A 143418-nucleotide genomic window follows, 5' to 3' on the forward strand; every position below is an offset into this window, starting at 1 on the left:
CTTCCAGAATGAATCACCAGGAAAGCATTTGATCAGAACTTCTATAGAAGCACAACCCCCAGCTCTTTAACTTCATGGCTTTTTTCTTATGCAGAGGGTAGGAAGTGCCTTCAGAATCCCTTACTGTCTTGATGGCAGGGACTGAAACCCACTCTAGCATCCCTTAGCACTTCTTCATGTTAGAGTCTGCCTGGAAGTGGCCAAGATTGGACTTTGCCTTTCTGCAAAATGCTTGAAGGTGTGCTTAAATTCATTGGTTTCTGACTGCCAGCCCTCTCAGCCATGATGAAGGGAATTCTAGAAGACATCAAGTCCGCCTCTCTGACCTTTAAGAAGGAGCCCTCTCTCCAAAACACCCATATTTTTCCTTTAAAGTGAAAGAAATTTCCTTTTTTCTTGGCTCTCCAATCAAATGGTAGTGAGCTGCAGAAGCTCTGTAGGACTCTAGCTAACCTCCCACACACACTGTTTTCTTCCCTGCCAACTAATTCCTGCCCTTAACTTTCTTAGGTGTCAGTACAGCACCTATTATTCATGGCTTCATTGACATTTCTTCTCAATCCCCAAAGCTGGTGGTGACTCATCCTCTCCTGTCACTGAAGGGCATCATTGGGCTGTGTACAATGCACCACATGAAATCCATGCTAGCTCTTTTCTGATGCCTTTCGACAGAGGCACCCTGGAAAATTTTTAATTTGGTGACCTAAAGAAAAACACAAAGATTTCCAATTTTATAGCCTGTAGACTTAAATTAAGCCACCTTCCTGGGTCATGCAAGACTTGCATGACCAGACCCAAGAACTCTGGACTTGCCTTGGGGGAGGAGAGTCCTCAGGTTAGTTTAGCAAGGGTCTAAAATGTCCATAACTTTTGCTTGGAGGATGTGTTTGAACACATCCACCCACCCCCAAATTGCTCTTAGCATGGAAGAGGAATGATACTTCAATGCAAGCCTCTTTCTGCAGACAATGTCTTTGGATTTTCCATGGGATATGTTTTTCCTAAAAAGAACTGAGAACTTACTGGGCTAAGTGGGACTGAGGAGGCTTACTCCCAGATAAAATTTGTGTCTCCACAGCACTAATGATATCATATAGGATGGCAACTTCCTAGGAGGTTGCATCCAACTCCCTAACCTTATTAGCCTCTTGACTGTTTGGTAGGACAGATTCTCCTCACTCCCATCCTTACAGCCTGAACCATAGTGGTGTGTGGATAAGAGAAGGGGGTCTCTGGTAATGGGGCTTAGTAGAGAGAATGACAGTGACCCTTTTAGTAAAATCACAAGTGGTATAAAAAGAGGAAGTTCATCCTGCAGGGCGAAGGTTTGCGGTCTTGTAAATGTAGTGTGTTGATGGCAGACAACAGTTATGGCATTTGCTGTCACTTCCCCCATCCTCTATCTCCCATCTCTGTATCTTTCAAGCCACAAACACAACCCCATCCAACAGCAAAATCAGAAAGCAGTCACTCACAACCCACACTTGAGATCAAACCAAGGAAGAGATATAATCTGGGGGCCAAAGCCAAGACACAGTGTGAGACCTCTAGACTAGTTCTCAGATGTGTTGGTTTAGTCCATGCAGTATCTTTCTTTAAAATTTAAATTTACATATAAAATGGTGGTTACACATAAAAATATAGTTTTCTGATTTCTCTTAAAAAATAAAATTATCTTACCACATCATGCTAGAATTGCTGATGGCCACTACCAGCTAGAGCTGGTTAACCGACCCCAGCCACTTTACAAGAAATCCTCACTCTCCAATTTGCTTCTCTTACACAGGGCCTGTTTCACCTTTCTATATGGCTCCTACAGGCAACCAAGTCTGAGTCTCTTGGGTTAAGGCAGGGAACAGAGAGGAAAGAGAGGAGGTCAAATGAGAAGAGGTACTATTTATACTATATATATATATATATATCCATGATGTATGTATGTTAAAATGCTTTGGGATACATATACATATATAACAACATACTGACTAAAAGTTGCTTAAACAGTAAAGACTTTTAATGCTTTAACAGAAATTGGCAAGTTGGCAGAGGCAGGGTTAGATCAGTTGCTCAACAATTTCAAGGCTCTGGGACAGGTTGTCTGAAGTGTTTGTTGCTCTCTCCTCATGGTGACAAGATGGTTGCCACAGCTCCAAATGCCACATCCTCACTGAATGACATAGAAAGGAAAGAAAAGAGAGACTAGAGTTTCTCATGTCTCTCATCAAAGACAAAACTCTTTCCAGAAGATTGCAGAAGACTTTGCCACAGGTCTCATTGGTGGGAGCAAGACCACATGACCACTGCTAAGCTAATGGTTAGCAAATGAGAATGGGATTATCATGTTTGAATGAGCCCAAACATGGTTCATCCCTATATCTAGTAGAAGGGTCCACTTTGTACATCGCTACCCACACAGTTCTGCGAAAAAGAAGGGAAGAATGTAGGTGTTTGTAAAACCTACCACCTGTGAAAGATGTGGCCATACAGGACATCCCAAGATTCTACTAAGATGGCTCCATGTCAGCTGGGATGCTGGGAAAGACCTAAAATATGGCTGAGCAGAATCAGCCCCTATGGCGTCTGTAGGAGTTGTAAGATAAGGATGGAATACAAAGTGAAGGACCATTGCCCCTTCTTATTTGCCTAGCTGACAGTAAGATCATCTTGTTATGAATTCTATCACCCCTTTCCACAGTTAGGGGCCTGGCATTTTTGTTTCAGATATTCTTCTGGCCATTGGGAGGGTTGATTCCCATCCTGACCTCATCTAGAATTTGCTCTCCAGGTTTTCTTTCCCCTAGTTCTGCTTTATTGACTATGACAAAGCCTTTGACTGTGGGGATCACAATAAACTGTGGAAAATTCTGAAAGACATGGGAATACCAGAACACCCGACCTGCCTCTTGAGAAACCTATATGCAGGTCAGGAAGCAACAGTTAGAACTGGACATGGAACAACAGACTGGTTCCAAATAGGAAAAGGAGTACATCAAGGCTGTATATTGTCACCCTGCTTATTTAACTTCTATGCAGAGGACATCATGAGAAACGCTGGGATGGAAGAAGCACAAGCTGGAATCAAGATTGCTGGGAGAAATATCAATAACCTCAGATATGCAGATGATACCACCCTTATGGAAGAAAGTGAAGAGGAACTAAAAAACCTCTTGATGAAAGTGAAAGAGGAGAATGAAAAAGTTGGCTTAAAGCTCACCATTCAGAAAACGAAGATCATGGCATCTGGTCCCATCACTTCATGGGAAATAGATGGGGAAACAGTGGAAACAGTGTCAGACTTTATTTTTTGGGGCTCCAAAAATCACTGCAGATGGTGACTGCAGCCATGAAATTAAAAGACGCTTACTCCTTGGAAGGAAAGTTATGACCAACCTAGATAGCATATTCAAAAGCAGAGACATTACTTTGCCAACAAAGGTCCGTCTAGTCAAGACTGTGGTTTTTCCAGTGGTCATGTATGGATGTGAGAGTTGGACTGTAAAGAAAGCTGAGTGCCAAAGAATTGATGCTTTTGAACTGTGGTGTTGGAGAAGACTCTTGAGAGTCCCTTGGACTGCAAGGAGATCCAACCAGTCCATTCTAAAGATCAGCCCTGGGTGTTCTTTGGAAGAAATGATGCTGAAGCTGAAACTCCAGTACTTTGGCCACCTCATGCAAAGAGTTGAGTCATTGGAAAAGACTCTGATACTGGGAGGGATTGGGGGCAGGAGGAAGAGGGGACGACAGAGGATGAGATGGCTGGATGGCATCACTGACTCGATGGACATGAGTTTGAGTGAACTCCGGGAGTTGGTGATGGACAGGGAGGCCTGGTGTGCTGCAACTCATGGGGTCACAAAGAGTCAGACACGACTGAGCGACTGAACTGAACTGAACTGAAGGGTGTATAAAACCCCATTGCCCTTGGGAGCAGGCCTGGGACTCAGTCCTGCAGCTGGAAGGACAGTTCATCTGGCTAAAGCTCTTTCCCAAAGGAACTGATGATGTGGCTTCTGGAATTAGAGCCTCAGGTCATAAATCAGGGCTTGTTGCCTGGTCCCTTGTCACCTCTTCCTTGGCTCACTCAGTTCCAGGCATCCTCAGAGTCCCAGGCTCTGGGAAATGGTTAGCAAGTAAAACTTCAGCTCCTGGTCCTATGTACCCTCTCCTCTTATAACCTACTCTGCTAAACTGGAAGGACTGAGCAATGTTGATGGTCCTAGAAGGCCCCAGGACAATAGGAAGACCCTGTCAAAGCCCTTTCCATCCCACTGCATATTAAAATATCAGACTAGGAGCCTAGTCGTGGGAGTCCTTCATGCACTATTTGCCAGATGCCCAATCCATGTCCAATAGCACATCAGTTAGCAAATTTCAAAAACTGAGAAATAAAATAATTATTTCTATACTTTATATTGACATCATGCTCTCCAGGCTTCTGAATACCTTCAAACCCACTGCCTCATCAGATACTGCTGATGACCCTGAGCAGCCACCAGTGATGGGATCAAAGAACAAGTCTCTCATCACAGCCAGCATCTTATTGACTGCCTGCTGCATGCCAGGCAGTGTGCTAAGAACTTTACATCCATTGTCTCATTTAATGCTCTCAACAGCCCTAAGAGGCAGGTATCATTACTGACCCCATTTTACAAGTGAGAGATCCCAAACTCAGAAAGATGGTGCAACTTGCCCAAGGTAGCAAGCGACAGAGCCAGGTTTCAAGCTCAGGTCTGTCTGGTTCCAAAGCCTGGGCTTTTAGTAATCATTATGTTATTCTTTCAGTGGTTTTTTTAATGGTGGCTGGAGTGACTACTCTTCATCTCATGGATAAGCTTGGGCACTATACCATTAATGTGACTCCCTTCCACTTCCTGCTTCTTCCTTCTCTCCCTGGACTCACTTCCTGCTCTCTGTTGCCCTCTGACTTTCCCTGGGAAAACCTTCAAGGCTCAAATTCTGGATTGGGTTCTCTATATTCTGGAAGAACAGGTCCAGGGCTCTTCAACTTTGTCCCATCAGGACTACAAGACTGAACTAGGCCTGAGAATCAAAGATGGAAACTGGCAGGACCAAACACCAGGCTAGTCTCAGGCAATCCTGACATGTTGGGGAGGTCAGGACCAGCAGGCCCAGAAGGACCCACTTGAATCAAGAGTTCATAGGTAAGCAACAGCTCTTACTTATGCCACATTCAGGAACAGGAGCCAATGTGAGGGTAAGGGACGAAGAAGAAGAGCATATGAGGGAAGAACATAGGGTCTGCACTTGGACAACAGGTATCTAGTCCAAGGGATTGCCCACCTCAGCTAGGAGCAAAGGCTTAGGCTCACACGTAAGCCAACTGAGAGCCATGGGAGCTAAGAGGGGAACCCACACTCAAAGCAGGACTCTGGGCCATACAGAGGGCTCAGAAGTAAGGGGCCCATAGAACAAACAGTCCCAGACAACTTTGGCGGTCCCTGTTCTGCCAGGTACAATCTGACCAATTAGTTCAACTAAAGTACTACTGACTGCTTCATATTCAAATTCATCTCTCTCAGGGGGCACATAAGTAACATACTTGTACCATCTCTAATCCTTAGCATAGCCCCCAAACATAGTCAATATCAGTGAGTTACCATTTTACAGATGAGAAAACTGAAGATTGAAGAGCTTAGGTGACCTGCCCCAGGTCCTGTAGGAGAAGAGACAGGATTGGAGCCCTGGTCTTCCTGACTCCCTAGAAAATATTCTTTCCTTTCTAGCATATTTCTTACCCAAGAACCATAACTGGCATCCTCATACACCAGGAAACTGAAGAGATCCTGCATGTATCCAGTTGTCAGCTAAGATCTTCTAGATAAAATCTTCTAGATACTGCCTCTGTCAGGAGTGTTCTGGGTGCTTCAAGTGCAACAGGAGATGAGACACAGAGTCTGCACTCAAAGAACTCCCTGCCCACCTCTCCCATTGGACTTTGCCAGTGTCCCTCAAAGCCCAGCAAAAATCCAGCTGCCCCTCCTTATCCTTCCCTGGCCCTTGGGAGGGCAGGTTGAGTCTGGTGTTGCATTTGCCCCCATGAACTTGCTCTGCCCATTATGAAACCACAGTGTTGACAGGTGCAGGACCATTGGGTGAGTGGATTAGGCTGTATCATTTTGAATCTAAACTGCATCCTCTGTGATCAGAGGCTTCTACAGGCTCAGAGAGGCTTCTGTTTGTTTGGAGCTGGGAGGATTTGCTCAGATTAGCATAGAGATTGTCTGTGCACCAGGAAAAAGGGCCCAGTGACTGCCTATGGCCCAGCTAGAACACAGTCAGCTCAACTCCTCCCGGTGGACAACAAGCCTTTGAGTGACACAGCACTTCTGTGGGCTCTGGCAGCAACAGGCGCCTGCCTCTAAGAGAGTACAGTGGTGGGAATGACATCTCTTGGTTATCTTATCGCTCTCCATCACTGAAGCTCCTTAGGAATGATTTCAGCCCCCTCTCCAGAAGCCAGGGCTATAAATAAAGATTCCCCAGGGATGCTGAATCCTGCCCTTTATCCCAATCGCCTCTGTGACTCATCCCACAGGCAGATTCTTCTTCCATCTTCTTGATTATAGGGAGGGGGAAGTGAAACTCTGTGCCTGACTGTGTGAGTGAGTGTGCATGGCCATGCTTGTCTGCATGCTGTGTGCATTTGTTTAGGTGCAGTCTGGGTGCGTGCATGCATATCTGTGCATGGAATTCTGTGTGTATACTATATCTATTTGTGACTTGGAATTTAATTTTAAAGGATAAAAAGAACATGAATTCTCACATAAATTTTGCCATAAGGACTGTTAGCTAAGCCTCCGTATTAAGTCACATCTACTAGTATTTATTAAGGCCCTTCTTTGTGCACAGCCCTATGCTAAGCAAGGAGAATAAGACATAGCTATATCATCTTAACTACAGCTGCTTAAAACAAATAAGATCCCTGAATTGGCAGTGGCAGTTGAGAAAGTATTTCAAGAAAAAACCTCACCTGTGGCAGAGGAGAATCAAGAAAACAATTACCAAGTTCCTTCTCAGTACTAGATCTTTACCAAGTGCCACATCATTTATTTCTCACAACAACAACATCACAAAAATGAGAAAACAGCCTCAGAGAAGTTAGATAACTTACCTGAAATCATGCAAACCATAAAGGTCCAAGGTAAAATAAGAACCTGGAACTTTGCGGCCGAATCTTAGAGGTCCTCTCATCTAAACTTTCCAGAGAAGGCAATGGCACCCCACTCCAGTACTCTTGCCTGGGAAATCCCATGGACGGAGGAGCCTGGTAGGCTGCAGTCCTTGGTGTCGCTAAGAGTCAGACACGACTGAGCGACTTCACTTTCTCTTTTCACTTTCATGCATTGGAGAAGGAAATGGCAACCCACTCCAGTGTTCTTGCCTGGAGAATCCCAGGAAGGGGGGAGCCTAGTTGGCTGCCATCTATGGGGTCGCACAGAGTCGGACACGACTGAAGTGACTTAGCAGCAGCAGCAGCATCTAAACTTTCATCTAATATTTGCATCAACCCTATAAAATTCCTTAAAACTGGCACCATTTGGCCCCTTGGTAGAGAACTCAACTTTCTAGACAAACTGTTCTATCTATAGACAGTGCCAAACTGCTGGAAAGTTCTCTCCTGTATTGAATCCCCATCAACCTTCATCTCATTTCCACCTGTCAACTCTTTTGCCCTCTGGGCCAACAAAGTCTAATTCTTCTTCCTATCACTTCCCTTCAAATAAAGGATGACCACTGTCAAACTGTTTCCTCACCAGTGTTTCCTTCAACCATTCCACACTTGAGATAATTTTGAATCTCTAAATATTTGTTCATCACTGTATCCATCATGCTGGTATGCACAGTACTGACACAATTTGGTTAAGTAAATATCAGTTGAGTGAATAAAACAAGCCCTTTCAGGGTAGATGGTACCATGACTTTTTTCATTAAGATTTTTATCTTAATTAAGGATTTTCCATTGCCAGTGTGCCTATTCTGACTAGTTCAACTGAAAATTCAGGTTTAAAGGAAGCATCCAAAGGACTCTAAAGTAAGCTAAATATGAAAGTATTAAAGGGACTTGTGGAATGAGAACAATATCAGAGAGCACCTACCACCCCCTCTCTCTGCTTCCTCATGTTCTCTAATCTGTACTTTCACTTTTTGTATCTACTATGTTCTCTTCTTGGCATGCTGGTTTCCACTATTGCTCATGGTCCAGCATGATGACTGTCCCATAGCCATATTCCCATATAGCTCCATGTCCATCAGCATAAGTAACAGGGAGTCTGTGTCTCAGTAGAGAAGAACTGATTGGTCATACTTGAGTCAGGTGACTAATTCTAGGCCAGTCAGCAAAGGCTAGTAGGCAACAGGGAGAGATCATCAAGTACAAACATGCATCCTTTAGTACCTCTTTAGCAAAACTTCCAAGAGTATGTTTAAAAGGAAGGGGAGATTCTTTGAAAAAGGAATGTGGGTAAATAGAAATGATGGTACCTCTTGTACACCTTTAAGTATCAGATTATACATCTATCTGTATGGCACATGATGCTCTCAGAGAAGCAGTTTATCCTTAGGATGTCTAAACATGGGCTCTAGGGACTAGGGACTTTCAGAACTTCTAGTGTTTCTGTAATTCCACTTCAGGGCCATGAGGCCCTGAAAAGCCTGACCAGTGGCCATAGGTGGCCTGGAGAGGGCTCAAGCTTTGCACCTGCAGGAGGAGGTTCTACTAGAGTTACTGTGGCTCTTTAAGTCTTATCAGTAATTTTGGCTATCTAATACAGAAGATTCACTCAGCAAATAAACACATAAACAGCCCGTTTTCTTCTTCCCTGTATGCAGAGAGAAGGTATGTGCACATGGAGTGATGAAGGTTATGGTTAGGGAAGTGCTAGAGAAAAGGAGAATGTGGCTGTTTTGTAAAAAGAAATTAAAATTGATTGAATTCTAGACTGGAAAGTCCCTTAGAGATCACCTAGCCCTGTAGTTATCAGACCTCTAGGATTCCTTAAAAACCAAAGGAAGAGGTAACAGAAGCAGTTGAGTAGGCAGATTTCCACCCACCACCACCACCCAGCTCACCTGCATTTTCCCAGCAGCGCAGCAATTCTGCTGTTCTTAATACTATATGTTGAGACAAAGAAGGTCACTACATAATGACCAAAGGATCAATCCAAGAAGAAGATATAACAATTATAAATATATATGCACCCAACATAGGAGCTCCGCAATATGTAAGACAAATGCTAACAAGTATGAAAGGAGAAATTAACAATAACACAATAATAGTGGGAGACTTTAATACCCCACTCACACCTATGGATAGATCAACTAAACAGAAAATTAACAAGGAAACACAAACTTTAAATGATACAATAGACCAGTTAGACCTAATTGATATCTATAGGACATTTTATCTCAAAACAATGAATTTCACCTTTTTCTCAAGCGCACACGGTACCTTCTCCAGGATAGATCACATCCTAGGCCATAAATCTAGCCTTGGTAAATTCAAAAAAATTGAAATCATTCCAAGCATCTTTTCTGACCACAATGCAGTAAGATTAGATCTCAATTGCAGGAGAAATACTATTGAAAATTCCAACATATGGAGGCTGAACAACACGCTGCTGAATAACCAACAAATCACAGAAGAAATCAAAAAAGAAATCAAAATTTGCATAGAAACGAAAGAAAATGAAAACACAACAACCCCAAACCTGTGGGACACTGTAAAAGCAGTCCTAAGGGGAAAGTTCATAGCAATACAGGCATACCTCAAGAAACAAGAAAAAAGTCAAATAAATAATCTAACTCTACACCTAAAGCAACTAGAAAAGGAAGAAATGAAGAACCCCAGGGTTAGTAGAAGGAAAGAAATCTTAAAAATTAAGGCAGAAATAAATGCAAAAGAAACAAAAGAGACCATAGCAAAAATCAACAAAGCCAAAAGCTGGTTTTTTGAAAGGATAAATAAAATTGACAAACCATTAGCCAGACTCATCAAGAAACAAAGGGAGAAAAATCAAATCAATAAAATTAGAAATGAAAATGGAGAGATCACAACAGACAACACAGAAATACAAAGGATCATAAGAGACTACTGTCAGCAATTATATGCCAATAAAATGGACAACGTGGAAGAAATGGACAAATTCTTAGAAAAGTACAACTTTCCAAAACTGGACCAGGAAGAAATAGAAAATCTTAACAGACCCATCACAAGGACAGAAATCGAAACTATAATCAGAAATCTTCCAGCAAACAAAAGCCCAGGTCCAGACGGCTTCACAGCTGAATTCTACCAAAAATTTAGAGAAGAGCTAACACCTATCCTACTCAAACTCTTCCAGAAAATTGCAGAGGAAGGTAAACTTCCAAACTCATTCTATGAGGCCACCATCACCCTAATACCAAAACCTGACAAAGATCCCACAAAAAAAGAAAACTACAGGCCAATATCACTGATGAACATAGATGCAAAAATCCTTAACAAAATTCTAGCAATCAGAATCCAACAACACATTAAAAAGATCGTACACCATGACCAAGTGGGCTTTATCCCAGGGATGCAAGGATTCTTCAATATCCACATATCAATCAATGTAATACACCACATTAACAAATTGAAAAATAAAAACCATATAATTATCTCAATAGATGCATAGAAAGCCTTTGACAAAATTCAACATCCATTTATGATAAAAAAAAAAAAAACTCTCCAGAAAGCAGGAATAGAAGGAACATACCTTAACATAATAAAAGCTATATATGACAAACCCACAGCAAACATTATCCTCAATGGTGAAAAATTGAAAGCATTTCCTCTAAAGTCAGGAACAAGACAAGGGTGCCCACTCTCACCATTACTATTCAACATAGTTTTGGAAGTTTTGGCCACAGCAATCAGAGCAGAAAAAGAAATAAAAGGAATCCAAATTGGAAAAGAAGAAGTAAAACTCTCACTGTTTGCAGATGACATAATCCTCTACATAGAAAACCCTAAAGACTCCACCAGAAAATTACTAGAACTAATCAATGAATACAGTAAAGTTGCAGGATATAAAATCAACACACAGAAATCCCTTGCATTCCTATACACTAATAATGAGAAAACAGAAAGAGAAATTAAGGAAACAATTCCATTCACCATTGCAATGAAAAGAATAAAATACTTAGGAATATATCTACCTAAAGAAACTAAAGACCTATATATAGAAAACTATAAAACACTGGTGAAAGAGATCAAAGAGGACACTAATAGATGGAGAAATAGACTATGCTCATGGATTGGAAGAATCAGTATAGTGAAAATGAGTATACTACCCAAAACAATTTATAGATTCAATGCAATCCCTATCAAGTTACCAACGGTATTCTTCACAGAGCTAGAACAAATAATTTCACAATTTGTATGGAAATACAAAAAACCTCGAATAGCCAAAGCGATCTTGAGAAAGAAAAATGGAACTGGAGGAATCAACCTGCCTGACTTCAGGCTCTACTACAAAGCCACAGTCATCAAGACAATATGGTACTGGCACAAAGACAGAAATATAGATCAATGGAACAAAATAGAAAGCCCAGAGATAAATCCACGCACATATGGACACCTTATCTTTGACAAAGGAGGCAAGAATATACAATGGATTAAAGACAATCTCTTTAACAAGTGGTGCTGGGAAAACTGGTCAACCACTTGTAAAAGAATGAAACTAGAACACTTTCTAACACCATACACAAGAATAAACTCAAAATGGATTAAAGATCTAAACGTAAGACCAGAAACTATAAAACTCCTAGAGGAGAACATAGGCAAAACACTCTCCGACATACATCATGGCAGGATCCTCTATGACCCACCTCCCAGAATATTGGAAATAAAAGCAAAAATAAATAAATGGGACCTAATTAAACTTAAAAGCTTCTGCACAACAAAGGAAACTATAAGCAAGGTGAAAAGACAGCCTTCAGAATGGGAGAAAATAATAGCAAATGAAGCAACTGACAAACAACTAATCTCAAAAATATACAAGCAACTCCTACAGCTCAATTCCAGAAAAATAAATGACCCAATCAAAAAATGGGCCAAAGAACTTGATAGACAATTCTCCAAAGAAGACATACAGATGGCTAACAAACATATGAAAAGATGCTCAACATCACTCATTATCAGAGAAATGCAAATCAAAACCACTATGAGGTACCATTTCACACCAGTCAGAATGGCTGCAATCCAAAAGTCTACAAGCAATAAATGCTGGAGAGGGTGTGGAGAAAAGGGAACTCTCTTACACTGTTGGTGGGAATGCAAACTAGTATAGCCACTATGGAGAACAGTGTGGAGATTCCTTAAAAAATTGGAAATAGAACTGCCTTATGACCCAGCAATCCCACTGCTGGGCATACACACTGAGGAAACCAGAAGGGAAAGAGACACGTGTACCCCAATGTTCATCGCAGCACTGTTTATAATAGCCAGGACATGGAAGCAACCTAGATGTCCCTCAGCAGATGAATGGTTAAGAAAGCTGTGGTACATATACACAATGGAGTATTACTCAGCCATTAAAAAGAATACATTTGAATCAGTTCTAATGAGGTGGATGAAACTGGAGCCTATTATACAGAGTGAAGTAAGCCAGAAAGAAAAACACCAATACAGTATAATAATGCATATATATGGAATTTAGAAAGATGGTAACAATAACCCTGTATATGAGACAGCAAAAGAGACACTGATGTACAGAACAGTCTTTTGGACTCTGTGGGAGAGGGCGAGGGTGGGATGATTTGGGAGAATGGCATTGAAACATATATAATGTCATATATGAAATGAGTCGCCAGTCCAGGTTCGATGCACGATACTGGATGCTTGGGGCTGGTGCACTGGGACGACCCAGAGGGATGGTATGGGGAGGGAGGAGGGAGGAGGGTTCAGGATGGGGAACACATGTATACCCGTGGTGGATTCATTTTGATGTATGGCAAAACCAATACAATATTGTAAAGTTAAAAAATAAAATAAAAAAATATATTATATGTTGCATTTCTGTGTGCTATTTCACTCTTTTATAGGTGAGTAAACTGACTGCCGAGAGGGGAATGACTTGCTCAGGGTCACACAGATAGCCAGAGTCCAAGCAGAGCTGGTTCCAGCTATGCTGACTCCCAGAGCCCTCTCTCTCTGTTGGAACAGGTCATACTGAGACAAGAAAGGGAACAATGATTTTTGACAGGGATAAACATCATGACAGCTAACCATCTGTGTTTTCTTCCTATAGCAAAGTGTCAGGCGTTCACTCCTGACACTTTTCCATCACCCAGTAGCCCAGACATACAGCTGTGCTTGGCAATGTTCAAGCGGTAGGACAGTGATGAACTGGTAGCTTCAGGGCTCAAGCCCCCTAAAGGGCCAAAATTACTCCTTAGGTGTCTATTTTGCAATTACCTAATTCATAAAGGGACCTTATAGCAGTTAGGGTAATTTAATTGCAATCAACAGAGCCTAACTCTAACTAGCACGAAAGAGAGATTGAGAGAGAATATTGAAGAGCCTTCCAAACTGACAATGTCAAGTCACCATGGATGGAATGAATGAAGGTCAATCAATTTTCCCAAGATTGCAAGGTCATGGGAGGAGACAGATGGATGAACATAGGTCACATGACCACCTCCTTAGTATCCACTGGCATTCTTTTGTACAACTGCTTGTTCCAGGCTCTCCAGGTCACCATATTTACTGCTTCCCTTGAGCCAAGTCTTGGGTCGCATAGCTCAAGAGGTTACAGGCTACCTGTTTCACAAGTGCCCCTTGTTCCTTCTCACCTCTCCCACCTTGACCTGCCTTTTGTCAGGCTTTCATCACTAAGAATCATAACACCAAACTATTGTCAGACTCCCCCCCAAGTAGAGTTTTCTTGCTGTCTCAGTATCTTGGAACCTTGTGTTATGATTCCTTCGACTCACACATACAATTTCTTACTGTGCCCTTTCTTCTGGGAATCTGGGGATGGTTACTTTGGGGCCAGAATAGAGGGCAAGATGCAAAAAAGCATAGCATTCAGAATTATCCCCCTTCTTTGACAGACCATCTAAGAACTGGACTCAAATTTAGAGTTGGTTCAATTCAAGAGTTAAGGGTCAACTCTTGTTCCCCATCTCCGTCCATGAATTTTAGCCTAGAGCAAACAGTCAGCTCCAATATATTTCCTCACTAGTTCTCCAAGAAGATCTATGGGAACTTCATAGAGACTGAATCCCTACATCAGAGTCCCTGCAGCAGACACAATTAGGTTCACCCCATGGATTTTGCTGCAGAAACATTTAAACACATAACCTTCAAAGTCACTTCTAGCTCTAAGTGTTTGTGATTCTCTGAGGAAACAAAGGGAATTTATTTCTAAGAAGAGGGTGATGAATGTCTTACTCAATGAGCCATAATTCACTCTGCCAGATGCTGGAGACTTCCTGGCTGATCATTGAGAACACTACCATAATGCTGAATTTCTGCCATTTGCTTGGGAGTTTATGACATCAGACAGCAGAGTCTGACCTGACCCTTGGAGGAAAAATGTTATCTAAACCATGAGGTGATAGATCCTGTCTGCCGTTGGAACCAAAAACATCACTTTCTGGTTGAGTCAGGCCAATTGACCAGTGGCTGAGCAGTTGCTGATAGCTGATTGAACAGACAGGAAAAATGGTCTATGCCATCTGCTCAGCAAGCAGCCTTCATTGTGGCCAAAAGCCAAGCGTAAATTAAAAAGAAGAAAAATCAATTTAATTATGCATGTGACTAAGCTGTGTTTCATGATGAGAGAACTAAAAAGAAATTTGTTGTCCCACATAACTGAAGAATATTTTCCCAATCCCCAAATGGCATGCCAGTATATTTTGAGTTGTTTCTCCAAAATGGGAATGGTTTTTTCATCAACCATCCACACTTATTCTTCTTTTTAAAAAAAGTGTTAGCCATACAATATGTGACCACAACACACAGAAGCACTAGAAATGTTCAAATGTACCACCTTTCAACCCAAAACACTATTTGAGGTGGGCTTGCCATCTTGGGTAGAGGAAGGATTCCCAGGTATGTTTCTGAAGTAGAAAAAGGCAGACACTTTGGCACTTAGTCAACTGTATCATCAGCTCAGTTACACAACTCGCTGTTGTAAGTGACAGTTGCTGGGATCTTGAAATCAATTTCCGTTGGCTGGTTCTGAGTAACTCTGCACACCTGGAGTGTTTGGCTTGACGTATTTCTGAGAAGGAAATAAAAGTTGGAAATAGAAATGGTACATTTCAGTTGCCCTCTCGTTAGAAGAGGCAGGGATCAAGCAGCCCAGCATACACTGAGAATGCTGAGTAAGACCAGAATCATGACTCTCAGAACAGAAAAGAGACAGAGAACAAGCAGTCCAAAGCAAAAGCTGATGATTAAAAAAAGTAATAATAGAAACAGTAAGAGTGAAAATTATGGATGGTAGAGATTTTAGTCAAATGCCTAGCCAGCATCCATATGTCCCTTCTTCTTTCCCAACAGAACTTCAGTTTTCTTCGGACACCCAACCTCCCTCCATGTAGCTTCAGGCAAAGCTGACTGTACCCCTCAGACCCCACCAGGTGAGTTCCACTGGTTAAATGCTTCTTACAAGTAATTGGTCAAAATGGGCATGTGACTCAATTCTTAACAATAAGATATATACAAAAGCTTGTTGGTGAGATTTTAAAAAAATAAAATTTCTTCGCTTCAGATAGAGTCCTAGGACAGACATCCTTCTTCCTCAGGACGTTTGATGTATTTAGATATGGTGCCTGAAAGTAAGGCAGCCATCCTGATAACCAGCCTAAGAGTTGAACCAACACTCAGGATCACAAATAGAAATATGGAAAGAGCCAGGTTCTTGATGATGTCCCTGAGGAACTAGTTTAACTAACCCTGCAGATAGCCTCTCCCTAAACTTTCAGTTATATGAGCTATTACACTTCCTTCTTTAAACAGCTCTTGGATGGAGTTTCAATTACTTGCATCCAAACACATCCAAAGTTAGAGAATGTTTACTATGTTCCAGTCACCGGGCCTGGTATCCTATAAGCAAAAGGGAAATAATTTTCCCTTGTTTACCTTGTGGTGCCCTATAAGCCAAAGGGAAATAATTTTCTCTTATTTACCTTGTAGCAATCCTGTGAGATGAATATCATTGTTATGTGATTCTACAGTTGAGGAAACTAAATCTTGGGGAGATTAAATAATTGGTCAGAATCAGCTGGTAAGTGGTAGATTCAGAATTTAAGCACTTGATTCCAGGGCCTACACTTTTAGCCTTTATACTCTATAACAGAGAAGGAAAAGATTTGCTCCAATCGCACCAGAAGTCAATATCATCCCAGGATTGAAACAGAGGTCCAGTGCTCTTTCAGTGCCCCTGTGGATGGTGAGGATTTCAGAGATCAGGAGACAGTGTGGTCTCTCCTTTAACCAAGATATCCTTTTCCATGGGACCCATACTCTGGCTTAAATGTCTGGCCCTTCTCTTTAATCGTTGGCCACATTACCTGGTTCTCAATGCCCTTCCACTTCCTTTTTCATTTCTGCCTTTTCAGCTCATTAAGTGACTATTTTGCAGCCACAGAAGAGAGACATGATAATCCTGGAACACTCCCCATGGCAGGGGTAACATCATTGCCAGTGGGGAGTTCTCACCACCAGGGAAATTAGGCTGTCAGCTGGGGACTTGGAGGGTGAGTTGGCAGGTTTCCCCTGCTAATTGATTTCAGTTTTGATTCAGTGGGTCTCCCAAGTCAGGTGACAGCTCTGTAGTGGCCAGAAGTCACAGACATGGAAAAAAGGCAGACAACTGGAAACTGCTTGAAGCTGAGAATGGGTCACCAGGGTTCCCCCATTGTCCATGAGTAAGAAGACAGACTGACAATGGCTTGACAGACTGATATCACCATGCTAATAGGACAAACAGAAACAAGGAGCCCCTCCTTACACCATGGGGTTCTAGAAGTAAATAAGCAGTAGGATATCATGATTTTGAGCATAGTTTCATAATTAAGTCCATATGGATTTGACTGCCAATACAGTTACTTGTTAACTAGTGAATGCAAAAAAGTGAGTAATGGAACTTCCCTGAAACTCAGTCTCCTCTTCCGGGAAAATAAGGGTAGGATGAATGTGGGGATTAGACATGATGAGAGTTATGCCTGGCACATAGTAAATGCTCAATGCCTTTGAAGATAATGAAACTGGCTACAATGATGACGGCAATAAAGATGAAGCAAGGACATGTGCAGACTAATTTGAGCAATGTGTGGGCATCATATTTAATTGGATCACCTACTTGTGCCTATATGTGTAAAGCTGAAATACATAGAAGAGATGATCTAGTGCAGAGTTATAACTTTGCTCCATGGAGCCCTAGAGGAATGGTGAAAGTGCTATCAAGGGTTTGGGGCTAGAGGAAGAACAGAGTTCATAGAACTCCAGAATGCCCACCCCTGACTTCCACTAGATCATCTGATTCTGGTTTCCATGTCAGGCTTTCATGTAATATTACTCAAAAAAATTTTTTTACAGTTTGGAAATCACTCTCCTGATTGAACCTACTCATTTTTCAGGAGAGGAAAATACAGCCTAGAGAAGTCATCTGACTTCCAAGTTTGCACAGTAGCTACTAATGGAATCGGGACTAGAATCCCAGACTCAGAGATCAGCACACTTGCCTAAGTAAGGCTACTGAAGCATTCTCTTACAAATATACACTTCTAATCTACATAACTATCACTAAGAATATCAACAAATACCATTGTCATGTACCTCCCTATAAGTGTGTGGTACTGTAGGGCTTAGAGGGGCAGAATGCAGGGGTAATATCAGGAAGGCTTCTGGAGAACTAATGTCTGAACAAAGTTTTGAACAGTATGTACGAGTTAACCAGTTGGAAAGGGGAAGAAATGGGAGTAATTACAAGCATTAAACCTCTTTGAAATAGAGAACTATGTTATAAATATAAGGCCTATTGTTCTGACCAAATTACCAAGTGTATCAATCCAAGACCAGTTAGGAAACACCAAGCATATTAATATTTCAAATCAGAGGATTTAATCCAATGAAGTACTTAAAAAGTGTTGGAAATGCTGGAAGAATAAATAGGAAAAGTTGAGGTAAGCTGGAGACTAGGAAAAAGCAGAAAGCAGCTACTACTCCAAAGGTTCAGACAGAGACAACAGCATGTTATTATCCAAGTGCAGGAATGTACTTATGACTGCATTTCTAGGGGTGCCAGAAAGGGCAATAGAATCATGAAGGAGGGACCTCTGGGTCTGTCGTAGGACCACCAGGGAGGGTTCTTCCAAGCTGGTACTGAACTGTTGTGGCTGAGGTTAGAATCTTCAGAAATGCAGTCACTCCCAAAAATTGCACAAAGAACATATCTTCTCACTTCCTCCCACCTTCCAACATCCAACCACTGCTTCCCCTTGGCTGAAGCTACACAGGGGATATGGAAATTGTGGTTTGCAGAAGTCCAGGCCCTGTAATGAAGATTAAGGTCTGGAAAGGTAAGAATAGTGCTGAGAATAAGCAGGAAATAATCAGCACACCACATTTTCTGAATGTTACCTTTTTCCCAGGAATTTTGCCAGGGTCTGTGCTCTCCCTATAAACACATAATGACAAAGTAATATACCCACAATAGCAACCCAGTAGTAAACACTGCAGTTTGTTTTAATCTGTCCAGTACCTGAAGTATCTTCCTTTTTTAGGAGGGGGAATCCCCCACTATACAAGATGAAACTTTAGATCTTGAATTTCCCAGCTTCCCTTGTAACTAGGAGGCAACATATGACCAAGGCTCCACCAATCAGATACATCTATTCTTAGACTTGGAACCAGGAGCTAGTGACACAAAGAATTAGAGACAGGGAGCTTCCATCCTGATGGACAAGTAGCTATATCCAGATTTTCCAGTGCTGTGGCAACTATGTCCTAACCAAACTGGTTAGACATGATCTAGAGGCCCAGGGATTTTGAAAACTATTTAAATCTTTCTAATAATTTCATTTTCTGCTTAAATCCTCTAGAATAATTATCTGTTGCTTGCAACCACGAACCTCTACTAGCATAAACTCCTTCCTTGTTTTGTAACCAGAGATCTTATGTCTTCAGTCTAGCATGTAAGATTGCCCATGAGTTTTAGGGAGTTTCATCTCCTATAATATCCAAGAGAAATAGGTAATGGCAAATAAGCATACTGGCCTAGAATCCTCTAGAAGTCCTCAGAGGCTGAAGTGTGCTACCAGCTTCCAACATCCAGAGGTGTAGAAGCAAGCCATCTCCAGCCATGACTTTGAAGAAAAGTCACTCTCCTTGAAGGTTAAGTTCGAAACCCACAAGATTCACCCCATCTAGGAAGCTCTTGGCTTTATCACATCTCCCCCTCTCCCAGACCAAGCACTATCATATATTACTAAACTCTACCCCCTTGCAATGTCAGAACCTCTAGCCTCCTTGTAATGTTAGCAAAGGATCTCTAAGGAGTAGGACACTCACCCCACTCCTCTTATTCTAAATTGTCATCTATTAAATTAGTCATCTAATGTTGCACGATAAGTCACTTCAAAACTTAGTGGCTTGAAACAAGAGTGGTTTATTACCTTTCGTGGATTTTGAGGGTCAGGAATTCAGTCAGGGCACAATAGGTATGGCTCATCTCTGCTCCACAATGTTTGAGGGTCTCAGCTAGAAAACTCAAATGTTGGAGGGTCCATACATCTAAAGGTTCATGCACTCATATATCTAGAGGTGATGCTGTCTGCTGGCTGAGGACCTAGCTGGGGTGACCAGCTGAAACACCTCCTACCCATGCATGCCCTCTCCACAACTTGGGCTTCCTTACAATATAGCACTGCATTCCAAGAGCCGGATGGAAGCAGTATTACATTCTAACCTCAGAAGTCATGTGGCATCACTTCTACCACATTCTATCAGTCAAGGCAGTTACAAAGATCTACCTTATTTCAAGGGAAGAAAACAAAGACCTCCACTTCTCAATGGAGAAATGTCACATTGTAAGACAAGCCTGTAGAATGGGAAATACATTTACATGGTTTCCTTGAAAATACTTTCTGCCCAGTCACCTTAAGTAGTTCTCAGGTTAAAAGGGCCCCTTTGGATTCATTCTCCTTTGGTCATGTAGCAGCTCACTCTGCACCTGACCTTCTAAGTATTCCATCCTCAGTGAGTCCATCCACCTTCTAGGAAGGGGACTACACTCAGTGAGTCCCAGGTGTTCTTGTGGATCCTTCTGAGAAGAAGCAATAAATGCAAATGTCATCTCAATAGAGCTCTCGGCTACACACACGAACCTGAAGATACTGATTTCAGTAACGCCTTGGAGCTGTGCCCTGCTTTATGGCTCACTGCACTTTTACTTGCACAGCTTATTTAATCAATAAACTCCAAGATGATTTTTATAATAAATAAATAAAACCACACAGTATTAAGGACGATCGTGGCTTGAAAATTGCTCACCCTACACTTTCTCCACTCAACTTCTGCCACCTTGAATTATATTCATGAAGACCTAGCACCTCGAGGGCTGACACCTCAGCATAAAATACATTCCACTTCAGCAAACTTGTTGAGGTGGGAAAGGAAACCAGGTAGGATGGTGGCTTCCACAACAGAAAAAGGAGGCCCTAAACTTGAATTAACGTCCCTAAGAAAAGGATCCTGCAGGAGGTGGATGATTTGGAAGTGAAAAGACACCAAATAAATTGACTGCTTTTAGCTCTTAGGCAAAGCATCAGTGATTCATTGCTGAGAATTTTCACAACACTCTCCCGCAACCTTGCTCCCTCAGTCCTTTGCTTTAGGCTAGGTTTGACTCCCTGTGAGATGAGATAAAATAATTAAATAAGACAATGAGCTTAAATATAGTCCCTGGTCCACAAGAAGTGCTCATGCAATGCTTAACAAAGATGAAGATGAGGATGAAGATGCAGCATAGAAGAAGGGTCTCCAAGTGACAGTCACAGCCTGGAAACCAAGAATGAGAGTTGAACATATTGTAAAACAAAATGGGGAACAAGATATGCATGTCAGCACCTCAAAGGTAAAGATTTGGGGGTTGCACCAAGCTAGGAAGAAGGGAAAAGGTCAAATGTCAAGAAAGATACAATTCACTATTTCTTTCATTCATTCATCCATTCAGTAGTCATATTTCCCCAGCCCTTGCTACATGTAAGGTGCTCTGTACTGCCAAGGAACTGGTACTGTCTGAGAAAGCTGAGCAGAAAGGCAGTCAAGAGCAATATATCATCAAAAGTCTTTTGGAAATACCAGTCCAGTGATGTGGGGCTATGCTGGTGGGTCAGGAAACAGAGTGAGGACTTGCAGCCTTCTGCTGTAGTTCAGATAGCCTCACAGGCATTGAATCTGCCACCAGGTTCTGGGAATTGAAAATGCTATGGGAGTCTAGATTGGAAAGGCTTGTCCCATTTGGACCATCCCAAGTAAACCAAGTATCTCTTAGAGCCAAGATCTGAGGCAGACCTGGTTTCAGTGGTCTCAGGCTCGCCCCTCACATGGCCAAAAGAGGCAGCTACCTACTTCCACAAGGGGCCAGCCAGCCCAAAGCCATCCTTGTTGAACTGCCAGATACTCCTTCACCAGAGCCAGGCTCATAGGGAGACATCTATTCAGTGTCTCGGTCCATGCACATATACCAAGAGCTTACTATTTGCCAGTCTCTGGTTTAGGCCCGGAGATACAGTATTAAATAAAACAAATGAGGTCTCTGTCCCTTGGGGTATATGTTCAGGTTGGGGAAACAAACAACTAGAGAGCCACAATCCCTTATCTGAAACAGTCACCACCAGATGTTTTCTGGGGGGATAGAAAATTTTTCACATTTTAGAGAGGTCATGCTGTTCAAATTTCATAAGATACTTTATACCCCATAGAGTCTGGGCCAGCTCTTCATAACCAAACACTTTAGCAGCTCTGTAGCTGCACATATCCACATTTACACTAAGACGGATAAATTAAGGAGACAGATAGTTTCACATCAGTTCAGGTCAGATTTTGCTACAAAAACTGAAAATTTATATCAAGAACAAACTGATGAGTGCCAAACCCATTTTTTTTAATGTTCCATTTTCAGGGCGTTTGGAATTTCAGAATCACAGAGGAGGACAGTAAACAAGATAATTTTAGATAGTGATACAGACAATGCAGATAATCAAAAGAGGATCATATAATCCTGAGTGAAGCAGCAACAGAGCAGCCTCACAAAGATGGGTTCTTACCTGAAGCACCATGCAGGGCCCTCATACACACTGTCTTGGGTCAAGCCTCTACTCCCTGGGATGTAATGCTGTAACTTCCACTTGACTGGGACTGGAGAACTGGTACTCAGAACCTCGCTCTAGGCTGGTATTTCCCAGATCCCCACAGAAAAGTACCATTTGTGGTTTTACCATGTTCACATACCTTAGGGTTTTTCCTTAGGGTTCTCCTTTAAATCAAATCAGTTTTTTTAACTTACATAAATTTATTTTTAAAGGAAGCATTATAGAACCACTGTAAATGGAAAGATGGTGTCTTTGCAGTACACATAAAAATGTTGGCCTCCACTATGGAGAACAGTGTGGAGACTCCTTAAAAAACTGGAAATAGAACTGCCATATGACCCAGCAATCCCATTGCTGGGCATACACACTGAGGAAACCAGAATTGAAAGAGACACGTGTACCCCAATGTTCATCGCAGCACTGTTTATAATAGCCAGGACATGGAAGCAACCTAGATGTCCATCAGCAGATGAATGGATAAGAAAGCTGTGGTACATATACACAATGGAGTATTACTCAGCCAATAAAAAGAATACATTTGAATCAGTTCTAATGAGGTGGGTGAAATTGGAGCCTATTATACAGAGTGAAGTAAGCCAGAAAGCAAAACACTAATACAGCATACTAACACATATATGTGGAATTTAGAAAGATGGTAACAATAACCCTGTATGCGAGACAGCAAAAGAGACACAGATGTATAGAACAGTCTTTTGGACTTTGTGGGAGAGGGAGGGGGGGATGATTTAGGAGAATGGCATTGAAACATGTATAATATCATATAAGAAATGAATCACCAGTCCAGGTTCAATGCAGGATACAGGGTGCTTGGGGCTGGTGCACTGGGATGACCCAGAGGGATGGTATGGGGAGGGAAGTGGGAGGGGGGTTCAGGATGGGGAACATGTGTATACCCATGGTGGATTCATGTTGATGTATGGCAAAACCAATACAATATTGTAAAGTAATTAACCTCCAATTAAAATAAATAAGTTTAAATTTTAAAAAAAGAATAAAATAAAATATAAAATTCAAAAAAAAAAAAAAATGTTGGCCTCCACACCACCTATAGTTATCTATGTAGACCATACTTGGAGAAATGCTGACCTAGGCCAACAAGTGGAACTCAGCCTGAGCCCAGTATTCTTCCTCTTGCCAGGCATTACCTTTCTAGACAAGGATGGCAGCAAAGACCAAATGGACCTATTTTCCCAGCTCACCCCACATCTTAGACCCAAAGGAGTCTTCATCTTCCTAGGAATGTGTCTGGAATAAACTCTGAGGGTTGAAGAAGAGAAGTAGCCTCTAGGCACTGTGTTAAGCGCTTTGTAAGTAGGGCCTTGCTCAAGCTTGACAACCCTGGGGTAGATGACACAACTACCTTCATTTCACAAAGAAAGAAAAGGACACTAAGACAAGGGGCAGCCAAGGTCACAGAGCAACCAGAGGTAGAACTGGAATTCATACTCACCTCTCAGACATCCAAAGCTTGCATCCAATATTTGTAACTGCAGCCTTCCCCAGTATCATTCCCATCCTCCCTTTGGCATTCCAGAGTGCTCTGCTACACAGCTCCACTAAAGTTCTTACAGAGTAGTTTGCAGGTGTTGTGGCTGTTTTTTTCATCCACCAAGCTGAGAGCTCCTAGAAGTGCTTCCTAAAGACTGTAAGATCTAAGAAAGCAAGGATCATCGCTGTCTTGTTCAGCTCTGTGTCCCCTTCACATAGCGCAGTGCCTGACACCTGCAGGAAGTACTCAGTAAATACCTGTTGAATTAATGACTAGATTAATGAAAGAATGGCTGAGCATCTACCCACGAATCTTGTATCCCAGTTCCCAGCATAGTGCTTGGCATATAGGAAGATCTCAGTAAAGATTTGTGGAATCATAAGAGAACACTCCTGTTACTTACAGATTAAGCAGAATGAAGAATTTCTGATTCTATTATCTAGAATTCAAAAGAAAATGAATTTTAAATGGAACATTCTTCTGTTTCAATAAACAAGCTATCAATAGGCAAAGAAAGAAGAGGAAACACTTTCAATTCAATTATTCAAGATCAGTTCAGATAAACTTAAAATGTTAAAAGCCTTGGATTTGAAACCAAACCTGAGCCTGAAAAGAGGTGTCTTTTCAGCAGTGTGCTACCGGAAGAACATTTGCTATAATTCCCAGCTTTTGTATCAGTTCCCCAGAGATTGAAGGCACCGACCAATTTTAAGTGATTAAATGTGTTCCTGGAATTCTCCAGTGTACTCCTGACTCAGATGGAAGGTGTGTGCTCAGGGAAGGGAGGGAATATCTGATGATCTCTATTGTTCAGTGAATGTGGGTGTGGAAGGGTGGGGAGGAAGGAGAGGGACCCATGAATCCCTTATTTCACAGGGCTTGAAAATTTAATATAATGCAAAACCAACCACATGTTGAAGAGCACATTAAGTTATCTGTCAAATCTATTCTTGTTTTCCGATGTGATCATCTCAGGAAACATATTCATCAGCCATGCTCCACTGGAATCTCAGATGTAACATCCTCCTGGACAAAATTCTCAAGGGCAGAGGGTACTGCCTAGGACAGGGCAGATCAAGCATCTTATTCCTCCAGGTTGCTAAGACAGATGCAGGATCATTAAACATATTCAGTGATTGGGGGAAGTGTCTAACTCAGTGCCCAGCATATAAGAATCCAAGAAGTCCCTTCTGAAGTGATTAAAAAAAAATTCATGTGGGACTTCCCTGGTGGTCCAGTGGCTACGACTGTGCTCCCAGTGCAGGGAGCGTTTGATCCCTCATCAGAGAGCTAGATCCCACATGCCTCAGCTAGATCCCACATGCCTCAACTAAAACCCAGTACAACCAAATAAATAAAAATAGATTAAAAAAAAAAAAAAGCTCCATTAACCAAACTCTGTCCAAGTCCCAAATAATTATTTATATAATATGGGCAATTTAGAAATTGCCTGCATTTCTTTCCTTTCACTTTTTCCCCCAGAAACCCTTTGAAACCTTTTGACAACAGCTTTATTATCTCCATGTAGCTGAGCAGGCAATCAAGGCTCAGAAAATCAAGCAACTGACCAAAAGTCACACAGCAAGGAGGTGGCAGAGCTGGAACTGAAGTTTTGGACTCCAGGGGCTATTTCCCTGCACTCCTTGGCCTCTCCCACTGGCTCCTATGGCTATCTTGACCAGCCCCACATGTGGATGAAACAGGTAGTCATTTAAACAGATTTTTAAAACTTTCTCTATCTCCAGAAATGTCTCCTCCAATGATCTTCCAAGTTTCCTGAAATCTTTGTCCACCTCTCTTCAAGGTTGAATGCCAGCAGGTAACTCTTCACAGAGTTGTCCCATCTGGGTCCTCAAAAGGACCCAGACCTGTCCATGTTGGTAAACATTTGAGTCAAGATTTTCCTTCCAGACTCCCAGTGCTTTCATCTTTAAAACGAATAGTTTGGGTCCATGATCTTCAAAGTCCCCTCCTGCTGGGACCTTCTCTGTCACTCTGATCTACATGGATATGTAAGTAGTTTGGCCACCTCTTCCTTATCCAGTTATAAAATGCTCAGTAGCGGGATAAGAACAGAGGACACTGGCACCTGAAAAAACAAGTATGCCTGAGAGCCCAGGGGCTGGCACAGCTCCAATTCCAATGCCATCAAGCTAATAACACTCACCACCCCTCCCTGTTCCCTCTCTCTCTCCCTTCCCCTCTCCCTCCCTCTCTCCTCTTCCTGCCTGGCCAGGATGGCAAACCACAGTCAGAGAAGCCCTGGGCAAGGCTGGTCTGTGGTATCTCCACTGGTTCTGCCAATGATTCCACCAGCTGTGCTGGTTTGAATTAGAAGGGGAGAAGTAAAACTGTCACTATTTGCAGATGACATTGTACTATGTGTAGAAAACCTTAAAGTCTCCATCAAAAAACTGTTAGAACTAATAAATAAATTCAGTAAATTTTAGCATACAAAATTAATATATAACAATCTGTTGCCTTTCTATATACTAATAACAAACTGTCTGAAAGAGAAATTAAGAAAATAACTCCTTTACACTTGCATCAAAAAGAATAAAATACTCTTAAAAATATAAAACATTGATGAAGGAAATTGAAAATGATACAAAGAAATGAACAGATATCCCATGCTCTTGGGTTGGAAGAATTAGTATTGTCAAAATGTCCATATAACCCAAAGCAATCTACAGATTTAATACAATGCCTATCAAAATATCCATGACACTTTTCACAGAACTAGAACAAATAATACTAATATTTATATAGAGCCATGAAAGACTTTGAATTGCCAAAGAAATCTTGAGAAAAAAAGAACAAAGTTGGAGATATTATGCTACCTGACTTCAAACTATACTACAAAGTTACAGCAATCAAAATATTATGATACTGACACAAAAACAGACATATAGATCAATAGAACAAAATAGAGAACTCAGAAATAACCAATAACAAGGGAAGCAATAATATACAGTGGAGAAAAGACAGTCTCTTCAATAAGTGGTTCTGGGAAAATGGGAGAGCTACATGTAAAAGAAGAAAATCAGAACATTTTCTCACACCATATACCAAAAAAATAAAAACAAACTCTCAGTATGTAAATGTAAGTCCTAAATGTAAGTCCTGAAACCATAAAACTCCTAGAAGAGAACACAGGCAGAACACTTTTTGACATAAATCATAGCAATATTTTTTTAATTAGTCTCCTAAGGCAAACATCAAGGCTGTATATTGTCACCCTGCTTATTTAACTTATATGCAGAGGACATCATGAGAAACGCTGGGATGGAAGAAGCACAAGCTGGAATCAAGATTGCCAGGAGAAATATCAATAACCTCAGATATGCAGATGACACCACCCTTATGGCAGAAAGTGAAGAGGAACTAAAAAGCCTCTTGATGAAAGTGAAAGAGGAGAGTGAAAAAGTTGGCTTAAAGCTCAACATTCAGAAAACGAAGATCATGGCATCCGGTCCCATCACTTCATGGGAAATAGATGAGGAAACAGTGGAAACAGTGTCAGACTTTATTTTGGGGGGCTCCAAAATCACTGCAGATGGTGACTGCAGCCATGAAATTAAAAGATGCTTACTCCTTGGAAGGAAAGTTATGACCAACCTAGATAGCATATTCAAAAGCAGAGACATTACTTTGCCAACAAAGGTCCGTCTAGTCAAGGCTATGGTTTTTCCAGTGGTCATGTATGGATGTGAGAGTTGGACTGTGAAGAAAGCTGAGCTCTGAAGAATTGATGCTTTTGAACTGTGGTGTTGGAGAAGACTCTTGAGAGTCCCTTGGACTGCAAGGAGATCCAACCAGTCCATTCTAAAGGAGATCAGTCCTGGGTGTTCTTCGGAAGGACTGATGCTAAAGCTGAAACTCCAGTACTTTGGCCACCTCATGCGAAGAGTTGAGTCATTGGAAAAGACTGTGATGCTGGGAGGGATTGGGGGCAGGAGGAGAAGGGGACGACAGAGGATGAGATGGCTGGATGGCATCACTGACTCGATGGACGTGAGTCTGAGTGAACTCCGGGAGTTGGTGATGGACAGGGAGGCCTGGCGTGCTGCGATTCATGGGGTCACAAAGAGTCCGACACGACTGAGCGACTAAACTGAACTGAACTGAAGGCAAACGCAAAAGGCAATGGCACCCCACTCCAGTACTCTTGCCTGGAAAACCCCATGGACGGAGGAGCCTGGTAGGCTGCAGTCCATGGGGTCGCTAAGACTCGGACACGACTGAGTGACTTTACTTTCACTTTTCACTTTCATGCTTTGGAGAAGAAAATAGCAACCCACTCCAGTGTTCTTGCCTGGAGAATCCCAGGGACCGGGGAGCCTGGTGGGCTGCTGTCTATGGGGTCACACAGAGTCGGACAGGACTGAAACGACTTAGCAGCAGCAGCAGAAGCCTAAGGCAAAAGAAACAAAAGCAATAATAAACAAATAAGATCTAATTAAACTTAAAAGCTTTTGTACAACAAAGGAAACCATCAACAAAATGAAAAGACAACCTATTGAATGGGAGAAAATATTTGCAAATTATATGACCAATAAAGGGCTGATATTCAAAACCTATAAATAACTCAATATCAAAAAATCAAACCAGCTAATTTTTTAAATGGGCAGAAGACTTGAATAGACATTTTTTTCAAAGAAGATATACAAATGGCCAACAGACACATGAAAAAATGCTCAACATCATTAATCATCAGAGAAATGCAAATGAAAACCAGAATGAGATAGCACCTCATACCAGTCAAAATGTGTATTATCAAAAAGTCTACAAATAACAAATATTGGCAAGAATGTGGAAGAAGAGGAATTCTCATACACTATTGGTGGGAATGTAAATTGTAAATTAGTGCAGCCACTAATGTATGTAGTACAGCATTTCCTCAAAGAACTAAAAATAGAGCTACTGTATGATTCAGCAATTTCACTTCTGAGTATATATCCAAAGAAAATGAAAACAGTAATTTGAAAAGATATATGCATCTCAATGTTTATTGATATATGCAGGATTATTTACAATAACCAAGATATGAAAGCAACCTAAGTGTCCATCAACATATGAATGGATATATACAACATCTTATATACCATATATATATACTGCATATATATATATACGTATATATGCAATGAAATATTACTAGACATAAAAAATAGTGAAATTCTGCATTTGCAAAAATGTGGACAGACCTAAAGTATATTATGCTTAGTAAGATAAGACAAATACTATATTTGATATATGTTATCACTTATATGTAAAATCTAAAATATAAAATAAATGAACGAATATAACAAAATAGAAACAGACTCACAGATACAGAGAACAAGTCAGTAGTTCCAGTGGGGAGAAGGAGGGGAAGGAGCCAGATAGTGGTATGGGATTAAGAGACATAAACTGCTATGTATAAAATAAATAAGCAACAAGGGTATATTATACAGCACAGAGAATGTAGTCATGATTTCATAATAATTTTAAAAGGATTATAATTTATTAAAATACTGAAACTAATATAGTATTGTAAATCAACTATAATGTTTTTAAACATTTCTAAAGAAAGAAACAAATTATGCTGGTCTGTGATTCTGTCGAATGTATTGGGCTGCTTCTGCATCACCCGTAAGAACTACTGAAGAATTGTCCCTGTTGACCCTGTCACCACCACAACCCACCACGTTCAGTGGTTTCCTGCCAACACAGAAAACAAGGGAAAAGAGAGAGAGAGAAAGAGAGAGAGAGACTCCTGATATAGTCATAAAGCATAATAACAGAGAATTATGCCCTTAGATTTTAAAAGTCACTAGATCACAGAACCTGATCCCCAGAAAGAGTGTGTGTGTGTGTGTGTGACAATTGAAGCTACGATAAGTATCTTTTTTGGTGGGGGAGCCATATGCTTAACAGATTTTTTATGTATTTAAAAAAAAATTTTTTTTAATTGGAGGAAAATTGCTTTACAATGTTGTGTTGGTTTCTGCCATACAACAGTGCAAATCAGCCATAATTATACATATATACTCTCCCTCTTGGGCCCCCTACCCTCCCACATTGCACCTTCTAAGTCATCACAGAGCACCAGGCTGGCTTCCCTGTGTTATATAGCAGCTTCTCACCAGCTATCTAGTTTTCACCTGATGGTGTATATATATATTGATGCTACTTTCTCCATTCATTCCACTCTCTCCTTTCCCAACTGTGTCTACAAGTCCATTCTCTACTTCTGCATCTTCATCCCTTCCCTGCAAATAGGTTCATCAATACCATTTTTCTAGATTCGATATATATGAGTTAATATACAATATTTGTTTTTCTCTTTCTGATTTACTTCACTCTGTATAACAGGCTCTAAGTTCATCCACCTCACTAGAACTGACTCAAATTCAGTCTTTCTATGCCTGACTAATATTCCATTGTATATATGTACTACATCTTCTGTATCCATTTACCTATAGATGGACATCTAGGTTGCTTCCATGTCCTGGCTATTGTAAATAAAGCTGCAATGAACTTTGGGGTATGTGTGTCTATTAGAATTGTGGCTTTCTCAGGGTATGTGCCCAATAGTAGAATTACTGGGTCATATGGTAGATTTCATTGGAAAAGACTCTGATGCTGGGAGGGATTGGGGGCAGGAGGAGAAGGGGACGACAGAGGATGAAATGGCTGGATGGCATCACTGACTCGATGGACGTGAGTCTGAGTGAACTCTGGGAGTTAGTGATGGACAGGGAGGCCTGGTGTGCTGCGATTCATGGGGTCGCAAAGAGTCGGACACAACTGAGCGACTGATCTGATCTGATCTGATGGTAGATTTATTCCTAGCTTTTAAAGGAATATCCATACTGTTCTCCATAATGGCTGTATCAGTTTACATTCCCACCATCTGATAAGCATCTAATTATCAATTATACTCAGCAAATTATGCCTCTGACTTACATTTGTAACCTAGGGGTTAAATCAAGAATATAGACATTAGAGGCTGTTAGCACGTTAAACATATGTTTATATATTCCAACAAGGTGATTTTTAAATATTTTATTATAATTTTTATTACTAATTATTGACCATTTGCAAGATGCCAGTCACTATCTAAGGATTTTATATGTTACCTCATTTAATCTTTAAAACATTCTATGACATTATCCTGGCAGTATTGACTGCTCCTTTTGCTTGGGAGTTTTCTCACTATCTGATGTTAGTATCAGTGAATAGAAGCTAAGCTAGAGACTTGGGAGAGAATCTCTCACTGAGAGATGGGCAACAACAATGACAACAAAAAAGTCCAGAACCTCAAAGCATTTATAATTTAGAAGGAAAAAATAAGACAGGTGTCCAATCAAATCAAACATTATGTGCTGGATGGATCATAAAAATAATATTCAAATGTTAAATGGTTTTCTAGGCAAACTGTCAGGCTCTTCTTTCCTTCATTCCATTCTGGATCCTTATGTGCTCTGAAGTAAATACCTACAAGGCTCCTTACTAAAAACTGTCCCTCTCTTATCCATATGGTCTCCATGGGTGCCATCCCATAAAAATGTGATGCCCTTTCCCTGGCCAGTGTTGATGATTCAGGGCTGGTCGCCTACCAAAGCCTATCCAATGACAGAAGCCATTGCCTAGTGACAGCTGATTGGTTCAGATATAAACCCCGACCCTCAGATTTACCTGAACCCTTCCATGGAAGTTTTGGGACAAGACTGATGTAAAGGACCCAGGCTTTTTGTGGCTGCCCACATGCTAAGGTATAAAAACTGGGACTTTTTGTGGCCTTGTTTCTCATCTTGTTAATCACAGGAAGAGGGTTTCATCCTGTGGAAAGAAACAAAGATGAAATAAGGTATGTGAGGAGTTATTCAAAGGGTCTTGAACCCTGAGTCCAATTGCTCCTGAAGCACAGATACATGCCAGGTTCTAAATTGCTTATGATACTCAACTAACACAGTAAATTGCTGTTTTCACTTAATCCACTTGGAACTAGTTTTCTAGAGGGTCCTTACAAGTACATGGTCCTGGTAGGTCTCACGTCTCTGGTTCCAGTTTAAGTCCACCCAGCCAGATTTGGTCACTGCCTGATTCCTGCATTTAGACCTTCCTGGATGTGAGCATTGACCTACCTTTCAACTTGATGTCTTTGTTCTCTCAGTTGGGGCTTCCCCACCCTCATCCCATTCTGCAGAACTCCATCTTGAATCTCCTGCGAAGACAGGGGAATTGTTCTTTGGACAGGTTCCAAAGAAACTGTGACACCCAGGGGCAGCTGTGGACAGTGCCGAAGCTGTGTCGGATGGCGCCAGAGCTGCTGTGGGAGAATTTGAGGAAGGAGCAAGCGGATCCAGCTACAAGGGCCAGGGAGGTCCACAGGGATTTAGCTAACCCTCCAAGGCTGGTGGGACTCTAATCAGTGGAGAGGACTGGGATTAAGTGGAAGGAAACTTGAAATGAATACTTCAAGCAGAAGGAACAAAATAAGCCAAACTGTTTGTGAGGAAATGGGTAAGTCCAGCTTTAGTGGATCTAAGTAAAAAAGCCTTCCATCCTGATTCCTATATTATTCAGTAGATTTGACTCCAATTGACTTCATCCTTTCAAAAAATTTTTGCAGGGGGAGGGAGACAGTTGATTACAGGCCTGCTGTTTGGGAAAAAAAAAAAAGAATACCTTCAGAAAATATGGAAAATTATGAAATCACCTATAATCTTTCTACCTATTCAGATACAATCTCAACTAATATTTGTCTATCTGCTTATTACCTCTTTTTAAAGCATCTAAACATTTATATAAAAGTAGATTTGAGCCATTTATACAGTGTGGCATCCCAGTTTTTTTCACTTTCAATATTTTATGAGCAAAATGTCATTAAATATACACAACATGATTCTACATTATTGTCATTAAAAGGCCTCATGGCATTCTCTGTGTGGGCTTATAGTAATGTCTTAACCAGTTCCCCCTTGGCAGACATTTAAGCTGCTTCCAATCAGGTTGCGAGTATGCGTGTGTGTGTCTTTGCTTTTATATAAAAAACCATGATGACAGATCTTTACACATTTGTTTGCTTGTTTTAGTAAGATAAATTTCAACAAGTGGGATTGCTGTGTTAAAGGACTTTCATATTTTCAAGTCCTTTGATATATATTGTCAAATGCCCCTTAGCAATGTGCCAGGTTACATGCCCACCATCACTGTATGAAACAATTTTCCTCACCCTTTACAGACTTTCTAGACTCAGTTTTATTCTTTACTGTCTGTCCAGTAGATAAAATCCAGATATCATGGTTATACAATTTCAGTTCAGTTCAGTTCAGTTGCTCAGTTGTGTCCGACTCTTTGAGATCCTATGAACTGCAGCACGCCAGGCCTCCCTGTCTATCACCAACTCCCGGAGTTTACCCAAACTCATGTCCATTGAGTCGGTGATGCCATCCAACCATCTCATCCTCTGTTGACCCCTTCTCCTCCTGTCCTCAACCTTTCCCAGCATCAGGATCTTTTCAAATGAGTCAGTTCTTCACATCAGGTGGCCAAAGTATTGGAGTTCAGCTTCAACAACAGTCCTTCCAATGAACACCCAGGACTGATCTCCTTTAGGATGGACTGGTTGGATTTCCTTGCAGTCCAAGGGACTCTCAAGAGTCTTCTCCAACACCACAGTTCAAAAGCATCAGTTCTTCAATGCTCAGCTTTCTTTATAGTCCAATTCTCACATCTATATATGACTACTGAAAAAACCACAGCCTTGACTAGACGGACCTTTGTTGACAAAGTAACATCTCTGCTTTTTAATATACTGTCTAGGTTGGTCATAACTTTCCTTCCAAAGAGTAAGCATCTTTTAATTTCATGGCTGCAATCACCATCTGCAGTGATTTTGGAGCCCAGAAAAATAAAGTCAGCCACTGTTTCCACTGTTTCCCCATCTATTTCCCATGAAGTGATGGGATGCCATGATCTTAGTTTTTCTGAATGTTGAGCTTTAAGCCAACTTTTTCACTCTTCTCTTTCAATTTCATCAAGAGGCTTTTTAGTTCTTCTTCACTTTCTGCCATAAGGGTGGTGTCATCTGCATATCTGAGGTTATTGATATTTCTCCTGGCAATCTTGATTCCAGCCTATGCTTCTTCCAGCCCAGCGTTTCTCATGATGTCCTCTGCATATAAGTTAAATAAGCAGGGTGACAATACACTGCCTTGACGTGCTCCTTTTCCTATTTGGAACCAGCCTATTGTTCCATGTCCAGTTCTAATTTTTGCTTCCTAACCTGCATATAGGTTTCTCAAGAGGCAGGTCAAGTGGTCTGGTATTCCCATCTCTTTCAGAATTTTCCACAGTTTATTGTGATCCACACAGTCAAAGGCTTTGGCATAGTCAATAAAGCAGAAACAGATGTTTTTCTGGAAATATCTTGCTTTTTCAATGATCCAGTGGATGTTGGCAATGTGATCTCTGGTTCTTCTGCCTTTTCTAAAACCAGCTTGAATATCTGGAAGTTCATGGTTCACATACTGCTGAAGCCTGGCTTGGAGAATTTTGAGCATTACTTTACTAAAGTGTGAGATGAGTACAGTTGTACGGTAGTTTGAGCATTCTTTGGCATTGCCTTTCTTTGGGATTGGAATGAAAACTGACCTTTTCCAGTCCTGTGGCCACTGCTGAGTTTTCCAGGTTTGCTGGCATACTGAGTGCAGCACTTTCACAGCATCATCTTTTAGGACTTGAAATTAGCTCATCTGAAATTCCATCACCTCCCCTAGCTTAGTTCGTAGTGATGCTTCCTAAAGCCCACTTGACTTCACATTCCAGGATATCTGGCTCTAGGTGAGTGATCACACCACTGTGATTATCTGGGTTGTGAAGATCTATTTTGTATAGTTCTTCTGTGTATTCTTGCCACCTCTTCTTAATATCTTCTGCTTCTGTTAGGTCCATACCATTTCTGTCCTTTATCGAGCCCATCTTTGCATGAAATGTTCCCTTGGGATCTCTAATTTTCTTGAAGAGATCTCTAGTCTTTCCCATTCTATTGTTTTCCTCTATTTCTTTGCATTGATCGCTGCAGAAGGCTTTCTTATCTCTCCTTGCTATTCTTTGGGACTCTGCATTCAGATGCTTATATCTTTCCTTTTCTCCTTTGCTTTTCCCTTCTCTTCTTTTCACAGCTATTTGTAAGGCCTCCTCACACAGCCATTTTGCCTTTTTGCATTTGTTTTTCTTGGGGATGGTCTTGCTCCCTGTCTCCTGTACAGTGTCATGAACATCCATCCATAGTTCATCAGGCACTCTGTCTATAAGATCTAGTCCCTTAAATCTATTTCTCACTTCCACTGTATACAATTTACATGTCCTTTATTAATATACAAATTTTATATGATTATTGATCACTCATGTATTTTATTTATGATTTATACATTCATATCATTTTCACATTTTTATAATGAATGTTACTCACCTTTTTGTGATTGATCAAAAGAATTTTTTAAATATCTAATGTTAATTACCTATTATTTAAACAAGTTGAATGTATGTTCTAAATATATCTTTTGTGATTTAACTTGATAATGTGAGAGGTTTTGCCACATAAGTTTTACATTTTTATTTATAGTCATATTCTTTCTTTTATGGTTTCTGATATTAATGCCATTGCTAAAAAGAATTTCCCTAACCCTAAGAAGCTGAAACTATGCACCTATGCTTTCTTTTAGTATTTTCATGATTTAGATGCTTGCATTCAATCTCTATTTGTGTGGAATTTATATTTATAAATATATATATATTATATTGTAAGGTGAGAAGTAAGGCTCTAACTTTATTTTTTTCCAAATATCCAAAACTGACACCATTTTTGTCAATTTTATCACATATTAATGTCACCTTTATCATATATTAATTTTCATGCATAGTTGATCTTGTTTCAGATGATCTATGCTCTTCCAGTGATCTGCGAGCCTACCCTCTGCCAGTCTCATTATCCAGCATTTGAATCTAGTAGGGCAATTCCCTGGAGAAGGCAATGGCAACCCCCCCAGTACTCTTGCCTGGAAAATCCCATGGACGGAGGAGCCTGGTAGGCTGCAGTCCATGGGGTCACTGGGAGTTGGACATGACTGAGCGACTTCACTTTCACTTTTCACTTTCATGCATTGGAGAAGGAAATGGCAACCCACTCCAGTGTTCTTGCCTGGAGAATCCCAGGGATGGGGGAGCCTGGTGGGCTGCCGTCTATGGGGTCACACAGAGTCGGACACGACTGAAGCGACTTAGCAGCATCAGCAGCAGCAGGGCAATTCCCTCCATGTAGCCTTCCTTTTTTGAAAAAAAAAAAAAAAGGCTATTCTTAAGCATTTATTCTTCCAGAAGTACTTTGGAATCATTTTGTTAAGTTCCTTCCAAATCCCATTGATATTTTGGATGGAATTGCCTTAAATTAATAGATTAAACTGTGGGACATTGACATCTTTACAAGACTTCCAGAAGGATAATAAATCTTTCTGTTTGTTCAAGACCTCTTTCATTCTCCGTACTAAAATTGTGTCATTTTTTCCATTTAGGTCCTGTACATTTCTTGTTAAAGTTATTCCTGGGTGTTACATATTTATTTGCTATTGTGAGTTAAATCTCTTTGGCGTAATACTTTATAGAAAGTTCATGCTGGTATATAGCAAGCCATTGAGAAATACGTATGTATAGATGGAGGTGGAGGTAACAGGTAGAGACTGAGATAGACATTGTTGAACCTGTCTGGTGCAGCAGGAGCTATGGAAGAACTCCTGAGAAAGAGGATGAGAGAGAAATGTCCTGACTTCTCTGTTTCATCCCAACACTTTTCTAAAAGTTTCTTGAGGGGTTTCTTGTTCATCTTGGCTGTCCTCAGCACCTACTGGATGCTAAAAGAATGAAGTGAAGTGAGGTGAAGTGAAGTTGAACCTACTTAAATACAAATGATTGACATGCTGACTCTCTGGAGCCCTGCCACACTTTGACATCCCGCCCTGGTGATGGTTCCCTGTTTCATGTCTTCTCCCTTTGCTTAGTTCAGCATTGTTGATGGCAGAGTCTATGTTTTTTCCATGTTTGTGTTCCCCACATGATCTAACCCAGCCTGGCACAAAGCTCAACCAATGCTCATGTACTCCATGAAGGAGCAGATGTCCTCATCTATAAAGTGGGAGTCTTGAACATCTGCCCTTTGAACAGCCTGTGTGATAGAGTGATTCCTCTTGGTCTCCTAGCTTTGGGGAGGTGAGAAGTGGATTTTCCTTCCTTCTGTGCTGCCTGCATGTGTCTGGTCTCCTCCTGATGAGTCATCTGGAGCCAGACACCATTGCTCTCAGACAGAACATGTCAGGTACTTGCTCAAGAGCAGCGGGGCCATAAATCTATGCTGTGTCCCTGTGGTTACTTAGGGAACCCTGGGGCCCAGCCAGAAAGAGGGGCACTGCAGACAGAGAAGGCTCTGGCCAGTGTCCCAGCCTCCCGGCGACAGCCCAGCCAGCACTTCCCTCTCTCTAGTTTGGAACCAAGGTCCTGTCCCCTGTAGAGGGCAAAGGTGGCCTCCAGCCAAGAGGTTCTGAAATGCACCAAGATCCTCCTACCAGACATTCAGAGAGACAGAAGGGATCAGTTAGCAAAATGACTGTGACAGGAACCAGGGCAGCTGGAATCTGGTTCTGTACTTCATTCCTTCACCATTACACAGGCAAGCATAGGCAGATCCCCCTTCTACTCTCTGCGGGTGTGAAGAGTAAATGAAACATTATATTAAACTGCTTGGCTTAAGTCCTGATCACAGCAAACAATTAACAGAGGCAGTTGTAAATGTCATTATTATTATTTGTACTGAGAGCAGCAATAGTAACTTGTTCTCACTATAATCTCCAAAGTATTTATCCCACTTTAAAGACGAGGAAACTGAGCCCAGAGAGATAAAGTGACTTGCTCAAAGTGCTTCTACTGAGAATCAAAGTCACTGGTTAATAGCCAGCTAGTTACTATAATGCACAGGGATTATTCTACTAAGTCCTAGGGGAAGGAGAGACACTATCATTCAGCTCCATTCAGCTCCAGAGCCAGACAGGTGCCCTCACTGTCGTTGCATGATGGCTGGAATACTTCCAGAACTTACTCTAAATGCTTTGTAGTCTAATTCTCAAATCCCATGAACAAGGAGTCCCTGGGCTCTCATTGGCTCCGATTGGGTCAGAGTGTCCACTTCTAGAGCTGGAAGGGAAGGTCAGCCTAAGCCCAGCAGACAGTAGTGGGCACAAAGGGATGTGGAATGGAGGCTAAGGGCCCAAGCAGGATGTGTGTGTTTATGTGTGGTCTTAAAACATTTGCCAAAATGTTTACAGAGATGCTTTCTCTGGATAGTGGAATAAGAAGTTGATTTCTCTTTTGTTTTCTATCTTTTCCAGAGGTTTACCATAAGCACATAGTTTGATAATTTTTTAAAAGCTGTTTTCATTTAGTGGTTAAATAATGCAAATAATATACAGTTATATTAGATATGTTGAATTTTAAGAGTTTGGGGCTGGATATTTGAAGCCTCAGTCCCAGTTCTGGCTCTGAATGACCATGGTCATGTCACTTGTCTGGCCTCAATTCCACTATCTGTAAATGAGAGAAGGGTCACACAACCTCTGCAGTCTCTTCCAGTTATGATTCTCTCCCCTTCTGTGTACATACAGCAAGTGAAAAGGTGCAGATCAGCTGGGTCCTAGGAGATCTGCCTGAATGTGAAGAGACTCTTGAACAACACAGCTTTGAACTCTATGGATACTCTTACACAGATTTGTTTTCAGTGAATATGTACTATGTAACATAACTACACAATCCCCAATTGATCTGTGGATACAGAAGACCAAGGCTGACTGCAAACCCTTCTGTCTTGACCCCTAAGCTCCTTCTCAGCCCCTCTCCCCACCCGCGTTGTTCTAGAGTCAACCGCTACTTTCTCTAGTTGCCGCAAGCAGGGGCTACTCTTCCTTGTGGTTCATGGGCTTCTCACTGCAGTGGCTTCTCTTGTTGCAGAGAATGAGCTCTAGGGTAAGTGGGCGTCAGCAGTTGTGGCACACGGGCTTCGTTGCTCCCAGGCCTGTGGACATCTACCCAGTGTCCCCTGCATTGGCAGATTCTTAACCACTGGATCACCAGGGAAATTCAGTTTTTTGTTTGTTTGTTTGTAATTTTTTTTTAACTGAAGTAGACTTACTGCATTGTGTTAGTTTCATGTATACAGCAAAGTCATTCAGTTATTCAACTGTATATGTATATATATATTCTTTTTCTGTAATTATTGCTTAATAGAAATCAGTTCTGAATAAAAAATGGGCACATTTATGTAGTTGAGAGAGTTTCTTCAGAAGTTGAACATGCTCCCAGAGCTCCTAAAAGAGTGCCCTCCTCAGTGGAGACCAGTTAGCTGACTCCAGCCCTGAGAAATCTCTCCCTCCCTAAGAGAGAAGAATTAGCATTACTGGCTGGGCCTACTATGTGTCCAGCCTAATACAAAGTATGTTATAGACATCATCTAATTTAAACTCATAATGTTGTTACCATCATTTATTCGACAAGCAACTAAAGTCTCCTGCACCATTATTGAATGCTTGCCTTCCCATGAAGATCCTTGGGAGGAAGAAATGCTCTTTGTTCATCTTCATATGTCCCTCAGACCCTAACACAGGGCTCGATAAACACTTGCTAATCATTAGAAACCTCCTATCACTGCTTTTTGGGCTCCATAGAGGATTATTCCTAATATCAAAGGTTTGACCAGCTCTTAGGTTAAGAGAATGATGATCAGATTAAAAGGGAGGATAAGGAACAACAGATTAGGTGATTATCCACTGTTGACAGGAAGCTGTCACTTTAAAGAGTTGTCCTGCTATGCACAGGGCATTCAGGAAATAGGACATTGGATAGGTAGACTTTGATCAGAAGCAGGTTAGAAAGGTCAGGATTAGGGGTGTCTGGAAGCAATCTGAGAGCACTGGGAATTTTATTTTTATTGAAATACAGTGGCTGTACAATATTATGTTAGTTTCAGGTATGCTCCATAATGATTTGTCATTTACATACATTATGAAATGATCACCACAATAAGGCTAGCAACCATCTGTCCCCAAACAGAGCCATTACTACAGTACTGACCATATTCCTTATGTTGGATATTACATCCCTGTGACTTGTTTATTTTATCACTGGAGATCTGTACCTCTTCATCCCTTTCTCCTATTTTGTCTACCCTGTCATCTCTCTTCATTCTGTTTCTTCTCTATACCTATTAGTCTGTTTTCCTTTTGTTTTGTTTGTTTTTTAGATTCCACATATAAATGAGATCATGCAGTGTCTTTTTCTATCTGATTTATTTCACTGAGCATAATATACTCTAGATCCATCCATGTTGTTACAAATGACAAGATTTCCTTTTCTTATCAGATGAATAATTTTCCACTGGGTGTGTGTTTGTGTGTATACATATATCACATCTTTATCCATTCTATCTATGGGCACTTAAGTTGCTTCTGTATCTTGGCTATTGTAAATAATGCTGCAGTGAACATTGGAGTGCATATATCTTTTCTAATTAGCACTTTTGTTTTCTTTGGGTAAATACCCAGAAGTGCAATTGCTGGATTATATGGCAATTCTATTTTTAATTTTTTATGAAGATCCATACTGTTTTCCATGGTGGCTGCACCAATTCACATTTCTACCAATAGCGCAAGAGGGTTCCCTTTTCTCTACATCCTTGCCAACACTTATTTGTTGTCTTTTTTATGGAAAACAAAAGCAAAAATAAACACATGGGACTATATCAAACTAAAAGCTTTTTACACAGCAAAGAAGACTATCAGTAAAATAAAAAGGCAGCCTACTGAATAGGAAAATATATTGGCAAACAGTCTATCCAGTAAGAGATTAATATCCAAAATATACAAAGAACTAACACAACTCAATATCAAGAAAATAAACAACCCAATTTAAAAATGGGCAGAGGACCTAAATAGATATTCTTCCAAAGAAGACATACAAATGGCCAACAGACACATGAAAAGATGTTCAGGATCACTAATCATCAGAGAAATATGCAAATCAAAACCACAGTGAGATATCACCTCACACCTGTCAGAGAGCACTGGGATCTTGGACAAGGGTTAGAGTTGAAAGGAAGGGAAGATTGCAGGAGGAGAGTGGATTTCCAACACAAAATTCACTGGAAAAATAGAAAGAGTAAAGAAAGACAGACAATCAAACAAATCAAACTTCCTTCTACACAATTTTGCCTATAAGAAGCTCTGGTTTTAGGGATGGGATTAGATGTTGGGATCAAAAAAGTGGGTCAAAAACAAGAACAAAAAAAAATGTCTAGAGAAAGTCCATTGAAGGACAAAAGTTTCACAAATTTTCCCTTATTTTGTGTTTCAGTTAAGTCTGAAATCAACCTGCCCTTTTCATCCACTCATTCATTCCATTACTCACCTAATAAATATTTATTGAGCACATAGAATCCATCAGACAGTGTACTGGCTCCTCAGATGAGCAAAAAGAAACAATGTGCCTGCTCTCATTGAGTCTGAAATCTAGAGAGAGAGGCAGATATTGATCCAATAATCACATGAAGGTGTGAGTATAAAACACAAACCAGGTGGAATGCCATGAAGGAGAGAGATGTGGTTTTCTGAGAGCAGAGAAAAAAGGAACCTCACCTAAACTGGGGTGGGGAGGGGAAAGACAATCTTCCCGGAGGAATTGACCCCTGACTTGAGATGTGAAGAACCATGGGCCCCTGGCAAGGAACAAACCACAGCAAGTGGAGTCATTTTTAATGGGTCTAGCCAAAGCAAAACTAGTAGTACTGGTATGCAGACAATCTAAGGTTAAGACCTACACCTTCCAAGAACCCACCTATGAGACATTCAGCAAAGTCATTTGTACTTTCTGGGCCTCCATTTGATGATCTGTAAAATGGGAATGATGGACTAAAATGACATTTCTCAAAATGTGGTCTGCTGATCTTCTGCAGCAGAAGACACATGAAAAATGGGTTACTTGTGAAAAATATAAATTCCTGGACCTCACTTCATACCTACTGGATCAAAGTATCTTGGGCTACAATTCTTGTACCTCCTCATATCTAGAAAAGAACTAAAATTCTTCATGCTGATGTCTGCTCCTTGTGACTAACAGAAACCTTTTGCAAAAAAATATGTGCTTGATTGTATGTACTCCCCCTTCACCAAAATCATATATGTACTGACCTTCCCTTCTACCTCTTTGGAGCTATTTCTCAGAGCTGTCTGAAATGCTGTCTTCCTAAATAAAATTTAACTCACAACTCAAAAAAAAAAATTACATATATATATATACATATATATATATATATGTTGCTAGGTCCCAAGATCTGCATTTTAAGGCTACTCTAGGTGGCTCTTATGCTCAATAAAGTTTGAGCATCTGGGTAGGCAAACTTTTACCTGCTAAGTGGCTCTTTATTTCTTTCTAAATTCCCAGGTTCCCAATGGAGCAGCACCAAGAAGAGGTAAAGTGGGCAATCCTCCAGACTGAGAGAAGGAACCTACTAAAGTTTTCAGGTGACAACAAAAGATCTGAGCTTTTATACCTGGAGTTGGTCCAGTTGTTTTAGGGACAAGTTCCCCAGACTGACTTGAGAGAAAACAGCTCTAGACTGATTTTTTTTTTTTTAAGGTTTATGAGTGTTTTGTTAATATTTATTTTTGTTTATTTATTTATTTGGCTCTGCTGGATCTTATTTGCAGCACATGAGACCTTTGATCTTTGTTGCAGTGTATGGTATCTTTAGATGAGGCATGTGGGATCTAGTTCCCTGACCATGGATAGAACCAGGGCCCCCTGCAATGGGAATGCAAAATTTTAGCCACAGGACCACCAGGGAAGTCCCTGAATTTTTTTTTTTTTTTTTCTTTTTACCTTCCACTCCACTCCTGGGATTCACTTGAAAGTATATATTTACTGAAGTCTGTTCCCTGCCCTTTTCCCTCCCTTCTTCTTTCCCTTCTCATGACTCTGGTTCTCTGCAGTTTTGGGAGCCAGTGGAATTTCACATAGGTCTCCCCTTCCTTTCCTGCCTTTCTAGGGCATGATTGGTCACCTCTGATGTGAGCTGCCCTGCCGGCTGGGCCAAGCTGTTTCCCTTTCCCTCTGCACAGCAAGCTCATAGAACCCACCACCCACATACCCCACCCCACCCCTAAGGCACCAACACCCATACTGGTGGTCTCCAACCTCATTTTGAGTCTCTGTGTGAAGAAATATTTCCAGCAGGTCCTGAGCTCTCTAGGTGTAGTAGAGCCAGTCTCACAAGTTGCCTTTCAAAGGCCAGGTATATTATTTCCACCTACTGGCCAAAATACTTGTATTAAAATGAAATAGTGCATATAAAGCACATAACTCCAGCCTAGCACACAGAAAACTCTCAACAAATGTTAGTGTCCTTTATATTTATGTTATTTTTCCAGCCACTGTTTGTTTAGGGGTATTTATAAGGGAAGAAAAAAGAAATCAGCTATATCAACTGGCAAGTAAGAGGTTGAAAGTATCAGCGAGAGATCAACTAGGAAGATCTGTACCTACATGTTCCAGATACTGAGAATCCTGTTGTATGTTTTTAAGATATACAGAACATCAACAATAACTAGCTGAGAGCTTTCTATGACCAGGCAAAGTTTCATTTAATCCTCATAGGAGTTATTAAAATCCACATTTTACAAATAAACAGAAGCTTAACTAAACAAAGTCCCGAAGTGACAAAGCTAGGAAATGGCAGCAACTTGAATTTAATCCGATGTTTAATAAGCTACTTCCTTAGGTCTAAATGATATCTCTCATGCTGTCTTAGGAGGCTATATCTGCTCTCTCTGTCTCTCTCTCTGAGATAGATAGACAACAGTTGATTTCCATCATAAGATTAATAACTTTTGCAGTCCTTAAAGGCAATTTTTAAATCAGGTCCCCTACGCTTCTTCTTGGAAGAAGTAAGGCTCAAGCCTGATACAAGCTCTTACCCTCACTTGAGGTTCCCAGGGAGGGGTTAGCAGGAAAGATGCAGTCCTCAGATCTCACCCAGAGGAGGACCCACATTGTGTGGTAGCACACAGATCAGAACAAATTCTGTCTCTCTGACCAAGGTCTCTGACCTGCTGAGATACCCAGAAATTCCTGTCACTTTATCTGTGAGGTCAGCCTACAGTCAAACTCAGGTTATCTGAGAGGTGAAAAGGGCCACCTTTAAGTCAAACCATATCTGTTCTAATCCCATCTCTGAATAATCTTGAGCAAATTAATAAATCACTCTTATCCTCAGTTTCCTCACCTGTGAATTAGAGCCAATAGTGTCTTCTACAAAAGTGTTGTTTGCAGGGTTAAATAAGATGATGCCTGTGAATTAGCCTGACACAGGCTTGATGCATAACTATACTCATAGTTAATTAACATAGGGCTATTGGAAGAGGGCAATGCTTATGTCTAAACAGATAGTACTCTAAAGAATTAGGGAGATATTTGGAAGCTTTTTCAAGAACTTGTAATTCATACCATGCCCTAACTGCTCTGTGCTATGTGCTCAGTCGCTTAGTCATGTCCAGCTCTTCGCGACCCTATGGACTGTAGCCTGACAGGCTCCTCTGTCCATGGGGATTCTCCAGGCAAGAATACTGGAGTGGGTTGCCATGCCATCCTCCAGGGGATCTTCCCAACCCAGGGGTCAAACCCAGGTCTTCCGCATTGCAGGTGGATTCTTTACTACTGTCTGAGCCACCAGGGAACCCCCTATCTAGAAGTTTCTACAAATTCTTCCACATACCCTATCCCCGAGCACTTACCAGGGCAGTCCCACAAAAGGCAGAAAACCAATGCTCCTCCTCCTTCTCCCTTCATCTTTTCATGACTCCCAAGGCAACCTTCCAAATCTGTGGGTCTGGCGTCCAGTAAACAGTAAAGAAACGCTGGGCATTTCCTGTCCCAGCGTTCCTCAGGACACGATCGAGATGGGCAAAGCCAACTGCCTCTTTCTCACAGGCCTCCCTCCTCCACCATGTCCACGGGGCCTGACGTGATCTCACACACATTTCCCAAACATGTCCACCCCGATCCCTGGGTCCTGCCCAGTCACCTCTGCCAAAGAAGCCAGAGATCACTCTATGACATCACTTCCTTGCCTTGCTCCCTAGGGCCCGGTCTGTCTACTCCAAAGCTTGGCTCTAACACTTTGTCCAGATACAATTTTTAGATGCCCCCAAGGAAAAAGGTTCCCACCACTTCTTTTAGACCTTTCTGAACTTGGTGGTCACCACAAGTGAAAATCCCCCAAAAGAGGTTTGATGGTTTGGTTCAAAGAACCCAAAAGAGGAAGAAGAGGAAATCAGAGAAACACGAGACCTATGTCAAATATTTATGTGTTTCCTTATTTAACTCACATTACTGTTCAATGTCAGGCACAATTCTCTCTACATCCTCAGATGCACATTCCCATTATCCATCTTACACTGTGAACTCCAGGAGGACAAAGAAGGCTAGCGTCCATTTACTTTATTCTATGCAATTTCTCCTCCACAATCAATGGTAAAACACTGAATTCGTTCTGTTGCTCAAGAGTAGTAGAGGTTACACCAAGATAAAGTTAGAAGGAGCAAACAAAAATAAGAAGCAACAGGGTGGCGATCAATTGATCAAGGGGCCCTGCCAAGAATTTGTCACTGAAGGAGCCCCTACTAGGGATTCAGAAAAAGTGTGGAGTAAAGCAACGTGTCCACTGCTTTCAGTAGATTCTCAATAAGGTCTAGAACCCAAAAAGATAAAGAACTGGGAAGGGATATCACTTTTTCTTTTGAAATTTGGACAGAGGGCAAGGAATAAGATTAATACATATAAAATTGTGGGTGTGCTAAGTGGCTTCAGTCATGTCCAACTCTGTAGGACCCTATGGACTGCAGCCTGCCAGGCTCTTCTGCCCATGTGATTCTCCAGGCAAGAATACTGGAGTGAGTTGCTGTGCCCTCTTCCAGCAGATCTTCCTGACCCAAGGATCGAACCTGTGTTTCTTACGTCTCCTGCACTGGCAGGAGAATTCTTTATTACTAGCACCACTGGGAAGCTCGATATTACAGAGGACATCAATATAATAGTAGTGCTGTTTTTGGATGAGTGTTTTTTATGAGCCAAGTCCCAGGCTAAATCATTACAGACTAGAGTTGCTTTACTTCTTGCAACCACCTATGTTGCTGTGCATTATCTCAAGAAATAGAAAGCATTATTCCCAAGTCTCAAATGAAAAAACTAAGGCTGAAAGAGTTTATGTAGCTTGCCCAAGGTCACACATCTTGTCAACCAAAGCTAGGATTCAAACTCTGAGTCCATGCCAAGCTGCAGGAATTGATGACCTCAGTGGCATAAAAAGCCCTGGGGGAGGAGTCAAACCATCAGGCTATGGAGCCTGGTTCTGCCCTAGGTAAATCCCTCTCCCTTTCTGGACTTTTGTATCCCTGCATGTAAAATAAGAGAGTGAGATTAAATAAACAAACATTTGATGCAACAGTGTTTACAAAGTATGCAACAGTGTTTACAAAGTATGCAACAGATATTTTCTGTAATGGGTCAGAGAGCAGATATTTTAGGTTTTGCAAGACAGCCTGTCTCTGTTACAGCTCCATAACTCTGTCATGGTACCGTGAAAGCACCCAGAGACATACCCAAGTGAACAGGCATGGCTGTGTTCCATAAAACTTTATGTACAAAAATAGGTACAAGGCTAGATTTGGTCCATGGGATTATACTTTGCTGCCCCTGGGCCAGATGATCCGTAGGGTCCTTCTGAGTCTGACATTTCAGAAGTCTGGGTCCTGATTGTAGCAGTGGAGCCCAAAGGGACCAATGCCTTGAAAAGTCAGCTGTACAGAGCTTGTTGCCATAACTTTTGTTTTGTCATGTTTGACAATGTCAACAAGTGTGGTTAGAAAGTAAATCCTGGGGATTCCTGGTGGTTCAGTGCTGAAGAATCCGCCTGCCAATGCAGGAAACACGAGTTCGATCCCTGGTCTGGGAAGATCCCACATGCCATGGAACAGCTAAGCCTGTGTGCTCCAGCTATTGAGCCTGTTCTCTAGAGCCCAGGAACCGCAACTACTGAACCCACGCCTCCTAGAGCCTGTGCTCTGCGACAAGAGAAGCCACCACAATGAGAAACCTTCACACCGCAACTAGAGAGTAGCTCTCGCTTGCCGCAACTAGAGAAAAGCCCCCGCAGCAATGAAGACCCAGCACAGCCAAAACTAAATAAATGAAATTATATAGACACACACCCACATTAAAAAAGAAAGAAAGCAAACCCATTGCTCAGGGGGAAAAAAAAAGAAGTAAATCCTGGCAGTGGCAACACAAAGCAGCTCAGACGAGATTTAGCTCCAGCAAAATCTCCATTGACACCTGATGTGGACAACTATTAATACATCTGTCTTGTGAAGAGCACGGTGCAAACACAGCTGTGTGCCCGCTTTTAAACCAGACTGCAACCCAAAGACCATTTCTTGAGAAATGTGGGGGCCGCCACAGATTTCTGAACAAAGTGATGGGCAAAGCCCATGGATGATAATGGCACAACCAGAATCTCTCAAGAAAACGGCAGGCACTCCCCTTCGCCTCTGCAGCCCTGTGAGCTAGTGTTGGTGATCCTTTTACCTTGTCCCAACAGGAGAAGCTGCTAGGGCATAGGGCATAAGGAAGAAAGGACACATTCTTGGTTCCAGACTCAATAGGCTTTTCACACCCTGTGCTTTGACCCCCTTAAACCCCACCACCCCTCCCAGTTCAGGGCTCCTGGGCTCTCCAGGACCATGTGATGTGATTTTAGCCCCTGGTGACTTGGCAATTAATCTTCACCAGCTTACTGCAAAGGGCTGCTCTGAGCTCTCTCTCTCTCTCACTCTCTCACTCGCTTACCAGGAGACTCGGTGCAACTACAATATTTGGGCTGGGGAAATCGTTGCTCACCAAAGACTGACAAACTATAATCACCAGAGAGAAAAGCAAGTTTGCCCCGAGGGAGCTGAAATCCCTCACTCCTGGGAGCCTCTGACCTGCTGTCTTTGGAGGCAGAGGATGCCTCGACTGCAGCCAGTGTCTCCTGCTCAGAAGAAAGGGTGCTTCTCCTCTCCCTCCTGGACCACAGCAGGGACAGAAATCCTCCTTCAGGTCCCCAGAGACCCTAGCGTACCTCATGAAGCAGAGGCCTCACACCTCCCAATTCTTTTTTCATTTTAAGTTTCATTTACTGGGTACTCTGTATACCAGCTGTACCACCTGCCAGCTGTCGCCTTGGGCAACCACTCTGAGACTGGGTTTGTTCATCTCTACAATGTCAATAATAACAGCATCTATAATATTATTATCAGAATTAAACCAGAAAATGTACATAAGGCATTTGGGGCACAATGTCTACTCTAGCACGTGGTAAGCACTAAACTCCTGGCTGATAGACTATTACACTGTGCTAGGCACTACACACAGTATCACATTTAATCCCCACCTCAGTCCTCTGAGATAGGCACTATTATGATCTTCATGTCACAAATGAGGAAACCACAGCTCAGACTGGTTAAGTGACTTGTCCAAGGACACACAACTAATAAATTAACAGGCCTGGGACATAAACCCTGGTCTGTTTGGTGCCAGTGTTCAGATTCTTAGTTACTTTACTAGCCTGCCCAAGGTTGCATTAGCAGCTACTAAATAAAGGAAGCAGGATTAGTCACCAAGTTGGCTCTTAGATCTTCAGCAGACTGAGTGCTGGCCTGGGAGGCAAGAAAGCCTGACCTATGGAGTTCCTCTACAGAACCTTTTCACCCAGACAGCTCTGCCATGCCGTCCCTTGCCTGACCTCTGCCTCACTCAGGAACCTGATCACATTGTATCTTCTACTGTAATTTCCTTCAGGGCTAACACTGAACCTTCTGCTCCCTTTTTTTTTTTTTTAAATCTCAATCTGATGCAGAGAGAAGGATGCAAGCTTTGGAGCCAGATAATAATGCTTTGAATACTCATGCTGCTTATTCATTGAATGGGTTTGGCCATGTCACAGGACCTCTCTGAACCTCAGTTTCCTCATATGTAAAATGGGGATATTTCCTACCTTGCATTGTTGTAAAGATTTGAGTAAGTGCACACAGAGTACCTAAAACAGTGCCTGCCACAGAGTAGGTCCTCTCTGAAGGGTGCTTTACCATCATCATCATCTCCTAAGGCACTTAGCTCAGTCTAGTTTATTACTTGCTTGATTTACCCACAGTGCCTAGCATGGTGCCTTACACAGAGTAGATGCTCCTATGTATGGCTGGCTGAACCAAAAACTGGAGAGAGGTAGAGAGGGAGTACCATGCAAAAGTGCACGACCACAGTTGAGAGGTCTCTTCCCACAGGTCCTCTAAGCAGATCTCTGAATTTCCCACAGCCTTGGTCTCCCCACAGGTCAAACGCAGTGGCATCTTCTCCTAGAGGGCTCACAGAAATGGGAGTTTGCAACATCAGAGGTTTCTAATGTAATCAGATGGATAATGAAAAGGTTCTTCTTCCCTGAGCCTTGAGTGAGTCAGAGCTCTGTGCCTGGCATTGCCCCAGGGAGTACCAAGAAAATGAAATATCCTCATGACACCTAAACAAATGGTCAATTTTGTGGGTCAAATATCAGCCAGAGCGGTTAAGAGGCGTCTCCAGTGAAGGGAGGAAAGGAGCAGCAGATCATGAACACGGTGCTTAGTGGAGTCCTGGTACACGGTTCCTGTTAAGGCTGATACCTGTTTGCCTTATGATGGGATGTGTGTTTTGCTTTTCGTGAAAGATGCTGATAAATGACAACATGTCTGAAATCCACATCCGGACACCTAAATCAAGACATAAGTTCTCAATTAGGTAACAAACTATCTGCTTTTGTAACAAGTATAAACCAACTCTTTATCTCATACTTGCTCTTTTGTCCCCCCCCCTGGCCTTTTGCCACTGTAGAAAAATGTCAGATAGGCTAAGTTTTCACACTGCAGCTGGTTACTGTGATTATGTAGACACAGTCTCTATAAATTCAGTGTGTGTTGCTGGCTGTTCAATAGCTGGTAAAATTAATGCCCAGGGAAGTGGGAAAGGGGCCGCCACAATCAAAATGTGGACTTCAAACTTGCTCGTCATTTGCCCCACTCTTTCCCTCCCACATCCCTGACTGTGCTAATCGCCAGCTTTCCGCCAACTTACTGGCGTTCTCTTCCTCCTCCCACGCTGCCTTGGGAGTAAACCAGTTCAAGAGAAGCGCCATCATCCTAGACTTGAAGATACATGAAGATGATGAGAGCTTAGCGTATGAGACCCCGCTCCCACCCCCACCATGGATGATGCATGGGAGAAGGGGGCAGCAAGGTTGCTGTCAGAGGCCACTTTATCCAGCAAAGGAAGCTGACCACTGGAAACTAGAAAACCTCAAAAGACCATCTAGCTCAGGCCCTATCTCCAGACATGAGCCATTAGTCATTAGTACATGAGCCACCCAAGACAAAGGACAGTCTCTTCTCTTCACAAGGAACCCTGGCAGAGGCCTGCCTAAGTTGTCCCCATCTCACATCTCACTGTATAAGTCATGAGTAGCTGCCATGTGTGGCTTCCTTCTGCTCTGTGGGCCAGGGAAATGGAGTTTGAGAACCAGCTCTACACCTGAATAGTTATGGGAGTTCACCAACTTCCTCTACCTCCTGGACTACCTCCAAAATGAGAAAATGGGCAAGTGAGGGTTCTGCCAGCTCTGGAAGACCTGAATCACTATAAACCTGTGAATCTCTTATTTTAAAATCTTCAAATACAACTTAAGCCAGTTTAATTGAAATAGAAAAAGTGTTTTCAGGGTTCTCTCAACCACAGATTCCTTAATCTTAGGGAACTCCTTGAAATTCTATATTTTATGCATTTGAGAGTCTGTAAATTTTGGTGGGAGAAGAGTAAATCCTTAGATAGGTGTACACCCCAAAAGAGATTAGGGACCCACCTCTAGGATGAAGAACTGAAGTGTAAATCATCTTGAGTGGTTTCCCGGTTCCCCATCCCTGAACACCAGGCTATAGTGATTATCAAGGGCAGGAAGTAGGAAGATGCAGGATTCTGGATGAGAATAAAGGAAAGCATCGGGCTTTACTTTTCAATCTCCAGCTACCACTACCCATTGCTCTGCTGCATGTCTGCTAGCCATACAACCTCAGAAATGCACTAACTCTCTCTGAATCATGGTTTTCTCAACTTTCAGTGGAGCGTGGTATGTTTCTCTTAAAGGTTGTTGTGAAGAATAAAAGAAATTGAGTAAATGCTTGACTATCCGTGGAAACTCAATAAATGTAAGTTTCTTCCCACAACTAGTGGCTCGGATCCCAAAACTGACTATTTTGAAGATAGCTCCATCTAAAACAATCAATTAACCTTTATCTCAAATGTAAATTGGTATAGTTACTATAGACAACAATAAGGAGGTTCCTCAAAAAATTAAAAATAGAGTTACTATATCACCCAGCAATCCTGCTTCTGGGTATATATCCAAAGCAAATGAAGACAGGATCTCAAAGAGATATCTGTACCCCCATGTTCAATGCAGCATTATTCACAAGAGCCAAGACTTGGAAATAAGTGTCTATCAACTGATGGATGAAGAAGATTGATATATATACACAATAGAGTATTATTCAGCCAAGATAAATAAGAAATCCCACCATTTGCAACAACATGGATAAAACTTGAAGGCATTGTGCTAAGTGAAATAAGTCACACAGAGAAAGGCAGATACTACATGATATCACTTATATATGAATCTTAAAAAAAAAAAAAACTCATAGAAACAGAGTTAAGTGGTGGTTACCATGGGTTGGCAGAGAAGGACCAGGTGGGGAGATGTTGGTCAAAGGATACAAACTTCCAGTTATAAGATGAATAAGTTCTGAGGATCTAATGTACAGTATGGTGATTGTAGTTAGTAATACTATATTATATACTTGAAAGTTATTAACAGAGCAGATTTTAAATGTCTCACCACAAAAAAAGAAATGGTAATTATGTGACATGTTGGAGGTATTAGCTAACACTGTGATAGTAATCATTTTTCAATTTATAAGTGTCTCAAATCAACTTACCTAATGTTATATGTCAGTTATATCTCAATAAAGCTGGGGGTGGGATTCACCCCCTTCTTGCTTCTGGAGGAAAAGCATGACATAGCAGCTAAGGGCTCAACTTTGGGTAGACATGCGTCTGAGTTCAGCTCCCAAATTCTCTGCTTGATGGCCATGTGAACATAGGCAAAGAGTTCAATCTTGCTGCACCTCAGTGTCCCATCTGCAGAATGAAATGGTCATGAGAACAGTCTATCTTTCCTAGTGTTGTGAGAAAATAGGAAAAGTACTTAGCACACTGTCTGGGACTGGAACATATGGATAAATGTTAGCTAACGTGAGGCTCTCCCTCAGCATCCTTAGCCACACCTTCTCTCCTAGGTACCATTCATCCACCTTTGGGAGTGTGTCCCTATAGCTGAATGTCCAACATGGATATCAAGCAGAAAGGGGAAAAAATCAACAAATAATATGGATTCTCCAAGTCCCCTCCCTACCCCCACCCCCACTGCCACCCCCAGATAGCCTACAGTTTGTTGCCATTTCTTTCAGGTCATGACTCAAACATCACTTCAGTAAAATCCTGAGCACCCAGATAAAATTTCAAATGTGCCTCCAAACCATTCCTTTTCCCCAACCTTGCTTTATTTTCTGTTACACCTGTCCACCTAGGGCACATCTCAGAATTTGCCGACTTATTTGTCTGTCTCCTCCCACTAGAATATAAGCTCCCCAAGGACAGAGGGGGTCTTTATCTACTTGGTTCAGTTGCTATACCCACAGCACCTAGAAGAGAACCCAGGGCAGACAGTGGATGCCCGATTAACAATCTGTTTAATGAATGAGTGAATGAGCGAATGAATGAATGACAAAAAGCTTCCCACCAGAAAGGCTGCACAGGGAGGTAAGGATGGGGGTTGGTCTCAGACCTGACTCAAGGCCCTCTAACCTGCTTAACCATCGAATTCTGCCCCTTTTAGGTTCCACGCAAGTTGTATAGCCCCTTAAATCTGGGTGCTCACTTCAGACCCCCCTCATTAAAAACAAGCACCCCCACCCCCATTTTGAAACTGCTCGGTGAACAGGAGGGAAAAGAACCCCAGAGGGCCACTCGTGGGGGTGGGGGGCGGGTAGATGGAGGGCAGGGGGAATCCCCACGCTGAGGTCGCCCTACCCCGCCCCCCTCACTGCACACCCTACCGGCTTGCCCCCCGGGGGCGGCGGGGGCGCAGCCGGCCTCGGGGCTCTACTGGGTGGCGGCGTCGGGGCTGCGGGCGCCTTCGCTGGACCCGCATTGCCCCCTAGTGCCGCGCGGAGTCAGGGCGCCGGGCTCCCCCGCCTGATGTCACCGCCGTGCAGTCAGCCCAGAGGCGGCTCATTGAAAGCAGACCCTCCTCGGCGCTGGCTGGGCGGAGGCGCCGCTGTCCGCAGACCCGCCGCGGACCGGGCAAAGCCGGGCGCCCCCTGCCCCGCCACCCTCTCCTCCCCGCCGCTCCCCGCGAGCCCGGCCTGGCGCGCCTGACGTGGACCATTAAACTTGGAGCTGCCGCCTCGTCCCTTCTCTCCTCCTCCCTCTGACAGGCGAGCGAGCGGCTCGGTGCAGGCAGGAGACGTGCTGCCGGGCTGGGCTGCCCGGGGGAGATGACTTCTCGCCAGGAGGGCACCTCTGGGAAGAAGACCACGGGGGCAGCAAAGTTTCAGGGCAGCTGAAGAGCCTTCCCCGCAGCCTTCTGAGCCCTGTCACCCCCCTGGCTATGGAGGGCGGACTCTAAAATGAATCCCGATCTGGACACCGGCCACAACACATCAGCACCTGCCCACTGGGGAGAGTTGAAAAATGCCAACTTCACTGGCCCCAACCAGACCTCGACCAACTCTACACTGCCTCAGCTGGACATCACCAGGGCCATCTCCGTGGGCCTGGTGCTGGGCGCCTTCATCCTCTTTGCCATCGTGGGCAACATCCTAGTCATCTTGTCTGTGGCCTGCAACCGTCACCTGCGGACGCCCACCAACTACTTCATCGTCAACCTGGCCATTGCCGACCTGCTGCTAAGCTTCACCGTTCTGCCCTTCTCTGCTGCCCTGGAGGTGCTTGGCTACTGGGTGCTGGGCCGGATCTTCTGTGACATCTGGGCCGCCGTGGATGTCCTGTGCTGCACAGCCTCCATTCTAAGCCTGTGCGCCATCTCCATCGACCGCTACATTGGGGTGCGCTACTCTCTGCAGTACCCATCACTGGTCACCAGAAGGAAGGCCATCTTGGCGCTCCTTGGTGTCTGGGTCTTGTCCACAGTCATCTCCATTGGGCCTCTTCTTGGGTGGAAGGAGCCGGCACCCAACGATGACAGGGAATGTGGGGTCACTGAAGAACCCTTCTATGCCCTCTTCTCCTCCCTGGGCTCCTTCTACATCCCTCTGGCGGTCATTCTGGTCATGTACTGCCGCGTATACATCGTTGCCAAGAGGACCACCAAGAACCTGGAGGCTGGAGTCATGAAGGAGATGTCCAACTCTAAGGAGCTGACCTTGAGGATCCACTCCAAGAACTTTCACGAGGATACCCTCAGCAGTACCAAGGCCAAGGGCCATAACCCCAGGAGTTCCATAGCTGTCAAACTTTTTAAGTTCTCCCGGGAAAAGAAAGCAGCCAAGACCTTGGGCATTGTGGTCGGCATGTTCATCTTGTGTTGGTTACCCTTCTTCATCGCTCTACCACTTGGTAAGTTGGGGACTGGCCAAGGGGAACTGGGCATCCTCAGCTTTGGGGATTACTGATGAGCTTACTATAAAGTAAGTTCATGGGTTTTGGTTTTTTTATGCAGTTTGTGTGTGTTTGGAGGCTGGGGAATATTGTTTGTTCTGCAAAGGCTTTGCAGATTGGGTAGCTGGCTAAGAGCCAACTCAGGTGTTAGCAGAACACGCTAAGGGGAGGTACAAGTTACTTGAAATAGAACCATCGGAGGAAAATCTGGTATGTGGAATGACTCATTCAACAGCCTTGGTTTAATAATTAAAAAGGACACTGGACTTGAACATCATTCCAGCATTATTTCAGTTGTAATGATGTGTCGGCTAAGGCAGTGTCTGTCACTAATGCAGCATACAAAATAGTTTGTAGTTACCGCAGACACGGCATTTGGGAAGCAGGGAGGCAGCTCAGACACGGGAAGGCAGTTTTCATTCAGCATTTCCAGTGCTTTTGCAGAGACCCACGGTCCTCTAAAGCTTTGCAGAGGCTGCGTTCTGCCCCCATCCCTTACCACTTCCTCTCACCTCCACGTACTCTCTTCATTATGAGTTAGTAAGAGCATTTTATGCCTCACACCCCCAACCAACCTTAATCTAAAGCTTTGAGATTTGAAAGAGAAGAATGATGGTCAGAGGGTCATCCAAAAATATCCCAAAATGTCCCAAACTCTGGTGATTGATGGAATGCCCAGAATTAAATTATAGTTGCCCCTCACCTTCAGCTGCTAGACACCAAATCCTGCTAGTATGAAACTGAGCCCTTCCTATCCTATAAACATGTGCCCATCTTCATCTGACTGGGAAGTCCTACTAAGTGAGTTGTTCGAAACGCTACCTGACTTCCTCTAAGGATGAAACCGAGGTATGGTTAGGAGGTAAACCTAGAAAAGGATACTATGCCATCCTGTCCACATAGCTCAAGAAACACTTGTTCCTTCTCTGAGGCAATGATCTGCTTTAGTTTCTTTTCCTGTCCCTGGGGGACGCTCCAGAAAATGAATGGAGGGAGGTGATCATGGCAGTCATGTGCTGTGATATCAGAAGAGGCCACGGCTGCTACGTGCCATGGACCACTAATGCTGCAGTCACACCAGTGGCTCAGTTGGAACCGAACATAACCAATCCCTCAAGTCACGAAAATCCTAAAGACACACTGCTTCCAAAAGAAAGAACCAAATAGAAAGAGGGCAAGCAGATGTGAGGAGTTTCCGTTTAAGAATGACGAAGAAAAAAAGCTGTTTAACCTACTGTCATATTGTAATTTCTAAGGCTAGCTTTTGAGCTAGTGCCTTTCAGAAATATTTTCATTGTGCTGAGCAGAGAGGCTTTGTAGCTCTATACACAGTAGCGGTCACATCCCACTGCCCAGCTTTCTTTTCTTTCCTGAGGTCTCAGGGCCCTTTTGCAGGCCTGTCCAGTTCAAGTGGATGACAGTTCACACTGCACTGGACCATACAAAGATCACAGTCACACATGGGGTGATTTGGCTACTAATTAGCCATGTGACCTTGGGCAAATGATTACTGCTCTGTGAGCCTCAGTTTCTTCATCTGTAAAGTAGGGCTAATTACTATTGCTCCATGGGGTTTGCACTAGTACATGGAAAGGACTTAATACAGTGTTTGGTACACAGCAAATGCTTGATTATAGGTATAATCCTATACCTGTTATTAAAGGCTCAGAAAGGAACTATTGACTAGATCTTATCCTTTCTTCCTTCTTCCCCTGATTCTCAACTGACAGAGGCTGTGCATCCTCAGGAAAGACAAGGTCCCAGCAAGATGCGGGAATGGATCACAGTTGCAGACTTTCACTTTAGGGGCAAGGGAAACAAGTGAAAAGGCTGCCAACATGTTCCAAAGGAATGCTTGATGTGAGCTTTGCCATCAATTAGCTCTGTGGCCCTAGGTGTGTTGCTTTACCTTCTGGGCTTCAGGTCTCACTTCCAGGGAACACCGAGGGCTGAACTGAATCAAGGGCTCTCAAACTTTAATAAAGATCAGAATCATTTGTGGATCTTAATAAAAATTCAGCTTCTAAGGCCTAACACATAGAGAAACTAATTCAGTAAATCCCAGGAATCACATGTTTAACCAGCCCACCACCAGGCTTTGGGAAGCACCAGCCAGGGGATCTCTCAGTTCCCTTTAGCCTCCAGCCTCCTGGACACCAGGGTTTTTAAACACTGCACAGGTTAGCACTTCCCCACCCACATGGTGGTGCAGGACAATGTGGCTGCTGTCTGCATTCTGCTCTTCACACCCACCATCAGTTTTCTCTCCCTTTATACTCTTTCAACTTCTGCCCTCTTTCTGTCCATCCCTTTCTGAGATCTTATCTTCCTAACAGCTCAGGCCCTTGGCTTCCATGCCACAGAAAGTGAGGCATTCTTGCCACCCAGAGATTTATCACAGCTTGTTTCTCTTCTGCTTGACTTGAACACTTTCTGGCCAGCCATTATCTCCCAATGTGCTGTCCCTGAGCAGACTCCATCCACACACTTCTCCCAAGGACCTCCAGCCCCTGGAGGGTAAGGAATGCGGACTCCAGGCATTAAGTTTGGGATGGACTTCAAAAGTTACTCAAGAGTTTCAAACAGAGAAGGTACTTGATTAACATGCTCTTACTAATTTAGAAAGAGCATCTGAGCACAATGGAGATGTGGACTTCTACTTCCTCTGAGTTCAGATAACACCCAAATAAAAGTAACATGATGTAGAACAATAATTCCTTTGGAATCTGAAGCAGATTCCAAATTCTAAATTTTCCATGAAAGGCTTTTCACTCTGAAGAGGAGAAAGCAGATCTGGGGGGAGACAGCAGCTGGCAAAGTTCAGGTAGGAGTAAACTTCCAGTGGTGATAGACAGCCAGGTGCCTGGGTGGCACCAGATTTCTGTCTCTGTGTTTTTCTTCTCCATGGGAGAGGAGGGTTGGGATTCCTCTTGGGAAGGAAATAGCTTTGCCCCCTACAGGGTCCTGGTTAGGGGTTCCATTTGTTTTCTTTCCTCCCTTGTTTTTATTTTGGAGAGCATGGTTGGGCTGCCTGCAGAGACAGGCCTCCTATCTCCTGTGCGGCCCTCCCCACCTGTAACACCCTCCCTATCTCCTCCCCACCCTTTCCCTGTGGCTTCAACAGAGTTGGGCCAGGGACCAGCTCTCACTTACTCAGGAGCAGGGATGGATCCACCAAACAAGAACGCCTTTATTCAGCCCCTGGAATCAGGCCACGGAGGGACAGGAAATAATTGGAATATAATATAGCAGCATTTCTACTTGATGGGCCATGTGCAAGATGTCCAAGCAGTCTTCAGCTTCCTGGCATTATAATGAAGGCCAACTCCCACCGCCTGGGGTGGTCAGGGTCAAGAAGTGCCTGGGCTATTGAGGGATGTGCATTGCACTGGGGAGGGTGGGGGAGGGGTTTAAGATGGGAGTGGGGGTGGGTAGCAGGAAGCGCTGGGCAGCCAACTGGTAGCTGAGCTTGGTGTGTTGTTTAGAAAACACTGGAACCTTGCCTCGCTCCAAATCTTTCTTCCGTCTTTTAAAATGCTGAAAGGCACCAGGAAGCCATTATTGAACTAACTGCTTTCCCCTCCAAATAAATGAAGGTCAATTTCAAAGAAACAGTTGTGCTCTCTGTAGTACTGGAACCAAATCGGAATCCTTCTGTCCATTGATTTGTTTCTCTAGTCCTCTCATTCAGATCAGGCCTGATGAATTTCCACCTCCCGCAGGAGCATAAGGGAGGGTGGGGGTCTCAGGGATGACTCAGAACGGAGCCACCCCCACAAACACAAGAAATTTCTGGTTCTGAGGTTTCAGAACACAGGGATTTGAGTTGCTCACAAGGAAAGTAACTGGGTTTGAGTGAGGGGAAATTTTATACACAGGGAATCCTTCCTAGGGGCTTCCCAGGTGGCAAAGAAACTAGTGGTAAAGAAACCACCTGCCAGTGCAAGAAACATAAGAGACATGGGTTTGATCCCTGGGTCAGGAAGATCCCCTGGAGAAGGGCATGGCAGCCCATTCCACTTCTTGCCTGGAGAATCCCATGGATGGAGGAGCCTGGTAGGCTACAGTCCATGGGGTTGCAGAGAGTCAGACACCAGAGAAGCAACTTATATGCATTCAATCCTTCCTAGAAAAGGGAAATCTTACTGAAGGAAAATATATTCAGCCACCTCTGAAGTCATTAATGAAGACTTCCTAAAGCACCTACTATGTACTAGACACTGTACTAATCCCTGGGTTCTTGTGCCAAAGCAAACATGATCCCTGCCTGCAGGAGGCTCATAGCCCAGTGAGGTCATATTATCATAGAGCACATACTATGTACCAGGCATTCTGCTAGACCCTTTACAGACATTATCCCACTAATCCTCTCAGCTGCCCTGACAGGGGAGCTCCTTCTTGACAGAAGATACTGAAGCTCGGAGTGGTTAGACTTCTCGCCCAAATTCACACAGTAAGTAAATGATAGAGACAAAACTTGAATCCATGTCTGTCAGAACAGGTACTTACCTGGCCCAGGGCACAAAGGAGATGTCTGATCTTTTTGCTTTCTGATCCCAACCTACTCTCATAGCAAATGTTCTCCAGGAACCCCAGAGCCACCTTGTCAAAAGCTGATTATTCTAGTTCTGTTACAAAACCCTGTTACAAAACCTTCTATTCCCTTTTCACCCTTTAAAAAGATTGACTCATAAAATATTAGAGAAGATCATCCACATTTTAGTTCAAGGCTAGGCCTTCTCTTACCTCCTGTAAGGTGTAGGATATGGGTCTCTCTACGCTGGGCATCTAGTCATCCCAACCAGGAAGAAAAAGTGGGATCTTGACCTTCATCTGGAAACCTGGTTCCACATCTTTATCATACATTCCTTCATTCACTGAATAATGATATATTTATTGGAGGCCTACGAGGTCCAGGCACTGTGCTGCAGATCCAGTGGTGAGCAAAGCAGCTATTCCATGTTCTCATAGAATTTAGTTCTAGTGGGGAACACAGGTAATCTGAAAAATACACACATGCAAATAAACATAAATGGTTTGACGAAAAGGAGTGTGCTGCTATTAGAAGTATACACCAGAGATCAGTATATCACAGGGGTTCCTGAGTGGCATTTAAGCAGAACCCTGAACAGTTTGGAAGAGTTAATTCAGTGACATAGCAGGTAGAAGAAGAGAGCTCCAGTCAGACGGAAGGGCACACCTGAACGTCCTGAGGCAGGAGCTGGCAGGGAACTAACAGAGCCTGGAGAATAGAGGGCCCGCAGGTATGAGTCAAGGCTGGAGGTGTGGGCAGAGGCCAGGCCACGCAGGGCTTTTAAGCCACATTAAGGATTTTAGGTTTTATGATGAATTGCACCAGCTACTACTGAAGGATTTGAAGCCAACAAGGTGTACAGTATGAATTATGTGTTTAAAAGAGGAGTCAAGCAGCCATATGGGGCACAGAGCAGAGATGGGGCAGTTAGAACATAATCCCAATGAGAGCTAATGGCAATTTAGACTAGGCTGGTGGCAGTGAAGGTGGAAGGAAGATGGTTCAGAGACTTGGGGATGGATCGGTTATGATACAGGAGAGCAAGAGATATATCTGGAATATCCTTGAGGTTACTAGGTGAAACACAACCAAGAAGATTCCTCCCAGGCTCTCCTCAGACCCCATTTATCAGGGCTCACAAGACACCATGCTAGGAGTGATATGCCAGACACTCTGCTGAGTTGAGTAGGGGCTTCCCTGGTGGCTCAGACAGTAAAGAATCTGTCTGTAATGCAGGAGACTAGGGTTCAGTCCCTGGGTTGGGAAGATACCCTAGAGAAAGAAATGGCTACCCACTCCGGTATTCTTGCCTGGAGAATTCCATGCACAGAGGAGCCTGGCAAGCCACAGTCCATCAGGTTCCAAAGAGTCAGACACAACTGAGCAACTAACACTTATGAGTTGAGTAGACAAAATGTCCCAACACAAAAGTCAGAACCCATCAGCAAACCCAGATGCTCAGTAGAAACATCTGGCAGGGAACTGCTTTCAAACGCATAGATTGTTGGAATTCCCCTTACAGACCCTTTGTATCAGACTTTCTCATATGGGACCATGAATCTCAACTTTTAACCAGTTCCCACAGGCAATTATGTCACCAGCATAGCACCAGTCCTCCCCATGCCTGGTACCTGGAATGAACACTCCATGGGGAGCCAAGAAAGTTTGGTTAAACTTCGCCCAGTGTAGCCAGAAGTATCTTCAATCCTGCCCAGTCCTTCAGGCCAGTCCATATGGCAGAAGATTGGAGGCTCTTCAAACTAGAGTCTCCCTGGAGAAGGCGAGTTGAATGAGCACTGTGGAAGCAGGTCTCCAGTGTAGCGGGTACGCTGCTCAACACTGAATATTCTGTACAGCTTATAACTCTCTCAGCCCCTCTGCAAAGCCAGTATCATCACCCTGCATCTAGAGTTCAGAGAGGTTCATTACATTTCCCAAGGTTGCACAGCTAGTCAATGGAGTCTATCTGACTCCATATTTGGCACTCAGTAAACGTTTGTTATATTATTCTTGCTATTACTACAGTACTTCCAGACCTTTGTCTGAGGTCTAGTGCCCATGAGTGATAAAATTTTTACTGGCTCATGACAAAAATGAGAAAAAAGTTAGGATAATTCTGTGTTTTTCCAAATGTACTCAATATAAATGATTGTTCTTTTATTCTAAAGACTGCGTCCTATTTTGGGAAACTGAAATAACATTTCTTTAATGGAATGATGGTAATAAGTGGTGATGATAGTCACTGTGTGTGTGTGTGTGTGTGTATGCGTGTGCGCAATGTTCTACTTGACAAGATAAAAAGTTGGTAACCCTATGTTTGTCCCCACCAAAATCTTTTTGAAATTTCTCTGTGAGTTTCCTAAAGTCTTAGAATCGTGGAAGACACCATGATGATTAGACATGACAAGTATTTGTGGAAGAAAGGAGGAGGATGATTTATCCTCTCAGTGATGGATAAACAAATTAGCCTCAGCTTTGCTGTAAGAGTCAGAGGCCTGCGGCAGGGGTTGGGGACGGGGAAGGATGATGTGTGTAGGGTCATGATTGTCAGATATGATAGTCTGGGGCCGTCTGTGGAAGCACCCAGTACTGCTGGGATGAAACAGAGCACAGAAATGCCAGCGGGTGTGTGTGTGTAGCTGCAGTGCCATCACAGATGGCCCTCGTAAGATCTGTAATGCAGGCGATGCCTTTACCTGAGTGTGTGTGGCTCATAAAAATAACGGATGGCTGTCAGGCCACACTGGGAAATTGCTTTCTCCCACATCTGCAGGATGTTTCCGCAGTCACTGTGCTCCCTAACCATGTCTGCTAATAATAATACTAATAGCTCCATTTATTAGGTCTTGCCGTGTGCCTGGCTTACACCGCAATAAGGGTGCTTTCCATGCATTCCCTCATTCACTCCTCTCCAGAGACTTACCAAGTGGATACTATTGTTGTCCTAATTTTACAGATGAGGAAACTGGAGTTCAAAGATTGAGTGATTTGCCTCAAGCTACCCAGCTGATTGAGGTTTCCCTGGTGGCTCAGACTGTAAAGAATCTGTCTGCAATGCAGGAGACTTGGGTTCGAACCCTGGGTTGCGAAGATCCCCTGGAGAAGGAAATGGCAACCCACTCCAGTATTCTTGCCAGGAGAATCCCATGGACAGAGGAGCCTGGTGGGCTGTAGCCCATGGGGTCACAAGAGTCGGACACGACTGAACAGATAACATTTTTACTTTTTCACTTTTTTCACCCAGCTGATTAGTGCCAGAACCTGAATTCACAGCTAGGCAATAAGATAAGACTAAAAGGGTTCATTACCAAGGGGATCCTAGGTGTGGGACTCTAAGTCCTGATTTTTGGAAGCTTAAAGAGGCCCTAGGGAAAGCAGAGTCTATTCTGAGAAGGTGGAAAGGAAGGGCGAGTGGCTGCCTATTATTCAGCCACCAAGAGGCATCATATCCTGGTGAGAACATAAAGAATATAAAAATAACTGGGTCTTTCCCCTAGCAGGCTAAGTCACAATTTCTCTTTTATTATGGGTGCTTTAGACTTTTTTCAGCTTCTCAACACATGACTGATGCCATATACCTTTTAAGGCTTTTATCAAATTTGGGCTCTGGGGTTAAACACATAAAATTTAGAACACTTTTCAAGCCTAATTTCTGGCTGTATACATTTCAGAGCTGGATTCACCTCTGCACCACATAGGTGTGGTTGAGACCATATGCACCATAGGACTCTCTCCTACCTTGAATCAGCCTCTGGTCCTACCTCTTGATGTCACAAAGGCTGGCATCATGGACAAGAGAGTATTTCTAAAAGTTGGTTTTCCACTTTGCAGTAATCCTGACTAGTGATAACCTAGCCATACAAAAAGAAAATACTGCACACCACATATGTATTTTCAAAAGAACCCATGGGAAACATATCTTTAACTCTTAGCTGGTTCCCCAAAATGTCCATGACCCCTATACTAACATGCACATGAAGGGAAATACAGCAGAGGGAAGTTGGAGTGGAAATAGACAGTGGTCCAAACACATTGCAGGTAATAGATCTTACTCATGAGAACTTTACAAAATAGTTCAACCCGGAGGAGACACACTGGGATCCTTCCTGGGGCTCTGGAGGGCCCCATGAAGAGAGGAGCCCTGAGGTTAAGGAAGTGCCCGCGGTCCACCCCAAACACTGCAGCAATGCTCTCTCTAGCAACCTCGTGACTTGCATGAGAACTTCTTGTAGGCAGGGACCACATCTTTCCATCTTGCCTAATACGAGTGCTAGGTGCGTGCTGTGACTCAAATCGTTTGTCGTTTCCCCAAGTACACCTTGTATTTCCCTCCCGCTGTGTGTTTCTCCATACTGTCCCCTCTGGCAGGAATGCTCTTCCTGTACCCTTGCCCGTATCCTGCCCATCTGTAGACCCCTGATTTTGTGGACACCTCTCTTAGGAATCTTTCCTGGCCCCCACCTCTTTCCCAGGCAGTGATGGTTGCCTTTATACCCTGTATATGGTGCTTGTCACGTTTGTTCATGGGAATCGGGACTGACAGGTACATCTTCAGCAGTGTTACCAGACTGCAAACCTCTGGAGGAAAGGGTTCAGGTTTCACTCATCTTCCTGTCCTTCAGGCCCAGAGACGTGTATTTGCTAGACTCCCAGTAAGAACAGCAATTGCAGCTATGATTCGTACAGTATGTGCCAGACTTCACCTACTATTTGAACCTGCCAATGACCTATCAGATTGGTATTAATGTTCTGCTCACTTTACAACTGAGGAAACAGATTTAGAGGTTAGGTGACTTGTCCCATTCCTTGAGACCACCACAAGCACGTTGAAAGGAAACTGCCTTGACTGCTTTTGTGAAACCAAAATGTCAGTATGGGTCTGCTTATGGGGCCAATGAAGAAAGATAAGATAGGTGAAGACCAGAGTGGACACAAGGTATGAGCTTGAAAATTAGACAACACCTTAATTCTTTATGAAAGGTTGCCATTCCACTGCCTCTGGGAGACCTGTCTGTTGCCAGTCAGTCCCCATTTTCCCTGACCTTCCCAGCCCTTGTCACCTCCCTCTGACCTCTGGGAGGGCTGTGGTCAGAGCTGATCACCACAGAAGTGGGAGAGGAGGGCACGATTCTGGTGACTCTACATCAGGGCCCAATTAAGACCTTTAGAAAGGTCTGAGATACTGAGAAGTGAATGCTGCCCCTACTTCCGAATGTAAAGTCTAAATTCTGTCTCACACACACACACTACACACGGCCCTAAAATAAATGGGAAGAAGGCCAAGATTCTAATTTATCCGAGGAAGTCTACTTTGATTTCTTTAACAACAAAGTGAAAGTCTCTTAGTCATGTCCGACCCTTTGCGACCCCATGGACTATACGGTCCTTGGAATTCTCCAGGCCAGAATACTGGAGTGGGTAGCCTTTCCCTTCTCCAGAGGATCCTCCCAACCCAGAGATCAAACCAAAGCATCTCCTAAAAAAGTGAAGGTGCCCAGCAGCTCTGCTAACACTCTAAAGATACACTGAGTCTGTTTGTGGGTGACATAGCATTGCTCCATAATGAGGTGACCAGACATCCCACTTTGCCTGGGCCAGTCTCCACTTATGTCTGTTACCAAGGGCTCTGATGATTACTATCAGTTCAGTCAGTTCAGTCGCTCAGTCATGTCCGACTCTTTGCGACCCCATGAATTGCAGCATGCCAGGCCTTCCTGTCCATCACCAACCCTCTCTTATTCTCAAAAGTGTCTCAGTTTGAATGATAAAAGTGCCTTGATATTTTAACTCCGGGAGTAACAGTGTTTACAGTAGAACAGCCAAGGGTGCGTTGATTTCCCTGAGAAACCTGAGATGGGGGTGGGAGGAGTATGGCACCCAGACCTCAGCAGTACAAGAAAGATTAATAATGAGAGAATGAACTGGGCATGAATTTAAGGAGGAAAGACACAACTTCATGTGTGTGTTTTTGTGGGAAATGGATTAATGTAAAAGTTGGTTGTTAATGTTTGTCTTCATCAGTGAGTTTACCATGTGTGCACAAGTGAGTCACTGAGCTGGAATCTGAATCCATGGCTGTCTGACCCTTAAACACTTCACAAGTGCATCCATTTCAGCACAAGGCAAATGGTGTTATCTGAATGATGAGTGTCTCCAGAATAGAGGAGACAGAAATAAGGTGGGCCAAAATAATATTTGAGGGAGGAGAAGAAAAGCGAGCTATGTCTTAGGGACTTAGCAGGCTGGAATAACAGTAGGGGTGGGGCATCTCCAACCGTCCTTCACGCCCATCCTGGGACAACGGAGCATAGGTCGGCTCAGAGTACCGTCCTCACTGGCAGGCTTGTGTTTCTTAGAATTCTGTCAACAACACACTCGTGACCACACCCAGGGGCAGGACACGTGAGCCCCCTCGGAGCACTCAAGTGCCCCTCTGTGGTGTGAGCACATGAAGTGCACTATAAAAGTCACGCCAATGAACAGTTCACACTGAAATGTTCAGAAACAGAATGTCCTAACACATGCAAGCGGACCATTCCTTTCAGAGCCCCATTTAATTTTTTCCAGGGGTATCTGCCCACAGTGTCTTGTTCCCCTGAAGCTGGGATACATTTGGGGCTTGGCTTAGCACACTTTTTAGAATTCCTCTTTAAGACAGTTTCCTGCCAAGCTAACATGCATCGCTTAGGGGCTGAACTCAGCACCCTGGCCATGCCCCAGAAGGAGGTTAAAATAGGACCAAGGGCAAGCCGGGCTCACTGTCATTTGCAAGCGTGGGCCCCAGGGCTCACACCACCAGCACAGGGCTGGGCAGAGATCCAGAGAGGCAGCTGGCGGGGGAGGACGGGGTGCCACCAACTGGAACAAACAAAAAAAAATTGCATCTCTGATTTCTATATTCAGGCCATCAATCACCCCCTGGCATCATGAGAAAGTGGTACCTGCTTCCAGGTACACCCTCAGAGAGTCATCTGCGGCTCCTTGTCCCCAACTCTTCAGAATTTATCTTAAACAGAGGCTCTTGGGATTTTTGTTCCAGGGACCCCTTTGGTAATCTGGTGAAGCCCCTTCTCACAATAGATACATAAAATAAGATACACAGGATTTCAAAGAAAATCAATTATGTTAAAATAGCTATTATAATGTTGATAAAACAAATTTATTGTGGAGTAAAACAATGTTCTTCTTTATTAACATATTAAATAAACAAGTCCTAGCAGCAAGTCAAATAAATAACTACTATAATTTGAGGCAGTGACAAGTGGGAATATTTCAAGATATCTGCAACAAATGTAATATAACATCATAAATCTGATTTCTGTGGGTGACAAACCCTGCTAATTCTTCTGTGGCTGGTTGCCTGCCTTTCTGCTAAAGAAAATGCTAACTTTCAACCAAAGGTTAATTTTTTAAAAAGAGACAGAGAGAGGTAATTTTTCCTATCCTAATTCAGAGACTCCCTAACCCCAGTACAAGAACCCTGTCTTATGACATGATAAAGATGTACTTCAGGACATGAGGTTTTCTATTGCTGTGTTCTTTCAGATTATATAGTCTTGGGACCACAGGGAACTTGTACACCTTCGTGCTTTATAACTATCTGGCATGTTTACTCATAGCAATTCTTAAATCTCGTTTCTTTATTTAAGCACCATAATAAAAAAGTCTATAATAGCACATAGACTTTTATTTAAAACAGAAAGAAGAAAAAAATAGAAAAATTATTCTAAGCACACCAGACCCCAGGTCCCCCTGTATCCAGCACCCTCAGTCTTTCTCTCCAGGAGCAAACATTGTTAACCAGATTGCATATAATTCCAGAAATAGTCTATTTATTTGTAAGCATCCACATACATACGTGTGTGTGTGTGTAAATATTTGAGTTGTATGTGTGTGGAATGTGTGTGTGCATCTGTGTATTTTTACAAACGGTATCATTTTATAAACACAATAGTGGAGGTTACATTTTACACTCAATAGCATATCTTGGACATAGTTCTCTGTCAGAATTCTATAGTTACTGTTTTCCTTTTCATGGGTGTGTAATCCATTTATGGAGTATCCTACTTTATTGAACATTTTCTCCGTTCATTGACATTAGGTTTTTTCATGCTATGAACAGTGCTGCAGTGAGCACTCTTGTCTCTGTGTCTGTGCCCACGTACTCAGGATAAATTCCTAGAAATGGAATCACTGGAGCAAGAAATATTTGGTATTTTAGGTTTAACATGATTATGTTCAAAAATTTACTATCTAAGGAATTTAAAATATATTAAAATGTAAAGTTGTTAATATGAATAGGTTAGATTTATCATGCAAGAGGGTTGTTCATGATACTGAAGTGAAAACGACAATTCACAGGATTATATATAATCTTATTTTTAAAAACTATTAACTTAGTCACCTTCAGGAGTATCATGAAGTGAGGAGGAGTAGATTTTAACTTTTTATACGCCTCTGTGTTACTTCATATTTCACATTATTTCACTTGTGTGCCTGTGTGTATATACACAAATAGGACCACATAGTGCTTTTATCACTAAATATAAAATGTGGACTTTTTACCATTTCAATAAATCTGAATCATTTCAGTTTTTAATTTATATTTCACATCTTTTTAATGATGTATTGCAATCCATAATGAAAAGTGTGTGTGTTTAGTTGCTCAGTCATGTCTAATTCTTCTTGGCTCCATGGACTGTAATCTGCCAGGCTTCTCTGTCCATGGGATTTTCCAGGCAAGAATACTGGAGTAGGTTGCCATTTTCTCCAGGGGATCTTCCCAACGCAGGGATGGAACTCATGTCTCTTGTATCTCCTGCATTGGTAGGCAGATACTTTCCCACTAGCACCATCTAGGAAGTACCATAATGTGATTAACCAATCCACTTATGACAGTAGTGGTCAGATTTATCTTAATAGGTAAGACACACACAAGGGATCACATTCACAAGGCCTGAGTGCAGAATGCAAACATGTCCCTCTCCCTTCCTTGGTTCCTACCTATCTAATTTCCCTCCCACCTATCTAATTTTCCTCCCTGGAGGCAACTATTATTACCAGTTTCTTGCACATCCTTTCAGAAATATTCTATGCATATAAAAATATATTTATATGCTCTCTTTAATAGAAATAACATGCTGTTCTGCACTTTCCACTTCAAGATAAACAGAGCAACTTTATTCTTTTTGTTAACTTCATAGTATTCCTTTTTTCCCAAATAGACTTCCATAGAAGAATATTTAGGTTGTTTCAACTCTTTTATTATTACAAACCACACTGTAGTGAATATTCCTATACATACTTCACTATTTCCCACATTCTATGATTAAAATCCTGAAAGTGGACTATTGTGAGGAAATTTTTAATTTTTTATAAATATTTTCAAATTGTTCTTCATAGTGATTGTACCAATTTGTATTTCTTTGACTGACATTTGAGAGTGACCACTCATTTCCTAATAGTTTGCTATCAAACTTTTTGATCTTGCCAACTTGATAGGTGAAATTTCTGTGAATGAAGTTACACGTCTTTTTGTATGTTTGATAATCCATCCCCTCTTGATGTACGATTGCTTTGAGTTTTTAGCTGTGACAAATTTTCTTATATATGTATTTTTCCTTTAATATCTTTTGTACACTTGCTCTTCAGGATTGCCTTAGGATAAAATCCACTTTGAACGGTTAGCATCCAAAGGTAGACTCCTGTGAAACGCCTCAGACACATTATCAGATTACCCTCTGGGAAAGATGTAGCAATTTGCACTCCCACTAAGGGTGTTTCAGCATAGCTAAAGAAACCACTTTTTATGCTGATAGCTCCTCACTGCCTGGAGAAGCTTCAGACATCTGTGTGACAAGTCAGCTTCCCCTCAGAGGTGATCAGATGGCTTGAAAGTTTCAAATCCTTCCAAATAATTTGGTATCAGCCTTCCAGAGTTCGGGCTAGCAAGCTGCCCTCTTGGAATGCAACATCCCATCCATCAGGGGGGCCGAGCAAGCGGCAACCTTGGAATGTGTTTATTTCATACAGGATCCGAGAACAAAAAGCAGTCACCCACAGTGTTTAAACAGATTTGATCTTTCACAGGGCTGGCAGACCCACCGTGATCCACATCAATGGTTCGAGGCCCTGGGGCTTATGTACCCATTAAAAACAATAACTAAACAAGATACTCCCCCACCTCCCTGCCCACACACCCCAGGAAAACAGTCAGCTTTGAGGCACTCAAGGATGAGTTAATAAGGAAGGATTCCTTCGGGCATCTAAGCTTGCCACATCCGACCATGAGGGCCAGTCTATATTTAGAGGAGGGTATTGCAAGTGCACCACATTTTAGTTGCAAAATTCAAATTGACTCTGGAAGATGCCAGCCTCATGAAATGAAAATTGAATTGAGCATTACTTAAGAAGCAAGGAGAAGGCCTGTCAAGCAGATCCTGCTGGGGAAGAAGGCTTTTTGAGAGGCAGTCCAGGGGCCCTGGTCATCAGGGTGGTGATGTACTCTTGACCTTGAACTGCTGGTCTGGGATGGAGAGGCAGGGTTATTTTCAGACTGTACTAAATCTAGAGGTGTTGGAACCAGCATCCTAGACAGGGAAGGGGGGAGGTGAACTTTGACCCACTGCCACCAAGTTGGGAGATCAAGAAGATCCTAAACCAGGGATTCTCAGAACCTCAGGAAAGCCTTTCCAGTCACCTGTCTCTGTCATGGCCATCGCACCCCTCTCATCCAGTAAAGAGGGTGGGCACCTTTTCTTCTCTGCAACATCCTTGTTAGCCCTTCACAAGTTCTGTTTGACTGGCAGCTTAGAGTACTCGAAAGAACAGGGACATTGAAATCAGATGAATCCAGGTCTGAAATACTGACTCTGCAGCTCATCTCTCTAAGCCTCAGTTAATATATCTGTAAAACGAGACTGAGACCATCTCATAGGAGTGGAATGAGGAATAAATAGGAAAATAGATGAAAAGGACTCAGCTGAGTCCCAGACACTTGTAAATATTTCAAAAATATTAACTATTAATATTTCAGCTATTAACGTTTTGAAACCTCTAATATAATATCAACTTTGCAGAATACATTTAATAAGTATCTGTTGACAAGATGGGCTATGTCTTTGGGGGAAATAAAAATGGGATCAGTTTCTTCTCATTTAAAGATTGCTGCTGCTGCTAAGTCACTTCAGTCGTGTCCAGCTCTGTGAGACCCCATAGACGGCAGCCCACCAGGCTCCCCCGTCCCTGGGATTCTCCAGGCAAGAACACTGGAGTGGGTTGCCATTTCCTTCTCCAATGCATGAAAGTGAAAAGTAAAAGTGAAGTCGCTCAGTCGTGTCCAACCCTCAGCAACCCCATGGACTGCAGCCTACCAGGCTCCTCCGTCCATGGGATTTTCCAGGCAAGAGTACTGGAGTGGGGTGCCATTGCCTTCTCCGCATTTAAAGATTAGGAGATCAAAAATAATTTGAGACACCATGATACCTATAAAGAAAACTGAGCACCAAAGAATTGATGCTTTTGAACTGTGGTGTTGAAGAAGACTCTTGAGGGTCCCTTGGACTGCAAGGAGATCCAACCAGTCCATCCTAAAGGAGATCAGTCCTGGGTGTTCATTGGAAGGACTGATGCTGAAGCTGAAACTCCAGTACTTTGGCCACCTGATGCGAAGTGTTGACTCATTTGAAAAGACCCTGATGCTGGGAAAGATTGAGGGCCAGAGGAGAAGGGGGTGACAGAGGATGAGATGGTTGGATGGCATCACCAACTCCATGGACATGGGTTTGGGTGGACTCTGGGAGTTGGTGATGGACAGGGAGGCCTGGGGTGCTGCAGTTCATGGGGTCACAAGGAGTCTGATATGACTGAGCGACTGAACTGAACTAAACTGATACCTATGACAGCCCTCCTTGGGGCTTCCCTGGCAGCTCAGATGGTAAAGAATCCGCCTGCAATGAAGGAGACCCTGATTCAATTCCTAGGTTGGAAAGATCCCCTGGAGAAGGGAATGGCAACCCACTCCAGTATTCTTGCCTGGAGAATTCCATGGACGGGCCATGGGATCACAGAGTCTGATGCGACTGAGCAACTAACACACACACACACACATAACTCCTACACCCAGATTTAACCAATGTTAACATGTTGCTGAATTTGCTACCTATCTTCTTTCTTCTCTTAAGAAATGAAATGTTGCAAGTACATCTGAAAGGCCCCACTCCTTGTCCCGTTCATCTCTCTCCTTCTCAGAGGCCATCACCAGGCTGCCTCTGATTGAGTAGATTCTCTTCTCTACATTTTCCTAAATGGGTCCTCTCAGAAGGAAGGAGGAGAGTGGTCCAAAATGAGGCCTTGGAGTAGATCAGTTCTGAGTTCAAATTCTGCTCCTGCTCCTTTACTAGCTGGGTAGTCTACAGCAAATTGCTCAACCTCTCTGTTCCTCCTCTCCCCCAGTCTTCTCTAAAAATGGGACAAATAACACTTCACTGGGTTTTGTGAGGATGAGATAAGACTATTCATGTAAAGCAGTGGTTCACAATCAAGGATCAGTTTGCCCCACAGGGGACATTTGGCAGTGTCAGGAGACATATTTGATGGTCACGACTGGGGTGTGCTATTGGCATCTAGTGGGAGAGACCAAGGATACAACTAAGAGTCCTACAGAGCACAGAACAGCCCCCCACAACAGAGGAGAACCTACCCCAAGATCTCGGTTATGCCAAAGTAGAGAAATCCTAGTAGAAAGCATTCTATCATTTTGTAAGGGCTTTAAAATATTTATTCAATAAACATAATAAATTATAATTTTATTTGTTACAACATTGTGTTAGACATTTCCACATGCATTATCTCACTAGTAGTCAGTGAATTGCTTCTTCTTAGTAAAAAGAATGATAGAAGGCAAACACTGTTGCTTCTGCATATCTGAGGATATCTTATTCTACTTGTTAAAGTGGTAGATTTACTTAAAATATAAAATTTCAGGCTAATAGATTAACTGGAAGCTGTTACTCAGATTCTAACCCTTCCTTGCTGTCTGTAAAGAACAAATTGTATCAGCACTTTCAGCCACAAAATGGGTTCATTTAAACCACAAATATTCCTTCAACCTAAGCAAGCCCAGGGACTAGCATAGCAAAAAATTAAAGCATCGTAATTAAGCTAGTCTTTTTGGCTCCTGTTCACAAGGACTGGCTCCCAAAACTCCAAGAAACTACAGAAGCGGGGTAGAATATGGGGAAAAGGAGAGAGGCCATAAGGCTGCTTCTCTGATTCACCGCAGGCTCAAGTCTGGGCTATACGCAGAGAGCACCCACTAGGAAATGCTTTTGCTCCGAGTCTCTAAGTGTGGTCCCCAGCCCAGCAGCATCCACATCACCCAGGAGCTAGTAGAGATGATGCCCCAGTCTACTGAGTCAGAAACTGGGGGTTCAGACAGGCAGTCTCGGTTCTCAAGTACTCCAAGTGATTCAGATGCACTCTCAAGTTTAAGAACCACTAATCTAGTAAGATGGCTCACAGTAAAGAATCTGCCTGCCAATACAGGAGATGCAGGAGACGGAAGTTGAATTCCCTGGATTGGGAAAATCCCTTGGAGGAGGAAACAGCAACCCACTCCAGTATTCATGGCTGGAGAATCCCATGGATAGAGGAGCCTGGCAGGCTACAGTCCAAGGGGTCACAAAGAGTCAGACACAGCTGAGCATACACACAACCTACTAAGGCCACATCTCACATTCTCTGTGGGTCCATTTCCTGTCGCCCATGGCCCTCACTGCTGTAACAAAGCTCACAGAGCTCACCAATACCTGTTCAGAAGTGGAGAAGCTACTCTTTATTGGCGTTTCTCTTGGGCTGGAAGCTTCGCATATATTTAACTTACATAAGAATATGAGGGAGATACTGTTATCCCTTTTTCCAGATGAGAAAATTTCAGCTGAGAAAGCTGAACAGCTTGCCCAGGGTCATAGCTACAGAAAAGGATTGGAATCAGGATCTGAATCTAGGTCAGCCTGCCACCAAATCCTATCCTCTTAACAATGACATCACACTGCCCACTGATGATGAAGAGAGACAGAACACGAACTCCTCAGCCCTGCTGGGGCCAAACTGTAAGCCTTGCCCAGTTAGTCTTTAGTGCCCCTCTGTTACCTGTCCTGGGGTTCACCTGGCCATAGGTAATCCCCTGGGAAGCTTAACCCCCAGTGACCTGATTCTTCCCCCTAGAAGCCAAGGCTGCCCATACTATCATGTTCTTCTAGCCCTTGCCTCATATCCTGGGACTTCAAATCCTCCCTCTTCCTCTTACTAGCTGTGTGTCTTTGAAGCTGACTTAACCTCTCTGTGCTCCTGTTTCTCATATGTAGATCAGTTATTGTAATACCTTCATATCAAGGTTATTAAGAGGATTAAATGAGATAATAAATATGAAAACATCTAGCCCAGTGCCTGTTGCATAGTAAAAACTAATTAACTCTTGTTTTTTTTTCCCCATGCTTTATACACCAACAGCTATCAAAACTACTCAGTCCAGGGTTGATTCTATTGCAGTCTCATTTATTGGCCAATTAGCTACTATGAGGAGCTAATCTTCACTGAGGTATTAATTCATAATAATGGTTTTCTGTGTTTGCCTCCACCATACCATTTACACTTCAACCAGAGGCCCTTAGTCCTTGAAATTGTGCAGCTTGGGAGTGATTAAGGACAGAAATATTAGGGAATATGGAAGGCCAGAGGGGAGCCTTTCCCTATCCTTCATATTGCTCCAATGCAACTCTAATAGACAGGGAATCCTGGAGAAATGAGAAATGGGACAAGAGAGGGAAGTATGCCTTGAAGGTTGCATCTGGCTTTGAAGAGAAACAATGAGCTACTGGCATCTGAATATCAGGATAGGTGGGAATGATGAAAAAAAAAAAAGTGAAATCAAAGACTAATGAGCCGTTTGCCAACATTTAATACAATTGCTTGGTATCTGCGTGGTTGAATGTAATAAAGCTTTATTAAAAAGTAGTTATAACAACTAATAAGTCTCTAATTAAATTACCTTTCACTGGGCAAGCTGCTTGTGAGGTCTTAATTAGGTTATTTGCTGCCATTGGCCTAGCCTGGGAACAAAAGAAGATTCTATTATATCCTCCATGATCCCTAGAAAGCCAGATCTCTAGTCTCATGCAGAAAATGCTGAGAGACTCTGAATCTGAGGGCAGCTGGTCTCAGCCTATCTTAGCTCTCCAAAAACCATGATGTGTGGCCAGAGTGAAATCCCTTAATAGGTCCCACTGCTCTTAGGAGCCAGACAGTTTAAAAGATGGAAAGGGCATTTAAAGATGGAAATTCTAAGAACTTCATATTACAAAAGAGGCCCTGAGAAATTATTTATCCGAGGTCTTCCAGCCAGGAGCAATGTCCCCTCTCCACAACCTCCTCCTGCTGTGGCCTGGAAAAGACAGAGAACTCAAGCTGCTAGTATGGATTTTCATTTGGGAAGGGAGAGAGAAACAAAAGGCACTGGCTTCTCAGAGGCTCCTGTCTTTGAAGCTGTATGTGTGTGTGTTTGATGTGTTGAAAGTAGTTCAGTAATTGAACTACTCAGGTAATTGAAGACCTACTTACAGTGTGGGTTGAGCTCTCTCCAAAACCACCAGTGCATTGCTGCCACAACGATCTTCCTAAAACACAGATCCAGTCACACTAGCATCCTGCTGAACTACCAGGGGGTAACTTCTGAGCTTCTGAGCAGAAATATTTTTCCGCAATTGGGCTCCACCACTCAAGACTGGAAAAGGAGTACGTCAAGGCTGTATGTTGTCACCCTGCTTATTTAACTTACATGCAGAGTACATCATGAAAAATGCTTGGATGGAAGAAGCACAAGCTGGAATCAAGATTGCCGGGAGAAATATCAATAACCTCAGATATGCAGATGACACCACCTTTATGGCAGAAAGTGAAGAGGAACTAAAAAGCCTCTTGATGAAAGTGAAAGAGGAGAGTGAAAAAGTTGGCTTAAAGCTCAACATTCAGAAAACGAAGATCATGGCATCTGGTCCCATCACTTCATGGGAAATAGATGGGGAAACAGTGGAAACAGTGTCAGACTTTATTTTGGGGGGCTCCAAAATCACTGCAGATGGTGATTGCAGCCATGAAATTAAAAGACGCTTACTCCTTGGTAGAAAAGTTATGACCAACCTAGATAACACATTCAAAAGCAGAGACATCACTTTGCCAACAAAGGTCCGTCTAGTCAAGGCTATGGTTTTTCCAGTGGTCATGTATGGATGTGAGAGTTGGACTGTGAAGAAGGCTGAGTGCCGAAGAATTGATGCTTTTGAACTGTGGTATTGGAGAAGACTCTTGAGAGTCCCTTGGACTGCAAGGAGATCCAACCAGTCCATTCTAAAGGAGATCAATCCTGGGTGTTCTTTGGAAGGACTGGTGCTAAAGCTGAAACTCCAGTACTTTGGCCACCTCATGTGAAGAGTTGACTCATTGGAAAAGTCTCTGATGCTGGGAGGGATTGGGGGCAGGAGGAGAAGGAGATGAAAGAGGATGAGATGGCTGGACGGCATCACCGACTTGATGGACGTGAGTTTGAGTGAACTCCAGGAGTTGGTGATGGACAGAGAGGCCTGGCGGGCTGCAATTCATGGGGTCGCAAAGAGTCGGACACGACTGTGCGACTGAACTGAACTGAACTCCAGACTGAATTTTCTGAACTGCCAGTAAATGCACCAGGATTGCTGTCACAAAGATGCCTCACTAAAAAATATTAAATAGAAAAGTTAAATAGAAAAAAAAAAAAAAGGCTAAGCTTTATGCTCAACAAACAGGAGTCCCAGTTTTGCTCTCACTAGTAGGTAGCCTTGAGAAAAGTACTTCCTCTCTCAGCTCCCACCTTCTGCCTATAACATGGGGATGACATTTGACTTATCTCATCAGGGAAATAGGAGAATTAAATGACAGTAAAGCAGATGAGCCACAGGGGACCCTGGTATTACCTCTTTCACCACACGAGAGCACTCTCCCTTCCCTGAACACGCCTGCTCCCTCGTGTCCAAAGCCTTTGCACACACTCTTCTCTCTGCCTATAGTACCCTTCCCCCTCTTCTCTGTGTTGTGAATTCTTCCAACTCAAATGTACTCAAATGTGCATTTGCCATCTTCTACAGCTCCCCACAGTGTAGTGGACACTCCTGTCCTGTGCTCCCCTACCCTTGCTTCACCCCATCAGAACCTTGTCACCCTGGGCTGAATGGAATCTTGGTGTCCCTCTCCCCCAGGAGACTGGGTCTTGCCCAGCACAAGCCCAACACACATGAGGACACAGTAAGTGAATAGCACCTTATCACAGGAACTATAAAAAGGAGCTGTGAACAAGAAAACAAGATTGGTTAGTTCCACTATCACTTTTGTTCCTGTCCCCAAAACTGAAATATAAATAAATTCCATTCATGATCACACACACAGACACACACACACACAGACACACACACTTAAACACACAAGATATTAGCAGCAATTACCTGTAGTCTGTGTTTTCTTCTCATGTTTCTCTATGCCAAATATGTGTTACTTTTGTAATAAGAACTAAATAATAAAGACAGTTCTTCAAATTGAGTGAGCTGAAAGCATAAAAGAGATACGCAAAGGGCCAGTTTTCCAAATATATCTCTGAAAAAGTTGGGAGATTGCTGAATTTCAATGTGGTGCAATTCTGATTTAAGATCTTGAAGTCTCTGAATTTCTTTTCTATCATGTCTGTGACAGGATCTAGTTTGGAGCTCAGAGGTACAGATCAGGCAGAAGGTCACTTTCTCAGTATCTTCAAGGTGATTTGGGGGGGAACTTAGAGTTTTTACAGGAAGGAGAGAATAAGTACTCTGCTGTCCAATATGGTAGCCATTGGTGATAAAACATGAATCATACTTTATTTATTCACTGAAAGTAAATACAATTAAAAGTTCACAAAATTAAAAGTTCCTAAGTCACAGGTGTCACATTTCAAGTGTTCAGCAGCCGACGTGGCTGGTGGCTGACATATTGGACAGCACATCTTTGCAGAAGGCTCTACCAGGCAGCACTGAGTTAGTGTGTTTCTCAGCTTGCTGTCAATGTGGTTGGTGATATCTCCAGAGAATAAACACATCCATTTACCCCATGAATATGTTACATTTTACTTTAAAATATATGCATGAATGTTAGTTGCTCAGCCATATCCAACTCTCTGGAACCCCAAGGACTGTAACCCGCTTGGCTCCTCTGTCCATGGAATTCTCCAGGCAAAATACTAGAGTGGGTTGCCACGTCCTCCTCCAGGGGATCTTCCTGATCCAGGGATCAAACCCATGTTTCCCACAATGCAGGCAGATTCTTTACCATCTGAGCACCAGGGAAGCCCTTAAAAAATAATATATACATACATATTTTTTATATTTTACATTCATTGCAATGTAAAATGATGCAGTGACTTTGGGAAACAGTTTGGCAGTTCCTCAAAAAGTTAACCATAGAGATGCCTTATGGCCCAGTAATCCCACTTCTGACATATATGCAGAAGAATTGAAACCATATGCTCACAGAAAAAATCTGTACGTCAACTCTCAAGGCAGCATTATTCATAATAGGTGAAAATTGGAAATAACTCAAATATCCATCAGTTGAAAAATGGATAAACAAATTTGATAAATACATACAATAGAGTATTATTTAGCCAAAGAAAAGAATGAAGTACTGATACATGCCATAACGTGGATGAACCTTGAAAAGGCTAAGGGAAAGAAACCAAATAGGTCACATATTCTGTGATTCCATTATACAAAATCTCCAGAATGGGCAAATCCACAGAGAGAGAAAGTAAATTAGTGGTTGCCAGAGGCTGAGGAGAGGGGGGATGGAAGTGACTGCCTGTGGGTACTAGGTGTTTTTGAGGGTGATGAAAATGTTCTGTAATTAAATAGTGGTGATAGTTGTACAACTTTGTGCATACACACAAAACCACTAATTGTACACTTTAAAAGGATGAATTTTATGGTGTGATGTCTCAGTGAAGCTGTAATTAAAAAAAAAAATACTCTTCTAATTGGGAAGCAACCTAAATGTCCACCTGTAGGCAAGTGAGGAAAAACCCCTGACACATCCATACGGTGAACTTCAGTGCAGCACTTAGAAAGACTGGATTCGATCTAGTGAAGAAAGATCTGCAAGACAAATTGCTGTGGGGCAGAAACACATTTCAGAGAGTTGCGTACAGTGTAAAATGTAACATTTTTTTTAAATCCCAAATATTTTATTTTCTATGAGTGTATATCTAAAAATGCAGACATTTTGATGCATTTCTCTTTATTGCACTTAGCAGATACTGTGCTTTTTACAAATTGAAGGTTTGTGGCAAAACTGCATTGAGTCTATGGGCACCATTTTTCCAACAACACTTGCTTACTTCGTGTCTCTGTGTCACACTTTGGTAATTCCCACAATACTTCAAACCTTTTCATTATTGTCATATCTGTGGTGGTGATCTGTGATCAGTGACCTTTGAGGTTTACTGTAGTGAGGAGCGGAGCAAAGCACAAACCATGCCTGTGTAAGACTTCATTGCTGTTGTTTAGTCATTAAGTCAGGTCCGACTCTTTGCGACCTCATGGACTTCAGCATACCAGGCTTCCCTGTCCTTCACTAGCTCCCAGAGTTTGCTCAAACTCATTTCCATGGAGTCAGTGGTGGCATCTAACCATCTCATCCTCTGTCACCCCCTTCTCCTTCTGCCCTCAATCTTTCCCAGCACCTGGGTCTTTTCCAATGAGTTGGCTCTTCACATCAGGTGGCCTAAGTATTGGAGCTTCAGTTTCAACATCAGTTCATCTAATGAATATTCATGGTTGATTCCCTTTAGGATTGACTGGTTTGATCTCCTTGCAGTCCAAGGAACTGTCAAGAGTCTTCTCCAGCACCACAATTCAAAAGCATAAATTCTTTGACACTCAACCTTCTTCATAGTCTAACTCTCACATCCATACATGACTTGCTTAACTGATAAATATTATATGTGCTCTGACTGCCCCAACCACTGGCTGTTTCCTTATTTCTCTCCTTCTTCTCAGGCCTCCCTGTTCCCTGAGACACAATAATCTTGATTTAGGCCAATTAAAACCCTACAGTAGCCTCTTAAATGTTCAAGTGAAAAGAAGAGTCACACATCTCTCACTTAAAAGTTAGAAATGATTAAGCTTAATTGAAAAAGGCATGCAGAAAGCCAAGATAGGCCAAAAGCTTGGCCTTTTGTTAGCCAAGTTGTAATGTAAAGGAAAAGTTTTTGAACAAAATTAAAAGTGCTACTCCAGTGAACACAAGAATGATAAGTGAAACAGTCTAGGAGAGGTGATAAAACCAGTCACAACATTGCCTTAAGCAAAAGCCTAATCCAGAGAAAGGCCTTCTCACCAGTTCCACAAAACCTGAGAGAGGTGAGGAAGCTGCAGAAGAAAAGCCTGAAGCTAACAGAGGTTGATTGATGAGGTTTAAGGAAAGAAGCCAACTCTACAACATAAAAGTACAAGGTGAAGCAGCGAGTGCTGATGTAGAAGCTGCAGCAAGTTATCCAGAAGATCTAGCTAAAATTGTAGTGAAGGTGGCTACACTAAAGAACAAATTTTCAATGTAGAAAGAACAATCTTATATTGGAAGAAGATTCCATCTAGAACTTTCATAGCTAGAGAGGAGAAGTCAATGCCTGGCTTGAAAGTTTCAAAGGACCAACCGACTCTCTTGTTAGGGGTGAAAGCAGCTGGTGACTTTAAGTTAAAATCCGTGTTCATTTCTCATTCTGCAAATCCTAGGGCCCTTAAGAAATATGCTAAAATCTACTCTGCCTGCTGCTTTATCAAGGTAGCAACAAAGCCTGGATAATAGCACATCTGTTTACAACAATGGTTTACTGAATTTTTTAAGCCCACTGTTGAGACCTACTGCTCAGAAAAAGATTCCTTTCAAAATACTACTGCTCATTGACAATGCACATGGTCACTCAAGAGTTCTGATGGAGAGCTATAATGAGACTAAGGTCTGTTTTCATGCCTGCTAATACAACATCCTTTCTGCAGCCCATGGATCAAGGACGATTTTCAGTTTGAAGTCTTATAATTTAGGAAATGCATTTCATAAGGCTGTAACCAGCATGGACAGTAATTCCTCTGATGGATCTGGACAAAGTCAATTGAAAACTTTGGGGAAAAATTCACTGTTCTAGATGCCATTGAGAACATTCATGATTCATGGGAAGAGGTCAAAATATCAATATTAACAGAAGTTTGGAACAGCATGGTATTGACACTAAAACAGACATATGGATCAATGGCACAGAATAGAGAGGACAGAAATAAACCCATATACTCAATATGCCCAAACTCCTACAGTCAGTCTTTTACAAAGAAGGCAAGAACATACAGTGAAGAAAAGACGGTCTCTAAAACAAGCAGTGCTGGTAAAGCCGGACAGCCAAATGTAAACCAATGAAGTTAGAACACACCCTCACACCTCACATTTTTAGTTGGCTACATAAAAATAAATTCAAAATAGCTTAAAGACTCAAATATAAGGCATGGCACCATAAAACTAGAAGAGAACATAGGCAAAACATTCTCTGACATAAGTCATACCAGTGTTTTCTTAGGTCAATCTCATAAGGCAATAAAAATAAAAGCAAAAATAAACAAATGGAATCTAATAAAATTTATAAGCTTTTTTTTACAACAAAGGAAACCATAAACAAGTGAAAGACCAACCTATAGACTGGGAGAAAATATTTGCAAATAATGTGACCAATAGGGTTTAACTTCTAAAATATACAAACAGCTCGTATAACTCAATAACAACAAAAACAACAAAACAACCCAATGAAAAATGGACAGAAAATCCAAACACATTTCTCCAGAGAAGACATACAAATGGTCACTAGGCACGTGAAAAGATATTCAACGTTGCTAATTATTAGAAAAATGCAAGTCAGAACTACGATGAGGTATCACCTCACACCAGTCAGAATGGCCATCATCAGAAAATCTATGAATAACAAATGCTGGAAAGGGTTTGAAGAAATGCTACCAATGTTGTTGGTAGGATTATAAATTGTTGCAGCCACTATGGAAAACAATATGAAGATTCCTTTTAAAAAATAAAAATTGAGTTGCTATATGATCCAGCAGTCCTATTCCTGGATATATCCAGATCAAACTGTAATTTGAAAAGATACATGCCACCCCAGTGTTCACAGCACCACTGTTTGTAATAGCTAAGACATGGAAGCAACCCAAATGTCCATCAACAGATGAATGGATAAAGAAGACGTGGTACATATACATAATGGAATACTGCTGCTGCTGCTGCTAAGTCGCTTCAGTCGTGTCCGATTCTGTGCGACCCCATAGATGGCAGCCCACCAGGCTCCCCTGTTCCTGGGATTCTCCAGGCAAGAACACTGGAGTGGGTTGCCATTTCCTTCTCCAGTGCATGAAAGTGAAAAGTGAAAGTGAAATTGCTCAGTGGTGCCCGACTCTCAGCGACCCCATGGACTGCAGCCCACCAGGCTCCTCCATCCATGGGATTCTCCAGGCAAGAGTACTGGAGTGGGGTGCCATTGCCCTCTCCGGATAAAGAAGATGTGGTACATATACATAATGGAATACTATTCAGCCATAAAAAATAGTAAAATAATGCCTTTTGTAGCAACATGAATGAACCTAGAGATGATCATACTAAGTGAAATAAATCAGAAAGAGAAAGAAAATACTCTATGGTATCACTTACATGTGGAATCTGAAATGTGATCCAAATGAACTTATCTATGAAACAGAAATGGACTCACTGACATAGGAAACAAACTTACAGTTACCAAAGGGGAAAGAGGGTAAGGGAGGGATAAATTAGGAGTTTGGAATTAACAGATACAAACTTCTATATATAAAATAAACAACAAGGTCCTGCTGTAGTACAGAGGACTATATTCAATATCCTCTAATAAGCCATAATGAAAAGAATATGAGAAAGAATATACATATATATGTATAAATGAATCACTTGGCTGTACATCAGAAGCTAACACAACATTGTAAATCAACTATACTTCAATTTTAAAAGTTTTTTAAAACCCAGAAGTTTGCAAGAAGTTGATTCCAGCCCTCATGGATGAACTTGAGGGGTTCAAGACTTCAGTGCAGGGAGTCACTGCAAATGGGGTGTAAACAGCAAGAGAACTAGAATAAGATGTGACTGATGGGCTGAATTGCTGCAGTCTCATGGTGAAACTTTAATGGATGAGGGATTGCTTCTTATGAATGAGCAAAGAAAGTGGTTTTTTGAGATGGGATCTGCTTCTGGTGGAGATGCTGTGAATATGGTTGAAATGACACCAAAGGATTTAGATTATGTAAACTTAATTCATAAAGCAGCATCAGGGTTTGAGAGGACTGACTTCAGTTTTAAACGAAGTTCTGCTGTGGGTAAAATGCTATCAAACCACATTGCAAGCTACAGAGAACTCATTCATGAAAGGAAGAGAAATGACACCAAAAGATTTAGAATATCATGTAAGCTTAGTTCATAAAGCAGCAGCAGGGTTTGAGAGGACTGACTTCAGCTTTAAAAGAAGTTCTGCTGTGGGTAAAATGCTATCAAACAGCATTGCATGCTACAGAGAAATCGTCCTGAAAAGAAGAAGCCGTAGATGTGGCACACTTCATTGGTGTCTTATTTTAAGAAATTGCCTCAGTGACCCCAGCCTTCAGCAACCTCAGTCAATGACATCAAGGCAAGACCTCTACCAGCAAAAGGATTATGACTCACTGCAGGTTCATGGTGATGATGGTTAGCATTTTTTAGCAGTAAAGTATTTTCACTTAAGGTACTATATGTAGGGTATTTTTTACATAATGCTATTGCACACTTTAAAATAAAGTGTAGTATATAACATAAGCATAACTTTTATATGCAATGGGAAAAAAATCAGGTGATTCGCTTTACTGCATATTCACTTTGTCACAATGGACTGAGCCTAAATCTGCAATATCTCCAAATACCTATACAAAGGGGAATAATACTGTAAGGTTATCCACCAAAAAAACATCAATAGCTACATAAAGGAAGGACTCTGAAATCGAGGGCAGTTGTCAAAGATAGGTTCTTAATTTTTACAAAGAAAAAGTGCTCATTTGTGTGTGTAATTAATGATTTTTAAAGCTCTCTTTATTAAAATAAAAGCATAAATTAGATCATCCCTATAGGAATAAAGAGAAATACAACAAAGAGCTTGCTTCAAAGAAATAAACTACCTAAGTGTAATCAGATAGTTTGTTAATTAACCTCTTATATTCTCCCAGGTAAAGCAAACTACTTTTTTTTTCTTTAAATTGGAGTATAATTGCTTTACAATGTTGTTTCTGCTATACAATGAAGTGAATCAGTTATCTGTATACATATATCCCCTCCCTCCTGGGTCTCCCTTCCACGCTCCCCCCATCCCACCTATCTAGGTCATCACAGAGCACTGAGCTGAGCCCCCTGATAAACATATTTGCAGGGCAGGACGAGAGACACAGAAGTAGAGAGCAGACATGAGGGCCCACTGGGGGAAGGGGACAGTGGAGTGAATTGGGAGATTAGCACTGACCATGTATACACTACCACGTGTGAAATAACTCGTGGGAAGCTGCTGTGTACAACACTTCAACTTTGCCTACCCCTGAACTCTCTAGGGCTGGAAATTCTCCTGTGGGGCTCCTTCCTCTGGTTTCCTTGCTGAGGAAGCCCCAGACCTGAAGGACCCGCACTCCAACCTGATTAGATTTGTTAGCTGGGTGAGTTCCTCTCTGTGTCACTGTCACCACCTCTCACTAAGAGGTCTATCTCGGTGAAACCCTGAGATTCTTTCATGCTTCCTGTAGCCTGTGCCTCTTCTGAGATGGTTGAGAACACTGCATGTGACCCTATTTAGGGGATTTTTTTTTCCCCCCACAGTTTGGGAAGAGAGATCCTTTTCATTCGATTTTTCTGAATTTTTTTCCCAATCTTTTCTTCCCCAAATCACAAGGGAAAAAGGTAAAATGAGAAAGAATACAAAGGAATACTTTCTCATTATGTAGCTAAAATGCCATGGTGATTCTCTTCCAATCAGTATGTTATTACTGAGTGACTGACTTACGACCAGAGTTGGCTCCCATTTTCCTTCATTCTCTCTCACTTTCTCTGACTCTCATTCTCCAGTTTTATTTTTCTGTGTGTTCTCTTCCTTTCAGATCAGTAGCTCTTTATCATTCAATGAGGATCTTTACTCAAGATGTGCCCATTTATTTACATCATCATCTTACAGAAAGCACGTTTACCTTTGGGAACTTCTTAAAATAGACAAGTTCTGTTTCCTCTGAACCTTTCAAGCAGCCTTTCCTTTTTTTGACAAAACATTTCTAAAGATACCAGTTTATTCAGAATGTCCCAAGAATAAATGATCCCATTTGTTAGCGGAGAGCCTTGGCAATCTGCTTTCTCACCGGCCAACATCTCCTGGCTGGAGTCTCCTGCTCCTGTGTTTTCATTTCTTACATCTGACCCTGGCACAGTGTCCCGCAGGCTGCTCATTCTTCTAGATACAAATTTCATCTGCCCTGCGTTTTGAAGGATGATCGCAGCACAAGGTCTCTGTTAATCAGTCAATAATTGATTAACATGTAGAGAATGGCAAACAGCCAAAGAAACATCAGGCTGATGTTGGGAAACCTGGTCCCTCGACATACCGTGTTACAATTTTGTCAAAGTGTCCCTAATAAAAGATGACTGCTTGCTCATGATAAATGAATCAGAGCCCTCTAGTAGGTGTCAACTTAACAAGACCCTGCTGTTAGCACCAGGCAGCACAGCCACCATTTGTATGATGTGCCGGGCCCTGTGCTGAGTGCCTTACATACATTATTTCCTCCAGTCTCCACAACAACCCTAGAGAGGAGAAGAGAGGCTTATTATAACCTAATTTTACAGATGTCTGTAAAGGCAGGAAGGAAGGACATATTGAGGTTCAGAGACTGAGAAGCTTATAAAAATCACACAGTCAGCTCACATGTTAAGTACCTACTTCGTGTCAAAGTCTCTTCCAGGCAGTGCAGCTCTAATGAGACAGGCAAAGCCTCCACTTTCCTGAAGCCATCATTCTTGGGGAGTGGGTCTGGACAAATGCTCCGTATGTAAGTGAACAATATGTCCAGTCACTGTAACTCCTAGAGAGGAAATAAAATGAAGTGGTGGACTAGAAGGGTACAAGAAAGTGGCAGCCAGAGTGCTAGAGTGAAGAGAAAGAGGAGAGAGGTGACAAAGGATGTCAGGTTGAAAGACAGCATGGACATTTTGTATGATCTTCCTGGTCATGATAAAGAGTTTAGTTTTCTCTGAGTGTAGTAAAAAATCATTGGAAGGTTTCACAGAAAATAATATCGTCTGATTTATGTTTTTAAATACCTCTGTGCATAAATGGAGAATTGATTTTAGAGACTCAAGAGTGGAAGCAGGAAGGACACTTTTGGGAGGCAGTTTAAAAAGTGGTCCAGGAGAGAGGTGATGGTGGCTTGGGACTGTGCTCTGTTTTTGTATATAAAAAGCGAAACCATCCAGGAAAAATAAACGTGATGTAGGATTTACAGAGGACCCTTCCTTCCATACTAAATTGACTTGAGACATCTTTAGGCCTTGTCCCATCTCATACTAAATGTGTGCAAAGTATATACCACTTGTTTTTCTTTACACTTTTTATTGAAGTGTGACATACGTACAGAAGAGCACACCAATCATAAGGACAGGGCCCTGTTGGTTTTCATAAAGTGAACACATCACTGTAAGCAGCACCCAGACCAAGAAAGAAAAAATTTTCCACACCCCAAAACTCCCCGTCCTGTCAGTCTCTGGCATTCCAAGTATGTTTTTCCAGAATGACATTCTGTAAATCAGTTTTCTCAGTCTTGCCTAACCTATGACCCCTTTCTCCAAACCGAAAGTTGCATGCCCTCTGCCATCAGAGATTCTCTTACACAGCCAACCAAGAGATTTGAGCCTTGCATTCTGTGATGGGTAGTATGAAAACAACAGTATTTTCATATAAATAAAAATTCTAATATAATGTTGAATGTGCTTTTTTCAAACCTGACATAAACTCCCATTCCCAGATTCTGTTAGGCCCCCCTCTTGAGAATCACATGTCCAAATTCTGTTAAGATTGCAAGTTACCATTGTCTAGAACAGTCTGGAAATCTAACAGCACAGACGATAGGACTGGGATACATGAGTCTGTAATAGAACAAAGCCATGATTTCCAGGGTTTGTTCAGGGGACAAGACACTGGCAGAGAACCAATATTTACTGAACACTTATTATGTCTCTGGCACTGAACTAGGTGTTGGAGTATGTTTTCTTATTTAACCTTCACCACCCTTTGAGGATGGAGTCATTCTCTCCACTGAATAACTAAGAAAACTGAGTCTGTGCTGTGCTATGCTTAGGCGCTCAGTCATGTCAACTCTTAGCGACCCCATGGACTGTAGCCCACCAGGCTCCTCTGTCCATCAAATTCTCCAGGAAAGAATACTGGAGTGGGTTGCCATGCCTTTCTCCAAGGGATCTTCCCAACCCGGGGATTGAACCCAGGTCGCCCACATTGCAGTGGATTCTTTATCCTCTGAACCACCAGGGAAGCCTAAAACTGAGGCTAAAGGCGAAATAATTGAGCCAAGTTCTCAGGACTCATACTGACCAGACTTGGAACCACCTCTGTCTGCCTCCACATCCCATGCTCATTTCACTCAACCAAAGCAGCCTCTCTCATTTTTTTTTTCCTCTGATCTGTACTTAATAAATTGAAAATGTTGTTCCTGAAATAAACCACATTTCTTCTAATGGTTTCCCATTTACATTTTTTAATGCATTGAGTTTGAAATTAACGGTGAGGCAACAACAACAACTTGTAAATGAAATGGAAAACCTGGCTATAACTTTGCTTTCTTCCAGAAAACAAGGGCTCTTTAAGCCTGATGAAGTTTAATGCTTGCTGTAAATCCAGGAAAAGAATGAATGAGCACAATTTAAATCCCCCAACTCAGAGCCTGGCCACTAGAGGAACATAGGGGCCATAGTGTGTCTGTTATTGAGAAGGGAGCCAGCAATTTACAAACAATCTAAATTAACCGCGTTAACATCTCTGGCAGAGCAATTCATGTTCTCTGGCTTTCTGGAAACTCCAAGCTCAAGCTGTCCCTAGGTTCTTTGGCTTTGCGTCATGAAGGGAATTGATTTGATCAATTACATTGCTGCCGCCTAATTAGTAAGCATGGCCACACTTGCCCATCCGTTTCACAGAGATTAAACTTGGGATCCTGACTGCAGACCAATTTTTGTAGCTAAAAGTCGCTGTGCCTTTCATTCTCAATCCATACCAAGTTCCCCAGAGTTAATCATAACAGGACTTTAGAGCTGGAGGCAGGTTGTCAGAGTCCAGACAACTGGGTCTCTGGGGGCCTCCTGCATGACAACGAAGATTATTTTGGGAAAGCTATTCTGGTTAAGAACCCCTGCCTTTCTGTGCATGTCAGGTATCACCCTTCACAAAGCACATTCACCCCACCCATTCATTTGGGTTTCCCGGTTTCTCAGGAAGAAAGAGGTACAGCTCTCATTTTAGACACAAAGAAAGGAACCTTCACAGAAATAATTACTCAAGGCCATTTCTCAACTAAGATTAGTCATCTGTTTTTATTTTTTATATAAGTAACTTTTACTGAGTTCAGTTTAGTTCAGTTCAGTTCAGTCACTCAGTCATGTCCGACTCTTTGCGACCCCATGAATCGCAGCACACCAGGCCTCCCTGTCCATCACCAACTCCAGGAGTTCACTCAGACTCACATCCATCGAGGCAGTGATGCCATCCAGCCATCTCATCCTCTGTCGTCCCCTTCTCCTCCTGCCCCCAACCCCTCCCAGCATCAGAGTCTTTTCCAATGAGTCAACTCTTCGCATGAGGTGGCCAAAGTACTGGAGTTTCAGCTTTAGCATCATTCCTTCCAAAGAAATCCCAGGGCTGATCTCCTTCAGAATGGACTGGTTGGATCTCCTTGCAGTCCAAGGGACTCTCAAGAGTCCTCTCCAACACCACAGTTCAAAAGCATCAATTCTTCGGTGCTCAGTTTTCTTCACAGCCCAACACTCACATCCATACACGACCACTGAAAAAACCATAGCCTTGACTAGATGGACCTTTGTTGGCAAAGTAGTTTTATCTTATTGTTCATTTTTAGAAGATACAGAAAAACAAAAAGGTAATAAAATGCCATTGTTCACACATAACCACTGAAATGTTTGATGTCTATTTATTTACTCAGCCATTTTTCTATGGGATGATACCATACATGCTATTCTGTAACCTACTATTACCATATTTTTCCAACCATATTCAGTAATTTAATCTTTAATGGTTGAGATATATGGATCATTAAACCAAACACTTATATTGAATATTTGAGATTGGTTCAAAATTTTAGTTATGATAAATAATGTGGCAATAAAATTCTTATATCTAAATAATAACTAACATTTATTGAGCATTTATTGCTCAGATTCTGTACTAAGCATTTTACATGTATTATCTTTATTTATTGATTGATTTTTATTGAAATATACTTGATTTACAATGTTGTGCTATTGTGCCACTCTCCGCTATACAGCAAAGTGACTCCGTTATACACATATATATGTATATATTTTTTAAAATTCTTTTCCATGATGCTTTATCCCAGGAGACTAGATATAGTTCCCTGTGCAATACAGTAGGACCTTGTTGTTTATCCATTCTATATATGCTAGTTTGCATCTGCTAATGCCAAATTCCCAGGCCATCCCTCTTCCCCCCTCCTCCCGCTTGGCAACCGTAAGTCTGATCTCTGTGTCTGTGAGTCTGTTTCTGTCCTGTAGACGGGATCATCTGTGCCATGTTTTAGATTCCACATACCAGCAATATCATATAGTATTTGTCTTTCTCATTCTGATTTACTTCACTTAGTATGATAATTTATGGTTGCATCCATGTTGCTGGAAATGGCATTATTTCATTCTTTAAATTTATTTTCTTAATTGAAGGAGAATTGCTTTACAGAATTTTGTTGTTTTCTGTCAAACCTCTGAGTAGTATTCCATTGTATGAAAGTGAAAGTGAAGTCGCTCAGTTGTGTCTAACTCTTTGAGACCCCGTGGACTGTAGCCTACAGGCTCCTCCGTCCATGGGATTTTCCAGGCAAGAATACTGGAGTGGGTTGCTATTTCCTTCTCCAGATCTTCCCAACCCAGGAATCTCGGGTTGGGAACACAGGTCTCCCGCATTGTAGGCAGACACTTTACCATCTGAGCCACCAGGGAAGTATATTCCATTGTATAGAACCACATTTTCTTTATCCATTGATCTGTTGATGGACAATCAGGTTGTTTACATGTTTTGGCTATTGTAAATAGGACAATAAGGTTGTTTACATGTTTTGGCTATTGTAAATTGTGCTGCTATGAACATGGCGGTGCATGTGTCTTTTTGAATTACGTTATAGTTTTGTCTGGGTATATGTCCATGGTAATTCTATTTTTGGTTTGCTGAGGAACCTTCATACTGTTTTCCACAATGGTTTCACGAACTTACATGCCCACCAACAGTGTAGGAGGCTTCCCTTTTCTCTGTGCTCTCTCCAGCATTTGTAACTTGTAGACTCTTTAATGATTGCCATTCTGACCAGTGTGATGTGGTACCTCATTTGTATTATCAAATTTAACCCTCCCAAGAGTCCTATGAATAAATAATATTACCTTCATTTCATAGGTGAGGAAACTGAGGCCTAGAGAGATTGAGTAATTTGCCAACAATGACATAGATAATGACTCCAGAGGCAGCGCCCTTAATCACTAAGATAAATACTTAGGATTGTAATTTCAGGATAACTAAATACATCAGATTGTAAGGTCTCTGAGTCATATTGCCCAGTTGCCCTCTAGAAAGCATGTCCCAATTCATATTTCCACCATCAGGATATGAATGCCCACTCACCTGCATCATCACCAACACTGGGCATTATTAATTTGTGTTGTCCTTAGAGAAATAAAGTCCAGACTTCTGATAGCTTATTCATGCTCTTTAGAGCATGCGTGCAACCTGGTTCCCAATCAAAACATTGATTTCCTTTAAACCAATTATTCTTATTCTTTTCTTGGTACGTGGGCCCCTTTGAGAATCTAATGGAAGCTCTAAAGCAGCTACACAGAAAATGCACACATGCACATCAGATGACCTTGTGTTTTTGGGAATTCACGGACACCATTAAGGACTCCTGTGCTTTCAGTGAAACTAAAACTAAAAACAGGGCTAATGAACCTTGTCAAATGCTGGTTTGACCAGATGATTCTTTTTAACAGTCCTGCAGTATAAGGAACCAGATCAGAAGAAGCTGGAATAAAATGCCCAGGCACAATAATGGTCCATTTGCCCTGTGGAGGAGTGGTACCCAGGTCAAAACTCTCTTCTGAGGTCACACTGTCCTCCACCAAAGCAGCAAGACCTCAGAGCAGATGGACAGGCCATCCCTGGCCTGCCCCCATTCCTGCGCTTCAGCAGCCTCCGAAGAACAAGGCTGGGCTCCTTCTGCCAAATGTACTTCTTCACACACCAGTGTCTTTCACGATCTCCCCTCGCATCCTGCTCCTTTATGGTTGGGAAAACCTCATCCCAGATCCATCAAGCCTCTCCTATCACCAGCAGTGGAGGAAGACAAGAGGGGAGGGGAGCATGAGGGCCGGGATCTCGCCCATCCATCTGCTGTGATGCCACTCTGCCAGAAAGGTTTTTTCTGGGAACTTCCCTTGGCCAGAGCACATGCTTTGGGGGCCGTTTTTAATAATGATCCATTGAGGCTCAGTGGCACTTTCAGAATTATGGGTGGAACATCTGGTCCCAGCCTTCAAGGAAGGAAGGGGACAGAGGAATCAGCACTCTTGAGTGCACTGCCCTTTGGGGTGACCCAGTGGAAGGTTTAGCTCCATCTGGATAGACAGGCTGGGGCCACCAGACCGCCAGGAGGCACACACGGAGGCTGCAGGCAGCTCCTCAGCTGAACCCTGGGCTCCCTGTCCTTGCTGCCTGTCCATGGCCACGTTGGAGGTCTTATTCTGCACAGGACAACCATATTCTTGTCATAAACATGAGAAGGCGTGGTAATGAAAAGGGAGCTTCTCTGTCCTTTTATTGTCTGGCTTAGCTCTTTCTTTTTATCTCTGTTTATTAATTTTTGTTCATCCTGGGCCCGATCCTCTCACATTTGTTCTCAGCACTGCTGGTGATGGAAGGGTTTGTGGGTTAAATGTCCCTTTACCTCGCATCTTTTTGGGTCCCTGGGGCTTACTTTCACAAGGCCAGGAGCTGACAGGCAATGACTTTTCAATTCTAAATAATTACAGTTCCTCCTGGATTTGGCCGGGAATATGAGTCATCTGAAAACTAATATATTCACACCCCAACATAGCTCTTCTGTTTCCCCTGCACCCTCTTGTATCCTCTTGTGGAATCTGCTCTGCTTTTTAAAATGTCCTTTTAGTCCTTGGTGTTTTGGTGGCCTTTCTCACCAGGTCCAAATGGCAAAATATAGGACAGCAGAGGCTCTACTACTTAATATCTCTGTGACTCTAAAGAAGTAACTTCTCTTCTAAGCCTCAATTTCAGTATTTGTAAAATGGGGACAGTAAATGTACCTCCCACGCTGAGTTGTTTTGGGTACTGAGATAATGCATGTTAGGGGTTCAGTTGGAGAAGACAATGGCACCCCACTCCAGTACTCTTGCCTGGAAAATCTCATGGACGGAGGAGCCTGGTAGGCTGCAGTCCACGGGATCGCTGAGGGTTGGACATGACTGAGCAACTTCCATGCATTGGAGAAGGAAATGGCAACCCACTCCAGTGTTCTTGCCTGGAGAATCCCAGGGACAGGGGAGCCTGGTGGGCTGCCGTCTATGGGGTCGCACAGAGTCGGACATGACTGAAGTGACTTAGTAGTAGTAGTAGGGGTTCAGTACAGCCCTTGTCTCTCATATGCTCCCAGTAGATGGTAACGGCTATTATTATTGTTGTTGTTGTTAAATTCAGATCACCACCATCTTCTGTATCTTCTTGGGCAACATCATAAGGATTGAGTCCATTTCTAGCTATCATGAGAGTCACCCCAACTTCTCCACCTTCCTTGTGATCAGGACACTGCATAGGACATCAGACCTCCCTACTCAAGCACTAAATAGTCTAAGGTCACCAGCCCTCTGGAACACACCTGCCTGCTGAAACACACCTGCCCCACTCCTGTTACACCCTCACTCACAAAGGGGAAGCAATTCCCTGTCTTTTCAGCTCTTGTCTCCTCAAAATGTGCAAAGATGGAATTGGTTTTGCAGGAAATTTCTCTGAAAGTAGCAAAATCTAATGAAGTGAAGTGAAAGTCACTCAGTCATGTCCAACTCTTTGAGACCCCATGAACTATACAGTCCATGGAATTCTCCAGTGTGAATACTGGAGTGGGTAGCCATTTCCTTCTCCAAGGGATCTTCCCAACCCAGGGATCGAACCCAGGTCTCCTGCATTGCAGACAGATTCTTTACCAGCTGAGCCACCAGGGAAGCACAAAATCTAATGACCCTTTCCCAAACTATCACCCACCAACACCTCTCCATTTTAGCAAGTAACCATCATCTCCTGGTTTTCTTCTAGGCCCCTTCACAAAGAATGTTCCAGGGAAATAGCAAGTCTCTGGTCTGTGGGAATCAGCACTAAGATGCAGAAAGATCAGATGCTCTGGGATTATGCCTGGGATTGAATCCTATCTCCACCACTATGTAATCTTTAATTGCTGTAAACCATAGTTTTCTTCATCCATAAAATGGGCATGATGGTTGTATTAAACTCACCGGCTTAAATCTCCTTGCTTTCCCAGTCAGTGTTAATCTCCTGGATTAAAATCTCAACCAGTTCCAGACACCTAGGAGATGTTGTTCAATAAAGACTCTGTGAAGTGGAGCAAAGTTTGGGGCCCTCTCACTGCAAGCAGTAACCTAAAAACATAGATCAAATTGAGAAAGAAGCATTTATTTACATGAAAGAGATAAAGAAATTGTATTTTCTGAAAATATGGTTCTTTGAGGAAAGGAACTGTCTTTAAGAAAATATCTTAATTAGAGCTGAAGGTGGAAAATGAAACCCATCTCCTCACATCACTACCCACATCCTGTCTTCCTCATTGCCCTCAATAATGCTGATGCCAAAGCTACCAGAAGAGAACAGAAATTATTGCCTTAAAAACAATAAGAATTTGGAACCCCTGAAGCAATGTGGGAAGAAAGAAGTTGAGGTGAGAGAGAGCAAGAAGAGGGGCAGGGAGCCCAGCCCTAAGCACTGCTTTAAATTCCTGGTGCAGGTGACTTTCCTCTTCACTGCTTCCGGGTGCTATAAGCACTGCTTCCGGGCGCTATAAGCACAGCAGGCATCTAGGGAAATAGAGCCAAGAAACAGGAGAGACGGGGATGAAGTTATCCCCCCTGCCCCACCCAGGAGCCAGGAACATTGAGGGAGAGTTTCAGATATCCCGGGGTTATGGAAAAGGGACATTCAAGATCACCTTGCCTAGCTTTCAAGGGGAGGAAAGGCTCCAATTTATGTCAGGGCTACATATATATATAAACAACATAGGCAGTAAATACTGAACAACTACATCCTGTCCCTTCACAGAAATTCTCAGAAAACATTCTTCCAGGGTCTCAGCAAGCCCAGCCAGCTCTCTGGCCTACAGGCCATCTCTGAGTTGAGCTCTAAATGGTCTCCTAGGCACTTGCATCTGCAAAGTTTCCTAGCAGCGAAAAGCCTTTGAGCTGTGAGAAAGGGCAGCAGTTTGGGGGTCATTTTATGGCAGGTCTGTGAACCTGGACTGAGGAGCAGGATGAGGATTTGCTGAAATCTGGACAGCAGCACGTATTCAGCAGCAAAGACTAATCATTTCATCATACAATATTCATGACACCCGCGATGTCCCTGGCCCTCGGGATACAGAAAGGTAGGCGAGGGCTCTGGTGAGAAGGCAAGACGTCCTAGATAGAGCGGGCTGGCGCCGTGCACCCTGAGGGCCGCAGGTGACAAGGGAGGCATGACGCGCGGGTGTGGTCCCCTCTGGAGGAGTGCGTCCTAAACCAGGCCAGACCAGTGGAGAGGAGATGTAGAGCTGTCCAGGGGTCCCAGCCTGGACCCGGCAAACCAGCAGATAAGATTAGACTCCCACCAGCCAAAGGACAGAACAGAGGGATGAGTCAGAAAGAGGAAGGCAGTGGGGGTCAGCAGACAGCTGCTCAGAGAAGGGATGAAAGGCATCGCACGGTGCCTAATGGCCTAAGTGGTCCCATCTCAGCGTTTTACCACCTGATTCCCCAAGGCCAGTAATGGTCCCTGTTCTCTCTGGAGCCTTTCATCCCACTGCTCTGAGCATCTCGGCCAGGCAGCAAGCTATCTGCTCCTCAGAGGGCAGGCTCCAGTACTTCACCGCCTGTTTGTTACAGGCTCGAAGGCGCTCTGGCCACAGGTATATTCCTGCCTTCTCCTCTAGTCTCCCTTTCACCTTGACAGTGGGGTGAACACAGCTGAGAATCCAAGAAACAGGGAGCATGGGTGCTAATGCAACCCCCTGTTTCACACATGAGGAAGTGGGGCCCAGAAATGTGATGACCGTGCATAAATATCAGTCAGTTATTTAGCCCTAGGCTAGCTTTTTTTGCTAATATTTTCAACTTCTATTTCTCTCTCTCCTTTTCCCATCTCCCCTCTCTCCCTATTTCTAATTACAAAAGTAATGATTATTCATTGCAAAAATAATTTTAAATAAAAAGTGAAAATCTTCCCCTAAAGCCTTCCTCCAAAGATAACCGTTACGAAGTTTTTTCCACCCAGATTTTTTCTATGAACATGTGTGTATATGTGCTCAGTCATGTCCGTCCAACTCCGAAACTGTATTGGGCTGTAGCCTGCCAGGCTCCTCTGTCCATGGAATTCTCCAGGCAAGAATCCTGGAGTGGATTTCCATGCCCTCCTCCAGGGGCTCTTCCCGACCCAGGAATCAAAGCTGCACCTCCTACATTGGCAGGTGAATTCTTTACCACTGAGCCACCTGGGAAGCCCTATGAACATACACACAGACACATACACACATACATGCACACATGTGTGCACACACACATGTTTTTCTACAAGAATCAGATCATACTAGACTTTCTTTCCTGAAATTTGCTTTTTTCTACTTAACTGGGTCATGAGCCTCATTTCAGGTAGACCTAGCTTACCATTTTAATAGATGTATGGTTTTTCAATGCATGAATGCTTCATGGTTTATTTCACAATCCCCTATTGCTGGAATGTAGGTAATTTCCCATCTTGGGGGGACATTACTGGAGTATCCTGTACTTTTTAAAGATTTATTTATTTATTTGGCTGTGTTGGATTTTAGTTGCAACACACAGGATCTTTGATCTTCATTGCAGCATGCTAACTCTGTCATGGCAGGTGGATCTAGTTCCCTGAGCAGGGATCAAACCTGGGCCCCCTACATTGGGAGTGCAGAGTCTTAGCCAGCGGAACACCAGGGAAGTCCTCTGTACTTTTACCTTTGTTCTGTTTACAAGTACTTCTGTAGGATATATTCCTAGATGTGGAGTATTTACGTCAAAAGCAAAAGCTAAGATCATTTTAGTTGTATTAAATAACACCAGGTTTTTTTACCCAAAATTTGCACTCCCACATAGAATGTATGAAAATTTTTCATACATTTGCCAAACTAATAGACCTGAAATAGTTTTCTGCTTCTTAATTTGCATTATTTGCTTGGTAAAGGAATTTTATGATGTTTTCATGAATTCACTGGCTACTCGTACTTACTCTTGTTATTTGCTTGTCCATATGGTTTCCTTTGTTTTTATTGAATTGTTTTCTCTTCTTGATTTGAAAGAGAGTTTTGTGTATTGGAAATATTACTGCTTTTACTGTTGTTGTTGTTTTTTTGTTTTTTTTTTTTTGCCATTGCTTTCTTTTTCTTTACTTTACAATATCGTATTGGTTTTTCCATACATCAACATGCATCCACCATGGGTGTACACGTGTTCCCAATCCTGAACCCCACCCCACCACGTCCCCCTCATACCATCCCTCTGGGTCATCCCAGTGCACCAGCCCCAAGCTTCCTGTATCCTGCATCAAACCTGGACTGGTGATTCATTTCTTATACGATATTATACATGTTTCAATGCCATTCTCCCAAATCATCCCCCCCTCCCTCTCCCACAGAGTCCAAAAGACTCTTCTATACATTAGTGTCTTTTTTGCTGTCTCGCATACAGGGTTATCGTTACCATCTTTCTAAATTCCATATATATGCGTTAGTATACTGTATTGGTGTTTTTCTTTCTGGCTTACTTCACTCTGTATAATAGGCTCCAGTTTCATCCACCTCATTAGAACTGATTCAAATGTATTCTTTTTAATGGCTGAGTAATACTCCATTGTGTATATGTACCACAGCTTTCTTTTCCATTCATCTGCTGATGGACATCTAGGTTGCTTCCATGTCCTGGCTATTATAAACAGTGCTGCAATGAATATTGGGGTACACATGTCTCTTTCAATTCTGGTCTCCTCGGTGTGTATGCCCAGCAGTGGGATTGCTGGGTCATATGGCAGTTCTATTTCCAGTTTTTTAAGGAATCTCCACACTGTTCTCCATAGTGGCTGTACTAGTTTGCATTCCCACCAACAGTGTAAGAGGGTTCCCTTTTCTCTACATCCTCTCCAGCATTTATTGCTTGTAGACTTTTGGATCACAGCCATTCTGACTGGTGTGAAATGGTACCTTATTGTGGTTTTGATTTGCATTTCTCTGATAATGAGTGATGTTGAGCATATTTTCATGTGTTTGTTAGCCATTTGTATGTCTTCTTTGGAGAAATGTCTGTTTAGTTCTTTGGCCCACTTTTTGATTGGGTCGTTTATTTTTCTGGAATTGAGCTGCAGGAGTTGCTTGTATATTAAAAATATGGAATGCTTCACGATTTGCATGTCATCTTTGTGCAGGGGCCATGCTAATCTTCTCTGTATCGTTCCAATTTTAGTATATGTGCTGCCGAAGCGAGCACTGCTTTTACTGTCATTTGAGTTACAAATGTTTCTCTCAGTTCTTATAGCTTTGTTTTCAAAGTTTGTGACTTTATAGAAATGTCCAGGCAAATACAGCAATACTTTACAGATCCTGAACTCCTGTCATATGTAAAAAGGTCTTTCCTATTTCAAAACCATATAAAAATGTTTACTATATCTTCTAATATTTTAAATAATTTTTAATATTTAATATATTAGATCCATCTGAGGTTTATTTTAATGTAAGAAATAAAGTAAGGATCCAGCTTTATTTGTTTCTAAATAGCGAGACTGTTGTCCCAACACCACTTATAGAATAATCTTTTTTCCCACAAGCATTGAAATGACATATCAAATTCTCTTGGATACTTGATTCTCTTTATAAACTATATAATTGCATTGATCTATCTGCCTTTTCTTGCACTTCCTGCCCTCAGTTCAGTTCAGTTCAGTCGCTCAGTCGTGTCCGACTCTTTGCGACACCATGAACCACAGCACGCCAGGCCTCTCTGTCCATCACCATCTCCCAGAGTTCACTCAAACTCATGTCCATCGAGTCAGTGATGCCATCCAGCCATCTCATTCTCTGTCATCCCCTCTTCTTCCTGCCCCCAATCCCTCCCAGCATCAGAGTCTTTTCCAATGAATCAACTCTTCACGTGAGGTGGCCAAAGTATTGAGTTTCAGCTTTAGCATCATTCCTTCCAAAGAAATCCCAGGGCTGATCTCCTTTAGAATGGACTGGTTGGATCTCCTTGCAGTCCATGGGACTCTCAAGAGTCTTCTCCAACACCACAGTTCAAAAGCATCAATTCTTCGCGCTCAGCTTTCTTCACAGTCCAACTCTCACACCCATACATGACCACAAGGAAAAACCATAGCCTTGACTAGATGGACCTTTGTTGGCAAAGTAGTGTCTCTGCTTTTGAATATGCTATCTAGGTTGGTCATAACTTTCCTTCCAAGGAGTAAGTGTCTTTTAATTTCATGGCTGCAGTCACCATCTGCAGTGATTTTGGAGCCCCCCAAAATAAAGTCTGACACTGTTTCCACTGTTTCCCCATCTATTTCCCATGAAGTGATGGGACCAGATGCCATGATCTTTGTTTTCTGAATGCTGAGCTTTAAGCCAACTTTATCACTCTCCTCTTTCACTTTCATCAAGAGGCTTTTTAGTTCCTCTTCACTGTCTGCCATAAGGGTGGTGTCATCTGCATATCTGAGGTTATTGATATTTCTCCCGGCAATCTTGATTCCAGCTGTGCTTTTTCCAGCCCAGCATTTCTCATGATGTATTCTGCATAGAAGTTAAATAAGCAGGGTGACAATATACAGCCTTGACGAACTCCTTTTCCTATTTGGAACCAGTCTGTTGTTCCATGTCCAGTTCTAACTGTTGCTTCCTGACCTGCATATAGGTTTCTCAAGAGGCGGGTCAGGTGCCCTAGAGTCTTTTAAATACTTTTATAATGTGAGATGACTTTTTGGTAAGTTTTACTATCTATACAGGTAAGTTTCCACATTTTCCCCACACCACTCCGGTCATTCCTCTTGTTTTAATTAACCTGGGTATTTTTTTCTTGGTTATTCTTTTATCATCTATATTCTTCCATATATTTAGTTTGGGATCATTTAGGTTCTTCTCTCTACCCACCCCAGTCCCTAAAAAATACCATAATGATATTTTAATGAGATTGTCTTGAATTTACAGATGAATTCAAGGAGAACTGAAGTTGTCTTGGATAGAGACTTTCTATACTCATTAGAAAAGACCATGATTCCGGGAAAGATTGAGGGTAGGAGGAGAAGGTGCAACAGAGGACAAGATGGTTGGATGGCAGCATCAGTTCAGTGGACACAGGTCTGAGCAAACTCCAGGAGATAGTGAAGGACAGGGAAGCCCGGCGTGTTGCAGTCCATGGGGTCTCATTTGGGCATGACTTAACAATGGAACAACAGCAACATACTAAAGCAAGCTATGTCTCTCCCTTTACATGTCTTCCTTTTATGTCCATTCATAAAGTCATATGGCTTCCTTCACATAGATCCCATCAATGCTCAATTTTAAAAGTGTTCTATTGGGAAATTTCCATTAAGGCCAAAGTTTGGAACACACTCAGTTTGGCATCAAAGATAGACCCTTAAGTGCTACAGAAACCACTCCATCCCATCTGCTCCCAACTCTGGGCCTAAGCCAAGAGGTCGCTTCCCTCTTTGAAGTGGGAATGGGTCCATCAATTAACCAGTGGGCAATTGATGTCCCTGACCTGATCCCCAGTCCTGTGCTAGAAATATAGGACAGACTCCATCTTCAAACAGCTTTGATGCTGTATAAAGAGACGAATGGCACTTAAGAATGACATTCCATATTGATGTATGTGATATGGCCTGTGTTTTGATGAAAATACAGGAGAAGAGGCCTGGAGCAGTCAGGAAAGATTTCAGGAAGAGGACAAAAACTGAACTGGGCATTGGCCTGTGGTTACCTTTTGAAAAATATTTATCTGTTTGGGTGTGTCAGGTCTTTGTTGCAGCATACTGGCTTCTCTCGTTGTGGCTCATAGTGTGAGCCACACTTGTAGGCTCCAGACTGTGCAGGCTCAATAGTCATGGTGCACAGACTCTACAGTGCATGGGCTCAGTTGCCTAATGACACGTGGGATCTTAGGTCCCTGACCAGGGCTCAAACCCACGTCCTCAGCATTAGAAGGTGAATTCTTAACCACTGGACTACCAGGGAAGTTCCTGTGGTTACCATTTAAACATAGAAAGAAGAGGAAGGAAGCACACTATAAGCAAGAAAATCACCCCACACCTACCAGGAATCACATAGATACTGGGTTAGGCACGTAAAGAGGAGGTTATGTGCTCAACAAATAGTTTTACACATTCACTATAACCCAAGCTCTGTGTTTGGTGCTAGAAAAACAAGACGAGTAAGACTGACCCTGGCCTTGAGGAGCTTGTGGACAAGGGAGACAGACTGTTAAATAAACAAGTTCAGCAGCTGTTGTGATAGAACTCTGTGGAGAGAATAGCAGAGACTCTTAATCTGGTGACTGCATCTCCTGGGCACCCATGGATGGGATTCAGTGAGTCTGTGAACTCCTGAAATTATGCAGTGCTAAATTACTTGCATAACCAGAATACTTAGGTTAAGAACCACTGAGGTACAGTGCCACAAAATTCTTGGTTTCTGTGTTTTAATGGCCAGATAAGATATATGTAAAGACACCATTACAAATAGAAAGTAAATAATTCTGGTCTTCCCCCAACTTAGAAGTATTTTAAGAGTTCAGAGGCTGTATTTTCTGTTATGAAAAATGCCCAGCTTTGGGACAGGCAGTGAAGTGAAGTGTTAGTCATTCAGTCGTGTCTGACTCTTTGTGAGCCCATGGACTGTAGCCCTCCAGGCTCCTCTGTCCATGGGATTCTCCAGGCAAAAATACTGGAGTGGGTTGCCATTCCCTTCTCCAGGGGATCTTTCCAACCCAGGGATCAAACCTGAGACTCCTGCATTGCAGGCGGATTCTTTACTGTCTGAACCACCAGAGAAGCTCATGCGACTTGGGTTTGAATCCCAGCTCTACAGTTTAATAGCTGTGTAACATTGAGTGAGTTCTATACACATGAAGACTTGATTTCCTCATCTCTAAATTGAGAATTACAGAACCCACCGCTCCCTCCTGCCTCACTGTGAGAGCGAGATTAGCTAAGCTGTGTCAGTTACCTGGATCTGAGCAGGTCTTCACAGCCTGCCCCTTCCTTCTATTTTCACACTTCAGAGGAAGCTGGGCATTGTGGGCTGAGGTTATGAAAAGGAGGAATTTGAGCCAGGCCTACAAGGGATGGAGAGGAGGAGGGGAAAGGAACCGACATTTCAGATCAGTGGACAGAGTAGATGAAAGGAAAAGAGCAAGAAAAGTCAACTCTTATGTTGCGAAGAATCAGTCCATTGCAGCCGGGTTGAACAGGTCTTAAATTCCAACCTAAACAGTTTGAAATTTATCCTATAAACTACAGGAGCCACTGGAGGGTTTGGGACAAGGAAGTCAGTCCCTTGTTGAGGTGGCTTGCGGCCCAGCCTTTGCTCATCCATGAATTCCAAGATACCCAGGAAAACAATTTTTAAAATAAAATTGTAATGTGGACTAAGGCAATGCTTCTCACCTTAGGATCTTGTTAAATAGTAGATTCTGATTCACGGGATCATGGAGATTCTGCATTTCTAACAAGCACTCAGGTGATGTTGACGTTGTTTATCCATGAACCTCACCTTGAGTAGCCAAGGCCTAACATATTTTGGCTTGCTGTCTTTATTACTAATTATTATTCTTGCAACACATGTTGACTGAGTAGCTATTCTGTGTCAGGCACTATGCGAGGCCCTGAGTAGAAAGGGAAGAATCAGACATGAACTCTCTTTTCTAGAAGCTCACAGTCTAATCTTAGATGAGGCATAGCCCTAAGCAACTGTAATTCAAGATAGAGAGTGATAAATGCCATATTTTAGCTTCAGATAAAATACTGTGACAGTTTAGTGAAAAGAAAGATTGTTCCAGTTGAGGGGGAAATTGCCTAGTGCTTAAAGAAATGAATAGAAGCTTCTTTTTCTTATTATTAAGCAATGAGTAAGAACCCAGACTTTAGAGTTAGATTTTAATCTTAACTCTACCTCTTACTAGACATGTGACTTAATTAATCTCTTAAACCTCCGTTTCCTCATCCATAGAATGAAATATAATAATAGCAATGCTTCTGGAAGGATTGGATGAGAGAATGTTTGTAAACATAGTACCTAATAACTGGTTCTTAGTTCATTATAAATGGTGGCTCTGGTGATTATTATTGTTTTCAACATTTACTTTAAAACTTAACATGGGTCTGTTTGGCCCTGAGGATATTGTATTTGTTGGACAATTTTGTGATCTCTTTCCAAGGTTAAGTGGCAAATGAAAATGGAAAAACCTCGAAGGGAATTTCCAAATCCAAGGAAACCTCCTTCTCAATGCTGAAAGAATTAGTAACTAGTATTTGACATTTTTTGTTTTGTTTTTATTGGGCAAACGGTTTGCACTGGGAAGACTTGGCTTGGCTGAAGATGTAGCCAAATGCTCCTAATAACAGCCCCATTGAAAGGGAGTTCCACTCTATTTACAAGCTGATCAAAATGGTTTTACCACCCACTGGCTCCCTTGAGGTCATCTGCTTGTGTGATGCTGAACATGAAATAAGTCAAATCAAATTTATAATCCTAGAGACCCAGATTGTCAGAACTCAGAAGGATGTTACAAACCACCCAGCCCTGGGGGGACCAGACAAATGATGCTCTGCATCTCTCTATGCCTTGGTGCAATCCCCACCCACTGGTCATTCCTTCAACCAATATTTAATGAAGGAATATTACAGGGTCCATAGTAAGAGAATAAGGTACATCAGGGGACCACAGACACATCAGGAACTAACAGAGGAGGCTGCTGGGCTTAACAACGAAAGGTCTCATTTCAACCCCCCTCCCCCCTTACCTGCAGAGAGCCTTGAACAAGCACTGCCTTCTACTTACAGCTCTGTTTCTTCATCTGAAAAGTATGGATAATCCCACTTTGCTCATAGAACTGTCATGTGGATTATATTTAAATAGAACATTAAAAAAGTGTCTTTTGGTTCATTTTTTTGTCTTTTAAATAATATTCATTGGATTTTTCCCAATTACAAAAGTAATTCATGTTTATGGAGAAAATGTTGGAAAACACCAAAAAGCCCAGAAAATAAAATTTCACCCATAATTTCAACACCAAAGGATAAACACAGTTGATGTCTCCTTTCATGTCTGTTTTTCCAGTCCTTTAGACACATCAGCATGTGTATTTTGTTTCCCCATGAATTGTATTGGAAGTGATTAACAGCCTCTATAAGGGCTTCCTGGATTCATATTCAAACTCTGCCCCCATTAGCTCTGTGACTTGGAGCTAGTTCCGTTCCCTCAAGTGTAATAGTCGTGGCCTCCAGGGAGTGCCCTTAGGTTGGACCCCCAGACACCAAGGAGTCCAAGCGGGCAGAATGGTGCCCCCTAGAGCCATGCAGGGTGCAGTCATGCTGAGCTGTCTTAGCAACAGAGCTGGTTGAAGAAGTAAAAAAGGGTGTAGAGATGGTTAGGCATTTGGCCAGTGACTGACACAGAATTTGTTGTTGTTGTTTAGTCACTCTGTCACGTCCCACTCCTTTGTGACCCCATGGACTGTAGCCCATCAGGCTCCTCTGTCCCTGGGATTTCCCAGGCAGAATGCTGGAGGGGGTTGCCATTTCCTTCCCCAGGGGATCTTCATAGTAGCTGCTGCTGCTGCTAACTCGCTTCAGTAGTGTCCAACTCTGTGCGACCCCATAGACTGCAGTCCACCAGGCTCCCCCATCCCTGGGATTCTCCAGGCAAGAACACTGGAGTGGGTTGCCATTTCATTCCCCAGGGGATCTTCATGGTAGCTACTATTCCACAAACCTTGTGGTTTTGAAGAGTGGGGATTCACTGTTCAGATTCGTTGAATAGCACCTTAAGGATGACCCACCCGGACCATGGTCCAGCCAAGAAGTACTTCTCCTTGTGCTGATCCTGCTTCATTTTAGCTTTTGGATCCTTGTACTTCACCATCCCTCTAAGTCACCCTTCAGCAGGCAAAGCCCATGGGATATGAGTGGGCTCACTGCACCATCTGCTTGCTGCTTTATCCCTTTCCTCTCAAGTTCTCCCTCTTACTTGCCCCACCCAGATGTGAAGCTTTCAACCCCTCCAAGCCCTTTCAGAGGTGTTGTCTCATTTGATCTGTTTAAAAAACCTCAGTAAGAGACTAACAGGAGGCATCCTAATGGAGCCATGGGGCCTCCTACAAGTGGTTTCCCAGAGCTGTGCCCACAGTGCTGCTCAAAATGACTACGGATCTGAGTGCAGTGCAAGATGGCTTGAAACGCCAACCAGAGATGGCACCAACTGAATCACATATTCAGTCAGTCAATCAGTGAACAAATATTTATTTAGCACTATTATGTGCCAGGGGCTGGGTTCTCTAGTGAGGAAATAGTCCCTGTTCACTTCTCTTTCAATCCTTCAGGTCCTCAAAGAGGAATGAATGCCCCTCAGTTTAAAGCCAGCAAGTCTTCAACACCCCTCAACCTGAGCTAATCTCCCTCTTTGAAAAAGAGAGGAGGCTCAGACACACTACACTATGGAGTCATCCAGAGCTACTAATGTTTTGTCTTCATCTTCTTTTTCTCTGCCATTGCATTCTGTTTATAGCAAATAATGCAGGTTTTTAAACAGTAATAAAAAGCTTTCTTTAAAAAAAAATTTAGATACCAAAAGTGAATTTATTTAGAGAAAAGCATTAAGTAATGGGTGGTCCAAGGAGTGGAGTGACTGATGCTTAGGAAGCTCTAGACTTGAGATGGGTGAGGCTTAAACCTTTGAGGGTTGCTGACCCCATCAAGCCCATGATAGCTATGGATTCTCCCCCAGAAAATTGCATGAATATCACATACAGTTTCATCAAGTTCCAGAACCAGCTGGAGCCCTATCCCTGGGCCTGTACTGGGAAGAGCAGCAGGGTGAGAGTCCTGACACCTGCTCTGCACAGGAGAGCTCGTCTTCTTCTGCATTTCCTTCATCTTGGTAGCACTAGCACTGGCAGCAACAGCAGCATTGGCAGTAGTAACGTAGTTGTGTTTGCAGCAGTCGAATAGCTGTACTTATTGAGTACTTTTAACATGCCAAGCACTTACCAAGCCTAAGCTCAACTCATCCATTCAGAAAAGAATTATCACCATTCCTGTTTTCCGAGAAACAGAGCTCAAGCAGCTTCTCCAAGTTCACTCAGCTAAGAAGTCAGGGTCAGCACTTGAACCCAGGTGTACCTGCCTGTGTTCGCTGCTCCTGCTGCTAAGTCGCTTCAGTCGTGTCCAACGCTGTGCGACCCCGTAGACAGCAGCCTACCAGGCTCCTCCGTCCTTGGGATTCTCCAGGCAAGAACGCTGGAGTGGGTTGCCATTGCCTTCTTCAATGCATGAACGTGAAAAGTGAAAGTGAAATCGCTCAGTCGTGTCTGCTGAACAGGTCCTTAATCACTGAGCTCCACTGTCTCGATAAATGTTTTTTTGGATCAAGTGAAGGACACTTAAACAGGTTCTGGCTCTCGTACTGCCATTCACCAGCCAAGTGACCTTGTAAAAGTCACTCACCCTGACTGACCTTCCCTTAAGGAAGAAGATTTCCCAGTTCTGCCAAGCCATGATGCTAAGACGCAGGGCTAAGGCGCGTGGGAACATTTCATGGGCAGGAGATGTGGAGCCAGGCTCAAGGACATGCACTGAGAGTTGGTAATCCTGGCAAAGAGCAGACACCGGCCTTACTTCCAGCAGAGAGAGCAGGCTTCCAGAAACCTACATTTCCCATTGATATTTGCTCCCTCTTTTAGCACCTTCGTGCTCGTTGCTCAGTTGTGGCTGACTCTTTGCGACCCCATGGACTATACTCTACCAGTTCCTCTGCCCAAGGGCTTTTCCAAAAAAGAATACTGGTGTGGGTTGCCCTTTGCTTCTCCAGGGGATTTTCCAAATGACCCAGGGCTGGAACCTAAGTCTCCTGTGTCTCCTGCATTGCAGGCAGACTCTTTATCCACTGAGCCATCAGGGAAGCCCCTTGGCATCTTCACTGGCGCCCAAAGGTCCGTTTTTGTGCCCAGAGAAAAAAGGATTCCTGTCACCAACATGCTTTCGTGCCCGAGGAGGCTTGGCACCTTCCCTAATTAATGAGGGCTCTTGGCTCCCACCAGGGCATGCTGGTGTTGCAAACAGAGCCCCTAATCCCGATGGCTACTGTGCTGCTGGCAGGAGAGAGAGGAAGGAAGGGGCCGAAATATGTGTGGAATCTGAGGCGCGTGGCAGTCCAGCCCTGACCCGCACTGCCCCTCTGTGGTGGGTCTGGAGAAGCAGGGATGGGCAGGGCTTCTAGCGCTGGGCTTATAAAGACTGTGAATGATACGGCTGGACAGGACTTGGATCAAACCACTCAACTAAAGGAGGGAAACTATGTCAAATTATTAGGTACTGAACCTGAAACTAACATAATATTGTCCATCAACTCTATTTCAGTAAAATAAATAAATACATTTTTAAAGGAGGGAAACTGAGGCCCAGAAAGGGAAAGCAACTGACCCAAAATGATACATCAAGTTAACAAACATCGATTTCCTGTAATTAGATTTCTAGCCTAATGAGTGGTTTATAGGAATAAGTATCATTTGGTTAATTAGCATTAATGCAGAGTTGATTTAAGTGGCAGGAACCTGGTACCCAGCATGCTAATAAGAGCTTTACATGTTTTATCTTGTTTAATCCTCAAAACAACCCAGGGAAGGTGATACTCTTATTAGACCCATTTTACTGATGAGGAAACTGAAGAAGCTTAGGGATAGTATGAAGCTTGCTCAAGGTCACCGGTCTGGTGAGAGAGCCAGGATTCCATCCCAAGAGTCAGAATCTAATGAGAAAAGGGCAGTCCCTAGCAGAAGTCACCGAGGGCTTGCTCAAGGTGGGAGAGCCATTCTGGTCTGCTGGAGGACGAAATAAAGGAGAATGCAAATGGAACAAGAGGGCGGGCAAGGTCATTATGCAGCTCCCAGATACACGAGGATTCAAAACTGACCACACCACAAAGTTGTGGAGATGTGGGGAAAATATCACACTCATTACACAGTCAATTGGGATAGTAAATTGATACAGCCAGTCAGAAGGCGGTTTGGCTAGCTGTCAGGACTTGAATGTGGAACCTACCCAGTGATTCCTCATGAAGAATGTTACCCTGAAGAAACACTCAAGTGTGCAAAAACACAAGATGCACGAGGCTTTTCATTACTGCAGTTTGTAATAGCCCGAAATTGAAAATCACCTATCTGACTACTATCAGGAAAGAGTTAAGTGAAATACTATATATCCAGACAGCAGGATGTAATGCTGTGACATGAAGAAATGTCTTTTATATATTCTAAGTGAAGAAATAAATTTGGGGAAAGGTATGTGTATGACCCCATTTTAAAAATCCATCTGAAAGGATAAAAACAGAACTGTTGACTCTGGTCCTATCTACTTGAGAAAGAATTTTCACTCTATATTATATAGATTCTTTTTGTACTGTGTAATTTAGCAGGTGTCACTTTTTTAATGTGACAGGTTTTTTTAGTAGAAGTTTAGGTAATTTATAATATTTGTTACTTTCAGGTATACAACAAGGTGATTTGTTTATATATATATTCTTTTTCAATTCTGTTACATTATAGTTTATTATAATCTATTTTGAACTGTGGTGTTGGAGAAGACTCTTAAGAGTCCCTTGGACTGCAAGGAGATCCAACCAGTCCATTCTGCAGGAGATCAGCCCTGGGATTTCTTTGGAAGGAATGATGCTAAAGCTGAAACTCCAGTACTTTGGCCACCTCATGCGAAGAGTTGACTCATTGGAAAAGACTGTGATGCTGGGAGGGATTGGGGGCAGGAGGAGAAGGGGACGACAGAGGATGAGATGGCTGGATGGCATCACTGCCTCGATGGATGTGAGTCTGAGTGAACTCCGGGAGTTGGTGATGGACAGGGAGGCCTGGTGTGCTGCGATTCATGGGGTCGCTAAGAGTCAGACACGACTGAGCGACTGAACTGACTGAACTGATTGAATATAGTTCCCTGTGCTATACAGTAAAGCCTTGTTGTTCGTTTATTTTATATATGGTTGTGTGGATCTGTAAGTCCCCTTCTCCCAATGTAGCCCTCCCCTGCTTCCCATTTAGTAACCACGTTTGTTTTCTGTGTCTGTGAGTCTGTTTCTGGTTTGTGAATAAGCTCATTGGGTTGTTGTCTTACTTGGCTGCTCTGGGTCTGAGTTGCGGCACACAGGTGCTTTAGTTGCAGCGCGTGGGATCCAGCTCCCTGACCTGGGATCAGAACCAAGCCCCCTGCACTGACAGTGCAGTCTTAGCCACTGAATCACCAACGAAGTCCCATTTGCGTCATATTTTAGATTCCACATATAAGTGATACCATACAGTGTTTGTCTTTCTCTTTTTGACTTATTTCACTTAATGTGACCATCTCCAGGTCCATCCATGTTGCTGCAAATGGCATCATTTCATTTTTTTTTTAATGACTGAGTAATATTCCTGTGTGTGTGTGTGCGCGCACATGCATGCGTGCCCACCACATTTTCTCATCCATTCATCTGGTGATGGACACTTGAGTTGCTTCCATGTCTTGACTATTGTAAACAGTGCTGCTGTGAACATTGGGGTGCAGGCATCTTTTTGAATTAGAGTTTTCATCTTTTCCAGATATATGCCTAGAAATAGGATTACTGAATCATATGGAAATTCTATTTTTAGCTTTGTGAAGATATGTGTATTGTGTGTTAGTCGCTCAGTCGTGTCCAACTCTTTGTGGCCCCTGGACTATAGCCCACCAGTCTCCTCTGTCCATGGGATTTCCCAGGCAAGAATACTGGAGTGGGTTACCATTCCCTTCTCCAGGGGATCTTCCTGACCCAGGAATCGAACCTGAGTCTCCTGCATTGCAAGCAGATTCTTTACCATCTGAGCCACCAGGGAAACCCTCTTTTTAAGGATGTGAGGTTTTTTGAATAGTCTTAATTTTTTAGAGCAGTTCTAGGTTCACCTCCAAATTGACAGGAAGGTACTGTGGTGAACCTATATTGACACATAATCGCCTGAAGTCCTCAGTTTACATTAGGGATCAATCTTAGTGTTGTACAGTTTATGGGTTTGGACAAATGTATAACGACATATATCTACCAATATAGTATCATACCAAAAATTTCACTGCCCTAAAAATTCTCTGTGCTCCCCCTATTCATTCTCCACTGTGTCACTTTTATAATAAAAATATAAAATATTAATAAAATGTAATAAAAATATTCTTTCCCTGGAATGGAAAAGAAATAAAGACATGGTTTCTGCCCAGAAGGAGTTTACAGTATGAGTGGTAAACAAGGACTTAGCCAGCCCTGGGATGGCTCAGCAACATTAACAGACAAACGATAAAATAACAGAATAAGATCTGATTGTATATGTTCTGAGGAGTACAGAATAAAGGAGTCACTCTGAGTCAGGTAGGGTTAATCAGCAGAGTTCCTGGAGGATGGCAATGAATGGGCCAGGATATAAAGTATATTTGGAAAATGGCCACCATTTATCAATTTTCAAGGTGCCAGACCCCATATCAAGTGTTTTAACATGGATATTTTCATGTATTCAGAATAATCCTATGAAGCAGATGTTATCCCCAATTTGTGGATAAGAAAATTTAGCCTGAGAGAGCCAGTTAACTTTTCAAAAGTCAAACAGCCAATACTCCAAAAAAAGGATGCAAAACCAGGCCTCTGTGATTGCAAACTCTGAGCTCAAGTCACCAGGCCACATTGCCTAAATTGGCTAAAGGCAAAGCATGACCTTCTCAGAGGAACAGGCATCTCAGGGAGCCTAAGCTCAAATTATGGCTGTAAATGAATGCCATGAGAAAATCAACATCATCCCCCTTCCCTTTGGCTGAGCACATCTCAGCCCACTGGTCCTTGGAGAGTGCTTGGTAAAAAAATAAAGACAAACTTCCAGCCCATCTTTATCCCTAACAAGGTGCTTTCAGTGTGATGCAGGTGAAGAAGAACCTAGGGAGAAATGCCATATGGCACAGAAGGAGAGAATGGCATTTATGCCCCTATCATAATGCTATGTGTGTTCGGTGCAGTGAACTGCCCCCTCACAAGCCTGTGGACTGCCACAGGACAGAAACACCCCTAATGTATCCCCACAGTTTGGCCTCATGCCTGACACTTAGCAGAGCTCCATATTTGTGGAATTAATGAATGAACAAATGAAAGAATGAATGTATAAAAATGTAAAAAGCTACCACTCATATGCTGGTGTCCTGATTCATAATATGGGACCAACTATAGTCCCTTCATCTAGAGATTATTGTGATCATTAAACTGGTGAATGGTGTAAAGGGTTTAGTGTAGAATCTGCATAAAGCACACACAATGTGACTGATGGTTCTGATGAATATTAGCTATTAGTATTATTGTAATTCGTGTATCCTTTAAAAGCTGGTCCTTCAAGATACAGCCCGTTAGGCCATTTTACTACCATCTTCAACAGGGTTGGCAAGCAGAGTTACAAGTCTGTCTTCAGCAAGGATGCTCTCCTGCTCTGGACCCTCCCCACCTTTGCCACAATTGTTTGTTCCCCACCAGCTCAATCCCAGGCCTTAACATGTCCTCACGGATGGTGTGCCTACCTGTGCATATGCTCACCAACATTTACCCTCCAGAGTAATGCACAAGGCTTCCAACTGTTAGCTCCCTCTCTCCACTTCCCAGATTTATTCTCCAGGTTCCCATTTTTTTCAAGACCATTTTAACTATTCCCTTTAGACTCTGTGACAGAAACAAGACCATCCACATGGGCAGAAAGAACTCGCCCCATCATGGATACTGGGTGTCCACATGTCATATTTGCATTTCCACTGGAGCCTTCTATCCAAAGGATAATCTTGGACAGTCAGTTCAGTCACTCAGTCGTGTTCAACTCTTTGCGACCCCATGGACTGCACCATGCCAGGCTTCCCTGCCCATCACCAACTCTCAGAGCTTGCTCAATCTCACATCCATCGAGTCGGTGATGCCAACCGTGGGACCAAAACCCAACGGTGCAGACCTTTTCATGAATCAGACCACGAGGTGGCGCCCTCATTGGCCTCACCTAGCCCTAACCCAGAGTTGAGACGTCAACATACTTATAGTTAACACTAGATGGCACTAGTGGCAAAGAACCCGCCTGCCAATGTAGGAGACGTAGCAGACGCGGGTTTGATCCCTGAGTCGGGGAAGATCCCCTGGAGGATGGCATGGCAACCCACTCTAGTATTCTTGCTGGAGAATCGTATGGACAGAGGAGCCTGGTGAGCTACAGTCCATAGGCTCACAGTCAGTCACGACTGAAGCAGCTGGGCGTAGATGCAACAAGTATGGATAACCCTCTTTCCAAGTTTAATCCCTCTCTGACTTAACCCTGCAGCAGGAACCCTGGCCAGCCACCATCCCTCTATCGCCAAGCAGAGAATCAGGAGGCTCCCTGTAACAACAAGCCAGACTCAATAATCAAGAAGGTCAAGTACTGCAGGGGGAAAACTCAAGTGCAATCCAAAATAGGGATTCTTATGGCATCTATGCAACAACTATGGGATCTTCAGCTACTTTCTGGGTCTCAGTGTCTCCATGGATCAAGTGAGGAAGTTGGATTTCGAGATTTGCTACGATTTCTCCCACTCATACGCTCTTCCTTCAAATGGATTCAAAGGTGATCTCAAAGACCAGGCTCTTAGGAAGCTCACAGTGTAACAGAGGAGGTTAGACAGGAATACGAAAGTCACTGTGCTACAGGTGGAGTGGCTGGTTTAGGGACATGGTTTGAAGTTACAGAATGTTCTGTGAAGTATAATTGCATTTTTAAAACATTTACATATGTATATACAACAAATATATGTTCATTTACATATGTATGTGTATCCACAACATTTACATGTATATATGCAAACATTTACATATGTATTTACATGTGTAGTATATACAACAGGAAAAAAATCTGGAAGTTTATGTACCAGAATGTGGTATCTCTACATTGAGGGTTTATTTGTGCTTTTAAAATATTTTTTCTTTTCTTTTTGCTTTTTAATAGCTTCTCATTTTTCCACAAAGGGAAATTAATAGCATTCAAAACAAACAAACAAAAATGTTTCATATTCAAACAGAATTGAGTTTAAATCCCAGCTATATTACAAACGTGCTATGTGGCCTGGGGCAAGTCATTTAACCTCTCCAAGACTCAGTTGCCTTGTATTTAAAATGGAAATAGTTTTGAAATTAATTTTGCATTACATGCTTTTGGACCTCGATTCAGACGCATGAGTTAGTCATGTTTCTCAGTTATCAGCATCCCATCATCATAGGTCTAAGTCTGGCATCTCTCTTATTTTATTGATTCTTTTCCTTTTATTCCTATCTCCTATTCCCCTTTCCCTCTGCCTCACCCATAGACACCCATTTTGCATTTGATATGTATTTTTTAACTTGAAAGTGTTTTTGCAAATGAGTTTGATTGTTTGGTGTGTTACTTAAAAGATGTTATGTTATAAAGCTCATTCTGTTTCCTATTTTTTTTTTTTTTTTTTACAAAGAACAAGGTGTTTGAGATCTTTCCATATTGCTATTTGGACTTTTAGGTACTGCGTAATTGCTCTGCTATGCATGTCCAAACTCTACTTTTCCATAATTCGCAGTGAGGGGCACCCAAGTGTTTTCCAACTCTGTCACCATAAACACCATCACCCTGAGCATAGTCACACATGGCCCCTGCTGACCTGTGTGAAAATTGCTGGGTCAGGAGCTATCTGTATACTTAATGGGATCAGGTCTTCACAGCCTGTGTCCGCCACCAGCAGGAGACTCCCCATGTTTCCACACCCCTGCCTGCACTTGGCACTATTGAGCTTTCTAATTTTTGCCAGTGTAACAGATATGTTCTCTCACTTTGTGGCTCTCACTTAATTTGACTGCCTAATATTTTGAGCACCTTGGCATATGCTCATTAGCCCTCCAGTTTTCTATTTTGTTGAAATTGCCTGTTCCTTTTCTTGGCCCACGTTTCTGCTAGGAATGAATGCTTTTTCTTGTTGACTTGCAGGAGTCCTAATGTACTCTAAATACCAATCCCTTGACAGTCTTAAGACATTGTAAATATCTTCTCTGACTCTTGCCCCATAGTTTATCTTTTTGAAGTGTTAAGTCGTTTTTCTTCACCTCTCCATCGGTAAGACTGTCGTTTACCTTGTCTTCTTTTACCTTATAAAGGTTTACCTTTCACCTTTAGGTCTTTAATACATCTCATATTTCCCATGGAAGTACTTCATAGCATTCTGTGAAGGATAAAATAGTAGGTGAAGAACCAACACAGTGCCGTTCCAACAGCTGTACAAGAGCTATGTATAATTGTTATTATTATAATTCACGAAGAAACTGGTAAGCGCTATCCTAAGAACGTTATAGATACAGTTGTTTGAATCCTGTTTAGCTAAATCAGGAACGATTTTATGGGCGAAGGTGAAGAGATGGAGGTTGGACTTAAAAAAAGCATGTAGGAGTCATGTGTTTTGAGATGGAACGGCAGTATTCCTGGCAGAGGAACTGGCCTGGGCAAAGGAGGCAGGAGACAGGAATCCACCGGTTGACAGTTTGTGGGCAAATCACATGGTAGAGAGGGTCTGTCTGCTCACCGACTGTTTGTCTTTCTGCCCGTCCCCCCCCACCCCTTCCCCCTGCAGGCTCCCTGTTCTCCACCCTGAAGGCCCCCGACGCCGTGTTCAAGGTGGTCTTCTGGCTGGGCTACTTCAACAGCTGCCTCAACCCCATCATCTACCCGTGCTCCAGCAAGGAGTTCAAGCGCGCCTTCGTGCGCATCCTCGGGTGCCAGTGCCGCGGCCGCCGCCGCCGCCGCCGTCGGAGGCGCCTGGGCGGCTGCGGCTACACCTACCGGCCGTGGACGCGCGGCGGCTCGCTGGAGCGCTCTCAGTCGCGCAAGGACTCGCTGGACGACAGCGGCAGCTGCCTGAGCGGCAGCCAGCGGACCCTGCCCTCGGCCTCGCCGAGCCCCGGCTACCTGGGCCGCGGCGCGCCGCCGCCCGTCGAGCTGTGCGCCTTCCCGGAGTGGAAGGCGCCCGGCGCCCTCCTGAGCCTGCCCGCGCCCGAGCCCCGGGCCGCCGCGGCCGCCGCGACTCGGGTCCGCTCTTCACCTTCAAGCTCCTTGCCGAGCCCGAGAGCCCCGGGACTGACGGGGATGCCGGCCACGAGGCCGCAGCCGACGTGGCCAACGGGCAGCCCGGCTTCAAAAGCAACATGCCCCTGGCGCCCGGGCAGTTTTAGGGTCCCCGCGCACCGCTTCCTTTCCCTGGGGAGCCCATCATCTTGGGGGGAGGGCGGGCGAAGGGGGGACGGGAGTGTCGGCGCCCGGTAGACTCCGGGCCCCACCGGGAAACGGGGGGAGGGGGGCGGGAAGAGGGGCAGCTGCTTTTCTGGCAGGGGCATGGGTGCCAGGTACAGCGCTGAGAGCTGGGCCGAGCATGCTGAGAGCCTGGGGGACCCGACGCCGGCCGGGATTTCCGTCTCTCTCTCTCTCTGTATATATCTAAACGAGTCCTTCTGTACATGTATTTAACTGTGGGGTCACGTGCGTGTGTCTGTGCGATGTGCGTGTATTGCGTGTGTGCGTGTGTGGGGCCGCCCGCGAGGGGGGCAGAGCGAGTGTGCGTGCGCCCAGGAGGCGCCGGGGCGCTGTGTGTCTCCTGATTTCTTACCTCTCAGGCCCCTCCTGTACTTCCCTGAAGGGTGTCACTTTGGCGGGGTTGGAAACAAAAGTCGGACATTAAAGGTCATTTCTCCTGTGCGGCTTTGAGTGGTTTGTGAATGCGGTGGCAGGTAGGCTCTTGACTTTCCTTTACCTTCGCGTTCAGGTATGCCCCTCTCTCCTGCCGACCCTGTGGGTAATGGTTGTGCTGGCCCCGGCTTGGCCCCGGTATCTGCCTTTGCTATTCCTGCCTTTAAGGGCTGCACTAATCTAACCCTGTGGCTGAAAGTGACCCCCTGGACTTGTCCCATAAATCCTGCTTGTCTGCTTTTGATCCTTAGCAGTTGTAAATCCTCCTGCCGTGGGCAATGCCTGCCCTGGTCCAGATCCCCAGGACCCCAATCCTAGCTGGGGCTACCTAGGTGGGCCTGTCACCTGTGAGGGCTTGGGTCCCTTACCTCCTCCAACATCTTTGGACAAAACACTGCATTGTTAGCCTGTGCCCATGGAACTGGAAAAAGAAAGCCAGACTGCAGAATTTTCTGGACAAGGTAAGGATCCATGTGTGGATACAACATATATGGGTGTAAGAACTTTCCTAAGCTCTGCTAACTGAAGAGCCTGCCTGGAAAAGAATCACTGAGGAAAGATTTGCAGAGAGGAGGAGCATACCTTGAAGAAGGTAACTTCTGTTCTATTCTCACAGCTGCTTCCAATTTAGTATATGACCTTGAGAAAGTCACATCGCCTCTGGATCTTGGTTTCCCATCTGTGTAATGTCAAGATTGATTCTAAGGTCTTTTCTGCCTCTAAAAGGCACTGGTTTGCTAAAAGAATAAAGGATGGGGAACAAAATAAGGAGCATTCTTCTTCCCTGAAATTGAAAGAAAAAAAAAAAAAACCCAAGAGGAAACCCCCTCAATCCCTTTCTCTTCCTGTTTTGCTTTTTCTATGTTGTGATTCATTAATTTTTTAAATGGCAGTAGCTTCTTCCAATAATATTAGCACATCAGTCATTTATCCTATAGATGATTGAAATAGAAAATGCCTTAAGAAGGGAGGAGCAGTCATTTATTTAGCTGAAAAATGTTAGGGTATCAGGCATGGCTGGATCCAGGAGCTTAAATAGTACTGCCCACTTGCTCACAGGCTCTTACTCATTGATCTAGCTTCCATCTTTTAGCTCTGCTTGTCTTTATAAGTTTCCCTTGTTTCCTTTCTCCAAATAGTTTTCTCACACCATTCTTATAACCTTAGCCCCCTCCCTAAGGAGAAATATGATTCCCTAGCATATCTGCCAAAAAGAGAAAAAAAAAAAATCCTGAAATGCTAGATGTTCTGTATCACAGACCCCTTTGAGATTCTGATGAAAGCTATAGGCACACCTTCCAGGGGAAAAAAAATGCATACAAAAAAATTACTACATGTTCATCAAATTTCAAGTGACTCAGCTCTGTTTAAGATCCTATGAACTAAGCATGATATCCCAGATTCACTGGTGACTTGAATGAAACTGGATGTTCAGAATTATGTTGGCCAATGCCCTCATATTAACAGATACAGAGGGTGAGGTAAATAACTTGCCAAGTCACACTAACCTAGGACTAAGACCTGCTGCAACCCTGTCCAGCATGTTTCCCTTCCCTTGTGCTGCCACCTTGGGATTGACTATATTCTCCAACAAAGAGCAGGTATCTCCCTGCCTCTATAGAAAAAAGGGAGTCCTTGGGAAGGAAGAGCCTGCACCCAATTCCCAGAGAAGAAAGTACCATTTGAGAGAGTCCTCTGAAAATATTTTCTTAGCAACACAAAAATTTCAAACAAGTCTGTCACAGAATCCTGATGCAAGTGTGGCCTGGAGTGAAGTAGGAAAAGGAAGACAGAGCCTCAGCCCCTTGGCCTCCTCCTGCACCTCCTCAGCCCCTTCCCTGGCCTGCCCCAAATACTCAAGGGCTCCACAGCATGAAGTCTGAAGATCACCAGTGAACGGGAGTTGGAGTCAACAGGACCTGGGTTCAAGATCTTGGGCAATTGACCTTGCCTCTTCTCATCTGTTTCCGCATCTATCAAATGGACACGATCATCAGAGCCCAGCAGGACGCACAAAGCATTCAATGAGCTCACTGTGGTGTAAACACTGAACTGTGAATCACTGGGCAGACGCAAGTTATAATTTGGACCTCGGGTATCTGAAGCCACAGTCACCAAAGGTATTCCTTGAGTTGCTCAGTTCCAATGACCTCAGACATGATTGGTGTTTGGAGGCCACCCAGGCAGCACAAATAGCAGTGACAGCCTCATACCTCTTTCCAGAAGGAAGGTTGACCAAGCTGACTCACATCCCCAGAGAATGCTAGGTTCCAGATCTGCCCCCAGCCAGGGCCTGCATTACACTGACCTCTCCAGGAAGTCTCACTGCGGTGTACCCCAGCCAAAGCCATGAGTTCATCAAGAGCCCTTGGGGAGAGCAGGTCCTCTCTGCTCTGACCTCGCAACTGGCCGTAAAGCAGCCCTACTTTATCATCTCCAGCTACCCAACCACTGCTGGGTCATTTGTCACCCCTGAGGCATGCACAGGGATACATTTTTACAGCAACTAAAGTAAAGAGGGCAGTGGCTTGGCAAGGGCAGTAGTTAATCCTGCAGTTCTGGGCTCAAATCCCACTCCTGCCACAACCTCAGTTTCCTCAACTATAAAATAGTAATAATAATAATACTACTTACTTCATAGGGATATTAGAAAGATCAAATGAGATTATGAGGGTAAAACCACACCGTGCCAGTCACTTGGCACCCTGAGATAAAGGGTAGCTATTCGCAGAGTATTAGTTATTCAGTTCATTACTTTGATATATGAAGTTCAGAAAATCTGAGTAAAAGGACAAAGAAAAAAAATTCAGTGCTATTCATCACATGTCAGGGTTTTAGGACTCAGGTCCAACTTGAGGAAAAGAGACACAAGTTTATGACAGAGTAAAAGAATTTTGTGTCTTATAGCACAAAGAAACGTATCACTCAAAGCAGTCAGCCCAAACTAAAAGGAAAAGTGAAATTTAATAAAAAAAATAATGTTATAGAACATTCTAGAGTGACAAAGCCAGAATATGTGTGTGAGGGAAGCCTGGGTGTCTTAGGGATAGTGCATCCCGTGATAAAGGAGTGGGAGAAGGGGACACTGGGCTGCTCTGAACATGTACCTGGGTTCAAGGCCCATCTCCACTGTCTGAACCAGCTACTCAGGCCTGAGATTGATCGCCCTGCGTGAAAATAGTGGATACAATTAGCACTGACCTCACAATGGGATGAGACGAAATACAGAAGAGCTTGGCCAGACTGGGCATTATTTTTAATATCTGTGGGCCACCTTATGTGTACTGAACCTTCTTAAACCAACAGCTCCTTTAAGGGTCTGATAAAAACCAGAGAAAACTGAGCATAACAACCCAAATCTCCTAACAGATACATGGATTTCAACAGATTTTACTCTCTTGATATATAGAAGTGGCCAAATCCAGAGAGAAACATACACAAGAGAGATGGAGCCCTCACGGAGCCCAGCCTGGATGAGAGGTGGCTGAGTCACCAGGGAATCCCATTTACGTGTGTGACAGGATTTGGGGTGGGGTGGTGTCTACCACCATCGTCTCCTGGTGAGACCCCAAGTGTCAGGCTTCGTCTACCATCTGGGGCATGGAGGTGATAGGTAAGTGCCCTGGGACCTTGGGAGGGTAGTGCATGGGACCTAGGCAAAGTACTGAGCATCACTTCTCCAGATGAAGGTTGGCCTCACTCTGCCTGTTATCCCCAAGCGTCCTCAGCAGATGCCAAAAAAGAGAAGAGCAACCAATCCTCAGCTCAGATTCTGGGTGGACTTCCACCTGGCCCTGGAAACAGACATGGTAGCTTCCAGCTACCTGACCTGCTCTCAGTAGATTCCTTCAGGACCATCTTCACCCTCCCTATCAGTCCACAGAAACTTTATTTAGGCTGGCTGAGGGTGAGAGTGAAGCTATGAAGAAATGTCATGTCACTTCAGAAGAACGTGCATCCTCTCACAGTCCTCCCACCTTGTACCTGGACCTGCCTTCTGAAGCTTAGCAGCCAAGAATTGGCCATGTTTGTCTTCCTATTTAGTTCACTGAAGAGTGTGCGTTGGGAAGTGGGGAGTGAACAAATGTTCAGTCTGCTCTGACGTTCTCTCCCAGGCCCCTCCCCTTCCCTCGCTCCGTTGTGGCCACACTGGCCTCTGCTGTTCCTCAAATTGGGGAACACTCCAGTACTCTTGCCTGGAAAATCCCATGGATGGAGGAGCCTGGCGGGCTGCAGTCCACGGGGTTGCTAAGAGTCGGACACGAGTGAGCGACTTCACTTTCACTTTTCACTTTCATGCTTTGGAGAAGGAAATAGCAACCCACTCCAGTGTTCTTGCCTGGAGAATCCCAGGGACGGTGGAGCCTGGTCGGCTGCCGTCTATGGGGTCGCACAGAATCGGATACGACTGAAGCGACTTAGCAGCATCAGCAGCAGCTCCCTACTCAGGGCTTTTGCACTTGCTGACACCTCTGCCTAGTTCCCCTTCTGTCCATGTGGCTTCCTCCCTCAACTCCTTTCCATCTTTCCTCAAATGTCACCTCTCAGGGGTCATCTGATTCCTCTGGCTGTCCTATTTAAAACTGAACTCCTCACCGCCCACATCATTCAGCGCTTATTGATGCCTAGCATGTTATATGACCCACTGGAAAAGACCCTGATGCTGGGAGAGATTGAAGGCAGGAGGAGAAAGGGATGACAGAGCAAGAGATGGTTGGATGGCGTCACCAATTTAATGAATATGAGTTTCAGCAATCTCCGGGAGATGGTGAAGGACAGGGAGGCCTGGCATGCTGCAGTCTATGGGGTAGCAAAGAGTTGGATACAACTGAGCGACTGAACTGAGCATGTTATATATTTTTATCTGTTTTTATATTTTGTTTTTTGTCTTCCTATGCTCACTAGAAATGCAAGCTTCGTGAAGGTGGATATTATTGTCTGTTTTGTTCACTGTTATATCCTCAGCATCTAAAATAGTGCTTCTCATACAGTAGGTGCTTGAATATTTTTGAATGAATGAGTGTATGTTACCTCCCATGAGTGTCAGAATGCTTTCACAGCAGAACAGAGTGCTAGGGGACCTCATGGCAGGGGCTCCTACCTCTAACCTGGGAGCTGGGCCAGGGGCAGTCCTGGTCAGGGAAGACTTCCTGTAGGAAGTGGCATCTGAAGAATGTCAGCTGGGTCCTGCCTACCCAGCACCCCTGTGTTTTTGTAGTTAGTGCTTTCATATACCCCTCAGTGGAGGCAGGAGTCTGAAGGCCAGGCATCTGGTCATAGCCCAGCTCTCAAATCCCCACCCTTCTCTAGGCTTCTGTCTATTGTCTGACAATCAGAAGCACTGAGTCAAAGACAACCCCTAAGCTCTGCCAATCTATGATTCCACTTTTGTTCTCTCCTCAATGCACAATCCTCCGAGACAAGCTATTTGTGGAGACAACTTCATTGGGATTAGTAAGATAAAGAGCATTGGCCCTTGCTGATGGCCTCATTCAGAAAAGCAGCATCTATATACAAAGCTTCCAGAACAGCTCAGGAGCAGATGAAAGTGTAAAAACCTGGTGACTGTTCTCACATGTAGTGCCAGCTGCTACTGCTGGAAGCACGTTCGTGTCTCTGCCAGACACCACCTGAAACCCAGCAACCACTCACACCTGTACTTCACTCCCCCACTGTTCTTTCACTTATCCTACAAGCTATTGTTGAGCGCCTACACAAAGCCAGGAGCCAACGAAACAAAAGCAAATAAAACACAGGGTTTGTCTTGTGAAAATTTCAGTCTGGAAGAGGAGATTGGACATTCCCTGAAGACACAGGAATTTTGGAAGGACACAGTGTCATTGCCATTGGAGGCCAGTAGATAAAGGGGTTTGGGAGTTCCAGGGAGAAAGGATTCGAGTTGAAGCCCTAACCTTCGATGTGTTGGTGTTAGGAGGTGGAGCCTTCGGGAGGTAATTAGGTTTAGATGAGGTCAGGAGGGTAGGGCCTCCATGATGGGATGGGTGCTCTTATAAGAGGAAGCAACACCAGAGCATCCTGTCTCAGTCATGAGAGGACGCAGTGAGAGGGAAGTCACTTGCAAGTCAGAAACAGGGTCCTCACTGAGAACCAAGTCTGCTCGTGCCTTATCTCAGACTTCCAGTCTCCAGAACTGTGAGAAAGAAATGTCTGTTGTTTAAGCCACCCCGTCTGTAGAGTTTGTTTGGCAGCCCAAGCTGATGGATACAGGAGGCTCTAAGAGGCAACAAATGAGAACCTGGATGAAGAGGCATGTCAAAGAGGTGAGAGGTGATAGGGTGGGTGTCTTTAAAGGACTGGCCAGGGTGGGTGTCTTTAAAGGACTGGCCCAAGCAGTTCCATGTCCACAGTGTTCCCAGAGCAGTTTCAGACAGGCTTAGCAGGTACAGGAATCCCCACCTGACAGACTGGGAAGCTGAACCTCTAAAAGTTCCTTTCCAGGGTCACATGGCTGATAAAGGGGAGAGTCAGAACAAGACTAAACACTGCCTGGCCCCAGCCTAGAATTCGTCCTCTCCTACCAGGTCTGTCTGTGTGATAGACGTGTTTCAAGCCTAGGTTCCAATCAGAGCATAGCTTGGAAAGTGGCAGTATAGCCTGGTCATTAGGCTGAGTTCAAACCCTAGCTCTGCACTTGACCAGCTGTGTGGTCCCAGTGAAGTGATTTAACCTTTCTGAGCTTTAGTTCCCACACTAGTAAAACCTCCATGATAGAATCTTCTTCACACAGTTGCTATGAAGAAGAAATGAGCCAATGCATGGAACTGAGAAGTGTTGGGCTTACAGAAAGTGTTCAACTAGTGTTAGTGATTAGCTCAGTGTGGGGACACAAGGAAAACCAAGGGTCTCAGAACTGGCCAACAGGAAAGTGAAAACCTTCTGTCTGAACCAGGGTTAATGGGTGTTAGACGGTTCTCTTTTTGCTGCTCCACACCAGCATGTGGAATCAGAGTCTCCTGACCAGGGATCAAACCCAAGACCCCTGCATTAGAAGTGCACAGTCTTAACCCCTGAACCACCAGGGAAGTCCCAGAAGGTTCTCTTCTGAAGCTACTTATGTCCACACTCCAACTCTCCTGGGAGAAATCCTATTTGGGGAGATCTGACAATAAAGGCAAACCAGGAGAAAACAAATAGTGCATTCAGATCCTCTGAGCAGGGACAGATGTCATTAGGGCCTGGTGAGCAAAGCTCAGTGGCAGAACTAGGTTCAGGAGCTGGACTTCCAAGCAGTCTTCTAGGCTAGGGAATCTCAAGCTTTTTGACTACAACCCACAGAATGGAACATTGCACACTGCAACCCGGTACACGTAGATATCGATATATAGGTATACATATACCAGGGTTTCTTGAGGGTTTGAGTTGGATAATTTATTCCTAAGGGAGTGGGGAGAGGGCTCTTTTGTGAATTGTAGGATACTTAGCAGCATCCCTGGCCTCTACCTGCTCAATGTCGGAAGCATTTCCTGTCCCGCTTTAGTTGTGACGATCAAAACTGTCTCCAGATATCTCCAAACATCTCCTTGGGAGACAAAATTGTCCACGGCTGAAAAGCACTGAGGCATACAGATATAAGGAACATAAGTTTCATAAAGTTTATACTTGCTTTGTACTCTATTTCCCATTTTGTATTATTAATTAGATGGTCACTTAAAATAATGCTAACTGTGGCCCACTAACTCAATTTCACAGTGCAAGAAATGTGGTTTAAGGAATGCTGTCCCAGGTGAGGGTTTCTACTTATCTCAGACCAGAAACTCAGTTGTAACTGTTTTCCAATGTCCCCTGTCCTTCCTGGAGAAGAACTTTTGCTAAGAATTGGGAAGATGTTTGGGTTGGGAAAGTTTTATATTATCTTAGGACCCCTGTCCTACCCTCTGTACACTGGGCGTCAAATGCCTACCTCAAAGGCTTGGGTGGATAGTAATGAGATAATCCCTAGAATAATCACTGCTGCTGCTACTGCTGCTAAGTCACTTCAGTCGTGTCCGACTCTGTGCGACCCCATAGACAGCAGCCCACCAGGCTCCCCTGTCCCTGGGATTCTCCAGGCAAGAATACTGACGTGGGTACCTCTGAGCAATTGCTACGTGCTAGGCACTACAGTTGGGGGTTTACACACATGCTCATTTAGTTCTCAACATTCTATGAACAAGGTTACCATTACTTTGTAGATAAGGAAACTGAAGCATGAAGAGGCTAACTTGCCTAAGGATACAGATTTTAGAAGATGTGGTGGTTTAAAAAAAAACTTCTACAGCTTCCTCTTATTAAGAGGCAAATAGAATGCAGGGTCCTAGTGACCCTGTAGGACTTCCGAAGTCCTGTAACATAATTCAGTTTCCCCATGTCTTGCTCTCTTGGGATGCTTGCTCTTGGAACCCACCTGTCATTTTATGAGGAACCCTAGGCCACTTCAAGGGGCCACAGTAGATGTTCTTGCCAGCTGAGGTCTCAGCCAACAGCCAGCCTCAACCACCAGGCGTGTTAAGTTACCCTTGAGTAAGAATCACCCAGCTGAGCTCAATCAACTCCCAGAATCATGATAGATAACAATTAATGACTCGCTGTCTTGTATAACCAAGTTTATTTTATAGGAACAGATAACTAGTAAGGAAGGGAGGACCTAAGATTTCTACATGGACAGTCTGATCCTGGAACCCACACTCATAACCATTACCCCTAGCACCAGCAAATGCCTGTGATATGTTCATTCTGACACAGCTAAGGGAATGCTGGGCAAGATTTAACTTATAAAGGAGACAGAGGGCATGATAAGAAAGAATAAAGAATCTGGGCAGGAAGCGTTTGTACTTTGTGGTTTGATTTTTTTTTTCCCCCAGCTTTACTAAGATGTAATTGAAGAGTAAAAATTGAATAAGGTGTATACATGATGTTTGATATAAGTATACACTGTGACATGATCACCACAATCAAGTTAATCAACATATCTTATCACCTCACGTTACCTTTGTGTGTGTGTGGCAAGAATATTTACTATTAGCAGATTTCATCTATACAATTCAGTATTATTAACTAGAGTTAACCATCATGTACGTTAGATTTTCAGAACTTACTCATCCCTCATAACTGAAACTTTGTACCCTTTGACCAACATCCCCCCATTTCCCATACCTCTCAGCCCCTGGCAACTACCATTCTACTCTGTTTATATAAACTCAATGTTTTTAGCTGGTCAGACTCAGGGAGTAAGAGAACTGCTGCTGCTGCTAAGTCGCTTCAGTCGTGTCCGACTCTGTGTGACCCCATAGACGGCAGCCCACCAGGCTCCCCAGTCTCTGGGATTCTCCAGGCAAGAACACTGGAGTGGGTTGCCATTTCCTTCTCCAATGCATGAAAGTGAAAAGTGAAAGTGAAGCCGCTCAGTCGTGTCCGACTCTTCGAGACCCCATGGACTGCAGCCTACTAGGCTCCAGTCCATGGGATTTTCCAGGCAAATACTGGAGTGGGGTGCCATTGCCTTCTCCTAAGAGAACTACTCCCGCAAATGTAACACAGACCCACGGCTACCACCTCTGGCCTCTTCCGGCTGATTTAGTATATGGAAGTAAAGCCCTGTAACCTGCATTTTTCGCAAATGATTCCCCTGGTGGGTAGACCACATTTGGAGAAGCACATGTACCCTGTCAGGAAAAGGATTAGGTTTTACTCCCCTTCCACATACACCAGAGTCTACTGTTTTCCAGGACCTGCTTGGGGAAACACCGAGTTAGCCATCTGCCTTAAGCCTAGGTGGCTTCAGAGAAACGAAGTTTTTCCTCTGATCCTTCTGGCCCAGGTTGTTGACCTCCCACCCCTGCCTCCAGCGAGTAAGAAGCCAGCGGCGTGTAAAGGAGCGGGGCGGCGGGAAAGGATGGTGTTGTAACAAGCTTGGGGAGCCAGTTCCCAGAAATCACACAGCAGTTGTTACCATGTCTTTTAAGTCACACCAAGAGGTTTCAATTTCCTTCTCTAGCAGGCTCATAAATAAGTGGCGTAAGATTTCTGTTTTCTGCCGCTGCCAGGAGTTGCGACCCCTGTTCAGTAGCGGGGGGCTCAGTGCGCGCCGAGGTGCGCTGGGCTCCTGCGGGGCTGGCGCCGCCGCGTCTCCAGCTGTGCACAGCGGGACGAAGCCTCCCGGGACCACTCCTAGCCTCCCAGAGTCGGGCTTCCTTCCTGTGTACGTGCAGAGACTGGGAAACAGTACTTTAGACACTGCAGTGACCGACACCGCTCCAGGGCTCCTTCTCCGGAGCAGGTGCTGGGAGCGGAACAAGCTCTGCAGTGAGGCGGACCCGGGCGCCACCTGTCGTCCAGCGCGCCTAAGCCAGAGGAGTGTGAAGGTATGAAATTGCTTTGCAATTCCCTGACCTCCCCAACTGACAAGTCAAAGAGAGGGAAAGTGCACCAAACACTGAGTGAATTTACTGAACTTCCTCCCTGTACCAGACAGGTAAGTCTACATCTGAGTCTCTTTTGGAGAACTCTGGGAATAGTGAGGAAGATCAAACTAAGACTGCATTTTTCTACCTGGGTATACAGATGTGCCAGGGACTTCACAGAAATGTGGGATCGATGTGGGGCATCTCCTGAAGCACCAATTTTATGGGGTGAGACATGTATTAAAACATTTTAACTATAAAACTAGAATCTTAAACTGAGGGATTTGAAAGAAATTTTCCTCTCCCTATGCTATGCTCAGTCGTGCTCTACTCTTTGAGACCCCATGGACTGCAGTCCACCAGACCCCTCTGTTCATGGGATTCTCCAAACAAGAATATTGGAGTGGGTTGTCATTTCCTCCTCCAGGAGATTTCCTGACCCAGGGGTGGAACCCACATCACTTGCATCTCCTGCATTGGCAGGCAGATTCTTTACCACTGAGCCACCGAGAAACCTTGAAATTGTGCTCCCCAGACATTCCAGGTTCTGCTTTCACTCTCTCCTGCCGGTAGAGAGATTTTGATGGGTAAGCCTGAAAAGCTCTAGATTAAGAAACAGGTGCTGTTGAAGAAGCAGTGGAAGGTGCAGTTAGATAGGCCTGGACTCCATGGAGGCCTCCAGGCAGGAGGTGAGGCCCAGGCATCCAGGAAAACTGCTGAGGCGGGGGAGCTGCAGCCCACTAGAAGGATTTGGAAAGGGACTGGGGGTAGTAGGGTCAGGGAGGACATTCCTAGAGAGAGAGAGAGCAAGAACAAGACCTAGCTGGTGGCCACTGTGTTAGTGGAAAAAGTGGGCCATTTGGCTTGGGTTCTGGGGGCTTCTGAAAGCCCAGCAGGAAATATTTTTTAAACTGATAATCTAGTGAGAGTGTGAAGACAAGGCCACCTCATGCAGTACTAGGGCGTGGTCTTAATGAAGATGTGTTGGAAGGCAGTTTGGCAATATCCGTAACATTTTAAGGGAACATTCCTTCAACAGAGCACCTGTAGGCTTGTGACCCACAGGGAGACTCTTACAAGCCCACAGGGATGTACAAGGATGTTTACTGCAGCTTTGTCTGGGGAAGGGGAAAAATGGAAACTATGTAACTGTCCATCCAGAGAAAAATGCTTAAATAGATTATGCACAGCCCAGCTATGAAATGCAGTGTGATGGTTAGAAGGAATCCACTCACTGGCTGTATACTGACATAGAAAATCTCTAAAATGAGGTGGACACTATGGAAAGGGCAGATTACCTAACCATACATACAGTTTCACTCCATTTACGTACGTTTTAAAGCTATATATTTGTGTGTGTGACTCTCAACAGGAAATGGGAATGAGCGTATGTACTAGAGAGAAAAAAGAACAGACAAAGGTTTTTCTTTTTAATTGTATATTCCCTGTTTGGCTTTTTTTGTATACAGGACATATATATATACACACACACACACATTCCTAAAGTGCTCTAAGGTTTTTTGGTTGGTTTTTTTTTTTTTTTAAATTGCAGTCAAATACACATCACATAGGGCTTCCATGGTGGCTTAACGGGTAAAGAATCCGTCTGCAGTGCAGGAGACCAGGGTTCGATCCCTGGGTTGGGAAGATTCCCTGGAGAAGGGCATAGTTACCTACTCTACCTCTCCAGCATTCTTGCCTGGAGAATTCCATGGACTGTATAGTCCACGGGGTTGCAAAGAGTCGGACACAACTGAGTGACTTTCACTTCACTCACACATAAGATTTACTGTCATACCCATTTTTAAATGTGTAATTCAGTGGAGTTAAATATATTCATTGTTGTATACCAATCTCCAGGATCATCTTGCAAAACTGAAGCTCTGTACCCATTAAACAGCTCCTTATCCACCCCCCCACCTCCCTGCCCTGCCCCGTCAACCACCATTCTGTTTTCTGTTTCTATGAGTTTGACCAGTCTAGACACCTCACGTACAGTATTTGTCTTTTTGCAATTGGCTTATTTAACCTAACATAATGTTCATCTATGTTGTAACATATGTCAGTTTCCTTTCTTTTTAGGGATAAATAATATTCCATTGTATGTATATACCACAGTTTGTTTATCCATTTATTCTCTGATGGACATGTAGGTTCCATCTTTTGGCTTTTGGGAATAATGCTGCTATGAACATGGGTGTATGAATACCTCCTCAAGACTCAGATTTCAATTCTTTTAGATATTTATCCAAAAATGGAATTGCTGAATCATCTGATAATTCTAATTTTTTGAGGAACTAACGTATTGTTTTCCATAGCAATTGCACCATTTGACATCCACACTAACAGTGCCCAAGTATTCCAGTTTCTCCAAATCTTCATCAAGTTATTTTTTTAATAGTAACCATCTAAATAGGTATGAGATAGTATCTCATTGTGGTTTTTTAAGATTTTTTTTAATGGACCATTTTTAAAGTCTTTATTGAGTTTGTTACAATATTGCTTCTGTTTTTTATGCTCTGTTTTTTTTTGGCTGGGAGGCTTGTAGGATCTTAGCTCCCCCAACAGGGATTGAACCTGCACCCGCTGCATTGGAAGGCAAAGTCTTAAAAACTGGACCTCCAGGGAAGACCCTCTCACTGTGGTTTTGGCTTGCATTTTCCTAATGGTTAGTGATGTTCAGCATCTTTTACATGCTTGATGGAAGTCCTTTGCCCATTTTTAAATTAAATTACTTCTTTTTTATGGTTGAATTTCAAGTAAGTATTTGAGTCAGTTTTATTGGGTATAATTTATATAAAATAAAACTCTTGGAGATAAACTAGGAGTTTGCGATTAACATATACACACTACTATGTATAAAATGGCACCCCACGCCAGTACTCCTGCCTGGAAAATCCCATGGACGGAGGAGCCTGGTAGGCTGCAGTCCATGGGGTCTCAAAGAGTCGGACATGACTGAGCGACTTCACTTTCACTTTTCACTTTCATGCATTGGAGAAGGAAATGGCAACCCACTCCAGTGTTCTTGCCTGGAGAATCCTAGGGACCGGGGAGCCTGGTGGGCTGCCATCTATGGGGTCGTACAGAGTCGGACACAACTGAAGCGACTTAACAGCAGCATGTATAAAATAGATAACAGGAACCTACTGTATACCACAGGGAACTATATTCAGTGTCTTCAAATAACCTATAATGCCATGGAATCTGAAAAATATATATATAGTTTACTCACTTTGCTGTACACCTGAATCTAATACAACATTGTAAATTAACTATACTTCAATTTTTCTTAGTAGTTTAAAAATCTTTTTAGACTTACTCTCTTTTTTAGTGTATGGTTTGATAAATTTTGACAACTGTATACATTTGTGTGACCAGTACTGAAATCAAGATCCAGATTTCAACACCCCCAAATTTCACTCATGCCTGTATGTAGCCGTTCTCCTCCCTCTTTCAGTTCTAGAAACCACTGGCATTCCCTACAGTTTTCCCCAGTGTCATGGATATGAAATCCTCCCTAGAGGAACTAAATATGGGAAAAGTGAAAGTCACTCAGTCCTGTCTGACTCTTTGCAACCTCATGGACTATACAGTCCATGGAATTCTCCAGGTCAGAATCTGGAGTGGGTAGCCTTTCCCTTGTCCAGGGGATCTTCCCAACTCAGGGATCTAACCCAGGTCTCCTGCATTGCAGGTAGCTTCTTTACCAGCTGAGCCACAAGGGAAGCCTGACTGTTATTCCCCTCATCAGACTCTGTGTTTCTCACAGTGGAATCTTATGAGCTACTTGGGGTTTTTTCTAGTGTCTGAAACACAAAGCCTATATAGCATTTTTATCTGGCATTTTTGAACTTCATCCCCTGGAAAACTCTGTAAAAGCAAAGACAAGGCTGATAACTTACCATCTTATATGTCTCCTTTGTGATGGCTGAAAATATCCTGTAAACACGTAGCAGACTGACCTCTGCTGGGGAGGCCTTTTCAGCACAGCCAGCAGCTGAGGACCTTTGTGTGTGAACTTATGGATGTTGGTCTTTCTTTGGGGTATATAGCTAAGAGTGGAATTGTTGTGTTGTATCATAACTTTATCAGAACTTCTATACTGTTTTCCAAAATTGCTGTACCATTTGCATTCCTGTCAACAATGTGTGAGATCTTTAGAAGCTCCACATCCTCACCAACACCTGGTAATGCTACTCTTTTCTAATTTAGTCATTCTAGTAGATATATCGGAGAAGGCAGTAACACCCCACTCCAGTACTCTTGCCTGGCAAATCCCATGGACAGAGGAGCCTGGTAGGCTGCAGTCCATGGGGTCGCTGAGGGTCGGACATGACTGAGCAGCTTCCTTTCACGCATTGGAGAAGGAAATGGCAACCCACTCCAGTGTTCTTGCCTGGAGAATCCCAGGGACGGGGGAGCCTGGTGGGCTGCCGTCTATGGGTTCGCACAGAGTCGGTCATGACTGAAGCGACTTAGCAGCAGCAGCAGCAGCAATAGGTGTATAGCTTCTATCGTGGCTTTAATTTGCATTTCCCTAATGACTAATGATATTGAACGTCTTTTTACGTACTTATTTTTATGTGTGTTTCCCTAATGACTAATGATATTGAGCATCTTTTTATGTGCTTACATCTTTGATCATATGTCTAAATTGTCTGCTCATTTTTGTTTTAAATCTTATTGATTTTTAAGAGTTCTTTATATATCTTAAGCCCAATTCTTTGAATATATATATGCTTTGCAAATATTTTCTCCCAGTTTGTCTCATCTTTTTATTTCCTGAAGTGTTCATGCTTTTTATTGTCCTATGTGTTTTTTGAATTTAAGAATCAAGCAAACCCAGCAGACAACCCTGCATGCTTGATGAGGTTTTGAGGAAGGGAAAAGTTGTTCTCCGGGCAAAGGAATGCAGAGAAAGGAAAATTCATCCTCCTTCGTTGGACTAAATGGAAAAGGGGAAAGACAATTGCTCCAGGTTCAAGGAGTGTCCAAGGCCTCATTGCTGACTGCTCTGCAGAGTGAAGGTGGAGCTCTCCAACAGGACCAAATAATGACATGAATAAATATGTAACTGCAAACAGGAGAAGGTGTTAAAAAGGCGAAATGCACAGTGCTCTAAGAGCTAAGGACAAGCCCCCTGGCCTGGTGGGGGGTGGCTTTCCTGGAGAATGAAGCCTGAGCTAAGCTTTGAGGATGTAGGAAGGGAGCATTCCAGGCAGAGGGAACTCTCCATGCTCTGGCAAGAGGATGCTTTCTGAAAAGGCCTAGGTGGAATGGTGCCGGTTGAAAGGCCAGACAAGGACCAGGTCAAAGTCTGGAGGACTTGGGATGTTTTTTGTCTTCATCCTAAGAGACTGGGATCAAAAAAGCAGATGATGTGATCAGAGGTGCATTTTGGAAAGATTAATTTGTTTGCTGAGTGGAGAATTAATCAGAGAAGAAATGGAGAGTTAGTGTTCAGTCAAAGTTAGTTAGTCCATCTCTCTAAAATGGCTACAATTTAACAAACAAACAAAAACCCCAGAAAATAACATGTGATGACAATGATACAGAGAAATTGGAACCTTTGTACATCGCTGATTGAAATGCAAAATGGTATAACCAACCCATGTGGAAAATAGATAGGCAGTTCCTCAGTAACTTAAACATAGAGTGACCATTTAACCTGACAATTCCACTCCTAGGTATATACCCCAGAGAACTGAAGACAGGGACTCAAACAAAACTTTGTATATGAATGTTCATAGCAGCATAGAGCAAAAGGTGGAAGTAACCCAAATGTACCTCAGCTGATGAATGGATAGACAAAATGTGGTACACCTGTAAGTGGAATGGTGAAAGTAAAGTCGCTCAGTCGTCTCCGACTCTGCCACCCGGTGGACTGTAGCCCACCAGGCTCCTCCATCTATGGGATTTTCCAGGCAAGAATACTGGAGTGGGTTGCCATTTCCTTCTCCAAGAGATCTTCCCAACCCAGGTATTGAACCCGGGTCCCCTGCAATGTAGGCAGATGCTTGACCGTCTGAGCCACCAGGGAAGTCCCTGGTGGAATATAAATGGAATATTACTTAGCCATAAAAAAATAATGAAAAGTACTAATACATGCTACAACATGAATGAACCTTAAAAACATCATTCTAGGTGTAAGAAGCCAGGTACAAAAGGCCAGATGTTGCATGATTCCATTTATATAAAATTGTAGTGTGCACAAATCCATAGGAACAGAGATCACATTAGTGGTTGCCAGGGCTAGGAGAGGGGGGAGTGAGGAATGACCGATAATGGGTCCAGGGAGGCCTCTGGGGATGATGCAAGTGTTGTGGAACTAGAAAGCAGTGATAGTTGCACAACACTGTGAATACACTACATGTCACTAACAGTGAATTTCATGTGTGTTTGACTACAATAAAAAATTCAGTTTGTCCTCATCTCCCCTTATTTATGCAAGAAGGAAATTGATTTCATTATGACCTTCTGATCCTTTTTTAAAAATATTTATGGAGAAGGTAAAGGCAACCCACTCCGGTACTCTTGCCTGGAAAATCCCATGGATGGAGGAGCCTGGTGGGCTGCAGTCCATGGGACCGAGAAGAGTCGGACACGACTGAGTGACTTCACTTTCACTTTTCACTTTCATGCATTGGAGAAGGAAATGGCAACCCACTCCAGTGTTCTTGCCTGGAGAATCCCAGGGACAGGAGAGCCTGGTGGGCTGCTGTCTCTGGGGTCGCACAGAGTTGGACACGACTGAAGCGACTTAGCAGCAGCAGCTGGGTCTTAGTTGTTGCACTCTGGATCTTTGATCTTTGTTGTGGCATATGGGGTCTTTAATTGCAGCATGTGGGATCTAGTTCCCTGACCAGGGATCAAACCTGGACCCTGCTTGCACCACCGGGGAAGTCCCTCATCTTAACTTCTTAAGATCCTGTAACTGCTCAGCTAGAGTACTTTGCACGCTGCCTACCTATAGGATGACCTAAGTAGAACACTGAATAGGCAATAATATTAGACCGTAAAATGAGAAAGTACTCTCTCTTCAGTTTCCTTTAGTCCTTCCGATTACATCATATTGAAAGTCTGACTTTGGTGCTAGTAAAGCCCAAACACCCCTCTTTCACTTTCCCCTGTTTCTCTCTTCCTCCCTCCCTCTCTTGTTTAAGTAAAGAAGTCGCATACCTTAGGCCCAGGGCTTTAGGCAGGCAGCCTCAGAGCTCAACTTTAATCATATTGTTTCATTTTCATTGTATTTACTTCTGCTGAAAGCTTCTCTTTAGAGCAAGTGGGACTAGTATTTCAACTATGCAGATGACATAAAATTTTTCCTTTTAAAATATATTTTTTAAGTGGTGAAGTTATTTTTTGTTCAGTCAGAAATTATTTTTAAATATACATAATTTATTATTTTTATTATCTTAAATATACAGAAATAATAGAGGACCCCAGAAATAGCAAAAATTATGCTGTGACTGTACTAATGACTGAAGTTTGGGAAACAATACACTGTTCAAATACTGCTGTTACTTTTCAGGAACTGGAGCCCATCAAACCTGTGGAAATTATAGGCTTGTGGACCAAGTTCTGGCGAAGGCTCAACTTGTAGCAGCCCCACCCACCCCACCCTGTCACTGTGTCACTCTGAGGGAGTACGTGGAGTGAGCCAGGGAGGCCTGCGGCTTGGAAATTAAAGCTGAGGAGGCAGAATCTGGCTTTTCCCCGAAGGCCCTTGGAGCTGACCTCGAGGGTAACTGGGGACTCAGCCATGATTCTCTCACAGAAGTCCTCAACAGGGGAAGGGATGGATGAGTGGTGACAAGAATCAATCAACTTGATGTGTTTCAAAACTATTTTAATTTTTTTTTTTCTTTTTGCTGTGCTACAGCATGTGAGATCCTACTTCCCCAACTAGGAATGGAACCATGCCCCCTGCAGTGGAAGCTCAGAGTCCTAACCACTGCACAGGGAAGTCCCCAAGAATCAGTCAATCTTGTCAGTCTCACTACCTCCCAAACCCCAACTCATCCTCCTCAAGTGAGAGGATCTTCTAGAAACAGGTCTTCATGAGTTATGTTCACAGTGCTGGTCATAGCTATCCTCCCACGAGGATGCTACCAGCAGAGTCCACTCCTCTCTAAGTAGCCTCGACGATCACTCAGACTTCTTTTCATCATTCATCCATTCAAGGAGCCCCTCAGGCAATGATTACTAAGAAGCCCCCAAATGAACACTATTTCTAAATCTAAGATCTAAAAGGCTATTCATTTTAAGGTATAATAAAAGCAGCTCTCTGCATTTTAGTCTTAGAAAAATCTTCCTAGATAAGAAAAAACATTCTGAGGAGTTTCCAGTGTCCTTCAAATTGATGCCTTGAGAGCCCCGTGACTTTAATGTCGACGACTGGATTAAATAGCACGCCAGCTCTGTAGCTTCCAGGGGTGGACAGGGAGTGGGGCGGGACCTATAAAAAAATGCTAAAACATCACTGGCGTAAATAAGTGGAAACGTTAATTGGTCTCATTCCTGCTCTAAAAGACAGTTCTTGATGTGGACTTTTTTTTAACCCCTCTTTTCTTAAATAGGCCTAACTTTGTGCAGTACACGTGTTTGGTCAGAGTCAACAAAACATTAGTAATCACAGCAAAGAGAATATTTTTAAAGTTCTACTTCTGCCTGTGCCTGGGAACATTCTCATACAAATGTTTCTTCTCCCTTTAAAAACATAATTTAAGAGAAAAAGAAAAGATGTTCAAATAGTGATTATATTTTGGCACCAAGTGTGTCACAAATCAACATATAACTTTGTATAATTCCCCAGCAGAACCTAGCCAAAAGAAAGCCCTCCCCAGCTGAACTCAGCTTCTAGGGAAGAATAGTCCTGTTTACAAACATGGAAGAGATGGGCAGTAGGAACCTGGTTCTGGTTTAGGGGGCAAGATTGGAAGGGCAGGCATGGAAGGGGTCCTTGTTGGACCCCGGAACTTCTCATATGTATCATCAGCACATGGCCTCATGAGCAGCTCTGTCCTTGGGCTTTCCTAGACACAGGAAGGGGAGAGCCGAGTTCTACACTCTGATCCAGAAGGAGCAGTGACTTTGGGTAAGAGATTTCCACCTAGAAAATAGGTCCCGATCTCAGGGTGTCCCTTGTCCCGAAGTTAGGAGAAAGAGGAGTGGAATTCAGACAGCCGATGTTGCTTCTTGCTTTTCCTTTATGCCTACATGAGAGAATAAGTAGTTTTCTTCCTAAGTGCCTGGTGGTAAAAAGTGATAAATTTCTTTGAACCATGCAGATGGGATAGAACTAAAGCATGCCAAAAATAATTGAAGTTAGCTTCACCATAGCTGAAATTTTGACACTAAATAATGCACAGTGTGAACCTGTTTATGAGGACTGGGTAATTTGTTAAATAGTCTTCATTTTGCACCCTTTAATCTGCCTCCCCAAAATTTGTCTGATTCAGAAAAATCACAAAAGAGAGTTAACAAGAAAATAAGTACATGGAACAATAAGAGATACTCCCCTGAATTTTTTTCTTAGAACATTAATTTTGCTTTGCCAGCAGAAGTGGACCCGTCTGGATGGTTAATCCATTTCTATGCATTTGTATTTCTAGAAAATTGGTTCCTTCTCATCCTCACTCAATCAAATCTAAAGGGGAAAGTTTGACAGTATACTTGAGATAATGTGGGCAAACGTTACCATGTAGTGCTCCTAGGAATGGAAGTGAAGAAAATCTCTTAAGGGGGAGGACACTTCAGCCACCCCTAAGCTATGGAATAACAAAAGCTGACTTTCTCCTTGGTAAAAGGAGAAAGGAATAGAGAGGTTGAACACAATGAAATATTTTGATACATTGTCCGGCTCATGGACTTACATAATGAAGTATTAGTCATCCCAGGTGGCCAAACCACAGACTGGGTGGCTTAAACAACAGAAATTTATTTTCTCATAGCTCTGGAGGCTGGAAGTCTAAGATCAAAGTGTTGGTAATGTTGGTTTCTCCAACGCCTTCTCACTATGGCCTGACATGGCCTTTTCTCTGGCCTGCACATCCCTGGTGTCTCTGCCTCTTATAAGGTAATCAGTCTTATTGGAGTGGAGCCCTATCCTTATGATTTCATTTAACCTTTATCACCTCCTCATAGGCTCTATCTCCCAATACAGTCACATTGGGAGTTAGAGTTCTAACCTATGAACTGGGGTGCTAGGGGGTGGGCTGGGGGACACACAATGCAGTCCATTACAGTGTATGGAAATTTTCTGAAAGGATACACAGCAAATTGTTGTTAATATAACTTCTGGGGAATGGTGCTGGGGTTCCAAGTTAGTCCTATTTCTTCTACAGGAATTTTTTAAATGACACTATTTTAATAGTTGGTGATGATGATAAAAGGATATTAATTGGAAGAGGTGCCAAATTTTAGCCTGCCCGTTAAACATACAGAGCCCCAACCAGCCCTAAGTGCAGAGAAGTGCTCCATGCCTAAGGAAGCCTACTTGGAAGGCATTAGCATCCCAAGTGGTCCCCAGTCCATCACTGCTGGGGCAAGAGATGTCTAAGGAAAAAAAGGACCGAGTGGGGAAATAGCACCATCCTGTTGTCAAGACTCATAAGCAAGAGTGCCATCCATAAGACCCCAGCTTGGGTGGTAAAGGGCCAGCAGAGTAGCCATGGGAGCATGGTGGAAGGGGCATTTGGGGTCTGAAGGCTCTTCACAACACCCTCCAACCTCTCCACTCACTCCTCATCCCACAGTCTTCCTGTGAAGTCAGCATTGCTAGTTGGAAATAACATCTCCAGGGCTTATGCAAGAAATCTGAGGAATAAATGAGAAGTTGCTTTCATTCCCTGAATTTGTATAAACCTCCTAATTGCTTCCATGCCTGTGGTTGTTAGCCACTAATTATTAGGTGTTCTGCCTCTGTCAGCATTTTCACAAACTATTCCTTTCTGTGAGACATGATAAGCACTTAATCAAGGTTGAGTTAGAGGCATGTGTACCAGAGGGAGGGGGAGAGGAGGGGGTGGGAGGGTGGATAGGAATGGTGAGGCTGTGTACGTGGTTTTGCAGCTGTGAGCCAATATGGAAGAAAGAGCACTGAACCGCAAGACACTAAAACGAGCCACAAGGCACTGAAACAATAATAGTAACAGCAGCTGCCTTTTTCAAAAAAAAGTTGAAATGTAGTTGATTTATAATGATTTACAATGTTGTGTTAATTTCTGCTGTACAACAGAGTGATTTAGTTATGTATATATTTTTATATTCATTTCTATTATGGTTTATCATGGGATATTGAATATAGTTCTCTGTGATATACAGTGGGACCTTGTTTTTTTATCCCTTCTATATAATAGTTTGCACCTGCTAACACCAACCTCCTACTCCATCCCTCCCCCAGCCTCCTCCCCGCTTGGCAATCACAAGTCTGTTCTCGATGTCTGTGAGTTTCTCTGTAAGTTCATTATGTCATATTTTAGATTCCACATATGTGATATCATATGGTATTGGTCTTTCTCTTTCTGACTGACTGAGTATGATCATCTGTAGGTCCATCTGTGTTGCTGCAAATGGCATGTTTTGTTCTTTTTTATTTTTTGTTGTTCTTTTTTATGGTTGAGTAGTATTCCATTGTATACATGAACCACATCTTCATCCATCCATCTGTTGTTTCCATGTCTTGGTTAGTGTGAATAGTGCTGTTAGGAATATAGTGGTGCATGTATCTTTTTGGATTAGAGTTTTGTCTGGATATATGCCCAGGAGTGGGATTGCTGGATCATACGGTAATTTCGTTTTTAGTTTTCTGAGGAACCTCCATACAGTTTTCCATAGTGGCTGCACCCACTTACATTCTCACCAGCAGGGTAGGAAGGTTCTCTTTTCTTTACATCTTCTTCAGCATTTGTTATTTGTAGACTTTTTAATGATGGCCATCTGACCAGTGTAAGGTGGTACCTTACCGTAGTTTTGATTTGCATTTCTCTGATAATTAGCAACATTGAGTATCTTTTCAATGGCTCATCTTTCAAATGGCTCATTGGCCATTTGTATTTTTTTATTGAAGAAATGTCTATTTAGATCCTCTGTCCATTTTTTTGATTGGGTTGTTTGGTTTATTTTGTTGAGTTTTATGAGCAACAACAACTGCCTTTAACTGTGCACTTGAAATTGAGCCAGGCACTGTGCTGAGTCCTCTGTATCCTCTGTATCCTCTGATCCTCACCAAAAAATCTTGATGTTGCTCTTACAGATGCAAAGCTCAGAGAGAGTCAGCCACCAACCAGCAAGAAGCGTGTGTCAGTGAGTGAACTGGCTACACATAACAGAACACAAGTAGCAGTGGCTTGAACAACTCAGAAGATTTTTTTTCTCATGTGAGAAGTTTGGGAGTAGTTAACCCAGGGCTTGTGTGGTTGCTGCTTACCATTGAGGATGGAGGCCCCATGTCCCTTCTAGCATTTGCCTGCGTTGTCCTTCTAATGTGGACACCAGGTCTCTCTTCTGGACAGGAAAAGGAAAGGGACAAGAACAAAAGGCACATCCTGCTGACTCTGTCCCCCTTTTATTTAAGGAGATTTCCAGAAAGTTCTGTCTCTATGTGCTTCTACTGTATCACCTGGCCTTTTTTTTTTTTTTTTGCAAGATGGCTATTGTGTGCCTGATACTGTGCCAAACATTCACATGTATTGTATTTATTCTTCATAACAGCCCTGTATGAGAGCTTTTAACAACCTCTGGGCTCTGGTTTTATCCTTTCTATTATATACCTAAGCAATCCAAAGTAATCACTTTCTGACCCCCCATTTTCTCATCTGTTTAATGAAGGACTAGACTAGAGAAGGAGTTTTTAAAGTCTCCAGACCCTTACAGGGACCATGGATAAAACCCAGGAAGAAGGGTTGTGAATTTGGATGGGGAAAACCATTTCATTCTTATTTTCTCTAACCTCTAGTTGAAATTTAGCATTTCTTTCTATTATGACTGTAGACAACAGACCACAGTAATAGTAGCAGATTCTGTGACTTTTTTACCAAAGGAAATCACAGATTTTTAGAGCCTATTATAGTTGTTTCAGATATGTTAAGATGTCATTTATGTTCATCACTACCTAAAACTGTGGTCATTATTACACCTGCCATATATAATATGTTAATTAAGAGGCATACATCTATATAGATCTACCGTACAAATTTTGTTTTTAATATTTTAGTAACTTAAAAAAATGGGGCTTCCCTGGTGGCTCAGCGGTAAAGATTCTCCTGCCTGTAATGCAGAAGTCACAGGAGACTCACATTTGATCCCTGGATTGGGAAGATCCCCTGGAAGAGAGCGTGGCAACCCACCCTAGTATTCTTGCCTGGGGAATCCCATGGACAGACAAGCCTTGTGGGCTAAGGTCCATAGGGTTGCAGAGTCAGACATCATTGAAGTGACTGAGCATGCATATTTCAAAGTAATTTATTTTCTTCATAATCATGTGTATTTTGCTTTATGCCTTTAAAAACATTTTCTGAGAAGGGATCCATAGGCTTCATCAGACTGCCAAAGAGCCCATGGAACAAATAAGACAAAGCTCCTGAAATATGAGAACTCTGCCTCTCTGGCTGTAAATGAGACTGTGCCACTAACTATCATGGTCATCCTGAACAACTCCCTTCAGTGCTCTAGTTCCTCAGTTTTCTCTTCTGTAAAATGGGAATAATACTAGCATTATCTAGTTAAGAGCTACTAAGAGAACCAGAGAAATCTGCATGTGAGTACACACAGATGCAGAGCTTATGCCTGTTCAGGTGTGCAGTCAGCTTCTGAAGTGGTAATAAATGAGGGTTATTAAGTTGTTCAACTTTAGACCTATTTCCCAGAGGTGCTGATTTTTTTCAATCACTTCTAGATAAGTGTCCTGAGATAGTCATATAGATTGGGATTGACCTAGGAAAAAACTCAATAATAAAGGGGAAATTGAAAAAAAAAGGGGGGGGGGGAATTGCACCTTAAATGCACTTGAATAGAACTTCTGAAGAACACAGGAGAGAAAATGAGATTTTTCCCAATGGATCATATAACTCCAATTATCCTAGGCTCTGAGAAACTAGGAGCCTAGGAGCCATGGAATTTTCCAGCCAAGAGTTCTGGAGTGGGTTGCCATTTCCTTCTCCAGGGGATCTTCCCAACTCAGGGGTTGAACCCAGGTCTCCCACATTGCAAGCAGATGCTTTTACTGTCTGAGCCACCAGGGAAGTTGGGCTTCTCTGATAGCTCACTTGGTAAAGAATCCGCCTGGGCTGGGATGATCCCCTGGAGAAGGGAAAGGCAACCCACTCCAGTATTTTGGACTTCCCTGGTGGCTCAGATGGTAAAGCATCTGCCTACAATGCGGAAGACCCGGGTTTGATTGCTGAGTTGGGAAGATCCTCTGGAGAAGGAAATGGCAACCCACTCCAGTATTCTTGCCTGGAAAATCCCACGGACGGAGGAGCCTGGTAAGCTACTCCATGCATGGACTCACAAAGAGTCGGACACACTGAGCGACTTCACTTCCCTTCTGAAAAACTTCAGTCAATAAACCATGGCTAAAAGAAAAAAATCACAGATCAATCAGTCATTTCCTCTGTAATCTCTAAATACAGGGATAATTGGACAAATGACTAGAAAGTTGAGAAAGTTGGTTTCTTTCATAAGTCTGTGCCTTTAAAATATCTGTGAGTACTTACCAAATATTTATTCATCCAAGAAATCTGCTGAGGTGACTAAAATGTTTTAAGTAGCAAAGTAAATATCTACAAATATCTTATTTGTTCAACAGTATTTTAGAAATGAGCTCAAATTATGTTTGGGGTATTAACTTCATGCTTTCATAGTCTTAAACTCAAAGACACAGTGTACTGGGAGGTAGTCAGCTTGGCCAAGAAAGATGGTTCCTAAACAAGGTGATATTTTGATGGGTTTCCCCAAGGACTTTTGGAAATACCCTGGGATGTTTTTGTTGAAGAGGATGTCTGGTTTGCACAATGGAAGCTGCCCTTTTTTTCTGGCTTTGAGAGAATGGAAGTCTGATTCTGCTGTCTTAGCCAGATAGAGAAGAACTCGGCTAAAAGGTAGAATTGAGGAAAACTTTTATAGAAAAAAGCCTACTTCTATATTTAAAAGAAAAACAACAGAGAAAAAACTCTGGTTTTCTTATCTTGATATTAATGAGAGGTCATTCATTCATTTATTTACAAGTGTTCCTTGATTGCCCACCTTTAGCAAGGCACTATGCCAAGCACAACAGATGTGGCCCCTGCCCTCCTGACACTTAAGACTAATGTTGATAACATTAAAAATTTTAAGAGACAGGCTCTGTGCTAAGTATTTTACTTATGTGAATTCATTAACGCTTCCCAGTCATCCTAGAAGGAAAATACTGTTACCCCACGTTACATTACAGATAAGGAATCACAAGTTTAAGGAGCACGTTCAGGTTTACAGGGCTAGTCAGGGACTGAGCTGGGATTCAGTCTTGGCCAATCTGATGCCACAATCTGTGCTCTGAAACAGGGGTTGGCAAACTACAGCCCACTGGCCAAGTCCAGCCCAATGTCTGCTTTTGTAAATAAAGTTTTATTGAAACAGACAAGTTCCCATTCATTTACATGATGCCTTTGGCAGCTTCCATGTAACAGTATTAGTCCAGTAGTTGCAGCAAAGACCACATGGCCCATAGAGCCTAAAATATTTACCTGTCCCTTTACAGGAAAGAGACTGCTCTAAAACTCCAACTCCCACTGCTTCCTCTCCCACATAAATGACAAGAGGTAAGTAAAATAATTGAAAATAATTTTTTAACATACCATGATTCATGAAACGGAACCCTGTGAAAGAGAATCACTGCAGTGGTGGGGCATGAGCTCTTTAAAATGTGAGTCCCCAGAGAGGGGACCTTGAAGCTGAGATCTGAAACCTGGGACAGAGATTCTCCCTGAAGAACTTGTAGCTTATTTAGCTCCCCCTATATCCACTACATCTGCAAAGGATGACAAAGAAGACAGTCTCCTTTCTGGAGTTAAAAGATTGCCTCCCCCTTTAAATGGGAGCCTGGGAGGATTCAGTGAGGGGAATGACAGATGAAAATGTTCAGCATGGTACTTGACACCCAGTTGGCACTTCCCAAACAGCCCTCCTTCCTTCTGTCTCCCATCCTTGCCACCTGCTGAACCAAAATTGGTCTGCTGCCTAAACTTGCAAAGGTTTATACATCATGAACACAATGCTTTATGCTTTAAAATGGGCATTGACATTTAATGTAGTAAAGTGAGGGTTGGAAGTATGTGTCCTAACTCAGAATAAATTGTTTGGTCCAGTGGATGAGTCCCAAGGGGGAAAAATGTGCTAGCTAAGTCATTCCATTTGTGGTTAGGGCACAGATTCCCTCTCTTGATCCAAATGGCCAAGGCTGAGGGCTGAGGCGGGGTTGGGCGAGTGGGTGCAGGATGCTTGCCTTGGCAGTCTTCTGCGTGAGTCCCTCTAAGACTGTCAGTCTCCATTTTATATGGTACCTTCATCCATCCATTACCAACATTAAAGGCCTCATCTTTAACCGGGCTCTGGGCCATTTGCTTGACAGTGAAAAACTGCTGAGTTTTCCTGCCAAGTATATATCCATATATTTTTTATAGATATAAATTGCCTTCAAGGCCACTTCTCCTCTTAACAGTTAAGGTTACTATATCTGCCCCCCCCCTTTGGTTCTTTAGAAAAACACAGACTTTGTGGTTCGACCTGGCTTTATGCCCTTGTTCTGTTCAACTAGCTGTATGACCTTGGGGAAAACTTTTAACTTCTCTGATCCTCAGTCTTGTCATTTGTAATAATAATATCTATTACTGTTATCCATTTATACAATATTTGAGTGTTTCTTGTGTGCCAGGCACCGTGCTGGGCTCTATGGATTTCACAGCAAACAAGACAGATGAGATCTCAATCCTTGAGGCTCTTATAGTCTAGTAGAGGGAGTTATAATCAAGTAAATAAATGCTTAAGATTGTTACAGATGTGATCAGTGATATGGAGGAGACAGGGTGATGTAATAGAGTGAGCTACTTAAGTGATACTGAGGCAAGACCTATAGAATAAGAATGAGCAAACTATGGGAAGAGCTGTAAATTACATCAGGCAGAGGGAGAAAGGTCTGGAGGCAGGGAAGATGTGTTTTAGGAAGACAGAGTAGTCAGTATCCAAGAGGCGCAGTGGTACAAGACAAGGTCAGAGAGGTGGATAGAGACCAGCTCACATGGGCCTTATGGGTCATGACAAGGAGTTTTAGGTTTTATTCTGATCAGCCTGAGAAGCCAGTGAAAGTGATTGAGATATGTATAGGAATCGCATGTTTAAAAGATCTGTCTGGTTACTGCATGGTGAAGGGATCATAGGGAAAAAGGGTAAAAACAGGGAAGCCAAGGTTGTAAGGATTACCTAAAATTACAAAGGTAAAATAATGAGCATACCTCCTGACACATAGAATTTCTCTATGAATGTTAGTTAGCTGTTTTTCTGAAAAATCTAAGCTTGTCTTATCTAATACAGTAGACAGTGGCTTCATGTGGCTGTTGAGCATTTGAAATGTGACTAGTGCAATCATGTAAATGTATTTTATTTCATATTAATTAAATTTAAAAACTAGTATTTGACTCAGTCACTTGGGAAGAACTTTTGAAAAACTTGTATTATGAGTCTATTTTTTAGCTGTAAATTTTATGAAATCTGAGTACAGAGTCAACTATTTTTGATGAAAATTTAATGTCCAAATTGAGATGTTCTATAACAGTAAAATGCACATATGATTTCAAAGATTTAGTATGAAAAAGAAAATGTAAAATTCTGTTAATAATTTT

At 43.0% G+C, this 143418-nt stretch overlaps 1 protein-coding gene, 1 long non-coding RNA gene and 1 other non-coding gene across 3 annotated transcripts; 1 reads left to right on the forward strand and 2 right to left on the reverse strand.

The window, feature by feature from the left end:
- Positions 1-26313: 26313 nt before the first annotated feature.
- On the reverse strand, positions 26314-45019 carry LOC138988604 (uncharacterized). Its single transcript, XR_011464875.1, has 4 exons — positions 44752-45019; positions 32011-32090; positions 31562-31705; positions 26314-28292 (listed from the first exon to the last, which is right to left on the reverse strand). It is a non-coding gene; the product is annotated as an uncharacterized lncRNA (long non-coding RNA).
- An 8369-nt stretch (positions 45020-53388) lies between these two features.
- Positions 53389-115792, forward strand: ADRA1B (adrenoceptor alpha 1B). The gene is given in 3 exon segments (XM_070373029.1): positions 53389-54772; positions 114031-114453; positions 114456-115792. Coding segments are annotated over 3 exon segments (1545 nt in total). The 5' UTR covers positions 53389-53823; the 3' UTR covers positions 114629-115792.
- LOC138988737 (U6 spliceosomal RNA) lies at positions 97502-97607 on the reverse strand. Its single transcript, XR_011464992.1, has one exon. It is a non-coding gene; the product is annotated as a U6 spliceosomal RNA (small nuclear RNA).
- Positions 115793-143418: the final 27626 nt, after the last annotated feature.

This window comes from Bos mutus, chromosome 7, assembly GCF_027580195.1.
Source record: "Bos mutus isolate GX-2022 chromosome 7, NWIPB_WYAK_1.1, whole genome shotgun sequence".
Taxonomy (NCBI): domain Eukaryota; kingdom Metazoa; phylum Chordata; class Mammalia; order Artiodactyla; family Bovidae; genus Bos; species Bos mutus.